The following is a 124,165-nucleotide window of genomic DNA, read 5'->3' as shown; positions in this document are numbered from 1 at the left end:
CTGATCATGATGTGTTCATACTATTTTCCACTAGGTGGCCCACTTAGACGTGAAGCTGTTCATCTCTTATAGACAAGAGTTTTAACAACACCAGGTTAAAGTCCATTAGCTAATGGCATTTGCTACCAAATAAATCTGTTGGACTTTAACCTGGTGTTGTTAAAACTCTTACTGTGTTTACCACAGTCCAACGCCAGCATCGCCACATCATCTCTTATAGAACCATAGAATTTTACAGCACAGAAGGAACCATTCTAAGCCCATTGTGTCTGCACCAGCTCTCAAAAGAGCTACCCAGCTTCCCAGTCTGCAGCCCCATCTCTGCAGCCCTCTAAATTCATCACTTTTAAATATGTATCTAGCTCTCTTTTGAAACCCCCTACAGAATCTGCCTCCACCACACTCCCAGGCAATATATTCCAAATCCCAACAACTCTGAGTAAAGAAGTTTCTTCTCATCTCACTCCTAGTTCTCTTGTTGACCTTCTTGAAATTGTGACTCTCGTCACTGACACACCAACTAGTGGAAACAGAATATCCTTCTTTACCCTGTCAGTGATTCGCACTGCTGCCTCACAGTGTCAGGGACCCGGGCTTGATTCCGGCCTTGGGTGACTGAGTGCGGAGCTTACGTGTTCTCCCCATGTCTGCATGGGTTTCTTCTGGGTGCTCCGGTTTCCTCCCAAAGTCCAAAGATTAGGTTAGGTGAATTGGCCATGCTAAATTGCCCCTTAGTGTCCAAAGATGTGTAGGGGTTAGCAGGGTAAATATGTAGGGTTACAGGGAAAGCAGGGGAGTGGGCCTAGGTAAGATGCTCTGTCAGAAAGTCGAGTAGACTCAATGGGCTGAATGGCCATACCTGCACTGTAGGGATTCTATTAGTAGAGGCATAGAGTAAAAAAGCAACAGAGTGATGCTACACCTCTACAAATCATTGGTCAGACAATATTTGGAGTATTGTGTTCAGTTCTGGGCACTGTATTTAAGGAAGGATGTTAAAGCCCTAGAGAGTGCAAAGCAGATTTACTAGAATGATGCTAGGAATGAGGAATTTTAGATACAAGGAAAGATTAGAGAAATGATAAATTAGAAGTTGGCTAAGAGATTATAATTTTGAATACCTCAATAAAGTCACCTCTTAATCCTCTCTGCTCCAAGGAGAATAAGCCCAATTTCTCTAATCTTTCCTTGTATCTAAAATTCCTCATTCTTGGCATCATTCTAGTAAATCTCCTTTGCACACTCTCTAGGGCTTTAACATCCTTCCTTTAGGCTTTCAGAAGTGGAGCAATTAAAATTGCAGATGCATAAGAAACCAGGATTGGAGGAGCTCAAATATTTCAGAGGGTTGTAGGATTGAAAGAGATTAGAGATGGGAGGGGGCAAGGCCTTGAATGGATATGAAAACAAGGATGAAAATTTTAAAGTCAAGGCGTTACTGAACTGGAAGCCCATATAAATCAGTAAGTAGAGGCGAGATTGGTGAAAGACTTATGAAGAATGTAAGATGGGAGTCTGATTAGGAGTGCATGAGTCAAGTGTAGAGGTAAACCTTGATTAAAGTATCAACTAACAATGACATTTCCCTGCATAGCTCAAAGATATTGTTAGACAAAACAACTAAATTGTCCAAAGGATTGCTTAGGGCAGACTTGGCTGGAACTTTCCAAGCTCCACGGAGAGGAGGTAGAGGGTGTTGGGGAAATTTATAACAAGTTTGCAAAGCTCCCCGACTTGTTCCAGCCTCTGGTTAATTTCCCAAGGGCATGGAATCGAGCACCCACCTGTAGGAAGCGGGAAGGCAGTTAAGGCCTCAATTAGGGAGAGGGAGGCTAGTGTTCCAATGTTGCACAGGCAACATTGGAACACTGTCAGGAGCCCAGGAATGCATCAGAGATTTCTCAGCAGGAGTCAGAGCTACCATTATAATCAATGCCTTATTATCATTTGCTATCAATAACTTTCAATGCTCACATATCGCCAAGCAGAAGGCATGCCAATGCAGTCCATTAACAGAAACTGATATCTCCATTACTGTTGCACCCGATGCAAAAGCAGCCACTCTCCCCTTCTACTGAATGTGCCTCATCAGCACCCACACTGCAAAGGTGGCTGGCAGCCATATTCATTGGCCGTGCTGTATGCACCTTCTAACTCTGGAACTCAGTTGCCATCTCTAATTGGACAGGGTCTCCTGAAGCAGCTTGTCATTTGATTTTCGCTCTTAGAGCACACTGGGAGGGTAATCTCAGATAACAACACAGCCATTAAATGCCACTCTAGGTGAAACATGCTTGTTGGTGAATTATTAAAGAATTCTCTGTAGTCATCAGTATAAACTACAAAAAATTGGTTCACGTCTTGATATTCATAATTCTTTCCCCCTCCCCCACATAGAATTGATTGTCCTTGGAATGCTTTACCTGATGTTGTCAATGCTGAAAATGATGTGACTTTTCCAGGATTTGTCAGAAACTGTGTAATTTCTGGATCTGTATTGTCTGATGTTGCTGATCTTGTTTTTAATACTGTGCCTATGTTTTGCACTGTATGGCAATAAAGATAAATAAATACAAGATGCTCCTTAATATAATTAAAACAGAAACGTTGGAAATATTTAGCAGATTTGATGGCAGCAACTCAGAGCATTGAAACACCCTCAAGCAGCTTAAAACCATAACAGATGCAGCCGTGTCAAATTTTGTTTGATAATGCAACATTTTACAATGAGGTTATATAAATGCAAGTTGTTGCTTACCCTTCAACTTGCTTAAATTTTTTAGTTGTTCTTTCAGCATGATAAATTATCTGCGATCTGCAAACAATGTTTTAGAATAGAGCTGGGTCAGTTCTAAGATGCGATAGCACAAGATTGTTTGTTTTAAAATCAAAGCTGTTAAAGAAATGAGCAATGTATTTATTATTTGATGTATTGGAGAGAAAAATGTACAACTCATGGTTTTATATTGTGTCCCGTTCACTTATGCTTGTGAAAATGGTTCAAGAGTCCAAGTCTCAACCTTGAAAAGTGCACATTGAGTCCACTTCTTGTTCAGGATAATCAAATGACAGTATGAGATTAATTAAAGTCACTGATTTGCAGAATTACAAGTTCAATGTCCGTTAATCCCTGGGTTTTGCTGTTGCTTGCCCAGATATTAGACAGGTTAGAGTAATCTCCAACTGCATGGGATCTGAAATTTGTACTCAGGAGTGGCTTCTGAGGCTGAACCAGTGAAAATATTTCATAAAAATCCCTACATTTGAGTTGTAATGTCATTCATTTAAAACCACCTGCCAGTTACAATTTGGATGGACAAAAACAAATATAGTTTTAAGATAACACTTCTTAAAAATCAATGTCTGAGCTTAAACTCAGTAAATAGACATGAACAGCTTATTTCCTCTGAATATTAAACATCCATTCTCTGCTGCTCTTTTTAAGTACACAGATTTATTGGATTTACTGCAACAGTGTTACAGTATATATGTTCTTAATGACATTCACAGGTACAGAATTCAGATACAATTTTGATTGCTTTGATAACACTATGGGCATAGTGTATTAAATACAATATGATTTGTAAGCTATCGTTTAACATATCAAATGCTAAACTTAAAAAAAAATAAACTGGTGGAACATTTGGTGCTCTATTCAGAGATTCTTAAAGACCACAACAGCCAAATATGCAAAAATATTGTTGAAAACTTGCGACTTTAAATAGTATTGAAATGTTCTTTAGATCTTGTTCCTGAATTTTGATGATCAGAAGTAGAAACGGCACCTATGAAAACAGCATTATTTTTCTTTCAAAGTTTCAATATCTGATCCAGAAAAAAAAATCAAACCTACATAACATGCATTTTAAGTCCTTTAAGCTTCTTGAAAAGTTTGATGTTCTTTAAAATCTATTCAACCACTTAATATCAAAAGAATCCAGAAATAATCAAAAACGTTTTTTGCACTGTACTTTGTTACACAAAATGCACTTTGACTAAAATGAAGAGAAAATGATGTGTAGACTTGACTTCTTTATAACTCAAGCTGTATATGGTGCCAAAAAAGCTTCTGCCATTTCTTTCAAAGTGCTATGATATTCCTTGTGCGCTTAACAGTTCCCTTTATACCCTTAAGACACTGGAATGTTCAAATGAATGCAAAAATACATAGACAAGAAACAAGTATTTTACATAATCATTTTGCTAACTGTAAACAAAGGTTTGAAACATGACGTTCAGTGCCTGCACTGATACAAAATCAACCCTAAATACAGGGTATAAAACATTTAATGTAACCAAAAAAAATATAAGAGTTACATTAAAGTACTGTACTATAATATATAAATGATCCTGGCATAATTGAAACTTTTTTCCCCCCAGGATTGTCACTTTTTCAACAAATTTACTTCCACTTACTGGGAAACAAACAAGCGTTTCTAGAGAATATTAAACATTCCAGTTAGGACTTTAAGCAATGTGATAAAACAATTAAAAAGACCAGACTAACTTACTAGTATTGAACAATATGCCTTCAACATGCATTATGCGGTCATAAAATGCTTTTATATTTAATATCCCCTTAAATTGAAAAGCACCGCCTTGCACCGTGGCTTTGACCATACCAGCACTTTGTAGCCAGCCACTCTTTGGCTAGCACACAGCACTTGGAAAGAACTATATCTGTCATGACAAAGCTTTTGCTCTTCCTTTGCACCAAAAAGCTGTCAAGAAGATTTCACCGACTTAACTGGCTTCTTTTGTCAAGCAATGAACTGGAGATGCAAGGGTCCCGAGCAAGTTGACAGAACGCAAAGCAATCAACAACTTGCTGAAAATCTGTGGCCTATGACCTCATTTGTAGTTCAGCTTTAAAACTGTAGCTTATGCATTCAGAAACATGCTCCTTTACATTATGCTACGAGCACTGGACACAATATAAGGCAGCTAGCAGTGGAATCATATCATCCAATGGACTGAACAGCAGAACCAAGGTGGGACTGGTAAAAGATCAGGCAAATTTATACAAAAGTCCACACTTCCAGATCTTGCACAATGAAGTCTTCTTTTTTTGACAGTGTTTCATTGTTAAATGTGCTACATGGGTTGCTTCGTCCATGATATAAATCTGCGTCAAGCCACAAGCCAAAATGGCCACTGAAATATAAATTGAGATTGTTAGAAAACTATCATAAAATTTGTCGGCAATAAATTCAGTACTAATTGTGTTTATTCATTATATTTTGTTTTGTGGTCAGCAGCGAGACAATAGTGCTTATTCCTGATTTCCAAGAAAGTTACTCGCACAGATATACTAATCTCTGTCACATGTATTTTCCCTTTCCTATGGCAGTTTAAATCAGTTTCCAACTGGAGATCGACAGATGTGCAGCAGCAGTGATGTTTGCCAATCACACTGAAGTATCCTCACAGACCAGGAAATTTTCAATTAAAACTACCGAATCCCTTCACTTTCAATTTACATTTTCAGACAGCGAAATAATGATTGGATTAAGAGAGAAGGTATTACAAACAAAACTTAAAATTAAAATTTTAAAACTGTGGAATTTATCATAATGGAACAAAAAACTGCCATTCCACAGAAACAAAATTAGCTTTTCAGGGCCAGTGACAGAGCTTCTCAGTAATTATGAACCTAGTACACGTTAAGTATTGAGTAAGGTGCAACTTTTTCTAGGATTGTCAGTGAGACTAACTACATGAAAGTGAAAGCTTTTGTCAATGCACTGGTTGCTTCGGATATGTAGTTTGTGTAAACCTCAACTCTGAATCCTCTGGAAGAGCAGTAGAATAGTTGACAGCAATGTCTGGATTTCCATGTTATTCTGCACTTTTGTGTAGTAACAGTTTCACCATCATTACCACTGTAAATCCTGTGCCATTTATTTTACACAATTTTGATAAACCTAACAGAAGGCCGCAAGGACCAGAAGGCACTTTTTTACATTTCTGGAGCCTGGGCACAAATGCAAGGAGATACCAACAGAAGTATTTCCTCTTTACAAAGTTCATGTGCCCTGAGTCTGGCCATTCTCAATGTAGTTCCCAGCGGATACAAGTGCACAGTCAAAAAATATTTTCTTCCTAATGTATCATTTTGGCAAATGATATGTGCAGGGCTTTTTGTGCTTTATTTGCACTACATCTGAACATGGGAGAAATTCAGTTCAAAAGGCAAAGGTCTACAGAAAGTAGAAAACTATTCCACTACAAAATGCAAATTCACTCCAGATTCTTTCACCCTTAGAAATCCTTAAAAATATCAGCAATGTTTTCTCCCCTTTAAAATGCCCCTTACAAATGATCTTCTCAATAAATCGAAATACTTCACTTAAGTTAGACACATGCAACTAACCAAACTCACCCAAATGAATTAATATAATGAACAGGGCAACCTGGTGGCATAATGGTTAGCACTGCTGCCTCACAGCACCTGGGACCTGGGTTCAATGCCAGTCTTGGTAACTGTGTGTATATACTCCCAATGTCTGCGTGGATTTCCTCCCACAGTCCAAAGATGTGCGGGTTAGGTGGATTGGCCATGATAAATTGCCTCGTAGTGTAAGGGGAATTAGCAAGGTAAATATGTGGGGTTACGGGTCTAGGATCTGGGTGGGATTGTTGTCAGTGCAAGCTCAATGGGCCATAAGTTATAGAATCCTACAGTGCAGAGAGAGGCCATTCGGCTCATCTAGTCTGCACCAACCACAATCCTACCCAGGCCTTATCCCCATATCCCTACATATTTACCCACTAATCCCTCTAACCTATGCATCCCGGGACACTAAGGGGCAATTTAGAATGGCCAATCAACCTAGCCCGCACATCTTTGGACTGTGGGAGGAAACCCACGCAGACACGAGGAGAATGTGCAAACTCCACACAGACAGTGACCCGAGCTGGGATTCGAACCCATGTCCCTGGAGCTGTGAAGCAGCAGTGCTAACCACTGTGCTACCATGCCGCCCTTGTGTACTGTAGGGATTCTATGATTCTAACTAATGAGAGCTCTTTAGGACTGCATTTAAGCTTACATATTGTGCAAGTACAGATGTTATAATATCACATCACATGATGTCATTCTTTTCATTAAAACCATCAATTGCAATAATGTGGTTGTATTATTTTAAGAAAAATACAAGACCATTCAATATAAATTCTATATTAAGTTTTAGACGGATATAAAAATTAAAAGCAAATCATAAGCTGTAGTAATTGAGATGATAAAATTGAGATGATATCTGGTGGATACATACCTGCCTCCACCTAGTTCTAAAGAGTCTCTGTCTCCTTTAATGAAGTACGAGTTTTCTCCACTCCACCTGAATATCTATTGGATTAAAATATATTCAATTTATATTACATATAAATCAGGCTGTATGTTTCTATACCATAGAAGCTTACTTGCATCAATTATACATTAAAGTGCTTAAACATTTCCAAAATGTGGATATATTTCATAATGTTCAAGTAGGATGTGTGTTAAACTGGGGAACTAATTTTGTAAACAGTATTCATTCTCGGATGTAGATGACACTTCTAAGGTTGCATTTGTTGTCCATCCTTAGCTACTCAGCTATACATTGTTCTGTTCCTGCATAATACATGCTATACGGTATTAGCTTTGCAAGAATCCAATAAACTAGCTCTTTTCCCAAATGAATGCTACAGAAATTCTTTTTTTTGTTACAAAAATGTACAGTGTAACTAACATACTTGATGAAACACACTTTCCTCAAATTAAACATCCGAACTGGGCAATAATACCAACAAACTTTGATCCAGAACTTTTAAGATACATAGATGGCATTTAACACCGCATGATGTAAATCTAATCAGTAAATTATTCACTAATGTTAAAAACTTAAAGAGTAAGTGGATGATTTTTAAAATGTCTTCACCAGCCAAATTCCCCCACCTACACAAACTTTCTAAAAACTTCAACATGTAAGAACTTGCCTTGAACTGTGGATTGAATGTGTAGAGAAAGGTTTCTCCTGTACCAAAACAATGGTCACTTAATCGAAATGGATGTGATGCCAATGCTCCAAATATCTGCAAAGAGTACAAAAATCTTAGATTTACAAACGTATTTATTCCATTGCTAAATTCTTAAGACTTGTCAAACATATAAATTTTGCATTCTTCTATCAATTATGTTTACATGCTTATTTCCTCAAATAGCTTAAATGACAATTTCTTTACCTGATTATCCATGTCTTTGACAACAAGAAGAACAGGAGTATCAACATCAGCCAAACTGCGGTAAAGTGTCCTTAAGCTTGTTCCGTGAACTGCTGTACTGTACATAAGTCGCCAAGCATAACCCTGTGTTCTTGCAGGAAGGTGCTGTGTTAGCTGAGAGGAAAGCAGTTAATGAGTGGACTTCTAAACACAAAACATTGCAACCACCAAAATGTTTTTCACATATTTTTACCTTTTCAATATGAAAACGCTCCAACAGTTCACTAGGGTCTGTAAGAATAGGTTGCAGATCTTCTGCCTCTTCTTCATCAAGACTACCAACGCTTTGGCGCCGTTTTGCCTCTTCAATGGTGATGATCTATAAAACAATTTGATTATAAAAGTTGTCGCATTTTCCAAAATTCCCTCCTCTCCAACAACCCCAAAGAAAAACAGGCTCTCTGTTCTGATTGCCATCCAACAACTCTGTTGTAGCATGCTTTGAATTGATGTTGGCTAGATGTGTTTTAGGTTTGGCATGATGCCTCCTCATCACTGAATAGCTTGCCACCACACCCTGTTGAAGCTCAGAGGGGATAGCAGTTGGGTATGATAACAGGGGCTAAAAGGCCAGCACTGATCACCAAACAAATGGAGAAAATTCAATACACCAAAATAGAGCTCTAGGAAGATTTATAAATTTTTCAGCTAGTTTCTATGATTGAAATTATGCAAATGATAGACAAGACTTACGACATCCTCATAACTAAAGTCTAGATGCAAGCAACAATCACAAAATAACACTATTCCGATATACTTGCAAGCAAAATAACAGCAGGGTTTCAAAGTATAGATTGTTTATTCAGAATAAATATAAATAATTCAATGCTGAAAACAATCTTACATGCTTCAATTTCTAACAACTAGCTCAGAACACAATTTTTTGCAAAAAAAATGAACGTGGTAAAACATTAAGTAAACTTTCTAATTTGTTACTTCTAGATGAATGCTGGAGCTGCAGAGATCTTAACATTTAATTATCTTAAATTTGAAAAATGCTTTCATGAAGTGCTTCAAATTAGAATTCGAGCTTTTTATAAAGAGGGTAAGAATTAAATAGTTAACTTTTTTAAACTCACCCGCATATAAATGTTTCTTTCATCCTCATTTTAAGCTCACTAATCAAATAATACAAGAACTGCTTGAGAGAAAATATTGCAAATACAACTCAATGCAATTATTGAGCAATTTAAAACGTATACACAGCAGATGGAAAGATAAAGCTATTGTGTAAAATTTTAATTTAAAAAAGAAAAAGATTTGGTCACCTTCAAATGAGTAATTTCTCAGTAAATTTTGCACCCCAAAATATTTTGCTTCAAAAAAATCCTAAAATGAATTATGCTAAGAAAAATGTATGACTGACCTGCACAAAGGATCCATCATCTCCCTTTGCTTTGAACACAATTCTTATATTATTTGGTATTCTGGGGCCCCTCATTTTTGCACATAGATTTCCACAAAACTCTGGCTGATCACTCGGAAATAACAATGCTTTTAACTGCCCTCAACTGTTTCTGGGGTGCTTGCTTCTACTTGATTGGTTGTTGCTGCACGATGAGTCATTTTTCATTCAACACAGTAACTTTCGTTTTATCCAGGAACCAAATGAGCTCATGATGAAAGCAAAACTGGAAACCCGCCAAAGTTCCCCGGCTGAACACCGAAAGTCTCAGAGGAACGGGAAAAGTGGGACCATGCTTTTATTTTACCAAAAGTTAAACATATCACTCCTTTCAAGTTTTATCATTTGCATGCAACTTTATATTCAAATAAATAAATGAAATATAAAATAATTCTATTCAAATGAATACTCATCTCAGTTAGATTTTACATTTTCTAAATCTATCTTCCGTGCCTATCTCCTAAAATGAATTTACAATTTTGAAGAATAAACCAAAGCAACCTGATAAGTCAACTAAAGCCATTAATTTTGGCAAAACCAGTGTTGCATTTAAATCTGAATTTATTTAATAGTAGTTAAGGTACATGGTTGCAAAATACGGTGGTGGTTAGGTGAAAAATAGCATCTTCCAATCAGAGAACAGTTAGATTATGACATTGGTCAATGTCCAATGCTGATTTAATGCCCCAACGCCCTGTTTTGATCTTGCCACTCACTGTAACACCCTCTGTTAAACACATTACCAACACTATTTAAAAGGCATCAACCTCCAATTTGTATGTTAGCTTCTTGTTGCTTTCGACTGACTCTTGTTCAGTTTGTGCTCGTAAAAGTTGGTTACGTTTGCTCAACTCTCAGTCAGTTTTCTGCCCTATAACGAATTGGTTATATGAAGAGACTTTGGGCACCAAAGTAAATGCTATCGACCAGCTATTCCCAGTACTATACAAGTTGTTTCATGTCTTCATGCAGTAACAAAAAAATGCAAATTCATTGGTGTATATCACCAGGTATTCTCACCTTGAATGATTTAACTAAAAGTAATTCCACAGCACTTTAAACTAAGTACTTATTTCTTTTAAACCCGCAAATGTACCACTGCAACCTTGAGCAAACTTAGCTCTCTAGAAAGTAAATTCCTACAACGGAGTTAAAACATGAATTGGAAAGTGGCCAGTTTCTGTGCATCATTTCCTGCATATTTCAAAAGTTGAAACGTGTATTATTTAAGATACTCCCACAGGTTTCGTCTTTAAAGTCCCTGGTCTGAATTCCTGCTATAAAGAAATAATCTTGAATTTGAAGGCCTTTTACATCCTCTTGATGCATGTTTCATAGCCAGTGAATTACTTTTAGTTTAGTGACCATTATGCAAAAGCACAAGGTTGCTTGCAGACAAGGTTCTACAAATAAATTAAGTGATCAATTAGTATGATTTTGGTGGTGTTGATTGCTGGATAAATGTTGGCCAGGGCACCAAAACAACCCCTTCCTGTTCTATAAATGAATAGAGAAACAGGCCATAACCAGTTTGGGCCCGTTTGTCGCAGACCCAAACTCGTTATGGCTGCTAACTCTTGCGAGGAGGCCATAACAGTTTGGAGATCTTCGCCACTCCCTGCTGGCAACGTAATCAGGATCATTACCACCAATTTGAATATATTATAATATTTTTAAATTGGTTCTGGGGCCATCAAATGTCCAGAAATCACTACTGGCTTCCAAAATGGAAAACAACTGCGATGACCATGCTAGGGCTCTGAGGTGATTATAGCCCCCAGGGACACAGCTGTGCAGGGCCCTGTCAGTGCTAATCTTGATGTGGAGATGCCGGCGTTGGACTGGGGTAAACACAGTAAGAAGTTTAACAACACCAGGTTAAAGTCCAACAGGTTTATTTGGTAGCAAAAGCCACACAAGCTTTCGGAGCCCCAAGCCCCTTGGGGCTCCGAAAGCTTGTATGGCTTTAACTACCAAATAAACCTGTTGGACTTTAACCTGGTGTTGTTAAACTTCTTACAGTGCTAATCTTACCAGCCTCATCCTTACCAATCTGCTGGCTGCAGGTGCGTCTGTCCATGACAGTATCGGTAAGAGTGACTACTGCGCAGTCCTTGTGGAGACAAAGTCCCGCCTTCACATTGAGAATAACCTCCATCGTGTTGTGTAGCACTATCACCATGCTAAATGGGACAGACGTCGAACCGATCTAGCAACTCAAGACTGGGCATCCATGAGGCGCTGTGGGCCATCAACAGCAGAATTGTACTCCAGCACAATCTGCAACTCCTGGCCCAGCATATCCCCCACTTAACCATTACCATCAAGCCAGGAGATCAATCCTGGTTCAATGGAGAGTTCAGGAGGGCATGCCAGGAGCAGCACCAAGCATACCTAAAAATGAGGTGTCAATCTGATGAAGTTACCAAACAGGACTACCTGCATGCCAAACAGCAGGAGATAGACAAAATTAAATGATCCCACAACCAACGGATCAGATTCAAGCTCTAGTCCTGCCACATCCAGGCATGAATGGTGGAGGACAATTAAACAACTCACTGGAGGAGGAGGCTCTACAATATCCCCATCCTCAATGAGGGAGGAGCCCAGCACATCAGTGCAAAAGATAAGGCTGAAGTATTCGCAGCAATCTTCAGCCAGAAGTCCCAAGTGGATGATCCATCTTAGCCTGCTCCTGTGGTCCCCAGAATATCAGATGTCAGTCTCCAGCCAATTTTATTCACTCCACGTGATATCAAGAAACAGTTGGAGGCACTGGATACTGCAAAGGCAATGGGCCCTGATAACATTCCAAAAATAGTACTGAAGACTTGCGCTCCAGAACTTGCTGTTCCCCTAGCCAAGCTTTTCCAGTACAATTACAACACTGGCATCTACCCGATAATGTAAAAAGCAGCCCAGGTGTGTCCTGTATAACAAAAAGCAGGACAAATCCAACCTGGCCAGTTACCGCCCCATCAGCCTGCACGCGATCATCAATAAAGTGATGGAAGGGGTCATCAACAGTGTTATCAAACAGCAACACCCAGTTTGGGTTTCGCCAGGGTCACTCAGCCCCTGACCTCATGATAGCCTTGGCTCAAACATGGACAGAAGAGCTGAATTCCAGAGGTAAGATGAGAGTGGCAGCCCTTGACATCAAGGCCACATTCGACTGAGTGTGGCATCAAGAAGCCAGAGCAAAACTAGAATCAATGGGTATCAGGGGGCAAACTCTCCGCTGGTTGGAGTCATACCTGGCACATACGAAGATGGTTGTGGAGGGTCAGTCATCTCAGCTCCAGGACATATTTGCAGGAGTTCCTCAGGGTAGTGTCCCATGCCCAACCATCTTCAGCTGCTTCATCAATGACCTTCCCTCCGTCATAAGGTCAGAAGTGGGGATGTTCGTCGATGATTGCACAATGTTCAGCACCATTCGCGACTCCTCAGATACTGAAGTCCATGTTCAAATGCAGCAAGATCTGGACAATATCCAGGTTTGGGCTGACAAGTAACATTTGCACCACACAAATACCAGGCAATGACCATCACTAATAAGAGACACTCTAACCACTGCCCCTTGACATTCAATGGTGTTACTATCACTGAATCCCCCACTGTCAATATCCTTGGGGTTACCATTGACCAGAAACTCGACTGGACTCGCCACATTAAACACTGTGGCCACAACAGCAGGTCAGGTGCTAGGAACACTGCAGTGAGTAACTCGCTTCCTGACTCCCCAAAGCATCTGCAAAAACATCAATATCTTTGCTGGAGGGAGGGGCAGTGCCCCAGAATGGTATGAAGCAGATTGTGACCCTGCTAAAGAACAAGTGTGACTACAGGTTGGCAGTAGCACCTTTATCTTGGAGGTCTTGAGTTCAAACTCCACTATGAAACTTGACCACATAATCTAGACTAATTGAGAAAATTTTACATAGTCAAGAGATGCAATCTTTCAGACAAATTAATAAACCTGTCCTATTCAGCTGGATGTGAATCATTTCATGGCACTATTTGAAGTAGAGTAAGAAGTCTCACAACACCAGGTTAAAGTCCAACAGGTTTATTTGGTAGCAAATACTATAAGCTTTCGGAGCACAGCTCCTTCGTCAGATGGAGTGGTTATCTGTTCTCAAACAGTGCAAACAGACACAGAAATCAAATTACAGAATACTGATTAGAATGCAAATCTCTACAGCCAGCCAGATCTTAAATGTACAGACAATGCCATCCCCACACCCCCACTTCTTGCCTTCAAACAACCACGCAACCTCAAACAGGCCATTGTTCGCAGCAAACTACCCAGCCTTCAGGAGAACAGTGACCACGACACCACACAACCCTGCCACAGCAACCTCTGCAAGACGTGCCGGATCATCAACACGGATGCCATCATCTCACGTGAGAACACCATCTACCAGGTACACGGTACCTACTCTTGCAACTCGGCCAACGTTGTCTACCTGATACGCTGCAAGAAAGGATGTCCCGAGGCATGGTACATTGGGGAAACCATGCAGACGCTACGACAACGGATGAATGAACACCGCTCGACAATCACCAGGCAAGACTGTTCTCTTCCTGTGGGGGAGCACGTCAGCAGTCACGGGCATTCAGCCTTGGATCTTCAGGTAAGCGTTCTCCAAGGCGGTCTTCACGACACACGACAGCGCAGAGTCGCTGAGCAGAAACTGATAGCCAAGTTCCGCACACATGAGGATGGCCTAAACCGGGATGTTGGATTTATGTCACATTATCAGTAACCCCCACAGCTTGCCTCCTGGGCTTGCAGAATTTCACCAGCTGTTCTGTCTGGAGACAATACACATCTCTTTAACCTGTGTTGAATGCTCCCTCCACCCACATTGTCTGTACATTTAAGACCTGGCTGGCTGTACAGATTTGCATTCTAATCAGTATTCTGTAATTTGATTTCTGTGTCTGTTTGCACTGTTTGAGAACAGATAACCACTCCATCTGACGAAGGAGCTGTGCTCCGAAAGCTTATGGTATTTGCTACCAAATAAACCTGTTGGACTTTAACCTGGTGTTGTGAGACTTCTTACTGTGCTTACCCCAGTCCAACGCCGGCATCTCCACATCATGACTATTTGAAGTAGCAGCAAGGAAGTTCTTGGTTAACTTATCCGTCAACCACTAAACCAGATTAATTGGCCATTTGTCTCACTGATGACTTTGCTGAGTGCAAATTAGCTGCCTATGTAACTACCATACCCATACTTCAAAAGGTAATTCTTGGGGTACGGATTACTTTGGGCCATCGAGGTTGAGAAAGATGCTATAAACATGCATTTTCTTTTTTTATGTGCAAATGGAAATTCATAGGGTGCACTACTTAAGAAAGCCAGCAAAACTATACTATATAAAACACAAGGCATCAGCTAGCAAAGTGTATTGCATATCCCCTTAAGGCTGCAAAGGTTTTTATTAAACAACATGGGCTAGAATTTACTGAAAAAAGTGTGGACACATTCCAAAAATACAAGCAACTAGCTACTTGTTGGAGGAACAGTACCCTCTGAATTGCAAATCACAAGCATCTGATGATTTGCAACTCTCCTTCAATTTTTTGAAAACAGGATCATTAACCTTTACATCAGTTTAATGAATTCTCTAGCATTCAGTACCTATTAAACTTAAAGGAGGTTAAGTCTCGTAATTCAGTGCAAGTACCCTTTTAACAATGTGATAATTGTTAATGACTACCAATCAGCCTCTCTTGACCCGAAATGAATATTAAAATAAACTGGAGAGTCTCATTCCTTCAGAATCTTTTTGGTAATCCCTAGGTACCAACTTATTGAAGATTTTAAAATGCAATTTTAAAAATCCCTTGCTTTTCCTTCATCTCTTTTTTTCCCCCCTATCTTTTCGACCAATCTTCCTTTCCATCTCTTATCTTTCTGTATTTGATTTGGCATAGAATACACCCTTTATAGCTCACCCTTCTTCATTGTCTAGTCTCTTTTCTTCCCCCAATCCTTAAATTTAATTGGTCATGGAGATATCCTGCTGGTCCCACTGCTCATTAAGGTCCCAGATGCCCTGCTCACATCACCAACAATTGGAGATAAATAGGGTGCTAACATTGTCATACAATGTAGAAAAGGCTCTTCGGCCCATCGAGTATGCACTGACAATAACTAGCATTAAACGCACACTAATTCCATTTTCCTGCCCTTATCCCCCCCCCCATGATTGACCCCTCAACCAAGGGGAACAGCTGGTCCTTAATTGCTAAATTGCTCCTCAAGTGGTTAGCACTGCTGCTTCACAGCGCCAGGGACTCGGGTTCAATTCCCAGCTTGGGTCACTGTCTGTATGGAGTTTGCACGTTCTCCCCGTGTTTGGGGGAAGAAAAGAGACTAGACAATGAAGAAGGGTGAGCTATAAAGTGTGTATTCTATGCCAAATCAAATACAGAAAGATAAGAGATGGAAAGGAAGATTGGTCGAAAAGATAGGGGGGAAAAAAAGAGATGAAGGAAAAGCAAGGGATTTTTTAAATTGCATTTTAAAATCTTCAATAAATTCCTCCCACATTCTGAAAGACGTGTTGGTTAGGTGCATTGACCCGAACAGGCGCCGGGCTGTGGCGACTAGGGGATTTCACAGTAACTTCATTACAGTGTTAATGTCAGCCTTACTTGTGACTAATAAATAAACTTTAAAAACTTTTTTTGTCCATACCCCTCAATCTTATACACTTAAGTGAGAGCATTTATTGGAGCATTTTGCGGTCACAGAACACTGGACAATGCTACAGGCAATTTTATGTTCTGTTTACAAATACAAGCGTTTTCTTAATTGAGAGAGATTGTGTTGGGATAGAAGCTTGCAATTTGCTCCACCAGAGCCATACAGTGCCACAAACTGCAACTACAATGACATCTGATATAACAAACGGGGGCATAATTTGTAATAGTAATATTCTGTCTAGCGAAAATTTGTGACAGCCTAGGGATTTGACATTATGTTCCTTCTCTTGACCACCCTCTAAACTCTGCTGACCTATAGTCAAATCCAAATTCCTTCCTATCTAAATCAAAGCACCTTTAATAACTTATTCTCTGTTAATTGCTAACCCATTTGATTTTATTACATTTCATTTACCTCTCTCATATTTATCCGATTTATCTCGACAACGTCAAATACTGTTTCTGCTAAACCACTCATCTCAGTTTTTGCTCAAAATTGAACCACAACTCCTGTCCAAACACTTGCTGCTTTCAAGTCAACAGCATTTCATTTATGCAGATAATCCTTTGGAATTAATAGCCTAAAATGAGCAATAATTGAGTGAAGATATTTCGCTAGTTTGATGTTGTCTGCGTTATAGTACTAAGTATTATATCTACTATAGAATTTTTTACATTATTGGAGATGCTTGATTCTCAGTTATAACAATGAATGCTGGTTGGGAATTTGAAAAAGTGATGCGCCATAAGTAGAGCAATAAGGGACCCATTTTCAGGAATTTCAGCGCAGCTGTTGGTGCTATTTAAAAAAAAAACAGAACTTTTCAGCCTGCTGAAAATTGATCTGAATAATCATTTCATATTCTACATCCAGTAGTGAAGAAGTTGACAGGTGGATGGCTAAAAATGAAAACTCTCAAACTTGAATCTGCATAGGTAACATGACATTGATATCTTTCTCCAATGCCTCAAATTATTCTATTTCTGCCAGGAACTTACTTAATTTCATAAAAAGTGACATACTTAATTGCAACCTCATTAAACTGCTCCACCACCGAACAGCAATATAAGCCATTAAAACAAAAAAAGTTATAGGAGAGGATTTAAAAATAAAAGGCACAGATTTTCATACAAGTCTGTCAAAGTTCTAGGAAGAGGATGCTCTTTATTTAACATGTGCTTCATCTCTCAATATTAGATAAGAGATGGATCCAATTTGGGCAATGATGGACTCAACACAGTAAAACGGTCACTGCTAAAATCTACACAAAATGAAAAACCGCTATTTGTTCCTTATCTTCAACTTCTCCAACTAAAACAATTAAGTTACACCTCTTAATAATTACCTGACTTAATCAAAAATCAGTTTCAGCACCCCACGTTTAACTGCTTAAGGAAAGTTCCATTGTCTCTCTGCCTTTTGTTCTTGCTGTTTTAACTACAGTACTATGCAAATTGAAGCTCGTTTGGAAGAGGGAAACCACAAAAGCTTTACATGTAAGATAGCAACTTTAGAAACCTATGGAGGGGAAATTATTTGATATTGTTTCAATGCACATTACTGGATATAGTTACTAGTGCACATCATGGCTCAGATTTCAAGTGGCAAGGATTCTGTTTAAAATTATAAGTTAAAAAGAAAAACTTTCAAGAATTAAGATTTAGAAAGTTGAAATACAATTACCCAATATAACCCACCTCCCAACTTTTAGGAATTGGGTCACTGAAGAAATTGTCAATCACTTCCAGTTCATCCTTCTCCACCACCACAAATCCCTGGTCCTTGGCATCTTTCCCATATACCTCTGGTGACCACTGAACAAAGAATGCATACAGGTGATCTACCCTGGATCAGAGAATGAAGAGGGAAATGGTATTAACATAGTTACAGTAACGATCCAGAGTTTGGGTTTACATGCCATTTGGTTGTCTGCTATTTCAGTGAAGTTATTTCTATGTTGTAATACATTTTTTGAGAAACTGAATATTTGCATGAACTTAGTCTTTTTAACAGAAACAGTAACTATTTGCACAGCAACTGCAACATTAGCTACAGGAACAGACGAGTTTAATTTTATACTGTGAAACAGACTGGAGCCTCAAGGACTCCCAAGAATATGCAAGATTAGGTAATAACCTACATAGATATAACACAATTAATGGGCAGCATTTAATTTTTAAACTTGGAAATAACATTTGGCAAAATGTATTGTGAGAATAGTCAAAGTAGTGAGAAAACACAACTTCAAAATAAAAGTGAGTTTTTAAAACTAAATTAAAATTCTGACTCCTGTAGACAATTAATCACACTAAAAAAATTGCCCACATTCTCTCAATTTCCCCTCCAAACTAAGCTTCTAGCAGCTCACTACATTTCCCTGTATTTTCATGCTCCACATGCTTCCGCGATGCTCTTTTTCACTAGATGTATAGAACTCGAGTCAACTTTCTTAAAACATGTAACATCCTTACTCTGTTCATGCACATTCAATATCTTAAAGTTACCCTTAAAATGATAAATCAACATATTCTAATATCAAGAGAAAGAAGAGGAACACAGGCACGTGCAAGTCACAGGTGACAATGTAACAGGGAACAGAAATCTGATCCATTTTCCATCCATCTTGTTCAAATATTATTTCCCAGGTACAGTGTGCTAATAATTTAGATGTACTAGTTACCAGCTTTTTGTATAGGGCATATAATCTTCTTTAGCTAAATTGCCATATATTGTCAGTTTAATATAAAGCAAGAATTAAAATCAACTCTGCCAGCTTACTGGAAGGCTTGACATTTTGCAAACAGATCACCAAGTCCTCTGTGTTACGAGGAATGAAAATCTCCAATTTACTTTCTCACAAAATTAAAAACTCAAAAGGGGAGTTCTCCACATGTAGGTTGAAAGACACAATGTAAATCTGTTCAGTGCGATAAAAATCCGATTTTGGCAGCTGTAATTAATGACTATTCTTCTGAGACCAGCAATGTGGTATGGTTAATTTTATTCAAAATTATTCAATTTCTCAGCCAATCTTTTCAATAAATTAAAAATAAAAGCATTCAAATTATAAAATCGAGTGCTTAAAGTTTCACTTGCTGAATTCCCAATTTATCCATGTAATTTTGGAGGGAGGATAAGAAAATAGTACTTACTCTCTAACACTGTAACCAAGGCCCATTTTAAGTTGCAGCTGAATTATGTAGAGAAATGCAAAGTTTCTGCCGTTTAGGTGCAGCTGTGTTGAGTTCACGTTGTGCACTAAGCTACAGCTGGGTTCAGAACATACTTTAATGAAAGCTAAACCATTTGGTTAATGCTTGAATCACTGCCAGTTCAATCATATTTCATCAGGGAAGTACGTGCATCTGAAAAGTTGCTTATTAATCACAGTAGTCTACCAATGTTCTGAACATTGCATAACCTTGACAATTCCGAATTGGTCAGATTTCAAGCACGTATTTGGCAAAGTACATGTTTACACACTTGTCTGATGTGGCATCATTTTCAAGTTTTTCCCAACTCAATTTAACATTATAATTTTTGCAGAGAAATATAACTTTTCCATGCTAATCAGAAAAGTGTAACAGATAGAAACAAAAGTTATAACAGATAGAAACAAAAAATGCTGGATAAACTCAGCAGGTCTGACAGCATCTGTGGAGAGAAACAGAGTTAAAGCCGAGTCCAAATGACCCTTCTACAGAAGGTTATAGGGGAACTCTACTAAACACTAAAAATATATAATCTGAATTTAATTTCAAAATTGTGATGGTGTTTTATAAAATATTTTGTGGAATATGGTGGCACTCTGTAAAGAAAGCTGTGTGTGCCTGTGTATGTTCATTACTAATTAAACTGGGGGAAGTTTAATAGAGGCAGCTTGATTGTAAGAGCTGAAAGAAAAAAGGGTAAAGATGCAAGATTCATGCATCTGTAATGAAAGGCTATGGTGAGGTTGGAATTAAAATTTGCATCATAAGATTAGTAGGGATTTGACTTTTTGAGCTGTTGAATTTCAACGGGCAAGTTCCAAAGCAACAAGGAACTTTGACAGCTTACAAAGCTATATTAAATTTTATTGACTAAAGCAGATGTAAAGCAAGAAAACAAGAAAGATTTTTCTATTTGAAGAAGTTGAGTTCAAAGAGGTGTTCGAGGACAATGGAATTTAAGACGAAAGGGAAAAGATATTTAAGGGAAGAGGTTTAGATGAGTTGTGGGGCTTTGTGAGGAGATGGTTTTAAACCAGATCTGTGCTGAGAGATGGTGTGAAAGCTATGAATTTGAATCAGCCATCCAGTCAAGCCAAAATAGTCTATGCTTTCAGAAAGCAATCTGCTTCTGAACCTCTCTTTTGGATTTCCACTTGAGGATGGAAATGGTTGAATTGTGGGGTATGCTTTTATTAAAGTGACAGCAGTTATTTGACTTGGGTATTGTTATTAGATTTTTAGTGTTAAAAATATATTAAGGGAATATATTATATTGCCAAAAATGCAGTGTTGTGTTCTGATCAAGTGGGTTTGTTGGGGGGTTGTTCTGCAAGACTGTTTTAACTGTGTGACTTTAAGCTTATGCACTCAAGTCTTTTCCTTGTTAATAAATCTTTTAATTTTTAAAAATCCTGAAGGTGTTACTGGAGTGCTATGCTTTTGGGATTAGTAGCCTTTCCTTGTTTTCAAAATATAAAAGGGCTATGATTAGTAAGACAGGTTTCCTGTGGGATCTGGCTTCCTTATCAAATAATATCTGTAGTCATAAAATGCAATTTCTCAATTATCACACTGTAAAAAACTGGGACATTTATAACTCTAACTTGGTGTTGCACCAGCATTAAAGTTGTTGTTAAATTTGGAATCATCATCAGCCTTCCAACTGTACATTTCTGTCAGACACACTTTGGGTGTCCTAACTTCCCAAATAAAGCCCAAACTGCTAAATATTGTTGCTAACTCATGAAGGGTGACAGCAAAGAGATGGACACGGTGAATGAGTGTCCTCATCTGCCTGCAGCCTATCAGTATTTCATGAAGGAGAATAAGTTATGATAACTGGGGAAGAGATGAAGAAACCTTTTTTTAAAAAAAATCAACTAAGCCTTGGATGACAGAAGGCTGTTTTACCTATCTAGACTGCTCAATCCAGTCCATGCATGATCACATCAGACACCAATAACCCCACTGAGCCTTTATTGGAAGACAATAGTACTCCTTCATTTCTTGAAGTCACGAAGTTTACTGTATAAGATCCAATTGGACAGTTAGTTGGTTTTCACAAGTAAGCATGAGCAGACATTGAAGACTTGTGCTCCAGAATTTGCTGCGCTCTTTGCTATGCTGCTTCAGTACAGCTACAACACATGGCATCTACCCAACAAAACTGTCCAGGTATGTCCTATACACAAGAAACGGAACAAATCCAATTATGTCTCTCATTACCTGTCTACTCTCGATCATCAATAAAATTATGGAAAGGGTCATCAGCAGTGCCATCAAGCTGCACCTACTCAGAATAACCCACTCACAGATGCTCAGTTTGAATTCCACCAGGGTGATGCATCTCTGCAGCCACATCCTTTAAGACAATGATGCAAGCTGTCAGGTCCAGCAGACTTGTCAGCCTTTAGCCCCATTAAGTTTTTTTTAGAACTTATTCTCCAGTGATCATGATCATTTCAAGTTCCATCCATCCTTTTGCCTCTTAATGTTCTACCATTCTTGGGATGCTAAGTGTCTTCTACTGTGAAGACAAATGCAAAATACTTATTCCAAGTCTCTGCTATTTCCTTGGTTCCTGTAATTAATTCTCCAGTCTGACCCTCGAATGAACCAATGCTTACTTTAGCTACAGGCTTCCATGTTATATACTCTCAGCAACATTTACTGTCTGTTTTTATATTTCTTGCTAGTTTCTCACACTTCAATTTCCCCCTCTATTATTTTTTGTCATCCTTTGCTGGGTGCCAATCTTCTGGGTGCCCATTAATCTTTGCGGCATTATACATCTTCACTTTCAATTTGATGCCATCATTAACTTTTTTTTAAGTAAGTCTCACAAAACCAGGTTAAAGTCCAACAGGTTTACTCTCCACTCGCCTGAAAGAGCAGCGCTATGAAAGCTTGTGATACCAAATAAACCTGCTGGACTTTAACCTGGTGTTGTGAAACTTCTGACTGCGCCCATCCCAGTCCAGCGCCGGCATCTCCACATTATAACTTTTTTAGTTAGCCACAGATGGTGCATCCTTTTTGTTGTTATATATTGTTGTTATCTCCTTAAATGTCTGCCACTGCTTCTCTCTCAACCTATGTTCCTATTCAACATCCCAGTTGATTTGCTGACCAAAGACACACAGCTTGGTGTGTGTGTCTTTGCCTTTGTATGTATAAACAAACAGAATCATGTACCTGTGGGATGGCAGCCAGAGATGAAAATCCAAGTGCTTCTGCATTTTGGCGATCATCGCTTCAGAACTAAATGCAAGTTGACACCTTGGCAAACAACCCATTTGTGACCTGCCTCTGACATTTATGCACAGCCAACTGCGGGACCCTTGAGGTGTCTCTGGTGATGCACAGAAAGGAACCAGAGGAGAAGAATACAGACCAGTGGTGACTTTCAGAGTGACGGGCAATATACGGGCAGCAAGTCCAGTAGGGAGTGCTTCCTCTTCAAGGAAATTGCAGTTGTCTATGACCACCTACCTGTCAATCTGAGCCTGTGGAAATAGGTCAAGGAAGCGGAGTCTCTGCAGACTCTTTCACGTGGGCAGTGTCTCCTTTTCCTCACGTTGTCCATCTGTAGATCCCACCATGGCACAAACTGCAGCTGTGGATTGTGAACGTCTTCTACATCCAACATCCTATCAGAAACATCCACGGTACCACCGTCCCACACCCCAAATCCTGTTGTTGATCATTTGTAAACCTCCAAACTTCCCAAGAACTCTGAAAACACTTACCAGGTGGAGTAACAATAAGGAGAACCTTTATTGATAATATACAACCTCAACTTTAAACCTATAAAGTACCATTCAATCTCACCCGTTTCATGGGTGTGGCCGGAGTCCTGGGAAACCTGTGCTGTAGACGTTAAATTCAAATTACTGTTGTAATCATTTGAAAAATCATCTGATTACCACATGCTAATGATGAACCCACCTTTGGCAAGAAGATTACTGACAAGAAGCTAATGATAACTTGGTTCGACCTGAATGTGTACATGTTGGGAGCCGGTTGCTGTTGCGCCAGTAAGTTTTACAATTTTAACATCCCACTCTCCTTTGGGGGTTCACGTCCCCCCCACAGTCAGCAATAAAAGTGTGACAATAGTGAAGAATCCGCAGTATGAACTACCTTATTTCTAGATGTGACTGGGCATCCTGAATGATAGGATAGGCAACTATTCTCACTTTTGGCATGCAGGGTGGAATAGATGGTGTCCTCTGTTGTTTACATGTCTCGTGTTAACACTTGCTCTGGTGGACTGCAGCACTGAGAAACTGGCAATGCAAGGCCATACATAATGTCAGTGGACTCATCTACCAGAGTCCCCTGCTTTGCCTAGTTACTTACACCAAAGGTTAACATATGGAAATCGTCCTTTCAAAAAGAGACTTGCATTTATACAGCTCCTTTCGAGATCTCAAGATGCTCCACAGTATTTTGCAGCAAATTACTTAAAGTGAGGGGAAGCAGGTTCTCTACCAGCCTGCTCCTGCCACACAAAACTGACTCCTGACCATCAAGATCCATGGTGAGCCTCTGGACAATGTGGATCATTTCCCATACCTCGGGAGTCTTCTCTTGGCGTGAGCAGACATTTACGATGAAATCCAGCATCAATTCCAATGCACCAGAGCAGTGTTCGGATGCCTGAGGACCGAGACCTGAAATCCAGCACCAAGCTCTCAGTTTCGCGGAGCAGCTGTAGTCCCCACTCTTCTGTGTGCATCAGAAACATGGACAATGAACAGTAAACACCTCAAATGACTGGAGAGATATCATCAACGTTGCCTCTGCAAATTCACTGGCAGGGTAGGCGCAAAGTGAGCAAAGTTACCCAGGGCAATATCCCCAGTATCGAGACACTAGTCACCCTCGACCAGCTGCAATGGGCAAGCCACATTGTCTGCATACCCGACATAAGACTCCCAAAATAAGTGCTTTATTCTGATGTAATGGTAACTGATCACCAGGAGGGCAGAGGAAACGCCACAAGGACACTCTGAAAGCCTCCCTATGTAAATGCAACACTCCCATCGACATGTGGGAATCGCTCACCTTACAATGCACAAACTAGATAAGAAGTGTCCGTGAAGGCACCAATCACCTCAAGCGTCACTGGGTAGAGCACGCAGGGGCAGAGCATAAACAGCGGAGAGTGCAGAATCCAGAGTGTCCCATGCACCCATCTCAGCAAACACAATCTGCCAAACCTGTGGCAGGCTCTGCGGCTCCAGGATTGAAATATTCAGCTATTGCAGAACTCACCTCTCTGGAGGGGAAGCAAGTAATCCTCGACTCTGAGGGACTGCCAAAGAAGACCAATGCAATGTTAGAGTCAGTGCAGCTCATTTTGCAAACAGCAAGGTCCAACAACAGCAAGTGACCATAACCAGATATTGCTCTGGAAGTGTGTTGAGGGATAAATATTGGCCAGGGCAACTGGAAGGAAACCCTTGCTCTTCTTCAAAAATGGCAGAATGCATGCAAGAATTTAAATTAAGGAAATTTCCAGATGTGGAGATGCCGGCATTGGACTGGGGTAGGCACAGTAAGAAGTCTCACACACGAGGTTAAAGTCCAACAGGTTTATTTGGTAGCACGAGCTTTCGGAGCGCTGTTCCTTCATCAGGTGAAGGTGGTGGATGTAAAGGACACCTTAGTGTAAGTTGGCAAGTACTTTAGCACAGTCTGAAAGGGGCAACTATAATCTTAGAACACGGCATTATAGTTATTATACGTTTTCCTAAATTGGTTGATTTAGAAAGGTAACTGGATTTTTCTTTGCACATCTTCCAGGTTTAAAGTATTATGGTACTAGAATTCATATTTTTAGCCATACCCGACCCCACCAAAGTGCATCCCCCAGTCTTTTTGTTCACTGTGCTGAAAAGCGAGCCAAACCTTGTGTCATTTTTACATAGAAAATAAACAGGCTATTTTGCCCAGCAGTCCAAGTTGTTTATTCTCCTAATTCCCCAGTCCCCATATCTTGATTTGATTTAGTATTGACACATGTATTAGTATACAGTGAAAAGTATTGTTTCCTGCATGCTATACAAAGCATACTGTTCATAGAGAAAGAAACAAGAGCGTGCAGAATGTAGTGTTAGTCATAGCTAGGGTATAGAAAAAGGTCAACTTAATGTGAGGTAGGTCCATTCAAAAGTCTGATGGCAGCAGGGAAGACGCTGTTCTTGAGTCAGTTGGTACGTGTCCTCAGACTTTTGTATCTTTTTCCTGACAGAAGAAGGTGGAAGGGTATGTTCAGGGTGCGTCAGTCCTTAATTATGCTGGCTGCTTTTCCAAGGCAGTGGGAATTGTAGAGTGTCAATGGGTGGGAGGCTGGTTTGAGTGATGAACTGGACTTTGCTCACAATCCTTTGTAGTTTCTTGCAGCCTTGGACAGAACAGGAGCCATACCAAGCTGTGATACAACCAGAAAGAATGCTTTCTATTCTGCATCTAATCAACTAACATGTACAGGTATGGTCTCTGCTACAACCATTAACTCAGTGTATTCCACATCTTCATAACCCCATGAGTGAAAGAAAATCTTCTGCCCTCTGTCCTACACGTCATAAGCACAGCCCCACATTCGGAGTCCTGCAATCACTGCAAATAGTTTGTCTCTTATCTCATCTATTAATATATATTGAATCTGGGTATTTGCTCAGGGTCAATGAACTACAGATCAGGCTGATTTGACTTGTGTAATGCCCTATTTCCAGTCAGGCTGATAAATCGGTCTGAAAATTTATAATAGTTTGTCAGCATCAAATGATGGTCAGGGACTTTTATTGATTTCAAATTTCAGAAACCAACTGACATAGATAAGCCCTCATCCCCCAGCCACACCTCCATGTTGGGAGGGAGACATTCTCAGACATATAATTATGGATATTTCTAACAATATCATGAAATGCTGATGTATTTTGTGATAACCCCCACGAGGTCCATGGGGAAATCCCTGTGGGGCTTGCTGAGTCTGAGCTCCCTGGTAACAGACATTGCCCTGCCCAGCTGGAACTCATTACTTGAGCCTTTTAAAAGGCAGGTCCAGGGCTGGACCTGCTGAATTGCAGTCCCAGGCAGGGGCTTGTGTGCATACACAGCCATGTTCCTATCCAGTTGGGTTTCTTGAGCTTTTACATACCCATGTCATCTGTTTCAATGATTGACCACATATTAATAGGCACATTGACGCAGTCACTATCATTTGGTCTCCTCTCGTACAGGAAAAAAGTCACCTACATCAGAGCGGAGAGCCAGACAACTGACAGAAGACCACTACAACATCCCAACCAAGTGATCTCAAGCAGATTTTTTAAAAAAAATAATTTGTTCACTGGCTGGACCAGCATCTGTTGCCCATCCCTAATTGCCCTTGAACCGAGACACTTGCTAGACTCTTGCTCAGAGTCAACCATATTGCGGTGGGTTTGGAGTCCCATGTAGGTCAGACCAGACAATGTTGGCAGATTTCTTTTTCTAAAGGACGTTAGCAAACCAATCAACAATGGCGACATTTATTGAATTCAAATTTCACCATCTAGGATTCAGATGCGGGTCCCCAGGGCATTGCCTTAGGTCTCTGGATTAGTAACCCAATGACAGCACCACTGTACCACTGCCTCCCCAGTAAAGATGGTCAACAAGATAATGAGCACCACTGCCACGGAGCCGGTGGCACGAACTCAGGCGATCCAAGATGATAGCTGGTTGCTGTTTTATGCACTTTCTCGACTCATTCTTCCCTTCATCCTGAAAAGTGACATGAAATTAAGACTGATCATGGGATGGCCATGGACCTTCTGCTTTCTCCCCCCCACCAGCAGCCACCTCCACTCTCCACCTTTCCCACTTTCCAATAATCATGGAATGCCCATTGCTCAGCCACTGCAACTTCAGGCAGAAGGGCGAGAAGGAAGAGAGCTCAGAGGAAGAAACACCATCACTTGACCTCGCACTTGCCAACTGCTCAGATACTGGCACTGTGTTCAGATACTTGTTTAAAGTTATGATCTGAAAGTGGAGAGTCACCAAAATGGGATGCAGTCATGCCAGAGAAATAGGTCAGCTTGTGAACTAAAGTCCACTGGAGGGATTTGTATCAGTTCTGCTACACGGGACTCAGACAAGGGCCTGCTGTGGCTGACTACAGGAGAGCGATGAACATATACACCAAGATACTTGATGCACTGGCAGGCCTGCCAAATAGCCTACAGTCACTGAAAGAAGTCTCACAACACCAGGTTAAGGTCCAACAGGTTTATTTGGAATCACAAGCTTTCGGAGCGCTGCTCCATGAGGCGAGTCCTTTGAAGACTCTTTTGTATTATTGATATATTGCTGGATACAGTTGCTTCGGAAGTTTTTGTCTTTGGCTTTTATTGATTGATGTTGGCCAAGTGATCTGTCATACGAATATGAAACAAATGGACTGCAAAGGAATGGTGGATCCATGCTGAGGGTGAAGTTCCTTTTAATCAATTGCATGATGCATATGATATCTGACCTTCCTTCTCCCTCAAGGTGTCCTCCAGATCCTATGTGGTTGTGTCTGGACTCTCATAGCTGTGAAGGACACAGCCCACTACCACTCGGATGTATCCTGCAGAAGTCCCAAGTGGTCCAAGCAGCGAAATCTCCGCTGAAGAATGATAGCTTGCTGCACGTTGTTGCAGGTGGCTCCATGTTGTTCACTGAAGCCCCTGTAACCATGTTAAGATGGGTGAAGAGAGTTGTCCTCATCACTGAGAATTCATCTCGTGTTGTGTTGAAGGCTGGCGATGGTGGGAATTCCTCTCTGTCACAGGATAAAGTCTTTGGAGCTACTAGGATAGGTGATTTCTCGAAATTGTATACCATCTGCACATTAATTCAGTGGAAACCCTTGCATATCACTCCCCATTGACATGGTAGTGAGTACACAGAACCATTTATCTGATGCACTGTACCATCAAGAAACCCATTATCCTATGAACTCATAGAACATAGAACATAGAACATTACAGCGCAGAACAGGCCCTTCGGCCCACGATGTTGCACCGACCAGTTAAAAAAAAAACTGTGACCCTCCAACCTAAACCAATTTCTTTTCGTCCATGAACCTATCTACGGATCTCTTAAACGCCCCCAAACTAGGCGCATTTACAACTGATGCTGGCAGGGCATTCCAATCCCTCACCACCCTCTGGGTAAAGAACCTGGGTCTGGGTCATGTCCCAACACCCTGCTCTTCCCTCCTCGGGAAGAAAAGAATGAAGTACCCTCTCCTTCTGCAGAGCCCTTGTCACCTTTGTGATATTTCTGTAGACAGCAAGCCATGATATGTTGCTGACGGTGTCTGCTTCCATCTGGAATGATCCGCTCGCATAGAAAGGAAAGATGTTGGTGATATTCACTGCCATTGCAAGGCCTGTTCCTCACCTTCATTTGAAATTCTAGATTTCATGAAGGAGCTGACCCAACTCTATCACTATCTCCTAACTGAAGTCAAACCTCCTGAGTCACCGCTCCTGGATCATTACAGTGTAGGACTAGTGCTCCTGAAAAATCCTTTCAGGGTATGGCCTCCTTCTCCTACCCATTCGCAAAGGTCCCATTCTCTGTAAATCCTGCTCATGTTGCAGTGTGAGTGGCACTGCAATTACTGGCCCCATACCTTTGTTTTCAGTCTTTCTGCAATCAGCACAAACATTAAATCCCACTAGCAATTCCTAACAGTTCTTCCACCAACTTTGCCTCAGCATGAGTAAGCCAAAGACTTTTGAGCTACAACTTGAATTGTCCTTTATATAGTCCAGAACAAGGACCATCTTGCTTCCCAAGGGTTTGTTCTTTCAGAAGTGAATAAGAAAGCCAGTGCCTGCACAATCACCACCAATTTTGGCATCGTGAGGTAGCATCAGCCCATTGAAGTTAGTGACTATGGCTACATGCAGGGGACGCAACTATGTGTGTCACTCTAGTTGACTATTGGCACATGGGAAGCAGCCAGCAGTGCCTCCTGCTCTACAAACATCCAGAAAGGCCTGCATAAAGCAGCACTTTATGAATGAATTGTGCATCCTGGGAGTTTGAAATATCTGACATTTTGGGTTAATTGGTGGATCCAGCTCTAAAAGTGACTTAACTACCATTTTTGAACTAAAAATATAAATTAACTGATATGCTAAACTTGATTAGCAGTAATTCTCTACTGAAGTTGAACAGGACTGTTATGAAAATTGACGTGACAAAATTACTCCAGACAATGCATGCACCATTCCTGCACCTAGATATGGATTCAGTGCATGCAAGCAAGAAAGTTGTTGTAATCAAAGCCAAATTGTGGTTGAAAAATAATTCAGCTATTTGGATTGCCTGAAGGGTCCTGTCTGTTGCATAATTTTAAGCATACAAGCTGGTTTAAAAAAGTGCCTAATAATTCTTATCTACATTTTACACAGAAAATCAATCGAACGTCAAATGGTTTTATGTACTTAGACTACTTATTTATACTCTTGTCCAAAGGTCCAGTTTGGACTGTCAGAAAAGTATACAGGTAAAGATCAGTTGCACAGATTGCACAGCACTGAAATCCATCAGAAAATTAAATTTATTAAGAATGGTGCTGAACTATCAAGTGTTGAATCTGAAAGACACCTCAGAGCCTCAACAGTCTCGATACTAAACATAATCAACCAATGCACAGCAACGAACAACAAAACTAACCATAGATAGAATCATTGAAACCCTACAGTGCAGAAAGAGGCCATTCGGCCCAATCAAGTCTGCACCGACCACAATCCCACCCAGGCCCTATCCCCATATCCCCACATATTTACCCGCTAATCCCTCTAACCTACGCATCCCGGGACACTAAGGGGCAATTTAGCATGGCCAATTAACCTAACCCGCACATCTCTGGACTGTGGGAGGAAACCGGAGCACCCGGAGGAAACTTACGCAGACACAGGAAGAATGTGCAAACTCCACACAGACAGTGACCCAAGCCGGGAATCGAACCCAGGTCCCTGGAGCTGTGAAGCAGCAGTGCTAACCACTGTGCTACCGTGCCGCCCCATGCCGCCCCATTAACTAATATAAACTAAATAATATAAACTAATATAATGCTGAACTGTATAGCCAAAGCAATAGAATATAAATGAAAGAAACTTGTGATTCAAGCTGTATAATTCTCTGGGCGGAACATTTTTTGAGTTCTGCACCTAGTTCTTATTGTCAAGATATAAAGTAGAAATTCAAGTTTTGTAAGCACAAGGCTAATATCTAATTCCAAAAGTCTGAGCAATAAGAAATGACTGCAGAAAGTTCAGCTTTTTGGCCTGGTAAGGAGATGCTTGAAGTGATCTTATAAAGAACATTCAACGGTGAGGAAAAGGTATCCAGAATTTAAATTACACTGCAAGACAGGACATAGTGACAGGTTAAAACTAGTACAAAGGAGGAAGAACATTACAAAGTAATTCTTCACATGCAAAAATAATCAATATATGCAGGATATGGACCCTGGGATCATTTAAGAGACAATTGAAACCTGTCATTAGACATCTTTGGACATTTCTGGATAGTTACACCAAGACCTTCCAATGGCCACCTTCATCCATCTATAATACTCTGACCTGATGACTTTAATGTCTGAATGACTAAATCATCTATGCCTTCTCTTTCTAAACCCTTTTGCTGCTGCCACCACCACACCCCCCCACCCCCCTTTACGACACAACTGAAACCCAACTCCATACCGTCTTTAGCTCAGCATCAATTTTACTGCTTATGCTTTTGAGATATTTAGACTTTTTCCGAGATTAAAAGGATCTGAATAATTAAAAATTGCTGTTGTCTCTAACGCCTACACAATGGTTTGAAAATCCACTGAAACAATTTCAAAATGTTGCAAACAGTTGTTTTATTAAAATGAGGCTAAGTATTTGTTTATTAGAAAATGATCAGCCATCAAAGCTTTGACTTATACAATATCTAAACATTCAAGGGCTTACCTTTCTTGTGGAACAGCAAACCAATACTCAGGTTGCTTCCCCCTTTTCACATATTGGTGCATAGTAGTCACGCTATGTGACACAAATGACTTTCGCATAGGTTTCCCAACCTTAATGCAGAGGAACATGGGTGGTTTTTTACTCTTCTCCTCTTTTGACGGAAGCATATCTGGAAATAATATTTTAAAATGTGCGAAAGGAAGATCTTGTTTCTATTTATACAAACGGACTGTTGTAATTAAAATAGGCTACTGAAATGAGAATTAATAAATCAGCTAACTCTGGCTTCTAATTACCCTTTGCCCTCTTTTCACTAGATTCCCCAATACCCAACACTTTGACAAAAATCTTTGGTCATTCCTTTTATCACCTCTTCAGCTTGACATTTATTTCTTCTTGCACTTCTATGAAGTCCCTTGCATGATTTCTTCTACATTGAAGGCAGCATATAAATGAAAGTTTTTGCCATGAGAAGATCTGATAAAGCTGATCAAATTATGAGAGATTTTGAATAGGCAAATAGCAAAAATTACCACTGGTCAGGCAGTCTAACTGGAGGCTATAAATCTAAGAACAAAGAGAAAGACATTAAGAGATTTATCTATTTTGCGTAGATCATTGAGGACATAAAAACTTGGCATCAAAAAAGATGGCCCTTGAGACCATGCTGCCTATGGCAGCTCTTTGCCTGAACAACCAAAAACTAATCCCACTACACGATCTCTATCTACTTATTCTGCAAATACAGAGTGAACTCTGCCTCAGAATCTTCCCGCAGCAAAGCTCCAACAGACCTCTAAATAAATTTCTCTTAACCTTCCTCCTCACTTTGACTGGGAAATTTAATTTGATGAACTCTCATCATAGAGTCCCTAGCCAAAGAAATGGTATTTCGATATTCACCTCCTTGAAGTATTGGGATAATTATGAAGGGTGTTGAATATACTCAGCCTGCTCAGCTCCAGTAGTTATAGATAGAATATCTCAAGAAATTTCCTCAGAAGTATACACTCTTATCCCTGGTTTATCTAAGCTGTATTTGTTCTATGGTTTTCCTGCCCTTTCTATAGGGCACACCCAAAAAAAAAGTACACTTTGCTCTACTGCATCTTACCATTGCCTTGTGAAAACTTAGCTTTGTTCTTGTACTGTATTTCCCAATTATAAAACCCAAATAATGTTAATTTTTATGTGATTATATAATTATTCAATCCATCATGTCACTGCATGCAGCTTTTTAAATTTTTCTTTTTAAAATATTTCTCCACTTCCTTTCTGAAAAAATAATTCTGGAATTTTCCATCAATATTTCTGGTTGGACAGTGCATGTTCCAACAACCTACAATGCAAAAATTTCTCCTAACCTTCAATTAGTGTTGATGAATTTATACTCCTCGTTACCAACTTACTGACCAGTGGAAATAGTCTTCCCAATTTACTTCATCAAAACCCTTCATAAATTCTGAACACAAACTTAATCTCTTCGAACCTTTATATCTAACCACACTAATACTTTCAAAGAATTATGCATTTATACTTCCTAGTGTCAGTTCCTCTACACCTTTCCGCATCATTCCCTATTATGTATATTCGCATTGCTTTTCGTCCCTCCCAAAATGCATCTCGTTATTATCCATTTTACCTTGTCCCTTACCTAACTGTCCATTGCACTAATCTGTCAATGTTCTTCTGAAATTCTTAAGATTCTTCAACAGCTGGCCACCAGAAACAATGTAAGAAACAGAATCTGACGAGTAGTTTTCAAAAGGGAAAGCAACAAATATTTAAAGGAAAACTTTAGTAGCATGCGAGGAAAGTTCAGGATCGGAACCATGTGTAAAGCTCTTTCAGATAGCCGCTGCAAGTATAACGGGTAACCTGCTGTAAAATTCTGTGATTCTTAATTGCATGAAAAGTGAAATATTTGCCATTTACCTTCGATGGGTCCTTTAAGTTTGTTAAAGAAAGCTTGCACTTCTGATTGACAACCAGTTTCAAAATTATCTTCTTCAATTACTTTCTTCAGAGAACATTTTGCTGTTTCATTTTTTTGACCAACGATAGATGAATAAAGCTGCACTGAGGGAGCTTTTCTCCCTCTACTCAAGTCATTTTCCAGGTAGGTCCCTTTGGTTTTAGCGGTTAAAATGTCATTGTTACAGGTGATTTCACTGTTCACAGAACTGCCCTCACCTAAAGGAACAACCAACATTCTAGATGGACTTCCAAAAGAATGAATGCACATTTTTGATAATTGCCCAGTCAAAGTTTTTTGAAGCATGGTTTGTTGGTCAGTACAATCACTAATTTTCCCAGACAAGTCATGTTTCTTACTTTCCACCGGATCAGATGTATCTGTTGGCTTCTCTTCAGGAGTTGAATAATTTTGATAATATTCATTGTTTTGCAACTCAGACTCCGCTGTAATGGCTTTTGACTGAATATTTTCAGTAACATCTCTGTAAATAACTTTAGAAGAAGCTGCAGCGCTTTCCTCTTTAACTGGGGATGGTGCAAGCTCTGTAAAAACTTCATCAGATGCATCGTCCATATTTCTTTGGATAGGACAACAGTTCTCCAAAGAATCATGCTTCCTCAACTGGTGATTTTTACTCATGCCCTTGAAACGATTAAATGGGTTTAGGTCCTTCTCAGCAGACAAATCATCCCAATCTCCAGGCCTATACAGAGGAGAGAGATCCTTTGGTACATCACTGTCAGGATAAATGATGTATGCAAATGGGATGTTAAACCAAAAATTAACAAATGAACGCAAAAAAAGTCAAACAAAACTTAATCTTTGAAGGAAAACAAAAGTAACCAGGAAGATAACTTAAAATTGTTCACATACAATGATATACAAGAGATTGCAAGGTGAGTCACATCAATTATATACAAATCCCAGAACTTTCAGCATGACTTAAGCGATTGAAACTGCAGCAAAATGCAAAGCAAATTCAAAACCATCTATTTGTACTTTAAAGGCTACAGACAAGTAAATACTGAAGATGCAAAGAATGTGTTTTTCTCAACTATATTAACTTTTAAGGAATGTAATTATTCTTCAGTAGATCCAGTGCTCCTCGTTTCAGTCAGTGTCTTTTTTACTTTCTCAGTTAAAATCCATGTGCTATTTTTACAAAATTTTGGGCTGTTTGACCAGCAAATACTTTATATTATACTGCAACTATACTATTAAAGATACGCAATAGTGCACATAAAAAGCAGTGATTTTCCAAATCATAAATTTTTAAAAACAATTGTGTTATAAAAGAAAATTACTTACGATGGAAGTGCATCTTTAATCTTCATGTGTGAGATATCAGGGTATAAGGCAATAGATATGACTTCTTCCATGGGGCAAATGAGCCCATACTCCTCACAACCATTCTCTATGACAAGGGAATCAGACTTGTGCGGGTCAAACATTATGTTGTTTGGAGTGACAATCATAACTCCTCCCACTACACCCTGAAAATGAAAAAAAATGACAAGCAATGTACAGAATACAAGAGAAAATAGCAGTTTCAGATCCAATTTCATTTCTAAAAAAAGTTACGCTCTCTACTACAACTCATTGCACACTATAATGATTTGAAGATGTTTCAATTTCGATGTCCTTAAATTTCAAAATTAATGAGAAAAAAATGCATTTATATAGCATCTCTCCACCTCTGAATATTTAAAACACTTGGAATAAAATTAAATATGTTAGCCTAAATCTTCCCGTCTCCCTTTGTCAGAGACTGGACTTGCGAATGAAAATGCGTGTCAGGACCCTGTGGAAGTCCTGATGTGTGGACTTCTATGGGAATTACCCAGGAAGTTTCAACTATCTACTCCATCCACCAACATTCACCTACTCACATTCACCCTGGCCCTCAGAACCTACCATACCACAGCTATTGCTGTAATAAGGGGGTGTCCTGCCTTTGCCTGACTATACTCTGCTTCTACGAGGTTCCTCAAGGGTGCTGCACTGCACATTTTTCATGGAAGCCAGGTTTGAAGGGTCCCAATAGAAATGCGCAGCAGCATACAGTTGAGGGAAATTTTCGATCGAGTGGCAATTCAATGGTCAATCCTATTTCTCAGAAGATCAGGGCTTATGTAGCACAAGGGCTGCTTTGTTTACATAAAAGATCCTACAACAGCAAAGTCATGAATAATCAGCTTATTGATTTTTGTGGTAATAGCAGAGAAAAACATGCTGGTCTAGATATCAAGAAGAATCTGTTCTTCAAATAGTATCATGGGATCATTTAACATCCACCTAGACCCCTGATCAGACATTAAAGGACTATCTCAAGCAAGACATGGTATTCTCCCAACTGAAAAAATTTCCATAGGTCTGCACCAAAGTGCTGATATAATGATGTGAAGCCTACAAGAAAAAGCAGCCAAAATTACATTGTTCTGGGAGATAATCGTAAGTGCAGCATCTGAACATTTAGCCTTCAATAGTGATATGTGGAACGGGGTATAAAAAATTTTAACGTTTTTTTTTAAAGTTTATTTATTAGTCACAAGTATGGCTTACAGTAACACTGCAATGAAGTTACTGTGAAATTCCCCTAGTTGCCACACTCCGGTGCCTATTCAGGTCAATGCATTTAACCCGCACGTCTTTCGGACTGTGGGAGAAAACCGGAGCACCCGGAGAAAACCCACGCAGACATGGGGAGAACATGCAAACGCCACACAGCCGGGAATCGAACCCAGATCCCTGGCGCTGTGAGGCAGCAGTGTTAACTACTGTGTCACCGTGCCGCCCATTCAGAGACAGAGGGGATGAAGATACAGTTAGACTCTCAATTATAGAAAATAACTCAGATAAGGTGGAGAAAGGTTGTAGATGGTTCTGGGAGGTAGGTAGCCAATAAAGATAGCCAAGGACATGGATGATGTGTCCATACTAACCCTGCTCATAGTCTATGTTCCCTTGACAACCAAAATATATTTTTCTTTAAAAGAAACTTTAATTCTCAAATTAATGCTGTTACTTTGAACACAGTATACATCTATAGTCTGATTACAGAAACTATCCATACTAATTGACTCGCTCTGCGAAATAGTGACCAAAAAAAAACAACACAACCAGAAATTCCTCTTTCCTCTCCTATCTCAAGTGAAAAGGCAGTTTTTAAATAGATAAAAAAGGATTCTTGATCTGGTACTCTCATTTCTGTACAGTTGAAATTTAAAAATGAATTCATACCATGGCTTTGGAAATCTTGCTACAATTTTCTGCACCAAATCCACATATGCACAGAACATGCAAAAATGTTCGGGAAAGGCAAGAAAAAGTTGAAATGATGAGATGGGTATGTGGTTTCTTGGTGAAAACAGTAAGTCAACAGTAGCGCTGTTGATCTATAGATCTGTAGGTCCATACCTGGATTTCAGGTATTAAGTTTACATGGTCAGATTCTCAGTTCTACCCAAAAACATACATTTACTCCTAAAGTATGTAGAAGAGGCAAAAGTTAAAAATGATAAAGATTCAAATTTATCAAGGTAATCTCTCAGGTTACCTCGCCATCTGTTATGTATCTGCAGTTCATTTTCAAAAATTTCTCAGTAAGTGGTTCATCATCTTCTGAACCTGAAGAAGTTATTCTCACAATAGATTGTGAATGCACTGGTGAGGAGAGGAAATTCCTTGCAGTTACTTTCCTTGCAAGATCAGCATCCTGTAAAGGTTAGATCAATCAATTAAGTTTATAACATACGAATAGGCCATTCGGCCCCTCAAGCCTACTCTGCCAATTCATTAAGATCATGGCTGATCTGATTACTTCAACTCCTTGTTCCTACCTAATCCTGATAACATTCGATTCCCTTGTTCGTCGGGAATCTATTCATCTCTGCCTTAAAAATATTCAATGACCCTGCTTCCAATACTCTCTGGGGAAAGAATTCCAAAGACTCAAATAATTCTCATTTCCATCTTAAATGGTGTGCGCTTTTTTTTTTTAAAAAAAAGAAAAATACCTTGTCTCGGAGATCTAGGGCAGGATTTTCCAGCAGCGTTGCCCCAAAACAGAAAAATCCCGCTCGGGGTCAGTCGACCTTTCCATGGTCCACCCCTTGTCCACTACTATTCATGTGGCAGGCGGAACGGGAAAACTCCACCCCCCCCACCCCCTCAGTCTCTCACATCGTTTCAGCATTCACCCTGTCAAGTCCCCTCAGAGTCTTCTAAATTTCAATAAGATCACCTTTTATTCTTCTAAACACCAATGGATACAGACCCAACATGTCCAACTTTTCCTCCTAAGATAACCCTTCATCCCAGCTATCAGAAAGTAAATGTTTTCTGGACTGCTTCTAACACAGTTACATCCTTCCTTAAATAAGGAGATAAAAACTGTAGAGAATGCTCAAGATGTCTCTAGCTGTACAACTGTGGCAAAAATCCCTGCTTGTATATTCCATCCCTTTGCAATGAACAACAAAATCCCATGTGCCTTCCTAACCACTTACTGCACATTAACGTCGAGATCGAGGGCACCCAGATCTCCCTGAACCTCGGTTCTGTAATCTCTCCCCATTTACGTAACATGCTACTTTTCAATTTTTCCTGCCAAATATTCACACTTTCCTATATTGTATACCTTCTGCCTATTTCACTTAACCACATATATCCCTTTGCAGATTCCTTATGATCGCTTCACAATTTAATTTCCCACCTATAATCAGCAATTTATCAACCCACCATTGATCCCTTCATCCAAATCATTGATATAAATTGTAAATAGTTGACACCTGTTGTGGGAAAAGTACCACTGGGTCAGGCTTGAAGGTTTCAAGAATACAGTTTTATTTTAACGAAGCTTTGTGGAGAAAAGGCACTAACAAGCAGCAAACCTTCTCTCAATGAGACAATAGGAGCAGTCCATCTTTATACCCTTTACACAATAGATGGACCAGACATCTAGCCATTATCACATCATTGTAATCAAGTAGGTGATCGATCGTTAACACATCGTTATAGACAAATACAGACAGATACAGTCATGAACATGTTAACATCGCATTGTCTTATGAATGGATACATTTCCTACATCAGTGGCTATCAATGGTTTTTAGTTTCAGCCTATTCATATAGTAATTTACAGTAATTGGTTTTCCTGCAGTTATGTATTCCCAATCCCACCTGTAGCTAATCTCATTATCTACCCCTATTGTCCTTATCCTCAAGCCCTGGCTGGCTTCCTGTAGGATTTGATTCCTGCATGTTTAACTTTGAATAGCTGTCTGTCCTTTATGTTTTAATCTCAGGTGGCTGTCTGTACTGAAAGTCAGAGCCTGTTTAATGTCTCTTTCCCAGGTGACTGTTTGTGTGCCAAGCAACTATCTTATGTGTACCCATCTGTATATTTTTCCCACTTCAACACCCTAACACTGATCCTTGTGTCACTCCACTTGTCACTTCTTGCTAACTGAAAAATGACCTATTTGTGCCTACTCTGTTTTCTATTAGCTAATCAAACCTCTAACCATGAACTCTTGTGAAGCAACTTTTGACATGGCACTTGTCAAATCCTTCTGGAAATCCAAATTCACAACACCTGCTAATTTGCCTTTATCCATGTTGCTTGTTACTTTCTCAAAAAACTCAAATAAATTAAACAGGATTTCCTTTTTATAAAACCATATGACTCTGCCTGATTGAGATTTTCTAAGTGCCCTGCTATAACTGCCATATTAGATTTCTTGTTTTCCCAATAATAGGTGTTAAGTTAACTGGCCTGTAGTTTCCTGTTTTCTGTCTCCCTCCTTTCTTGAAAGTGGGGCCAGATTCATTCTTTCCCAATTCAATGGGATGTTTCTAGCATCTATGAATTTTGGAAAACTAAAACTCAAAGACTATTTCCTCGGGTGGATGGAGCTATTACAAGGGGGCATAACTATAGGGTTCGTGGTGGGAGATACAGGAAGGATATCAGAGGTAGGTTCTTTACGCAGAGAGTGGTTGGGGTGTGGAATGGACTGCCTGCAGTGATAGTGGAGTCAGACACTTTAGGAACATTTAAGCGGTTATTGGATAGGCACATGGAGCACACCAGGATGATAGGGAGTGGGATAGCTTGATCTTGGTTTCAGATAAAGCTCGGCACAACATCGTGGGCCGAAGGGCCTGTTCTGTGCTGTACTGTTCTATGTTCTAAAACCAATACATCAACAATCCCAGCAGCTACTACTTTTAAGATCCTAGAATGAAATCCATCAGGACCTGGGACTTGTCGGCCTTTAGTTCAAAAAAAAATTCTCATTTTCTGTTCCCTGCTGATTGTAATTGTTTTTAGTTCCTCCTTCCCTTTCACCTTCTGATTCACAATAATTTCTAGGGTGTTACTTGCATCTTTATTTTCTATTATTAATTCCCCAGGCACACTCTAGAGGACCAACGCTCACTTTGCTTACTGTTTGACCAAACCACCTAACCTGCATATCTTTGGACTGTGGGAAGAAACCGGAGCACCTAGAGGAAACCCACGCAGACACAGGGATAATGTGCAAACTCCAGACAGTCATCCAAGGTCAGAGTTGAATCTGGGTCGCTGGCGAGTGAGGCAGCAATGTTAACTACTATGCCATCATGTGTGGTTACTATTAGGAGCCTATAAGCCAACCCGACAAGTGACTTATCTTTATAAGTTCTCATCTCTAACTAAACTGATTCTATATCCTGATCTCCAGAACTAAGGTAGTCTAGTGTACCAATGTTATTCTAAGGTCCATCTTTGCCTAGCTTCCTGTCCTTCCTAAATGTCACACATGCTCAAATATTCAAGTCTCAGTCTTTGTCAGCTTGCAGCCATGTCTCTGTAATGGCTATCAGATCAAACATATTTACTTCTATTTGTGCTGTCAATTCATCTGTTTTGTCTATCTGAATGCTATATGCATTCAGATAGATATTTTATTTCTGCCCTTTTCCTAATTTTGCAACCTCTAGCCATATTTGATGGTGCACTCTTAATTTTGTACACTCTGACATGCTCTGATCACCATTTCCCTTATTCCTACCTTGCTCTCTTGCCATGTCTTCTCTATTTTATTTGTCACATTTTCCCAAATGCGATTTCTTGCCTACCACTGTTTGCTTTAAAGCCCTCTCTTCCGGCCTAGTTATATGACTCATCAGAACACTGGTCCCAGCATGGTTCAGTTAAAGACAGACCCGACCGTACAGCTCCCACCTTCCCCATTACTGGTGCTAGGGCCCCATGAATCAGAACCCATTTCTCCCACACCAATCTTTCAGCTGTGCATTTAAAGAGTAAAACGCTCAATGAAGGTAGTTTAAGAATTGAGAACTATATTTTAACATTTCTGCAGATACCTTTTAATACATACTTACAATTCAAAATCCTCTGGTCTAACCAGATGTACAAATAATATATTATTTCGAGAACAAAATATTGGTTAACAACTTGAATACTTACTGGAAGTTTATCATACTCAGCATCAGATGATGATGGAGTAAGGGGGCTACCACATTCTGAGGAATTTGCTGCACCGGATGAAGAATGTGTATCCGGCACGCGTAAAATCTGAAAGATGTATAGGACATTTTAAACTTAAGCCAACCTCCAAAAATATGTCAAACATTAAATTAGTATTTGAGAAGTTTTTACAAAGTTACAAAAGCCATACCTGACCAGGAACAACAACACGACTGAAAAGCCTGTTAATCTGCACCAGTTCATTTGGAGTAACATCAAATTTCAAAGCGATGGTATTAAGTGTATCTTGAGACTCAGCCTATAATATATGTTATAAAAAATTGAATTGCATCTCTTATACTACAGTCACAAGAATATCTTTTTTCCATTGCCCCTTAGATATTTCCTGATAGTTATCTCATATTTCACAATTTCTCTTGCCATACCCAACTTTTCAGCCACATTTATCCAGATAACCGTTAAAAGTTATTATACGTCTTACAAATCAGTAATTGAATTTTTACCAAGTATTCAGTCGTTCCCTTTGGCTTCTGGGAAACTATTTTCTTTTCCTTCTCATTGTCTATCTGACTGTCCCCTGTAAAAAAGAACACATCAAGCAAATCTTAAGCATCAATTAAACATTATTAATTTTATATCAACACTTGTTCAAAAACTGGTTTTCAAAACAGCACCCTATAGTTCAAGATCTTTTCAAAATACATTTACCATTTTTTTAAACCAGTTGCTTTCTTGGAACCAAAGGCCAATTATCAATAAACTTGCAGTGACTGAACTTTATATCTTTATTTATAAAACCAAGAGATAAATTGAAAACCCATCCAATGTGTATATAAAAGATACATGGGCACGATATACAGCCAATATACTAATTTCAATACAAGTATCGAATTATTATATGCAAGATTGCCAAGTATTAATCACTTAGTATCCATTACTTTTATATGCTAACTTTCATATTAAAATTCTTCCACTTAGTGCACATCCTGTAAATGTAGCAATAATTTTGTGTTGTAAGTTGGCACTGCTATTTCTGACTCAAAATTTGTATTCTGTTATTGTTGTGTGATATAGTTTGCCATGGGAATGAAAAATTAAAATGTAAATAGGTGAATGGAAAGATAATTGTAGTGGTGTTGGGTTTCAGCTCGTCTTTGCAGCAGATAATTCAAAACACAGATTTTGTGTGCAAGTGGAAGCAAGCAAGACTGTCCATGAATGGATCAGTTTTGTGTTTGGCAATTCAGAACAGGTTCTGCTGCTGTCTCTAAGTACATAGCAGAGATTATGTCATTGTGTGTGGTATACAGCTGGATAGGACAGAACTGAAAACAGGAAGAGTAAAAGATTGCGGGTCGGACAAAATTCTTGCTGCTGTTTCAGTCTTACCAAAGTCAACCAGATTGTTTAAAAGATAAGAAAAGACACTCACTGGGGATTCTGTGCCATCAGAACTGTCATGACCCGAGTGTGAGGGGATTCAGAGACAAAGAACAAAGAATAAAGAACAATACAGCACAGGAACAGGCCCTTCGGCCCTCCAAGCCCGCGCCGCTCCCCGGTCCAGGATTGAATCCCGAATCCAGGATCCCCGCCCAATTTTCCAGCCTATCTACATCCTAATATCCTATCCACCGAGCTGTCCCTCACAGCTACGATGCTTTGTTCATCACAACCTATTAACTCACCCCCACCACCCCCATTCCAGACCATGTGATCTCCAGGGAGAGGCGAAAACCCAGAGTGAAAACCCCAGGGCCAATATGGGGAAAAAAAAATCTGGGAAATTCCTCTCCGACCCCCTGAGGCGATCGAAACGAGTCCAGGAGATCACACTGGCCCTGATCAGAAAATGCTTCCCAACCCTATTCATTTCCACTTCTACTTTACGAACACCATCTGAATTCCCTGCCCCTGATACAGGTTCCCAACTATCCACAGTCTCGCTCTGTACTGGCACCAGCAAGATGATCATAGAATGAAGCCTTGAAACGAGAAACAAAGAACAATTAGCCCGCGCCGCTCCCTGGTCCAAACTAGACCACTCTTTTGTATCCCTCCATTCCCACTCCGTTCATATAGCTGTCGAGATAAGTCTTGAACGTTCCCAGTGTGTCCGCCTCCACCACCTTGCCCGGCAACACATTCCAGGCCCCCACGACCCTCTGTGTAAAATATGTCCTTCTGATATCTGTGTTAAACCTCCCCCCCTTCACCTTGAACCTATGACCCCTCGTGAACGTCACCACCGACCCGGGGAAAAGCTTCCCACCGTTCACCCTATCTATGCCTTTCATAATTTTATACACCTCTATTAAGTCTCCCCTCATCCTCCGTCTTTCCAAGGAGAACAGCCCCAGTTTCCCCAATCTCTCCTCATAACCAAGCCCCTCCATACCAGGCAACATCCTGGTAAACCTCCTCTGTATTCTCTCCAAAGCCTCCACGTCCTTCTGGTAGTGTGGCGACCAGAACTGGACGCAGTATTCCAAATGCGGCCGAACCAACGTTCTATACATCTGCAACATCAGACCCCAACTTTTATACTCTATGCCCCGTCCTATAAAGGCAAGCATGCTATATGCCTTCTTCACCACCTTCTCCACCTGTGACGTCACCTTCAAAGATCTATGGACTTGCACACCCAGGTCCCTCTGCGTCTCTACACCCTTTATGGTTCTTCCATTTATCGTGTAGCTCCTCCCTACATTATTCCCACCAAAATGCATCACTTCGCATTTATCAGGATTGAACTCCATCTGCCATTTCTTTGCCCAAATTTCCAGCCTATCTATATCCTTCTGTAGCCTCTGACAATGTTCCTCACTATCTGCAAGTCCTGTGCCATGTCAGCATTAACCGTGTCCGGGTACTTGGGATCGAATGCGGCTGCTAGTCAGTGCGACTCAAAGGCTGAAACAATTGAGCGGGAAGCAAGAGATCCTATGTAATAGGCTGAGCAGGGAAGGCTGAGATTGCAGGTCATGCCATATTTGCATGGCAAATATGAGTGCTTATATGTACATGAAGCATTTCTTTGTTGCATTTGGCTTGAGTGCTCCATGTAACTTCAGTACTTGCACTAAAACGCAGAGAGTTTTGGGGTGTGGAATGGACTGCCTGCAGTGATAGTGGAGTCAGACATTTTAGGAACATTTAAGCGGTTATTGGATAGGCACATGGAGCACACCAGGATGATAGGGAGTGGGATAGCTTGATCTTGGTTTCAGATAAAGCTCGGCACAACATCGTGGGCCGAAGGGCCTGTTCTGTGCTGTACTGTTCTATGTTCTATGTAAAAGTTTATAATTAAAAATTAGAGATGCCCAGGTTATTTTGTCAGTTACACGAAAGGTTCTCCTTTTGGCAAGTTATAGCCGTCCTAATTGTAACATATTGCAATGTATATTATGCACATTTCTTTACTCAATTAATCCATAATAGATCCAAATGTGGTGCAATAAAAACTTCACTGATGGAGCACTTTGGGAATCACTGGTCCAAAATTATCTGTTCCTCCTAAGCCTGCGATGCTTCTCACATCATAATGCCACATGTATACTATATTCCAAACAACATTTCCTCTAAGCTGCAAAGCCACACAGCAACCCAAAGTTTTCACTCATGCCAGATACCACCCCACTAAAGAACAGTTTCTTCCCTGCTGCCATCAGACTTTTGAATGGACCTATCTCACATTAAGTTGATCTTTCTCTACGCCTTGGCTATGACTGTAACACTACATTCTGCACTCTCTCCTTTCCTTCTCTATGAACGGTATGCATTGTCTGTATAGCACGCAAGAAACAATACTTTTCATTGTATATTAATACATGAGACAATAATAAATCAAATTAAAGATACAAGTCAGCCCCTTTCAGGAGTTACGCAATTAAACAAATTACCCATGCGCTTCAAGAAAAATTAGAAGGTATATTGATATGAAAATGTTGCTCTCTGAAAGAAATCTATTTGATTTGCATTTGGATAATTCAACATCAACTAATTCACCTAACAGTGAGCTGAATTTTTAGTTCCTGATCTGCTGCAGACAGAGTTCAGAAGAATGCAGGAAACTCAACATTAAGTCAGTTAGTTGCTTTTTAGGTTAGCCACTGCATCACTATCATTTCCGAGTTGCTCAACTAATTAGCTCAAGCAGGTGTGATGACAACCCATTTGAATCAATTTTAACTCCAGTATTTAAAGGGAGAGCTTATAGTTTGATAGGTACGGTTCTCAACCTTCCTACTTTGAATTGAAGTCTATCAGAATGTGCAATTTGTCTCCCAGGCACTGCTGCTGGAAACTTGGGAGAAATGGTCCCCCTCTGCGCAGTTTGTGCATTAACAGTACCCAGGCTATTGTGGTTTGCAACCAGTGTTGTCTGAGCCCTGCCGGTCCCTCCAGCTTCACTATTGTCTGAGAGTGTGATGTCAACGGGACCAATAAAAATTGCCTGGACACTCCATGAGCTGATACTGGGGAAGAGAGAGAAAGAAAGGATGCAAGACTGAAACTCAGTAGGTGAAAAAGTGAAAGAGAGACAGAGAGAGATAGATAGATAGAAACAAACTGCAGGAGCATGGGAGAGCAAAACACACCAACTAGATGGTGGGGGACGAGAGAAATAGATTGAGAGGGATGGAAAGAGAAGGCAACACAAACTGCAGGAAAGGCAACTTCAGAGCTGGAAGCACAACAGAAGGAACTGGCAGAATGGTTTTCACTTGGTGACTCATACATCACAAGCAACAAGAGTAGATAGCTGAGGCAGGGACAAGGACATGGTAATAGGTAGCCATTCAGCCCTTTATGTCATTGGTATTTAGAAATTAGTCAGTCTTGGTTTTAAACATACGCTGAGTGAGCTTCCACTGTTCTTTGGGATAGAAAATTCCAAAGATCTACAAAGAGGAAAAGTACAGCACAGGAACAGGCTCTTCGGCCCTCCAAGCCTATGCCGATCACGACGCCTTAACTAAACTACAAAAAAAAACCTTCTGCCCTTACTCAGTCCATATCCCTCTAGTCCCTCCCTATTCATGCACCCATCCACTTTCCCCGCACATCTCCCTTAAACTTTCTCCCTCTCACCTTGAACCTGTGCCCCTTTGTAATTGACACTTCCACCCGGAGGAAAAAGCCTCTGACTATCCACCCTGTCTATGCCTCTCAATTTTATAGACCTCTATCAGATCTCTTCTCAGCCTCCGTCTTTCCAGTGAAAACAATCCTATTTATTCAATCTCTCCTCATAGCCAACACCCTGAAGACCAGGCAACATCCTGGTGAACCTTCTTTGCACTCTCTCAAAGCTTCCACGTCCTTCTGGTAGAGTGACGATCAGAACAGCATGCAATGCTCCAAACATGGCCTAACCAAAGTTCTATAAAGCTGCAACATGATTTCCCAACTCTTGTACTCAATGGAGGCAAGCTTGCCATATGCCCTCTTAATCACCTTGGCCACCTGCATTGCCATTTTCAGCAAACTGTGGACCTGCATGCCCAGATTCCTCTGTATGTTAATATTCCTAAGGGTTCTGCCATTTACAGTATAATTCACACCTAATTTGATCTTCCAAAATGCATCACTTCGCATTTGTCCGGATTAAACGCCATCTGTCATTTCTGTGCCCAAGTCTCCAATCTATCTATATCCTGTTACATCCTCTGACAATCCCTGGGCCAATAGCAACTCCATCAATCTTCGTGTCATCCGCAAACTTACTAATCAAAGCACCCACATTTTCCTCCAGACCAGTTATATATACTACAAACACCAGAAGTCCCAGCACTGATCGCTGCGGAACACCACTAGCTACAATCTTCATTCTAAAGAAAACACCCTTCCACCGCTACTCTGTCTTCTGTGACCAAGCCAGTTCTGTATCCATCTAGCCAGCCCACCCCAAATCCCATGTGATTTTAGTTTTTGTACCAGTCTGCCATGCGGGACCTTATCAAACACCTTACTAAAATCCATATAAACTACATCCACAGCACTTCCCTCAATTATTTGTTAGCTCTTCAAAAAACCTCAACTAAATTGATGAGATATGGTCTTCCCCATACAAAGCCATGCTACTTGTCTCTAACTAGTCAATTTTCTTCCAAGCATGCATACATCCTGTCCCTCATACCTTTTCCAAAAGATTCCCCAGCACTGACGTCAGGCTCACTAGCCTATAATTTCCTGGATTATCCCTGCTTCCTTTCTTAAACAAGGGAGCAACGCTGGCTATTCTCCAATCCTCTGGAACCTCACCTGTGGTCAAAGAGGATGTGAAGATATCTGTTAAAACCCCAGCTATTTACTCCCGTGACTCCCACAATTACCTGGGATAGATCCCATCCGGGCCCAGGGACTTGCAATTTAGGATCCCCAATGCTTCCTCCTTCGATATATTGACATTCTCTAGAGCATTCACACACCTATCCCTGACCTCAACATCCATCATGCCCTTCTCCTTGGTGAATACTGATACAAGTATTCATTAAGGATCTCACCCACTTCCTGTGGCTCCATGCATAACTCCCCTCCATTGTCCTTGTGTGGACCTACTCTTTCTCTTGCTCCTAACATATGCATAAAAAGCCTTAGGATTCTCCTTGACCCTGTTTGCTAAAGACATTTCACGGCCCCTTATAGCCCTCCTAATTCCGCATTCAAGTTCCTTCCTACTTTCACTATACTCAAAAGCTTCATCAGTTTTTAAATGCCTAGACCTATCGTATGCTTTTTTCCTTTTGACTAAGCTAACAATTTATCTTGTCATCCATGGTTCCCGAATCCTGCCATTTCTATCCTTAATTTTTGCGGGGACGTGCCTGTCCTGCACTTCAACCAACTAGCCTTGAAAAGCCTCCCACATGTCAGACGTGGATTTGCCCTCAAATAGCTGCCCCCAATCCACATTCCTCAGTTCCTGTCTAATTTGGATGTAATCGGCTTTTGCCCAATTAAGTACCCTGGCCCGAGGGCCACTCTTATTCTTATCCATGACTACCTGAAATCTTATGGAATTATGGTCGCTAAGCCCAAAATGATCTCCCATCGATCACCTGGCCCAGCTCATTCCCCATTACCAAGTCTAGTATGGCCCCCTCCCTGGTTGGATTGTCAGCATATTGTGTCAAAAAGCCCTCCTGGACACACCCTAACAAACTGCTCTTCATCCGAGTCCCTGGCTCTAAGGGAGTAACCAGTCAATATGGGGGAAGTTAAAGTCACCCACCACCACTACCCTGCTTTTTTCACTCCTTTCCAGTATCTGACTACACAACTGTTCCTTTGTCCCCTGCGGGCTGTTGGGAGGTCTATAGTACACTCCCAACATTGTGATTTCACCCTTCTTATTCCTGAGCTCCACCCATAATGCCTCAGTACAAGATCCCTCCAATGCGTCCTCCCTCAACACAGCTGCGATATGCTCCCTAATCAGCATGCAATTCTCCCACCCCTTTTGCTTCCCCTTCTGTCCCATCTAAAACAATGATATTTCAGAATGTTAAGTTGCCAGGCCTGTCCCTCCTTTAACCATATCTCCGTAATCACAATAACATAATTTCATGCAGTAATTCAGGCTCTCAATTCATCTGTCTTACCCGTTATACTTCTTGCCTGCTCTTACTCTGCACTATATGTTTATCCCCGTCTCACTTTCCCCCCCCAGTCCCTACACTTACTGGCTTGCTGTTCAGGTTCCCTCAAGTAAAAACATATTCTCCTCATCTCGGTCCTAAATGGCTTCCCTTTATTTTGAAAGTGTGCCTCCTGGTTCTAGGCTCCCAAATCAGGGAAAACATCCATCTTACCTGCATGAAACAACAGCTAATATCAGTCTCTCAGGAACCTCTCACACACCTATATAAAGATCCTTTGTTGTATACTAGCTGCACATGAGTGGAAGCCCTCGTGGTTTACGAATTATCCTGGATGATTTAAGAGTGCCCTAATTGCAACATGTGCTGTCAATGGCCCCAATACCTACGGGAAGCAAGCTCACCCCCGACTGGCATTATCGCAAGCAAAGTTGACATAATTGTTTACCCTGGCAAACAAGCCATCACCTGTCTTACAAATTTGTGTGCATAACCTGCAAGTTCCTGCAAATATTCTCAGTAGCATCATGGAAGGAACCAAAGACAAGCTGAGGGTGGTGACTTAGTCAATAGGGTAATTTGGCAGCAGGTCTTGTTCAAGCAGATTGCAAATGTTTGTCACCGCCTTACGAGACTGAGTCTCCTGAGGCACTGGTGTCCTGATATGTCAAGAAAGTTCATCCTCTGCCTGTTGACCTGTGTACCAGATATAGCCTTCAGCAAGTTCCATCTCTGCTGATTCCTTCTTACCTGTGAGGTGGCAGATGTGTAAGCACTGTTCCAGCTGGTGCTGCTCTTGCTCATACTGGGTCATCTTGGTTCTCATGAAGTACCAACACCGCATAAGCAGCAAACATGCTCCTGTCTACATCAATGGGGACGAAGTAGAAAGGATCGAGAGCTTCAAGTTTTTAGATGTCCAGATGATCAACAATCTGTCCTGGTCCCCCCAATGCTGACACTATAGTTAACAAAGCCCACCAATGCCTCTACTTTCTCAGAAGGAGGAGGAGTCTCACCAACTTTTACAGATGCACCATAGAAAGCATTCTTTCTGGTTCTTTCACAACTTGGTGTGGCTCCTGCTTTGCCCAAGACCTCAAGGAACTACAAAAGGTCGTGAATGTAGCCCAATCCATCACACAAACCAACCTCCCATCCACTGACTCTGTCTACACTTCCCGCTGCCTCGGCAAAGCAGCCAGCATAAATAAGGATCCCACGTACCCTGGACATTCTCTCTTCCACCTTCTTCCTTCGGAAAAGGATACAAAAGTCTGAGGTCACGTACCAACCATCTCAAGAACAGTTCTTCCCTGCTGCTGTCAGACTTTTGAATGGACTTACCTTGCATTAAGTTGATCTTCCTCTACACCCAAGCCATGACTATAACAATACATTCTGCACTCTCTCGTTTCCTTCTCTATGAACGGTATGTTTTGTCTGTATCGCGCGCAAGAAACAATACTTTTCACTGTATGTTAATACATGTGACAATAATAAATCAAATCAAACAGAGTGATCTGATGGATCAAAGATCCATAGAAATCCTAACATTGAAAGCTGTCACAGTTATCACTCAACACAAGTAGCATGAACAAAATCTTTCATACAAACGGCATAGAGAGCAGCTGTGTTCAGTACTGACTGACATCTTTTTCCATTCTTGTCTTCAACCCCTTAATTACAGCTGTGTGCTCATCTTGCTTTTACTGACAAGTTCCAGGAAAAGCCATGGATCCACAATTAAATCACAAAGGCCATGTTACTGTTCATGCGATTCACAACATGCTTCCTGAAGGGATTGCTCTCAGATAGCTGAACACATTGGGGTTAAATGCAGAAGTTGGAGAGCTGCAGTCAGCTTCCCAATGTACTTTCAACTTCCCCGGTTTTAAACATCTTCAACATTCACTCACTCTACCACCAGTGCAGAGAGGCAGAAGTGTGTACTACCTGCAGCAATTCACCAAGGATCCTTCAACAGTACCTTCCAAACCCACAACCTCCTTGAAAGACAATGACAATAAATACATGAGAAGGTCACCACCTGCAAGTTTCCCTCAAAGTGATATTGCCATTCCTTCACCGTCATTGGATCAAAATGCTGCAACTCCATTCTGTGGGTGTACATACACCAAAGGAACTGCAGCAGCTTAAAAAGATGGCTCACCACCAACTTCAAGCGTAATTAGCAATAGACAACAAATGCCAGCCTCAGCAGCGACACCCACACCCCATGAAACAACTTAAAAATCATGTTCCTACACAATAAAATTGCTTCCATTCCTTCCACAGATGAGTTCTGAAGTTATTGCCCTCTAAGTACAGATGGTGTTTTCTGATTCTACTGCTCCGAACAAAGTGAAACAGTTCATCATGATTTACATTTAGCCCCTACGGAATCCCAGAAAAGCAAACAAATCATTTGTGAACCTTTAAAGAATGATGTACTGACCACATGCTTCAATTCCATTCATGGTAAGTATATGTATATTTAGCGTTAGACTTGTCCACTTGCATAATATGACACTTAGCTAAAATGGATATTTTGAGGATCCATTTCCTCAATTAATCAGAGATATATCTGCAGTACACTTGCGCACACTACACAATCTAACAATTACACACAGCTTTGTATCGTTCACTCATTTGTTGAATATTCCCAACATCTGCCTCCAAGTCATTAATGAAACTAATAAAGAAGAACGATCCTAACACCAGGACATGTGGGACATCAGTGGTAACTGGTCTCCAAACCATCCAAATCCAACAACAATGGTATACCATTAAACTAATTTAGCAGGGGGATGCGACACAGAGTAGCTGTACAGTTGGGAGAGGTTCAGCCAAATATAGAAGGAAAACTAGGTCAGTCCAGCAGGCAGGAAAGGCATGGGCATGATAAGGCACATCATAGAATCCCTACAGTGAAGAGGAGGCCATTTGGCTCATTGGGTCTGCACCTACTCTGACAGAATATCTTACTCAAGCGATCTCCCCTGCCCTCTCTCTTTTACCCCACACATTTTCCATGGCTAATCCATCTAACCTACCGATCTTGGGACATATGGTAGGATTGGAAGATAAATTGCTTCTATTTCAATGCAAGGAGCCTGTCTGGTAAGGCAGATGAACTTAGAGCATTGATCAGCATGTGGAAATTCAATATCATTGCAATCACTGAGACATAGTTGAAAGAAGGGCACGACTGGCAACTCAACATTCCAGGGTATAGAAGTTTCAGGTGGAGGGGGGAGCCTTTATACTAAAGGCCTCCCAACAGTCAAGGGGAGATAGAGAAGCAGATATGGAGGTAAATCAGAAAGGTGCAAGAGAAATGGGTTATAGTAGTAGGGGATTTCAACTTTGCTAATGTTAACTGAAATTGCCTTAGTGTGAAAGGGTTAGATTGAGTGGAATATTAGAAGCGCATCCAGGAGAGTTTTTAATGCCAGTACGTGGCTAGTCCTGCTAGGGAAGGGCAGTGTTGGACCGAATCCTAGGGAATGAAGCCAGATAAGTGATTGAAGTGTCAGTGGGCGAGCAATTTTTTAAAATGCGAAATCGAGGTTCAAGGCCTATGTGTTCCTTTTAGAGTGAAGGGCAAGGGCGACAAGTCCAGGGAAACCTGGATGTCAAGGGATATTGAGGGTTTGATAAAAAAAAAGCATAAAGCGCCAAAAACAAGGAAGGTCCTTCAGGAGTATAGTGAGTGTAGGGGTGAGCTCAAAAAGGAAATTAGGACGGTATGGGGGGGCACGAAATATCACTGGTAAGTATATTAAGTGCAAGAGGATAACCAGGGAAAGACTGGAGCCCATTAGAGACCAAAGGGGCAATCTGTGCATGAAGCCAGACGATGTGGGCGAGGTCTTATATGAATATTTTTCATCTATATTCACTGAGAAAGACATCGTAGCTGGAGATTTCAGTTGGGACGGTGAAGTTCTAGAACATGTTAAGATTAATAAGGATGAGGTATTAGATGTTTTAATGGGCATAAAGGTGCATAATTCCCCAATTCCCTGAGATATATCCCAGGCTGCTATGGGGAGCAAAGGAGGAGATCGAAGGGGCCTGACAAAGAGATTTAAATCTTCGCTGGCCACGGGTTAAGTGCCAGATGACTGGAGGATAGTTAACATGGCATCTTTATTCCAGAAGAGCAGCAGGGATAAGCCAGGTAATTACAGGCCAGTTAATGTCAGTGGTAGGAAAACAATTGTTAAAAATTCTGAGGGACAGGATTAATCAACACTTGAAAAAGCAAGGATTGATCAGGAATAGTTAGCATGATTTGATGGTGGGAGATTCTGTCTAAGTTAATGGAGTTTTTTGAAAAGGTAAATAAATATATTGATGAGGGTACTCATTTGATGTGGTTTATATGGACTTCAGTAAGGCCTTTGACAAGGTCCCACTTGAAGATTGGTCCAAAAGGTTAGAGCCCATGGGATTCAAGGCAAGTTGGATGCAAAATTGGCATGGGATGATGAAGGAATGATGGTGGAAGGTTGCTTTTGTGATTGGAAGCCTGTGACCAGTGGTGTAACACAGGGATTGGTGCTGGCAGCCTTGCTGTTTATTTACATTTACTTGAATGCGCATGTAGAAGGTATAATTAGTAAGTTTGCAGATGACACAAAAACTGGTAGTGTGGATAGCCCTAGGCTTTAGACAGATATTGATCAGTTGGTACAGTGGGCAGAGCAATGGCAGATGGAATTTAATCCTAATAAACGTAAGGTGATGCATTTTGGGAGATTTAAAAAGGGCAGAATATAAACAACGAACAGTGGGTTCCGAGGGAGTATTGAGGAACAAAAGGACCTTCGTGTACAAGTGCATAGATCCCTGAAGGTGGCAGCACAGGTAGGTAGGATGGTGAAAAAGGTATACAGAGTCCTTGCCTTCATTAGCCAGGACATTGAATGTATGAGCAGGGAGGTCTAGGTACAACTTTATAAAACATTGGTTAGGCTACAGCTGAAAAAAAACATGTACAGTTCTGGTCGCCAGACTCTCTGAAGGACTTGATTGCACTGGAGAGGGTGAGGAAATTCACCAGGATGTTGCCTGGGATGGCAAGTTTTAACTATGGTGAAGAAACTGGATAGGGTGGGTTTGTTTTCCCTGATGCAGAGGAGGCTGAGCGGGGATTTGGTAGAGGTATGCAAAATTATGAGACACATAAATAAGGTAGATTGTAATGCCTAAGACCAGAGGGCATATTTATAAGCTGAGTAGTAAGTGGTTTAGAGGAGAACTGAGGAAATTATTTTTCACCCAGAGGGTGATGGAAATATGGACTGTGCTGCCCGAGAGGGTGCAACATTTAGGAAGCATCTGGACGAGCATTTAAATCACCAAGGCATAGTAGGCTATAGACCAAGTGCTGGAAAATGAGATTAGTTTCTATTAGTTGATCACTTAAAGGTTTTGAATTAGTCAGATGCCAATCAGCTGTTAGTGAGAGAAAAGCATACATCTACTTGCAAACCTTTCTAACTCTACAAATAAAGCTAGCAAAAATAATTAATTTGCAATGCTACCATGAATACTTTTCCATCATGCAACTTCAACTAGATAAAGAAATATTTTGACTATCAAACGTGAGCCAAGATCCTCTGCAGTTACTTACCAGACAAGTAAAAATTCTTGAGCTCTGCACGTCGGATTTCTTTCCTTTCAGCAGTTTTTCTTTTATTGTTTTCGGCAGTATTGTCCCCTGTTCTCAAAGAACTTTTTGAATTATCCATAACCTTTTCGTGATCAACCAAATGTAGTGAAGTTATATTGAAGCTTTCTTTGGAAACATCTTGACCAGCTTGTATTTTGAGAGACAGTTTATCAGCCTTGCAACCTGAAGTTTCTTCTTCCTTCTGTTTCAGTTGCTTTGTTTTTTTCTTCAGCCTTAAGTATAAGATTAATGAATATTTGTTAAAAAGTTAAGTGAAACTTGGATACACAGAAATTTTACCAATTATGAAAGCTATGATTCATTGTGTGAAGGCCAGAACTGATTCCGAATAAGAAACAGGCAGCACGTGTGAATATCCTTCCATGTACCTGTCTAACAAAATTTTATCAATCTCACATTTGAAACTGGCTTACACAATTTTGTTAGGTTCTATATTTCACCTACCTTGTGAGAGAAATAATGCTTGTTGACATCACCACTAAATGGCCTAATTTTCAGTTTATACATTCTTATTCTGAACTTAGTGCACCCAAGAAAATAATTTCCCTCTACCTACCTGTCAAAAGCGTTTACCAATCTTAAATACCTCAATTACATCACGTATTAATTTTCTATACTCGAGGGAATGCAAGCCCAGTCCATGCAACTTATCCTCAGGATTCAACCCTTTTAGTCCCAATATCATTCTGGTGAACCTGTGCTTCACTCCCTCTAGACCAATATATCCTTCTATGTGCAGTGCCAGAACTTTGCACAAGACACCACGATTGGTCTAACCAGAGTTTTACATAACTGCAGCAGAACTACCAATGTTCTGTATTCTAACCAACTTGAAATCCAATAATTTAATCATTTTAATTGCTTTTGTACTCGTCCATTAGTTTTGAGAGATTTCTGTAATGGACTTCTAAATCTCCCTGGTCCTCCACAGTTCTTAGCTCTTCACCATTTAGAAAAGTCTGACCTATCTTTTTTCAGCCCCAAGGGAATGACTTTGCACTCCCTCACCTTGAAAACACATCAAAATAGTTTTGCCCATTCAGTTATCAATGTCTCTTTGTAACTGTCTGCTCCCAGCTATACTATTTGCTGTGTCACCTTTACTTGGTGTCTTCAGTAAAATTAGGTATAAAACACTATTCTTCCATCCAAGTCATTAATAAATAAGGAAAAGCTGAGGGCCCACTACAGTTTCCATGGCTCATCACTAGTCACATCCTGCCAACTGACTGGAATATTCTTCTCTTTGTCCAACCATTTAATCAGGACATGAGAATTCCACTGTTTTTCTTCAAACAGTGCACAGAATCTTTTACACAATAGAACGCAAGTTAATGTCTCATTTGAAAGTCAGCACCTCCAACAATATAGTACTACCAGTCAAAAAACATCAACCTAGATTTTGTGCATTGCCCTTAAGTTGGAGCTTTAACCCACTACATGGTGACTCAGAGGAATTCCTGGCAAACAAACATCAAATGCAGCACTGTTCTCCACAACAGTAACTTAAGCTTAAATAACATGGCCTACACATCTGATTAATTCTTGCTTACAAAATATTCAGCTAAGTGACATTTCTGTAAACAAGCCCAATATAATGGCATAATCCTGAGTGGATTTAAACTCAACATTACTGCTGATTCTAACTCAGAATAAACTGCACATTCAGTTCCTTCATTAATTGTTGACTTCTGCCCTGTCATAGTGGGCCATTCAACTTTGAACTTACACTTTTGGCTGTGAAAAAACAAGGTCACCTTGCCAAATAGCTGTGCTGTCACTAGCCATCAGTTCCCCTCTTACAAACGTAGGACAATTCTCTTTCTCAAATCTTACTGGAGGCAAATAGAAAGTCAGCATTTACGATACATTCCTCCAGTAAGCCACACAAATCATTAACATTAAAAGAATGCATCTATCCACAATAGATTAAAGACATGTACTCCATTTCATACTTGACACAGAGAAATGTACAGTATTTTAATTTTAAATGGAAGATTTTGGCTTAGACATGCATCAAAAAAAACTAGAACAGTGTAAGCAGTGATTGACATTTCAGTGCATCTTTTTCTGCAGCAGAAATAAAAGCCATTTAAAAGCCGCATTGCAATGCCTGGTAAATTCACACTGCCCTGTAAAAGCATCAGTCTCCTATGTGTAACGAGAGTAACAGCACATATTAAATTGTCATTGTTAGCTGTATAAATGGAAGAGTTAATCTACTACAGGATGAGTTTCAATGAGCTGAATTTGGTATCTGCTACCGCACAAACAGGTTACAGTTAACTATTCAACTTTTCAAATTGAAGTGACTTAAAATTGTTAAGTCTACCAACCTACAGGCCAAAATCTGGAAATTTCATTTCACTCTTGTTCTCAGCAGTGCCAAACTTGAGTAAAGTGAGTAAAGTAATGAGAACCACTTGTCTCAATTTGTCTGTCAACAGGATATATGGGTCTACATAAATCTCCACCTCTGAGCAATGCTCCTTTCTTGATCTACTTCAGGTATCTTCAACACTTTTGGTTCAAACCTGAAGACATGATGGTGCCTCCACCATTTTCTCTCACCCTGTCCCCTCCACCTACAACAAAAGGAGCAACCAAAACCAGAAGCAATAAGACAGAGGCAAGGCTAAAAGAAAAATAACTGCCAATCAGCAAGATTGAGGTCATAAAGCACTTTTCCATGCAGCGAACGGTTAGAAGCTGGAATGCACTGCTGAGTGTGTGGTGGAAGCAGGTACAGCCGAGGCTTTCAAATGGGAATTGGGTTATCTGAAAAGGAAAAGTTTAGACAGGGCTACAAGACATCTGAAAGACAGGAACTATTTGAAAAATATGACACATTCAGACATTTTGACAAAGTATCAGCTGATCTTTTGGGAACTTAATTATTTTGATGAAAACATTTAGTGTGGCTTGAAAAAAAGCCCGAAATAGGAAATCACAATGAATCATAGGATGGTTGCAGCATCTGGCCTGTTGTGCCTGTCCTGGCCCTCTGAAGAAACATTTCACCTTGTGCCACTCCGTTACCTTTTCCCCATAGTCCTGCAAAGTATTCCTTTTCAGATAATGAGCCAATTCCCATTTGAAAGCCTCAACTGAGCCTGCCTCCACCATATCCAACTGCTCAATTAATGAAAATTATTTTCCTTATGACTCCAATGCTTCTTTTGCTAATTATCTTAAATCTGTACCTTATGGTTCTCGATCCTCTGAAGGGATACTTCACTGGACTTTTTGATTCTGGCCTACCGTTTCAAAAGGATTCATACCCATGTCATACACCCTCTGTAACCAACAGCAGAACTGACCTGATCCCACACGTACATGGTTCACTATCAGCCAATAGGCAGCGTGAGACAGGCCAGCCAAGATGCTACTCTATCTTCCATTCATGAGGCCCTGCTTTAGTGTCAAATAACTAAGTTTAAAACCTAACACATTTGGCAGTGAGCAGTTAGTCACCTATTCACTTAATTTGAGCACCACAGGTTCTGGCTCCTATTTAGATTAATTGAATGGTGACCCAAATGCTAGCTTGTTTCTGGATATTTTAACACTTTAAATTACATTATGGGTTTTTCACTTCTGGACACGTACGAATTTCAGCACATGCTCACAGAAGAGGAGTCACAATATATTAAGTGAAAAGTTCAGTGAGTCAGAAAACCAGCACATCAATAGAATCGGCTGCAATTAAAGCACCTGTTAAGTAAATGAGAAAAAAAAGGATGAGCACTTCATTACCAAATAAAAATACATGCTGTTGTTTTGTGCTGCAATCTTAACAAGATTGTGTGACTAATGCAGCTTAAACTGATGAAAAGTGTTGGGTCATTTTGTGTTGCCCTAGTAGAAGGCATCCAAAAAAAGAGCTTGCTATATCGAATTTGTTTTTAATTTGCAGGAAACAAATGGCAAAGTTTCTAATCAGGCTGATTATTTAATAATCAAGTTCATAAGTTTCTCCAATTTTGGTTCAAAATATCTGTTCATTTCAAAATAATGTGGAGATGCCGGCGTTGGACGGGGTAAACACAGTAAGAAGTCTAACAACACCAGGTTCAAGTCCATGTTGGACTTTAACCTGGTGTTGTTAGACTTCTTACTGCATTCCAAAATAAAACAGAACTAAACTAGTGTTTAATTGTCTAAACAATGTTGAATATGAACTTTAGTGTCCAGTGCAACGTCAGGTATGTAGGCTATCCAGCCAGACAAATGGCTGGTCAAAAACAAACAATATGTTCCTCCAACTGCTCATTATAGGCACAGTACTGACCGTACTCAAATATCCCACTCTTGCAAAACCCAAAACAAAACGCCACTATTAAATATAATTGTGATGAGACAGCACTTGCTGCACAATTATGAATGTGCAAAAAGCTACACGAACAATCAATTTAAGATACTTAGGTGAGCTCATAATGTGACTCATTTATACTTGATAGAGGTGACATACATTCACATGCAAGGTCTCATTACTTGCAAATAAAAATAAATATGGTTAAGCTTTGCATCTTTTTTGAATTGTCCAGAGGCATAGGGGCATTTTGTTCCCCATTGCTTTCTGCATGGCAACTCCTTGGCCAGAGCCAATCAGCAATTGTCAACCAATCAGCATCCTTTTCTCCTGTAGTATAATTTGTGTGCATTTGAAAATTGGTATTCTTGTATTTGTCCTGTTGAATGCAAGATGAGATCTTCCGCAATGTCTTTCTTTTCAGCATTAGACAAATGTTTGTGACGCATGGCAGATATGCAAGCTTTCAGATTTTACATATATAGTCAGAACGACTTACACTGTGCTAAATAATTACCAAGCAGGTAGTTCATTCCATTTGACAATAACATATGCATCAATTATAAACCAAGCTGCTTAAACCATGTTAAGTGCTCTGATTGTTTTGAGCAGTTTAAACAATTGCTTCTCCTTGTTAAAATACAAAGATCTGTGATTAAATCCTTTCAGGAAGCTTCACCATCACACAAAGACAATGGCACTTCATCAATTGTTACTTACATTTGCCTGCTACAGTGGTGAAACTGACTAGACCGCTGTATACTGCAGTTCTGAATGTTACTATAATCTTCCTATGCCCCAACTTGGATTAACTGTTACAAGAGCCAATGAGTAATCAATGTTAAATATGAATTAGCTACTTTAAAAAGCTTGACAGTTATTTAGTTATTATAGGTTCATAGAATTCCTACAGTGCAGAAGGAGGCCATTTGGCCCATCGAGTCAGCACCAACCCTCTTGACAGAGTACCTCACCCAGGCCCTTTCCACCAACCTGTCCCTGTAATCCCACAAATTTACCACGGCTAATCTATCTAACTGACTGTGACTGACAACATCCTTGGAATGTGGGAGGAAACCCACATGGGGAGAACGCACAAACTCCACACAATTACCCAAGGCCAGAATTGAACCCGGGTCTCTGGAGCTGAGGGGCACCAGTGCTAACCACTGTGCCACCATGCCGAACAAAATTTAATTATAAAGATATGCACAAAGTCATTGAAGGTGGCAGGGCAGGTTGACTGAGCAGTTAGTAAGGCATGCAGTATTCTGGGCTTTATTTATAAGGACACAGTACAAAAACAAGGTGGTCATGTTAGATTACACTAGTTTGGGCTCAGTTGGAGTGTTGTATCCAGCTCTGGGTGCCACACTTAGGAAAAATGTGAAGGCATTGGACAGAGTGCAGGTAAGATTCATGAGAATGGCTCCAAGGATGAGGAAATTTGGTTACAGAGCTACATTGGAGAAGTTGGGGACTTTTCCTTGGAGAAGGGAGGCTGAGTTGAGATATGAGAGATATATTCAAAATCATGAGGGATCTGGAAAGGTTAAAGAAACTGCTCCCATTGTTGGAAGGATCAAGAAATAAAAGGCACAGACTTAGTGACATAAGAAAAAAAATTTCACACAGTAAGTGGTTAGGATCTGGAATGCACTGAGAGTGTGGTGAAAGTAAGTTCAATCAAGGCATTGAAAAGGGGTTTGAACTGTTATCCAAGAAGGAAGAATGTGCAGGGTTACAGGGAGAAGGCCAAGGAATGGAACTCAGTGAATTGCTGAGAGCTGGTGCAGATATGACAGGCCAAATGACCTAACTGCGCTGTAGCAATTGTGATTCTGTAAAACACTGATGTATAATCACATATAGAGAGGAGTTCAATGCATCTCCCACCTGAAAACAGCCTTGCTGCAATGGCAGATGCAAGATAGCACTGTCCTGCACCACATTGCTCAATTTGAATTTTCACCTTTAATCAGAGCCCAGGTTCTCGATTCTTCTGCCCATAGAGCAGTTACTCTCCATCTACTCTGTCCAGACCTATAATGGTTTTGAGCGCTTTTATCAAATTTCTTTAATCATCAAGTTGCTGCAGCTCATGCAATATGTGTTCCCACAGGGCTGTTAAGTAGGTGTTCAATGGATTATGACCCAAAAATTAATGATAGTATGTGATTTCAAGATGGAGTTCTCATGCATCTGTTGTCCTTTTTGAAACCTTGGCAGTGCATCATGCAGCCAGGGTATATAGAGGAGGCAGGTAGATATTCATGACTGAAGGGGTGCTGATCAAGCCAATTGCTTTATCCTAGATGGTGCTGAGTTTCTTGAGCATTATTGCAGCAGAACCCATCAAGGCAAGTGACAAGTATTCTTTCACACTTTTGATTAATGCCTTGTAGTTGGTTAGGAAAATGTTTTGAGAAGCCACTAAGTTAGCTACTCACTACAGAATACAAACATTCTGACCTTCTCTTGTATCTACATATTTCTTTGGCTGGCTCTATTGAGTTTTTAGATCAATGGTGATTCCCATTTTGTTGATGGTGGGGCCCTGGCAATGATAATGCCATGGAATGTCATTAGGTGGTGGTTAGACTCACTCTTGTTTGACATGGCCACAATCAGTCACTTATGTAGCACTGAGTGTTACTTGGCACTTATCAGCAGCCCAAGGTTTAATATTTTCAGGTCTTGCTGCGTGATGGCATAGACTACTTTCTTATCTTAGGAACTGCTAATTGTTAACAAACTACTCCATTTCTGTCTTTATGATGAAAGTAGGGTCACTAATGAAGCAGCTGAAGGCAGTTGAGCATAGAATCTTATAGTATGAAACTCCGACAGTAACATTCTGGTACTGCAATAACTAGCCTCTAACAATCACAAAATGTAAACACAAGGCCAGATCCTAAAGTGCAGGAATCAGATCATATCCGTATTTGGGCCAAGGCTCAAATGAGATCTGGGGCTGAATGCTCCTTATAGAACACAAACTGAACATTAGTGAGGCACTAAGTGACTTGATAGCAATATCGATGACTCCTATCACTTTCTTGATGTTTGGGAGTAGATTGAAAGTACAATACCAGATTGGATTTATGCAGCTTTATGTAGACAAGACACACCTGAGAAAATTTTCCACACTGGTAGAGGCCATGTTGCTGATGCACTGAAATTCTTTAACTAAGGACATGGCTCATTCTGAAGCTTAGGTCTTCAGAATTACATTGTCATACCACAAGGAATTGTTGGAGCGTGTAGCCTTTCCTGTATCTAGCAACAACAGGGAAATTCAGATTTTTTTCAACTACTAAAAGGAAATATGATATAATTAAATGTATTTTTAATCTACTCCCAAACATTAGGAAAGTGATAGGAGTCATTGATATGGCTATCAAGTCGCTTAGTGCCTCACAAATGCTCAGTTTGTGTCCCAGCAGGATCATTCAACCCCAGATCTCATTTGAGCCTTGTTCAATAAAAAAACTTGAAGTTCAATTCGAATATGCTAGTGCAAGAAACTAGTTATCATAGCAATGAGTGGAGGTAACAAAAGCCATACAAGATACAGCAAAGCCATACTGTTGAACCCTACATGTTGTGGCTGGTCAAGAATTTATACAATTTAAACTAATCAGAAATAGTTTGATATATTGCAAGTGTGTACTTGTAACCATTGTTAATTATCTAGTAACACTAAATAAACTTAAACACCAAATTCTAATGCGATTATGATTTATCCAGCGATGTATTATATGATTTATCCAGCAATGTGTTAGAATGGAGATGGGTCACATCTGCAAGCAGTTTTCATCTTGTCAAAGGCTGCAAAAAATGGCTATAGCTTTTATAGTTACCAACAATCTGTTAATAAAGCAGACAGTGAACTTTAGCAGCCTACCTCTATACATGGGCCTGAGAAACAGCCGATTCAGGAACCACTTACATACTTAAATGCTCAGTAACATATTTTCATATTATGTGCAAGAGTGTACACAAGATAGCAACAAAAACTTTTTGTTTAAGACTTGCTCTGTAAGCCTGCTGGCCACTTTATGAATTTAACCATGCCCTTTGTGTGGCTTGATGTCAGAGAATTGGTGCACTGCTGCTCAATGCTGTGGAGCAGAGAAGAACCGCTCTGGAAAGGCTGCAATGCCACTAGAAGACTTGGGAGAAAAAGTTATTTTCTTCACGAAAGGAACACAATATCCCTATTTATGCCCATGTAAAGAAAACCTGCAACTTTCACCAAGTCTTCTCAAAGTACTGCTTGCTACTTTTTTAAAGCCACTTTACTTAGCTTCACAATGTCAGGACTGCTTTTTACTAATTCACTTGCAGAGCTGCAAAAAAAAGGCACAATTCAATCCAACACAATACAAAGGAAGTCCTCCATCACAAAGAGTAAACCATTCAGTGAAGGGAGCGCAAACCTGTCCAAGTGCTCTCTCTCCCTCACTCCTTTACCCAAGCCAAGGTCGAAGGCCGACAGAAATAAAAACAGGAAATATTCAGTATGCTAGGCCGCATCTGTGACAAGCCATCGACTTGAAATGTTAACTCTTCTCTCTTCACAGCTGCTACTTGACCTGAAGATTTATAACCTTCCTGTTCTTATTTCAGATTTCCAGCATCCGCAGTTTTCTGCTTTCCAATTAAAAGGTTAACAGTCCAGCCAAAAACTAATGCAAAGTAACAACACAGAAGTCGATGAGTCACCAAGGATTTAATTGATCCTTAGACCAGTTTTTATTCAGTGCTGTTTGAGCTGTCAGCGTTGTTGGAGCTGTGTTAGCCATTTTGAAATTATCAGTTTTTTGAATGACATAAATTGGCACATATGATAATCCAATACACATCACAACCAAATTTGTTGCTTGATTTATCCAGTAACATTCCCAAATAGAGCAGGATTAAGAAAGTAAGAGTGCTAGGGGATTCTAAAGTTAGGAGAACAGAAAGGCATTTCTGAGATCACGGTTGTGAATCCAGGATAGCAAGTTGCCCCCTGGTGCCAGGATCCAGGATAAAATCGAGTGACTGCAGAAATGGGTAAACAGTCACAGGTCATGAGACACAGTCTCCGAATAAGGGGCAGGTTATCCATCTCGGGCTGAGATGAGGACAAATTTCACTCAAAAGGGTGGTGAATTTTTAGAATTCTCTGCCTCAGAGGATTGCGGAGGTTCAGTCATGGAGTATATTCAAGACTGAGATTGAAAGATTTCTACAGATTGAAAACATTAAGGAATTCGAGGATAATGCAGGAAAATGGTTTTTAAAAGGCCAACTATGATCTCATTGACACACGCGCTGCCTAGTTCTTATGTTCTAGTGATCTATCAGAACAGTGCGTTTCAAAAGAAATGGGTAAACAGCTGAAGGGAAAAAAATTGCAGGGCTACAGGGAAAAGGGCCAAGTGGAACCAGTCAACGTGTTCTTGCAGAGTGTCAGCATGGATAGGACAGGCTGGAAGATGTCCTTCTGCACTGTAACCATTCTATATTCATGCCCTGTAGGACAGCAGGAATAAAAGATCATTGTGACATGGTGGGATATGGCTGGACTGCGAGTTAACACAAAAGCTTACATAATAAAACCTGAATTTATCCAACATTTCCCATTTTTACTACAAAACCTTACATGTCACAGCAGAATCTCATATCACCTAGATATATCCCTTTTCTTTTGATCAACAATCTGTATTGACTTTTATCCTGGCAACATGCCTCAAAGAGCTTGAGCAATTGAATGCAACCCACATTTTAATGTGGGCAAAGTGAGACAAAGTTGTCAACCAAACAAGAAATTGAAATCCATTTGAAATAATGGTTCTATACAACTAAATATTATGTTGAGTTTTCAGATAGTATCTTACTGTAAAAAATTTAAAACCAAACCTTGTTAAGCTTTTACATGTCGTAATAGCAATCTAATTGTATTCAATAGTTCCTTTCAAAATTTATGAAGCAACCACAGCTGAACAATAGAATTACTAATTATGCCATTAACAAACAGTATTAGGAGAAAAAAATTTACAAACATCTCAAACAGGGAAAGTAGTAGGTCTACTGAAATCTGCTATCTTGGTGAATGTTACCACAACTCTCAACTGTACAACCTGCCCCTTTCAAGCTCACGTGGAAACTATTTCTACGCAGATCGATTAAACCGTGTTAAATCTGCTATGAATTTTATAATAAAAATGCCATATTAATGTACATTATTGTAGTGTATATCCAACATCTAACTAGTTCCCTTAATTCCAATTGTGAACACCAGGAGGTAAATCTCAGAACGGCAGAAACCTTTTTCAGCTCTGGTTGCCTTAGTCTTCCTAGGTTTGTGTGTCTGAAACTAGACTGATCCAAACTATTTAGGTGTAAATTCAGCAACATTCATGCATTGTGGCAACTAAGGATCAATACCAAGTCTAAGCATTTCATAATTTCAGAAGCATTTCAGCAAATCACTTATTTAAAAATTGAAATGGGTGATTTAAAAAGAGAATAAAATAATCATCATTGTTGCACAGCTGGATGATGAGCCAATGACTTGCACAACACAATGTCAACAGAACAGTTGACATGATTGTGACACGGGTGATTTTACACAATCCTGGCTCCCTGTCCAGATATTTAGCAACACTTTTCTTTCCCCCCAAAGCTTAGTTTTTCCACCAATTTTCAGCAAACTTACCAGTGCAGATTTAGTGAGAGGCTGCAGAGTGAGACGTATGGGGACGTCACGTGAAGCAGCCTGAAAAGTCAAAAAACAAATTTAACTAAAGCTTTTCCATCCATAAGTAGCATGTACAATGTTGGGAATATGGCAGTCCATTAAAAAAAAATCAACCACTGATACTTTGACAAATGTTCCAGTGACAGTTAAGGTACAACACATGCACATTACTCAGTCCGATCTCTATACTTACACAGAAATTTCTATCATATATCACCGAGATGAAGCCAAATTTTGGTGGTAAAAAAACTTCCATTGATACTTAAAACAGTTGAACAAGAAGACATCATGGGAGTGTCATGCAACTTCCTCTCCCATGACATGGTTAGTAGTAAGACAGAATGACCCTTGAATCATTCAAAAATATTCTAAATTTTAAATAAAACAACATGAGCAGATAGCTGAACAATAATCACCACTTCTCATTCACTTGCTTCCCTTTCCTTTAACCTTTAGGGCTCAAGAGGAGAAGCCTGGCAGCATAAACTGTGTGCAAACTCACTCCTCCCCTGACATCATGATTCTGTCTTTAATTCCAAGATGAAGACAATGGATTAAAAGTAAAGTTATCTTCCTATTACCTCAAGGCAACTGAATAAAAATCAGACATAAGTCACCATAAGAAAGGAATCTCAAATGTTATTGAAATTACAGGCAGAAGCCCAGGTCACAGGCAGACACCTCTTCAGAAGTGTTTGTTTACAGCTCTGCCTACGAGTGTTCCATAATATGGCCCCTCCAATCACTCCTTTTGTAGACCTGCCCTCTACTTCCTGAAGCCAACAACAATGAAATACAACACAGAAATTTATTTAGTTGTGGGGGAGAAGAAAAAGCAATTTAAAAAAATACAAATCTGCACCATAAACATAGAATTGTATCATTTTTCACATGGACTGGGTGCAAATTGTGAACCGTAAGCATCTGCACCGAACACCATTCTGCCGCTTCAAATTTAGATGTACAAAAATGACAGACCTCAAGGCTACATACATGTTTCTGAGAAGTAGTCACCAAGCCGTATGGTTCCAAAGCTGTAGCCTCACGCAGGTGCCAGGGTGCTCAAAACACACTGCCAAGTGAAGAGGCCGACGTTGGACTGGGGTAAAGACAGTAAGAAGTCTCACAACACCAGGTTAAAGTCCAACGCAACAGGGAGGCAACAGGGCTAGAAGATGACACTTTAACTAGATGTGTAGTCGGCACTACATACTGCCAAGTCATGCAGAGGAAGCCAATTTTAAAAATGGAACTAACAATAATTTCCAACAGTGATGTTGCTACGAGGAGCAGGAAATTTCAATTGTATTTTAGGGTGGCAGGTAAGGGAGACAGAAATCAATGTAATTTCTCACTACTGGTTTTTTGTCCCCTGATGAAGTGCATGTGTGTAGGTAGAATTGATTTTGACTACAATGCTCCTTCCCCAATTGAATATCTGAAAAATTCACTGCCTAATCCCTCACATTAAGAATGACTAGTTGGATAAGCTACAAGGAAGGGGTGAGTGAAATTCACTGACTGTCAAATTGTATCTAACACACTGCATTCTTGAGAAGAGAAATAAATTTGGTAGAAAGAGAAACTGCAGATAGGCAACGGCCTAATACATTGCTGGGATAATTTGTTGAAAGGTGCACAGAAAAATATTCTCCTGCCAGCTGAAGGGGCGAGGAACGGTGCAAAACCACAACACTGCCTGATGCCTCATGAGATCCACATGGTAAGGCGTTCTCTTCTGGTACAAAATGACAGACTTGGGCTGTGCATGGTCGTTTGGATTACATTGTTCCTGCTGAGATATACCTGAAATGAGCAGGTGTTGCCATTCTAACTGGATTCTTGATCAAGGCCCTGGGGACTGAGCAAAACAAGGCAGGCTCAACATCAGTATCTCAATTAGTATTAAGTTGAATTTTTAAAACCCAGTAACAGGACGATATACTGAAGAAACAAGATAATAACTATGAGGAATTAAGTGTTGGAAGAATAAATAGGCTTGAGAGATTGTGTGCCTGGAAGAAGGGGATGGAAAAAACAGAAGATATCGTGAGCTGGATGCATTCTAGCTAGAATATGAAAAAAACGTCTAGAAGGGGAAGAGATTTGAAAGTTTTAGATGCCAGAATCCAGAGCAACAGCTGTATAGTAATGTGAACATGTTGATGGCACAAAAGTAAAACCCAAGTACTTTTGGAATATGCTGTTGAAGGGTTGAGGAGTATTAGCTAGGAGCAATGGGGTACAATCTGTATGCAGCAAAAGTGTGCTGTCGCAAGGAGACCGCTTTAGGTATTACATGAGCACTGCATGACAAAAGCAGGCACCTTCAGCAGATGGTGCAATGGATCCCAAGTGGGAATAAACAACTATTTGGAAATCCAAAGCTAATATGATGAGAACTCTCGCAAATTATTATCGGAGCATGATTTTGCTCAGAGGAAACTCAAGTCACTTACGCAAATCAACCAGAAGTGCAGAATTATTTCTATTGCATGTGATCTCCAGTTAGTGTGTTATCATATATTATAGTATGGCGTTTTCCTACCATACTCTTCCTATTAATGCCCACTTCTCCCATAGGTCAAACTGACTCCTTATTACAAGAGTTATAAATTCCCTTTAGTAAGAAGTGTTCATTTATCCATTCTCAACTATCTACTTATGCATGTGGAGTACAGGCCAACTAGCTAAATCAAAAAAGTACAATATTAATAGTCATTTGGTAATACATAACTTGAGTATTGCTGAAAGAGAGAAATGTTGAAGTTTTTCATCTTGCATTCATCAGGATACACTAAGAATATTGATAAAGGGAAAACAACAATCTTTACTGTATGAGAAGGTGGTGTTAATTGGTTGGCAAGTAGACTCTGATTGATTGGTAGAGGCATTGCCATAGAGAATGACCTGATGACTGACAGTTAACTGCCAAGTATTGTTAAAATTTAAACCAGGCAGTTTGATCCTGATTGGTCAAGACATTGCAAAGACTGGCAGAATGCATCAAACAGCATGTCCCAGCTTCACAATGGGAAAGGTACAGACTGTCCCCAACCAGCCCATGTATGCAAAACTGAAATATGATTCCGCAACTGAACAACATTTGGTGAATAATATTCAGTGTGCTAAGAATTACACCAAACCAACTTATCATCATCAGTCAGGCTCACAGTGTGGTGCATTTGTGTGTACTAGAAACTACACATTAATACACTAGATTCCTGTTCTTTGCAGACAGAAAGAACACACACATCTGGTTCAACTGAACAAAATCGCCTTTTGGCTAAGATCAAGTGTAGTATGGATCGCCTGCACTTGGTTGAGGTCATTAGGTTACGCTGAGGCTTCATATGTTTCATATGAAGCAATTTTTAAAAGCGGCATCTCGGCCTTTTGGCTAAGATGCAAATGAGCTCAAGTCTTGGAGGAGGATCCTCCCCCTTCTCCAATCAGCTTGACTCATGTAGATCAGGCCCAGGACAGGGTGGTTTTGGTCTCCCATCCTGTCTTGTCAGCCTGGATCTGAAATGTCTCAACTTGTTGAGACTCTGAATTGGATTTGATTTGATTTGATTGAATTGGAAAAGTATAAAAAAAAACTGAACAAAATCGCTTCTCGGCCTTTTGGCTGGGATCGGGTGTGGTGTGGATTGGCCATTAGTATAAAAAACTGAACAAAATACATGACAGCCATTCGCTGACTTATTCCCCAGGTGCAAAGCCTTGACCAATCAGGGTCAAACTGCCTGGTTTAAATTTCAACAATGCTTGACAGGCAACTGTCAGTCACCTGATACATTGTTCATGGCAATACCTCTACCAATCAGAATCAACTTTCCAACAATCAGCACTTTCTCATACAGTACAAATTGTTTTCCCCTTGTCAGTATTATTACGATGTGCTCTGATCAATGCAAAACAACAAACTTTATGTTTCTCTTTTTCAGTAATGCTCAGGTACAGTATAGTTAAATCCAAATGTGCCCTTATCAAACTTCCACACAGATAAGCTACCCAATGACTGCTATCAGAATGTACAAGGAGGGAATACTCTTGCACTCCTATTGCCAACCTGTTGGTTTTCAGCTAACTTAGCACCGAATTGAGAATCAGATTCTAGACTTTCCTGGTCTGTAACCAACTGAGTTGCTGACAGAACCTCAGTATCCATCATATGTTAGCACCGGGATGAAGCACTAAAGAGGAAATACAAGGTGCGCAGAGGATTCGAAGAGACAAGCAGCATTAAAAAAGATTGACTCCAAAATAAGAGGGGGAGAGAGGAGAGATTCAGGGCACAAATGGATGCATTTAGAGTACATGCAAATACCAGGAACATGTTAAATAAAACAAAAACAAGTAGTCTCAGATTATGGTAAGAGTGGGAATAATGCAGGCCTGGTTCAAACAAGGGGAAGAATGGGCATGTAATATCCCTAGTTATACTGTATTTAGCAAAATTAGAGAAGGAAATAAAAATGGTGAAACTGTTTCCAGTGGCAGAAACATCAGCAACCAGAAGAGACAATTGGCAATTAAGATAATTGGCAAAAGAATCAGAGGTGACATGAAGAATGAAGAAAATTATGCAGGGAGTTATGCTGATCTGGATTTCACTACCTGCAAGGGCAGTGGAAGTATACGGCAGGACTTATCGGAAAGCTCACTCAAAGAGCTGACATTGATCAAATGGTGATCTTCTGTGCTAGACCATTCTTTGATTGTACAACATGCCAGAAGAACGTTACGAGCTACTTGTGTACACTGGCAAGTATTATTATGTTCAAGCAAATAGCAGTTAGTAGATGTGTGGTTTGAATTTCCATAACTAGGGAAAAAATGCACTCTTCCCCAAAATCTATATTCGAAAAGGCCTTTCAAAAGGCAATGTTACAGTCATATGCTGGCAGATCTGGCAATATGGGCCAAACTCTGGGGAGGAGATCGTGGTAATGTCACTGAACTAGTAATTCAGAGGCCCAGGCAAATATACTGGGGGCATGAGTTCAAACCCCACCATGGCAGCTGGTGGAATTGAAATGCAATTAATAAATATGGAATTGAAAGCTAATTTCAGTAATAGACTGTGACAACTGTCATTGTTGTAAAAATCCACCTGGTTCATTAACATCCTTTTGGGAAGGAAATCTACCATCCTTACCTGGTCTGGCCTATATGTGACTCCAGACCCACAGCAATGTGGTTGACTCTTAATTACTTTCTGAAATGGCCCAGAAAGCCACTCAATTCAAAAGCAACAAATGCAGGCCTTGCCAGCAACGCTCACATCCCATGAAAGAATGAAGAGAAAAAAGATGAAGTGCTCTTGATTCCACCTCAGTGCGTCAATTCTTTTTGCCTGCATGTCTCATGCCACATAAAATAAGGGTATTTCCTGTCATAATTGGATGCTTTTGAGATACAATCACAGGACAATTGGCCAGCTGTATTGGTAGACGCACTGTAACCACTTTGGCACGGGCTTTCGTCCCCCATCCAACCACCTCAATTTGCCAAATTCCCATGCCGCAATAGGCAGCCAGTAAAACTCTTCCAGACCACAATATTTGTTGTAAAGATCCAATAACGCACATCCCTTATTTCCCAATCTTTTTCCTCCAGAATCAGTTGCCCAGACCTATCCAGGTATACCAGGGAAGAAAGGATATTGATTTCAGTCAAGTCTCCCACGATTCCACAGTACATCAGATTTCAATTCAAATTCACACTGCATATAGAATTTTAAAAAGCAATTGGGGTACACGACATGACGATCATGTAAACTTATATTCCCCAAAATACTTTCCAACATTGTTAGTGGTGATATGAAAATTATTTCAACATTATGCAAGTATAAATACCGCAACTAAAAATTCAAGATTTACAAGAATTGCTCTGCCACAACTTTAAGTCCCTATAGATTGACTATTATGCTATTCGTAAAATCACAAAATATAGCTTTAATTTGAATGACGTGTGAATAACTACTTCTATTGTTAATCAGTAAAGGTAGACAAATGTATTATCCTAACCCAGTTGAAATGTTTTTAAAAAAATAATTCTGTAACAAAGTTCCATTTTTATTCTAAAGCAGCAACAGCACAATTTGTGTTAATTTTCATACAGGATTTGCCCAAAAACAAAGTTGAGTGATTGCAATCAACAATGGTGAATGGGGAAATGAAATAATTTCAGACAGTCATAGAGAATGAAGTGTGTGACTATTTATAACAACGAAAAGTCAAAGAGAATCAAGCAACCTGAAGATTGAAGAAATGTGAAAATAAACACACTAATGGCACAGTCTTTGACCTGAAGATGAAAAGATAAGAGAAACAAATCTCAGTCACAACTATCCATTTTAACACCAAGTGCACACAGTGGGATGAATTACATGGCACTTCATCAAACACAGACACATTTAAATATTTAATAAAGTCAACTGAAAGCACAAATGAAAAAACAATCAGATCGGTCTGATTGTGTAAAATCTCCATGTATTAGCCTATAAAATTTAATAAAACTGAGCATAAATGGCATTGATACCAATTTTGAACATATACTCAAACATCTATAACCTGCAAATGTAATGTCTACATTTTCATCCTCTATTAGACCAGAAGCTCTTCTTTTTGATAGTCTGAATACATTTTAAAACAGTGTATTTATATTTTAAAATATCACATATCAGAAATTTAAAAAGCAAACTGCAAAAATAAAAAAACCACTGATAAGGCTAGTTCAGTTCAGTTTTTTTTAAATTGAAAAAGGAACATCAAACCTCCCAGCATTACAAGTTCACACTGCATATAGAATTTTAAAAAGCAATTGAGGTACACTACATGAAATATTACTAGACACAGCTAATGCACAAGAGCCAAAGGTCAGTTCCTCCGTGCAAATACTTAATTTCTTGGGACAGATCAGGGTTTGCTTAAGACATGGTTGAGATTAACTAGTCGTCCAACTGCCAAATGAACATTGCTGACAAATTCCTAACATGGTTTATTCAAGTAAAAAGCATAATAGTCTCTAACCCACATCTGTCATAGCTCACTGACCTGTAAAACTAATTGCTTAACAATTTTATTCAGAATAGTCAGTGGATCAGCAGTTTTCCAAATCCCAGGACAACCGGCATTTACTTAGTCTAGTAAAACATTCTAAGGCACTTGACAGGAGTGGTAACAAACATTGACACAGGGTCACAGGAGGAAAGTAGATCAGTTTAGTCAAAGAGATAGGCGTTAAGCCACGTGCAGCATTAAGGCAGAGATGTTCATGAGGCTAGAACTGGAGAAGCAGAAATACCTTGAAGAGTTGCAGGGCTAGAGGAAATTCAGAAATGGGAAGGGCATGGAGGTGAGTGGAGGGATTTGATATAAAGGATGATCATTTTAACTGTGACTATCACATAGATTCTCTTAGATTCAACCTCTCTCCTGAGCATTCTTAACAACTGAGTATCCATGTTCTTTTTGGGGGGGGGGGGGGGGTGGAAGAGAGAGAGAGAGAGAGAGACTTTTAAAGATTCACAACCCTCAGTGAAGAAGTTTCGCATCTCAATCTTAACTTGCTGACCCTTATTCTGGGATTGTGACCCTGTGTTCTAGAATCCCCAGCCAAGGAAAACATTTTTTCAGCATCTAGCCTTTCAAACTTAATGTTATACATTTGAATTAGTTTAATTTTTATCATTTTAAATTAGAGAGAACATATAGGCCTAATCTAATTAATCTCTCCTTGGGAGGGATTAATCCTCCAAGCTTTGCACCAGTTTGTCCCTATTTATAATCCATTTGCAACACAACAATCCAAGCATCAAACTCTGGAAAATGCCACATCACAAACAACAATCCTTGAATTCATTCAGTTTTTGATGCATTTTTCACCACCCTTCCCGTGCACTCCTTACCTCTCCCTTATTTACTCAATTATTGCCGTTGAATCTTAATGTGTGTCTGTGCGTTTAAAAAGTGTACACTTTTCCATAAATCTGAGCACACACAGGGAGATGAATTGGTGACTGCAGATTTACCTACTCCAGCTTCTCCCTTTCTAATCTTGGTTGTTACTGCTTTGAAGCTTCATGCAATTAATTAATTACATTTGTAACCAAACTATTCCAAAGAATCTGAAGTGTGTAAAAAAATAGATTGGTAATATTAAAAACATCTAGTTCCAAGTGACATACTGCATAGCTCACAAGACGGACATTGAATCGTCAATGGTTCAGGCAGGCAAATAGTCCAACTGGATCCTCAAAATTTTCCAACTGGGACAATTCAAATGAACTAATTTCTTGTAGTAAACATAAAGCTGGTATAGTGCTATGGATGCTAAAAATGACATCTGTTAATCCTATTTATTTTCATTATTCAATTCTCATACACACATCCCATTCTAATCAATTAATAAATATTTCCACTTCTGATTGTTCAATTTTAGGATCTTTATTCCCTCGCCACCACGAACACAAAATAATACTCCATTGTTGAGCTTGAGTCAATGCAAATAGGCCATCAACCAAATTCATTAAAAATATTCCTATGTCGATTTAAATATCTTGTCAAAAATTACATTAAAACAACATGGAAACAATGAACAGAACAGTGTAACTGTACTGTTTTATTAAATGGATAAATACAGCACTTCAGTTATTTCATGGGCAGTTATTTTCTATTTAGTAAAACTGTAATGATTCAAGGCTTCCTTCCTGCGAGACCGATGCATCCACCATGGTGATCATATTTTTTGAACTGGAGACAAAGGAGACAACAGAGGACCTCTCTGGTCTATAGTTCTAATTTAACTTCTCTATGGCCCTAACATATCACACACCTTAGATTCATAGAATCCCCACAGTGTAGGAGGCCATTCGGTCCATCAAATCTGCACTGATCTCAGACAGAGCACCTTACCCAGGCCTTTGGACGGCACAGTGGCAAGCACTGCTGCCTCTCAGCTCCAGGGACCCGGGTTCGATTCCCCACTTGGGTCACTGTCTGTGTGGAGTTTGCACATTCTCCCCATGTTTGCGTGGGTTTCCTCCGGGTGCTCCGGTTTCCTCCCACAGTCCAAAGATGTGCACGGTTAGGTTGATTGGATGTGCTAAATTAACACTCAGCGTCCCGGGATGTGATAGGTTAGAGGGATTAGTAGGTTAACTAAGCGGGAATAGGGTCTGGGTGAGATCATGGTCGGTAAAGACTTGATGGGCCGAATGGCCTCCTTCTGCACTGTAGGGTTTCTATGATTTGGCTTCTATGATTTTCCCCACCCTGTCCTCTATCCTAGTCACTCTTATTAACTCCACATCCCACCAACCCTCTGACACTCTGGTTTAAACCTCACACCAGGTGGAGCCTACACTTGAATTATTTAAAGCAACACTATTATTAAAGTGCTCTTTTAGGCAGAAATTGCAGCACATTCTTAAAAGGAATGGATTAATGTTTCAAGTACATGGAACTGGGGTTAGAGTAGATGGTTCCAGTGATGAACAGCTTTTTGTACTGTATTTTTTTTATTTCTCAATTTATTTATCTGAAGGAATTTAAAATATTTAAGATACATAATCTGTTGGTATTAAATATTAATCTTCTAGTCCTTTGTTCACTAAAGCTCTTAGAATGCTTTAGCACTTTGCCAACTACTCTTAAGCTTAACTGGTTAATGTTTAACTTCTGTAATAACAGGACAATATGCATTACCCTCCAATCCTCACTTGCAACATCTGTTATGTATGTAGAGTGGCCTCAAGATTCTAAAGGTGCAATGCTGAATTCGATGACAATGGGTTGCATCTAACATTACCTTACAGCCTTGTATTGAACTCTTAGCAATTCCATTGTATTCACAGAGAGAATTTTCTGGTCAAGATCTTCCCAATTGAGCAGAGCTCAACATCAGTATGGTCATAAATCCGTCACTTTTTAAAAGATCTGTCAAATGAATCTTAGTTTTGAAGGTCTAGTGAAGATGAACATTTGTAGAAGCCAGAATTTAAAAAGCACAAATGGAGACATAAAATAATCAAGTAGCATTAAGTATCTGCAAGCAAAGTAATTCCTTGGTGGCACATCAAGAAAGCAAGAGGCAAAACATCCCCCAGACATAACCCAAACTATCCTATCCTCCAGTGAGCAAAAAAAGTTCACACCACCCCTTCCTTTGCACAAAAGATCACTAACCCTGCAAGGTGGATAAAGGTACTTGACCTCTTTATCACAGAGTACAAATCATGACCATCATCCAAATCCAACAGAGCAGCGAGTCCGCTCCAACTCCCACTGAGCAGAAATTGCAACACTCTTCTACTGTCTTCCCCCAAATTAACCCACTGCACAGGAAATGTGCCTCCGAGCTGAGATCTTTTAGTTTTCTTCCATCTCTTCCCTAACCTGATTCACGAGACCAACGTTCCCTCTAACATTCCTTTGCTGTGTTCGGCCCTTTTGCTGCACTGTGCAGTCCCTTTCAGATTGCCACATGGCTGCACTTGCATACCTGCTATAGCAGCCTGTTTGTACATAGCCTGTTTGTCATCTGCGCAGTAAGTTCTGGACTGCCACGCACCAGTGCAGCTTGGAAGAAATGTTGTATGATCTCTACATCCTGTTTACTGAACCCTGTTCCCACTAAAATTGCGAAACATCCAACTTCACTTTCTGGTCCACATTAACTGATACTGTTAATAGATACCTCTCTTCAGGTATAATCACCCAACCCCATCAAATCTTTCACCATCACCAGTCCACTCAAAACAAAATCTTCTGTTCTTGCAAACTACTGTCCCATCTCCTCTCTGAAGTCCTTGAACATGCTTCTGCCAAATCCATGCACACTTTTTTTGCAACTCCAAAACTGAATCCTTCTAATTAGGTTTATACATCTGCACAGTACTAAAACATCCCTCAAAATCACAAATGGCACCCTATTTGGCTGTGACCTTGATAAATCATTCCTCCTCATCATTCTCGACCACTGTCACAGTCAATACAGCATTCTTTTCCAAGGTCATTCCTCTGTTGTCCAACTAGATCCATTCTTATCCAATAGTAGCCAGAGAATCACCCAACAGTTTCTCTGTCCACTCTGCACCATCTTCTCTTGAATTCCCTCCAAAATCGATCCGTGGCGTCCTTCTTATCTACCTGCTGCCCCTCGGCTACATCATCCAAAAACACATCAGGGTTCACAGGTATACCGCCAACACTCGGCTTTATTTAAACCCTCCCACTTGTCTCCAATTTGTCACACTGCTCATCCAACATCCTGTATTGGATGAGTAAAAATTTACTCCAACTAAATATTGGAAAGATTGGAGAGATTATTTCCAGTTCCCACAATCCCACTTCCTGGCACCCTTTTGATGCTAAGAAATCGTTTGGAACTTGGATGTCCTTCTAAACCAAGATGAGCTTCATCACCAAAGTGCCTACTTCCACCTTAGTATCATCCAAATCCACCCACCTCCTACTGAAACTCTCATCCATTATTGTGTTACCACTAGACAAAACTATTTCAATGCACACCTGGCCAGAATCCCATCTTTCAACATGTGTACAGGAGCTCATCCAAACCTCTACTGCCCTAATCCTAACAAACAAACCCCATTCAGCCATACCCAATGCTCACTGACCTACATTGGTTCTGAGCCTGGAAATGTCTTAATTTCAAAATCCGTATCCTTTCTTTCAAGAGGGAGGTCTTGTGGTGTATGGATTGTCTCTCTACCTGAGTCTGAAGCTCTGGGTCTGTCCCATTTCAAGACTTCATGACCACAGAAGATGTGTTCATAATGCGACCAAACGGGTCTATTATCAATCTGCAAATTCTTCCAACCTGCCTATGGACAGCAAGACTGGGAGAGAATCCTCATCAGCCATGTTTGATATGATGTGACACCCTTCAAGCTATAGTCTCTAGCTTCGGCTAGTGGCCTGTTCCAGGTAAAACAATCTATGGAAACAAACATAAGCATGTGCTTGGTCTGACTCGTGCATCTCCAGACACGAAGTCGAATTCTCTCTTTCAAAACCCTCCAGTCCCTTATTCATTGCTAACCTCCTCCAGCTCTACAACCCACTGAGCTCTTGTCCATTCTTCCAAATCAGGCTCATGGGCATGCTCAATTTTAATCCCTCTACCATTGGCAGTCCTGCTATCAGTTGCTAAGGGTCACAGATCTGAAATTCCCCCTAAACCTCTCTTTCCTCCTCAAGACAGACCACTTTGATCAGGTTCTTGGTTATCTGTCCTCATACTTCCTCGCATGGTTCTATCGAATTTTGTTTGATGATGTTCCTATGAAGCATCTTGGAACATGTTTCTAATTTAAAAGGCACTATATAATACAGGTTTTTGATACAGACAGTACACAAAGAAAGAAACCTGAAGGACCATGAGTAAAAGCAAATGGGAATTCCTTTGAAACAAACCTTGCCCACTGAGCACCCACTTCACCCTCTATGAGAACTAATCTATGTAATTATCTACACGCATCTCCCACTGATGAGAAACACATCTTTCACCATGTAGCAGAAATCTCTTCATAAACCTCACCATCCTAGAAAACAACCTACAGTTACCAATTTAGAAAAGCACACAAACCCCTTCAATGATTAGTAAATAGGGCAGGGCAACAAAGCTGAAGTCCTTCTACCAACAATCTCAAACACAAAAGAGTACTCAAACTACCCACAATACATAGAAAACCCACAACTTCTTTGCAACAAAAGAGATGCCATCAGAATACCATGTTCTTTCCACCACCCGCTAATGAATATAAATCCAGCTACCAAAATGTAATGATAAAGGATAGGAAGAGGCCAACAGACCTGTGCAGACTCCTTGAGCGCTATCCTATTATCCAATATTTTTTTCCCTTCAACTATTTATCCAATTCCTTTTTGAAAGTTATGATTGAATCTGCCTCCACCACCTTCTCATGAAGTACATTTCAGATGTTAACAGCTTGCTGCATAAGAGGTTTCTTCATGGCACTGCTGATTATTTTGCCAATGACTTTAAATCTGTATCTTTGTTTCTAACCCTACTACCACCAGAAACAGTTTCCCCTTATTTAATTTATGATTAGATCTCATGATTTTGAGCATCACAATCAAATTTCCACTTCACTTTCCCTAATCTCAGAACAATAAACTCAATTCCTCTAAAATAAAAGCAAAATATGGTGGCTGCTGGAAATCTGAAATAAAAACAGAAAAATGCTGTTAAACTCAGCAGGTCAGGCAGCATCTGTGGAGACAGAAACAGAGTTAACGTTTGGAGTTCATTACGACTTGCTTTGAAACTCATTCATTAAACCTACATTTCTTCCCAATTTACTTTGTCCACAATTAATATCTCAAGTGTCCCCACTACAAATATTAGTTGGGCTGCCCTGTAGGTTCACCTCTATCCACCATATTGCAATCCTCCAGTCCTTTTGGCACTATTCCCATTTCAAAAGAAGATTGGAAGGTTGTGGCCAGAGCCTCCGTATTTTTTATCCTTACTTCTTTCAGCAAGCTAGAATGCATCCCATCTGAATCAGGTGACTTTTCCACTGAGCACAGCATTTCCATTTTCATTCTTCCCATTTTCTCTACAACTATCTTTACTGTGACATTGGAAGCATCCCCTTCTTTCATGAAAAGTAATGTAAAGCTCTAATTTAGTACCTCAGCTAGTTTCATAAAATTATCTATTTTTGATCCCTAATCTTTCCCACTATTTCTTTTGCTGTTTATATTTCAAGTTTACGGATGACACCACCGTAGTGGGTCGGATCTCAAACAATGACGAGACAAGAGTACAGGAATGAGATAGAAAATCTGGTGAACTGATGCGACGACAATAATCTCTCCCTCAACATTAACAAAACGAAGGAGATTGTCATCGACTTCAGGAAGCGTAGTGGAGAACATGCCCCTGTCTACATCAACGGGGGCGAAGTAGAAATAGTCGAAAGCTTCAAGCTTTTAGGTGTCCAGATCACCAACAACCTGTCCTGGTCCCCCCATGCTGACACTATAGTTAAGAAAACCCATCAACGCCTCTACTTTCTCAGAAGACTACGGAAATTTGTCATGTCACCAACTTTTATAGATGCACCATAGAAAGCATTCTTTCTGGTTGTATCACAACTTGGTATGACTCTTGTTCTGCCCAAGACCGCAAGAAACTACAAAAGGTCGTGAACATAGCCCAATCCATCACGCAAACCAGCCTCCTATTTATTGCTCTGTCTATACTTCCGCTGTAAGAAGTCTCACAACACAAGGTTAAAGTCCAACAGTTTATTTGGTAGCAAAATCCACTAGCTTTCGGAGCGCTGACCCTTCGTCAGGTGAGTGGGAGTTCTATTCACAAATAGGGCATATAAAGACACAAACTCAATTTACAAAATAATGGCTGGAATGCAAGTCTTTACAGGTAATCATTCGTAAAGGTACAATGTGAGTGGAGAGAGCGTTAAGCTCAGGTTAAAGAGCTGTGTATTGTCTCCAGACAGGACAGTTAGTGAGATTTTGCAAGCCCAGGCAAGTCATGGGGGTTACAGGTAGTGTGACATGAACCCAAGATCCCGGTTGAGGCCGTCCTCATGTGTGTGGAACTTGGCTATCAGTCTCTGCTCAGCGACTCTGCGTCATCGTGTGTCATGAAGGCCACCTTGGAGAATGCTTACCCGAAAATCAGAGGCCGAATGCCTGTGACCGCTGAAGTGTTCCCCAACAGGAAGAGATGATTGTCGAGCGGTGTTCATTCATCCATTGTCGTAGCGTCTGCATGGTCTCCCCAATGTTCCATGCCTCGGGACATCCTTTCCTGCAGCGTATCAGGTAGACAACGTTGGCCGAGTTGCAAGAGTATGTACCGTGTACCTGGTGGATGGTGTTCTCACGTGAGATGATGGCATACTTCCACTGCCGTGGCAAAGCAGCCAGCATAATTAAGGATCCCACGCACCCCTGACATATTCTCTTCCATCTTTTTCCGTCGGGAAAAAGACGCAAAAGTCGGAAGTCACATACCAACCGACTCAAGGACAACTTATTCCCAGCTGCCATTAGATTTTTGAATGGATCTCTCTCGATTAAGTTCATCTTTCTCTCTACCGTAGCTATGACTCTAACACTACATTCTACACTCACTCGTTTACTTCTCTATGAACGGCATGCTTTGTCTGTATAGCGCACAAGAAACAATACTTTTCACTGTATACTAATACATATGACAATAATAAATCAAATTATACAAGGCTTTTGAGTTCCTTTTTAGGTTATCAACTAATCTATTCTCATGCTCTCTTTTCCCCTTTTATTTGTTTTTTTTCAGTTCCTCAGTGTACTTCTAGTGTTCAGCTTGGTTTTTCACTGACATTGCATTTACTGTCGACTTCCTTTTTCTGTTCATGTTAATCTTCATATATTTAGTCACCCAGGAAGCATCGGCTTTGAATGCCTTCTTGGGAATGTTGCTATCCAGAGCATAGCCAAACTACCTCCTGGTTTAGGACAGAACAATATAATAGGAACAGATGACCATAAGGGACCTCAAGCCCACTGCTATTCAATACAATCATGGCTAATCATTGGTCATAACCCCAGTGTCATGCCCACTCCCCATACTGCTCGATTCCCAGAGACACTAAAAATCTGTCTATCACAGCCGAGAATAAATGCAACAATGGAGCATCCACAACCTTTATGATTAGAGAATTCCAAAGATTCACAACCCTTTGAATGAAGAAATTCCTCCTCCTCTCAATTTGAACCGATTGGTCCCTTATCCTGAGACTGTGTTCCAGATTCCCCAAGAAAAACAACTTCTCAGTATCTTCCCTATCAAGCCCCGTCAGAATCTTGTAAGTTTCAATGAAATCACTTCTCATGTTTCTAAATGCAGAGTACAAGCTCAATTTACTCAGCGTTTTATAGAACAACCCTCTCATCCCAGGGACTAATCTAGTGAACCTGCATTATACCACCTCCAGTGCAAGTATTTCCTTCCTCAAATATGGAGACCAAAACTACACATTCAACGTAGTCTCACCACAGTCCTGTTTAAAGGCCTTCCATCTGGGCCAGAAATCTTTTCAACTTAATAAAATTAGCCCCTCTCCCATTGAATTATACGGACATTTGATTTTTCTTTATCCTTTGCAATAACTAATCTATACCTACTGACGATTGCCAAATTCTCTCCCACTAAACATGCTTCAGTTAGAACCATAGAACATTACAGCACAGAAACAGGCCTTTTGGTCCTTCGTGGCTGTGCCGAACCATTTTTCTGCATAGTTCCACTGACCTGCACCTGGACCATATCCCTCCACACCCCTCTCATCCATGTACCTGTCCAAGTTTTTCTTAAATGTTAAAAGTGAACCCACATTCACCACCTCACCTGGCAGCTCATTCCACACTCCCACCACTCTCTGTGTGAAGAAGCCCCCCCTAATATTCCCTTTAAACTTTTCCCCCTTCACCCTTAACCCATGTCCTCTAGTTTTTTTCTCCCCTAGCCTCAGTGGAAAAAGCCTGCTTGCATTCACTATCTATACCCATCATAATTTTATACACCTCTATCAAATCTCCCCTCATTCTTCTACGCTCCAGGGAATAAAGTCCTCACCTATTCAGCCTTTCTCTGTAATTCAGTTTCTCAAGTCCCGGCAATAACCTTGTAAACCTTCTCTACACTCTTTCAACCTTATTAATATCCTTCCTGTAATTAGGTGGCCAAAACTGCACACAATACTCTAAATTCAGCCTCACTAATGTCTTATACAACCTCACTACAACATTCCAACTCTTATACTCAATACTTTGATTTATAAAGGCCAATGTACCAAAAGCACTCTTTACGACCCTATCTACCTGTGACACCACTTTTAGGGAATGTATCTGCATTCCCAGATCCCTCTGTTCTACTGCACTCTTCAGTGTCCTACCATTTACTTTGTACATTCTACCTTGGTTTGTCCTTCCAAAGTGCAATACCTCACACTTGTCTGCATTAAACTCCATCTGCCATTTTTCTTACTTGTCCTACTTTATTCCCCAAAAATAGATTCAGCACTGCTTCCTTCCTTGTTAGGTTTGAGGCATATTAAAAAAGTGCTCTTGCATATCTTTCGGGAATTCCAACTCTTCTTTGCCTTTACGCTGTTATTTCCCCCAGTTAGTGTATCTTTCTGCAATTTGCCTGAAAATGTTTTCCTCTCCCTCGCTTTCTCACTGACATATAGTATAAACATACCAGTTCCTCTAATTCTAACCAGACTATTTGAAGATGTAATGTAATAACGTCATCCAAATTCCATACAGCAAGCTCTACATAAGAATTTTAAAAATCGGTCATTTTGCCACCATTTAATAAGACCACGGCTGATCTGATTATGGCCTCACCTCACAAAGTTGTTTTGTGTTCTTGAAAATAGTGACTTTAAGTGAAACAAATTTAAGTGGATCACAGAATCAATTTTAAAACACAAGTTAGGGTCCTTCAGACATTTCTCACTGAAAAACCAATATACAAGTTGAAATACCATATCATACATGTGTAATAATGTGCATCCCTATTTGAGCTAAGTAGCAAACAAAAATAAATCACTAAATATAAAAACCATATAAATTCAAATTTGATAATACTGCACCTGTTCTTCTTTGGCAGTTCCTCAGGTTTGGGAACGACTGGCTTCCACTCCATTTAGAAGGGTTCCGAGATGCCTGATAAGTCTGCAGATTCTGCCACATGTGGGTTAGGTGTTCCTTAGAGGATCAGTGAGACAAGTTGCTTAGCGGTTTTTGCACTCTCTCCACCGCCTTTGACTTTGCCTCCACATGTTCCCAAAATGTGAGTTCAGTGCCTTCCTGAATGATCTTCTGCCATTTTGGTAGGTTACCAGGAGTCGATGGAGATGCTTAACCTCTTCAGAGATGCTTGAGCACATCCCTAAAGTATTTCAGTGCAGACTACAACTAAGGGGCACGGTTTAAAAATAATGGGCCCCATTAGGAGAATTTTTTCTCTCAGAGTTGCGAATCTTTGGAACTCTTCCCCAGAGCAAGATGGAGGCAACGTCAATGAATATTTTTAAGGCAGAGGTAGATAGAGTTTTGATCAGCAAGGGAGTCAAAGATTATCAGGGGTAGGTGGAATGTGTAGTTGAGGCCACAATCAGACCAGCCATGATCTTGCAGAGTAGGCTTAAGAGGCCGAATGGCCTACTCCTGCTCCTAACTCGCATGTGGCTTTGAGCGATTATCACGTTGCTGATCGAAACATTGATTTGCCACCTTCAGCAAATTCCCCGCTGGTTCACCAGTTGAGACTTGGGGACTCCCAAGTAAATACAATTGCAGAGTCAGGCACCTGAAGGGTAAGTAGTGCAGGTTGTATTTTTCACTTAATCAAGCTCCAAGACAAGGAAAACAATTTTACCTGTGTACGGTAACAAATGCCATTCTCTTACATTACTGATACTTTAAAAATGTCTTCTCTGCCTCACCTGATGTAAAGCTCCACAGCAGACAAAAGCAAAACATTGATGCTGGAGCATTGGACTTGAAATGTTAACTCTATTTCTCGCTCCACAGATGCTGCTAGACCTGCTGCAATTTCCCAACACATTTTTAGCCACAGCAAAGACCCCGCGACTCCAAAATTATCAACTTGCAGTCAAGAAATAGGCCTTTTACTGCACATGAAATGAGCAACGTAGGCTTCAACTTCTACCTTGCAAAAAAACTTGTTGGCTTGGATATTCTTTGTTGCAAACTTTGCTTCAAAGTATTTTGGAGGAAAAAAAAATCACAGTTCCCTAAAATGCAAGTGTTCACACTCACTTCAGAATGGCATCAATTGGGTCACAGGACCCAATGTCACATCAATGAAACACCATGATGCAAAACAAGAATGGAAAATATACAAATGAATGTCAAATTGAAATTGAAGATGCAAATCAGGAATATCAGCTTTAAAAAATGTGACTTTAAAGTGGAACAACTTCAAGCAGGGCAACTTTCAACAAGGACTCAACGTATGCCTACCAAGGACATAAGAACTAGAAGCAAGTGTAGGCCATCTGGCCCCTCGAGACTGCTCCGCCATTCAAGAAGATCATGGCTGATCTTTTTGAGGACTCGGCTCCACTTACCCGCCTGCTCACCATAACCCTTAATTCCTTTACTGTTTAAAAATGTATCTATCCTTGCCTTAAAAACATTCAATGAGGTAGCCTCAACTGCTTCACTGGGCAGGAAATTCCACAGATTCACAACCCTTTGTGTGAAGAAGTTCCTCCTCAACTCAGTCCTAAATCTGCTCCCCCTTATTTTGAGGCCATACCCCCTCGTTCTAGTTTCACCCGCCAGTGGAAACAATTTCCCTGCTTCTATCTTATCTATTCTCTTCATAATCTTATATGTTTCTATAAGTTCTCCCCTCATTCTTCTGAATTCCAATGAGTATAGCCCCAGTTTACTCAGTCTCTCCTCATAAGCTAACCCTCTCAACTCCAGAATCAACCTAGTGAATCTCCTCTGCACCCCTTCCAGTGTCAGTATATCCTTTCTCAAGTAAGGAGACCAAAACTGTACACTGTAGTCCAGGTGTCGCCTCACCAGCACCCTATACAGCTGCAACATAACCTCGCTGTTTTTAAACTCCATCCCTCTAGCAATGAAAGACAAAATTCCATTTGCCTTCTTAATTACCTGCTGCACCTGCAAACCAACTCCTTGTGACCCTTGCACAAGGACACCCAGGTCCCTCTGCACAGCAGCATGATGCAATTTACCATTTAAATAATAGTCCATTTTGCTGTTATTCCTACTAAAATGGATGACCTCACATTTACCAACATTGTACTCCATCTGCCAGACCCTCACCCACTCATTTAAACTATCTATATCCCTTTGCAGACTTTCAGCGTCCTTTGCACATTCATCTTAGTGTCATCTGCGAATTTTGACACAGTACACTTGGTCCCCAACTCCAAATCATCTATGTAAATTGTAAACAATTGTGGTCCCAACACTGATCCCTGAGGCACACCACTAGCCACTGATCGCCAACCAGAAAAACACCCATTTACCCCCACTCTTTGCTCTGTTAGTTAACCAATCCTCTATCCATGCTAACACCGTGCACCTTTATCTTATGTAGCAGTCTTTGGTGCAGCAACTTGTCAAATGCCTTTTGGAAATCCAGATACACCACATCCACAGGTTCCTCATTGTCTACTGCGCATGTAATGTTTTCAAAGAATTCCACCAAATTAGTCAAACTTGACCTGCCCTTCATGAATCCATGCTGCATCTTATCAATGGGACAAATTATATCCAGATGTCTCGCTATTTCTTCCTTGATGATAGATTCAAGCATTTTCCCTACTACAGAAGTTAAGCTAACCGGCCTATAGTTACCCGCCTTTTGTTTACCTCCTTTTTTAAACAGTGGCAGCACATTTGCTGTTTTCCAATCTGCGGGAACCACCCCAGAGTCCAGTGAATTTTGGTAAATTACCACTAGTGCATTTGCTATTTCCCCTGCCTTCTCTTAGTACCCTGGGATGCATTCCATCAAGGCCAGGAGACTGGTCTACCTTTAGCCCCATTTGCTTACCCAACACTACCTCAACACAAAGGGGTCCTGCTATCTTCTCAGTTGTAGTGCAGGATAATTTAGTCTCAGTCCATCCTATCCATCACCATTCCCACAGAAAAGAAACTACACCATACTTCTGCCACTGAGCACAAACTTGAGAGCAAATCCAAAACACCATGAACAAATCTAGAGCTATTTCTTTGTCTCACAAAGTGGTAGCTCACCCTCCACTCAATAAGAAAATAGCCTGGCACAGTCCGGTGCAGCTTTTTATTGCTTTCTAATGACCCGAGATTTCCAAATTCTCCTCAGATTTTATCCTCATGGGACAGAATTCTGCAGCCGTTCACACCCCGCCGCCACCACTGCGAGCGAGGACAGAGAATTTGGCACTTAGCCAAATCCCCATTTTCTGCAGCAGAGCCAGAGAATCCCACTGGCATGAACAGCCAGATAATTCCAGTCATTATTTCCCCCCTCATTCTTGGTCCAGTTATCCCACTGCTTTTAAACATGTCCGACATAAATACTAAACAGCCGGTTGGTTGGGTGCAACAACACAAAATAGTATCTAATATTTATGGAACTCCTAGAAATATAAAAGCAAAGTTCTATTTCCGGGGATTATTTTATGTATGATGCTGCATGTACTTGGTTTCATAAATTTCTTCTAATGTTTGTACTGATGCATCCAGTGGTATATCAATGTTAAAAATTGCTTCATAGTGGACAAGGGTCCAGAACTTAGCAATGCTTAAAAACATTTTTTTTAAAAAGGGAAAATTAAAAGGCAATTGCTCTCAGCAAAGCTGTTTATGTGGGAAAATCTTTCAAAGATTGGAGGTAAGGCATTATTATGAATCACAGATACACTGCATGGATTTTTTTCCATAATGTGTCTGTCCTAGAGTTATTTAATTCCAAAAAAAGGAAAATCTTGCAATCACCAACAAAGTCATTGGCCTTCAGCACGAAGGTGACCTAAAAACTTAGATGCAAAACATAGAGAAAAAAAATAACCCCCCCAACAATATAACTGATGACACATTTGTCACTGCATTCCATTAAATACCAATCTCATTAGTTGGACCATACAAAACATACAGTATTTATTACCTTTTGTACCTACTTGAGGTTGTGGTCAGCAAAGCTTATCTCATCTGCATTTTATCCCCTCGAAGCAGGGACATGTCAACTCAGAAGCAGTTCTATAATTATTTTTCATAATGTTCTGTTTCTGGTTTAAATAAACCCAAGTACAGTATGCAACAAATTACCTGGCAAAATAACCTGGTCTTCTCTCTTTTTTCAAATCTTTAGTCTCCATGGTAGAGTATTTAAAAGCAGATTACTTTTTCCTTCGGTGTTCAGTAAATTGCTTTCGATTCCAGTTTCTTGTCATCCGTATGCAAGGCCTGTAATAACATAACCTTGTGACTCAAAGACTGCTTCACAAACAGAGTGACACCTCTGGTACTTATTGTTTACCTGTAGATGAACTTATCTCAAGAATTCCAGTCACATGCTTTCACATTATGTAAAACCTTCTAGTACCAGTCAATATTTTTTTTAAAAGATTGGGTGAGCATTAAGCAATTACCACATTGCACTAATTGATTGAACTTTGACTTCATCAAAGTCACTTTACTTCAGTTTTCATGGCACAAGGTCAAAGGCAGAAAGTCACTGTATTTAAATTATGTATAGTGGGAGTATAAGTTCACAAAATGTCTGGAACCAGGTCATTGGGATCCCACTAGATCTCATGAAAGAAATAGTGTGCAGGATCCAAACATCCCTACAGGACCAATAATCTTAATTGAATAGCCAGCCAGCAAATTTAAATAGAATTGATCTTGCTATGTTATAGTTTTCTTCTGCTGGTTCAAAATTTAGAATGAATCAGAGATTAGTTAGCTCTATGTTCAAAATTGGTGTAAAATTCTTAAAGTACATTTTCACAATTTATTGCAGACATAACATTGGAACAATGTTGATTTTATCAATAGCACATATTTAAATGATTCCACCATTCTTCACATTCCAATCTGTAATCATCTTGCAATTGTGTATTTGCCTATATATGCTGTGTTTGTGAATCTACCTCTCCACTCACCTAATGAAGGAGGAGCGTTCCAAAAGCTCATGATTCCAAGTAAACCTGTTGGATTTTAACCTGGTGCTGTGAGACTTCTTACATATTTAAATGACAGCTAACTTGCAGCCCTTATGTGGCACCATCACCTTTTTATTTGTTCATGGGGTCAGAGAGTCATTAGCCAGGCCAACATTCATTGCGCATCTCCAATTGCTCCTCAGAAGATGGCGGTGAGCTGCCTTCTCGAACAGCTGTAGGTACACCCACAGCACTGATAGGGAAGGAGTTCCAGTGTTTTGTCCCAAGAGAATGAACAAACGGCAATGTAATTTCCGGTCAGGGTGGTGTGCAACTTGGACAGGACCTTCCAGGTGGTGTTCAGATGCCTCGATAGCCCTTGTTTTTCCAGGTAATCGCGGTCATGGGTTTGGGAGGTGCTGGTAAAGGAACCTTGACAAGTTGCTGCAGTGCATCTTGCAGATGGTACACAATGCATTAACCAACATTACATTAATCAACAACCTCCCCTCCATCAAAAGGTCAAAGTGGGGATGTTCATTCATGATTCCACTGGTGTTCTGTATGATTTGCTATTGTTCAAACACAAACAATCCATTCCCACATACAGGAAGATCTGGGGAACAAATCCAGCTTGGACCGATGAGAAGTAACCCTCCTGCCAGGCAACAATCATCTGCAACAACTGAGAATATAACCATCACCCCTTGACATTCAATGGCATCATCTTCACTAAATCCTCATTATCAACATCCTGGGAATGATCATTGACAGAAGCTGAACTGGACCAGCCACATAAATGCTGTGGCTATAAGCAGGTTCGAGGCTAGGAATTCTGAGGCATGTGAGAAGAGAGTGAATGTTTATGGTAGTGGATGGGGTACCAATCGAGCAGGTTACTTTGTTCTGGATGGTATTGAGCATCTCGAGTGTTGTTGGAGCTGCACTCATCCAGGCAAGTGGACAGTATTCCATTGTACTCCCATCTTGTGCCTTGTAGATGGTGGGCAGGCTTTGGGAGTCAGAAGGCAAGATAGTCGCCTCAGAATCCCCAGTCTCTGTCCTGCCATAGTATTTATATAGTTGGTCCAGTTCCATTTCTGGGCAACGGTAACCTCCCCCCCCAGAGTATTGATGGTGGTGAATTCAGCAATTGTAATGCAATTGAATTCCAAAGGGAGATGGTTAGATTCTCAGTTGCTGGACAAGTTCTGCCTGACCTGGTTGTCATGGAGTTGCCAGCTTTTGCACATGGCATAATGGCTGTTAGCTACCAGGTTGAATTGGTGGCAGGACTTGCTCTTTGGTCAAAGAGACGGAATCTACAGAGATTCAAGGACACTAGAAGATTCGCTCTGGAACAGCCAAGAGAAACCAAAATGGACCTTGCTGCTGGAGGTCAGTTCATCGATTCTCAGAAGACTGAGGGAAATTACTTTTCTATGGTCACCAAATATGATGAAACAACAAAACTAGCTTTTTGGTTTCTGTAAAACCTAGAATTCTGTGAAGATCAATGTTATTGTTTAAACTTGGCATGGGGTTTAGGTTGTGTCCGGAAGTTAGGGATCATATGGGTAGCACGGTGGTTGGCTGCTTCACAACATCAGGGACCTGGGTTCGATTTCGGCCTTGGGTGACTGTGTTGAGTTTGCATATTCTCCCCGTGTCTGCATGGTTTCCTCCAGGTGCGCCTGTATCCTCCGACAGTTCAAAGATGAGCAGGTTAGGTGGATTGGCTATGCTAAATTGCCCCATAATGTCCAAAGATGCATAGGCTAGGTGAATTAGCCATGGTAAATGCAGGGGGGTGGTGGGAGGGGAGAGTTTATGTATTAGTGGCCTATTATGTTCAATTGATGTGGATTTGAGTTTATTGCAGTAAGTCTTAAAATGTGAAATTTTGTCACATCTGTTCTGTGCTGTAACTATTCTTTGATTCTATGACCCTAAAAGTTATGATCACTACATTAATCCTAACAATGGGCAATAAATTGGCCTTGCCAATGACAACCGAATCCAACAAATGAATGTAAACAAAGACGCCAACCCCACATTCCACTCCAAGTCACAGGCCCTTGTGACTGGGACATGTTGCTGTACATATTGTCACCAATTCAAAATACTGGAACTATTTAACAGCACTGTAGGAGTAATTTCACTGCACTGCAGTTCCAGATGGTGATACACCAGTACCTTAAGGGCAATGAAGAATAATCAATATAGGTCTTAAGTGATGCCTGATAATGAAAAAATGTAGAATAAATTCAGTAGAATGAGTCAATATTACAATTTTCTTTTCCTGCAAGGCTGAGAACAAGCCAAAACACTTTGGCTTTGTCAGTTCTCCGAATTGCGCATTCTTTCAAAAGCCAACATTGCAAATATAAACTTTGAACCAGACGATCATTTCACCAATGGCAAACACTCAGAATAATAGCTAACCTGCAACTCTAATGACTAAGCCAACACCTTTACCATCAGCTTTGAAATCAGGCTTAGTTAACAATACATTTATCCCCATTTAAAAGCTGTTAATTTATCCAAGGATTAAAATTAGCTTTTTGAATTGTCATATTTGAATTGCTGTGGTCTGCCAACTTCATCTAAGGAACAGGATTAAACCAACTTTAATTTTTTCTGCAAGTTAATGTGTCAATATACAGAGCAAAACAGAAGAAAATCTATTTTCTTCACAACGAACATCCGAAATTAGTTAGCATCCTTTGACAAAATTCAAGTCCAAACTAAAAGCACCAGCTACTTACTTTAATCAAATGTTCTTGGAACATTTAGCATTATTAGTTCTACTTCATGCCAATAGAAAAAATCATTTCACTTGTAACAGGTGCTGACATGTCAACTTATTTGTTCTGTACCCTGGGGGACAAATACTGAGGAGGATGGCAACAAATTGCAGGAGGACATTAACAATCTTGCAGCATGGGCAAATAATTGGCAAATATAGTTCAACACAGATAAATGTGTAGTAGTACAATATGGTAGGAAGAATAGGGAGGTTCATTTCCAGTTGGCGAGAGTCTAGATATTTCTTATTGAATTCAAATGCCACCACCTGCCGTGGCAGGATTCGAATCCTGCTCCCCGGAACATTAGCCGAGTTTCTGGATTAATAATCTAGTGATAATATCACTCGGCCATCACCTCCACTTGTTAGAGTCTAGATGGGGTAGAGGAACAAAGGGAGATCAAAGTATTCAATCACATCAATAAATTGGGCCACAGATTAGCAAGGCCAATAAAAGCAAACCAAACACATGGCTTTATTCTAAAGTAGGAAGGTTTATGTTGAGCCTGTACTAACTTTGGTTAGGCCACACATAAAGTACAACATGCAGTTCAGGTCGCCATATATTAAAAAGGATAGAGACACTGGAGGTGATGCAGAGATTTTCAAGGATGGTACCAGAAATACATGGACATAAATATCAAGAAAGGATGAACAAGCAGAGCTGCTTTATCTTGGGAAAAAGGATGGAGGGTGGCCTAACAGGAGTCTTTCAAATTATGAAAGGTTTTAAATAGAGTTGATACAGAGAGAATGTTTCCACTGGGGAAATTCTAGCTGAGGTCATCAATAGACGATAGTCCCTAAAAACCCAAAAGGGAATTCAGAAGAAGTTCTCTACCGAAAGAGTGGTGAGAAGGAGGAACTCACTACCACAGGGGGCTGTTAATGGGAAGACTAGAGATGCATTTGAGGGAAAGCTAGACAAACAAATGGAGGGGAAAGGGAATACATAATTAATGGTAGATTTAGATGAGGAAAAATGGGAGGAGGTCCGACTGGAGTATAAACACCAACATGCACTAGTTGGGCTGAATGGCCTGATCTGTGCCAAATAGCTTAGATATGTGATCCAACTAGACTGACATGCTGCAAAAAGTTCACATTCATTATGGTTATCACAACATGTTGCAGAATTGATAATCCGTACATTGGTCTGTAGTTATTGGAACCTGTTTTTGGTTTTTCTTAAGAATAGACATGGTAATTCCAACTTGAAGACCACATCAGCAACAACATTTAAAATACTTAAACCAGAGCAGGTGGTGAAACCTTGAACCCGAACCCAGTGCTATCAGCGTTTGTGGAATCAAGATTTGGAAAACGATGTTCTTTGTTTAGGCCTTATCTGGATTTCTCCCATGTTCTGAACTGAAATTATGGAGTACTGTACCTTTCAGTATATCATGCTGGTGAGCCACATATCTGCCAGAATAAAATGTTCACACAATCTACAGCAATGACCTTGGTCCATGCTCAGATGGAGTTTGGATGTTCAATTAATTAGCAGTCATTCATGCAACAAAACATTTCTTTCAATTTTCAAATGAAATGCCATTTTTTTTCCTATTCGTTTGGGGTTGTGGGTGTCACTGGCTGCGCCAGCATTTATTGCCCCATCCCTAATTTTCACAGGACATTTAAGAGCCAACCACATTGCTGTGGGTCTGGAGTCACATGTAGGCCAGACCGGGTAAGGATGTCCCTAAAGGACATTAGTGATCCAGATGGGTTTTTACAACAATTGACAATGGTTTCATGGCCAACTGCCATGTGGGATTTGAACCCAAGTCCCCAGAGCATTACTCTGGGTCTCTAGATTACTAGTCCAGCGACAATACCACTTCCTCCCACTGTGTGGATGCAGACTAAGCCATTTGGAACTGAGTGTTTTCAAGTCATGGGAATTAAACCATAAGATATAGGAGCAGAATTAGGCCATTTGGCCCATCAAGTCTGCTCTGCTATTCAATCATGGCTGATATGATTCTCATCCCCATTCTCCTGCCTTCTCCCCATAACCCTTGATCCCCTTATTGATCAAGAACCTATCACCGACACCTCTTTTCTCTCCTTACAGATGCTGCCAGACCTGCTGAGATTTTCCAGCATTTTCTCTTTTGATTTCAGATTCCAGCATCCGCAGTAATTTGTTTTTATTAAGAACCTATATATCTCGGTCTTAAAGACAGTCAATGACCTGGCCTCCACAGCCCTCTGCTTCAATGAGTTCCACAGATTCACCACCCTCTGGCTGAAGAAATTTCTCCTCAACCCGAGGTTGTGCCCTCGAGTTTAGTTCTCCCACTAGTGAAAACATTTTCTCCACGCCCACTCTATCTAGGCCTCTCAGTATTCTGCAAGTTTCAATAAGATCCCCCATATCCTTCTAAACTCCATCAAGTATAGACCCAGACTCCTCATATGACATTCCTGGGATCATTCTTGTGACCCTCCTCTGGACCTCCTCCAAGGCCAGCACATCCTTCCTTAGGTATGGGGCTCAAAACTGTTCATAATATTCCAAATGGGGTCTGAACAGAGCCTTATACAGCCTCAGCAGTACATCCCTGCTCTTGTATTCTAGCCCTCTAGAAATGAATGCTAACATTGAATTTGCCTTCCAACTGGCCTACTCCTGCTCCTATTTCTTATGTTCTTATAACTGAACCTGCACGTTAACCTCGAGTCCCAAACCAGAACTCCCAAGTCCCTTCGTGCTTCAGATTTCCGAAGCCTCTCCCCATTTAGAAAATAGTCTATGCCTCTATTCTTCCGACCAAAGTGCAGAACCTCACACTTTCCCACATTGTATCCCATCTGCCATGTCTTTGCCCACTCTCCTACCCTGTCCAAGTCATTCTGCAGCCTCCCCACTTCAAGACTAATAATTTGTATTATCTGCAAATTTAGCAACCATGCTCTCAGTTCCATCTTCCAGATCAACATTGATCAGAATTGATCAACAAAGCTGTGCAAGTATCATCTCTAGCTCACTACAAAAGTAGTTGGATAATTGCCTTAACCACTCAAATGGAGAACACAGAGCAGCCAAGGGGGCCTGATCATTTCCATTCAAATAAACTTCTATGATGTATGCCTTCTGAAAGTTTAGTTAGTGATGCACCTAGGGGCAACTCAAATTCAGTCATCATTTGTCATTTAGCTGATCAAAAATGGTGTAAATTTTGCACAATAAAATTAACAAGGTGGTTTAAGAATATTACCAAATACTGTCATGTCATAGGTCTTTTGGATTTTCTTGCTGTATCACTACAAACTAACGTAGAACATCCTTTGAATCTGTATGGAACTTAATTAGGATAATTGTCAACATCCAAATAAAACAGTCCAGATTATAAAATAACAAACAAGACAGATTTTACTAAACAATTAACTCGAATGAGCATTTTTCATTTTAGATCAACATGTAACATTGATTATCACAGTACTGCAATTATTGCAAATTTCACAAAAATGTATAGGTTATGCAGCAAATTTCCACAATGCGACAGCAGCACGAACCTAATACAGATATTTGAGGCATAAATAAATGGAGAAAACTTTAGATAAAGAACAAACAGGACCTGTTGCATGCCTTGTCTCTGAACCGAAGGTTGAGACTGAATCATTAGCCCTGCCCCTTTTTAGCTGGTGGGGTGGCAAAATGCCAGACGGGCACAATGCTGGGTCAGGTGCACATTGACAAGGCACAGTTCCCCAATGCAAAACAAAATCGACACGAGAATGCTTCAACCAAGCAGTCCTAAATAATGACACGTTAAGCCGTTTTAGAAGTTGCATGTCAATAATCCTTCACACGGCATGAAAATCATATCAGAAATACAAGTCCCTTTTAATTTGACTAAAACCATTCATCAGACTGGGTTTTAGTGGAACTGCGGAAACTTCAAGGAAGCAACAATATACGTGGTGAGAATCCACACCCAAAAAATATTCATTTGCAGTTTTAAACGTTGCAGCTCAGGGCTCGGAGGTTTGCGGACTGCTCGTTTCAGGCAGGGAGACGGCAGTTCCGGGGGCCGGGCGGGCCCGGGTCCGGGTCCAGGTCCAGGTCCGGGTCCAGGCCCAGCCGCAATCCGCCACCTACCTCCCCCCGGGCCGGTTACCAGTCCGAGCGGCCGGGCCCCCCTCTCCCGGCGGGGGGAGCGGAGGCAGGTGCTGGCTCACCGGTCGGGGAAGCAAAGGCGGCTACGCTGACGGCTCGTCGGTTTCAGCAGCTCATTAACCTGAGCAAGGCCCTGTCTGTCCCCCCACTCTCTCTCTCTCCCTCACACACACACCCCGGGTACACGGTACCTCTTCCTCTCCTCTCCCGAGCTGCTGTTGTTGTTGTTGCTGCTCTCCTCCACCATCACCGTCTCCTCCTCTTGCTGCTGCTGCTGCCGCCGCCCCCACAGCCGTCCCCTCCCCCCGGACCGTTACTGCGCCCCATCCGCCGCGCCTGCGCTCCCACGCCCTCGCGTCACAATAGGATCGGGCCAAGGTTCCAGACCCCTGCTAAAGAACAACAACAACTTGTATCCATCTAGCGCCTTGAACCCCCCCCCCCCCCCCCGAACAAGGCATTTCGTGCCGGGGCGTTATAAAGCAACATTGGACGCTGAGCCATATCAGGACAGATGACTAAAATCTCGGTCGTTTAAATAGAAACTAGAAGCTGGAGTAGGTCATTCGGCCCCTCCAGCTTGATCTGCCATTCATTTTGATCCCGGCTGATCATCAAATTCAATATCCTGATCCCCCCCTCCCCCTCCCATATCCCTTGATCCCTTTAGCCCCTAGAGCTATATCTAATTTCTTCTTGAACTCAAACAACGTTTTGGCCTCAACTACTTTCTATAGTAGTGAATTCCACTCATTCACCACTCTCTAGGTGAAGAAATTTCTCCTCACCTCAGTTCTCAAAGGTTTACCCCTTATCCTCAAGCTATGACCCCCAGCTGCACGGTGGGGTGGCACAGTGCTGCCTCACAGTGCCAGGAATCTGGGTTCAATTCCCAGCTTGGTTCACTGTGTGGAGTTTGCACGTTCTCCCCGTGTCTGTGTGGGTTTTCCCCTGGGTACTCTAGTTTCCTCCAGGATTAGGTGCATTGGCCATGCTAAATTCTCTCTCTCTCTCCATGTATCTGAACAGATGCCAGAGTGTGGCAACTAGGGGATTTTCACATAAATTCATTGCAGTGTTAATGTAAACCTACTTGTGACAATAAAAAAAATAAAAGACTTAGGTACACTTACATGATTACACAATGCTTATACTGTGTGTTTTTATAGTGACTACTGAACAAATGTTGTAAATGTTGCAATAACAAAGCGAACAGTTAGGGCATTAGGACCTCTAATTAAAATACTCTCAATTTTATATCATGTATGTGGACTTTAATATTAATGACTAATACTTTCTGGATTATTTCTGGTATTTGTTGTCTCAAATACAGTGCAAAAACATAATATTTTAAACAATCTTTGTTTATACTGAAATTGCAAACGTACAAAAATGACCTGATTGTCCATTGAACCTGCTATGTTCGACCATGTAACAATTTGGTAACACTGCTCAATGCTCTTTACTCATCAGCAGCTTTATAAACACATGGAAAAGATTAAAGTTATTTTTAAATCCTAAGGCAATTCAACAGAGGAAATAATTTTTCTCTGACTCATAAAGGCAACCAAGAAGGAGTTCCAGGAGACAACAGTAACCATGATGTACATCAACAAATATCACACCTACCTTTGTATGCAGGAATATAAACTATAGTCTGCAAAACTTACTCCCATAGTACAGGTTCCTCTGCTGAATTCACTTTATCTATCTCTGTCTCACCCTTTGCAATGTAATTAACCAAACAGCAAATGTATCTCACCTTAATACATTATGTTCCTCGGGATAATTTAGAATAAATCATTCTGAACATAATGCTCAAATCAAAATAAGTAATCACTCAGTAAAAAAGGTACAATTTACTACTCCAATCCAGTGCTGGTTTATTTTTCCCTAGATAACTGAGTCATAGTTAACCTTGTTTGCACCAAACATTTTTTGATTTTAGCACTTTAAGTTAATTTTGAAAATAAAAAACATTGTTTTATTATGTGAGGGCATTTGATTGCAGGAGTGCTGTTAAGGAATTGATGTACCATGACACTGTCATTTGGCATTTAATATGGTATTCTGTGTCATCATAACTTACTGAACAACAGAACATTTTGTTCACTCCTTCTGCTCGTTTTAATATGCATAGTTAAATGCCACATGACTGCGTCATGGTACATCAGCTTTTTAAACAGAACCACAGCAATTGTATGTCCTCTCATAATAAAACGATGTTCTCTATTTTTAACAGTAACATTTAAGTGTAAAATCAATAAATGTTTGGTATAAACAAGGTTCACTATGACTCAGTTATTTAGGGAAAAATAAACCAGCATTGAGTTGTAAATTGTATACTTTTTTCACTGAGCAATTTGCTTTGTTGGTTTGGGCATTATGCTTGGAATAATTTAATCAACATTTGTGCAACATTACCACATTGTTTAAAAATAATACTCTCATTAACTAAAATAATAAATATGCACAAAAAGAGAGGCCTGAGATTTAAACTGAGTGGCAGCAGCAAAATTGGAGAACCTAGGAGGCAAGGGAGCACAGGCCTGAGATTGTTCAGGGGTGAAGTAGTAGAGTGAAGGGAAAGTACCTGAGTGTAGGCCTCAGTCAGAGAGTTCAAAAGAAAGTGAGTGTGAGCATCAGGAAAAGAAGTTAAAAACACCTGACGTAATTTCCATATAGAGGAGGAGTTGATTGATGTGTAGCTGGTGTGTTACTTTTGTCCAGATCAGACAAGTCTTAAGTGATAAATTGAGATAGTAATCTAGGGACATAGCAGAGCACTTCAATGTAGCATAATGGGTTAATAGTAATGGTAATGACACAGTGATGTGTAGCAAGATGTACAATGACATCAGCAATTATGTACTGGAGACTCTATGGAGAAGATGGAATGGTCTGCACACAAAAGAAATGCACTTACCCAGCAGTTTATCATATATATCATGTAAATAAAGTCATTTTGAAGAAAGCTACCTGAGTCAGACATGAGTAGAGGGAAACTTTCTCAGTATAGATTAGGCCACAAGATAAACCACAAAACATGGTAGCAGCAATGGTGACACCAATCTTACAACAACTTGATGCCATCGACGGGACACCCACAGGGAGAAATCGGAAGAATAATTCTTCAAAAAGAAGATTGTCTCGATGAGAGGCACACAGAATTGGTAGCGAAGTCAGAACCAATCAAGTCACTGCTCCTTCCGCAACCGTTCAAAAACCGCTAAGATTCACAGAGAGACCAGCATTGTGAGTTGTGGAAAAAAACTGGTATCGAACAGCATCAGGTTTGTCTGTCAAAGAGCAGAAGTACCAGGTTAGTTCATTCCTCTATGCAGCAGGCCTGTCGCCTGCAATGACACCCTGAGACAGGGGGTAGAAGAGGCCCCTGCAAACTGTCCTAAAAGCATATTTCAACCAAAATGGAACCTCACAATGGAACAAACGCGATTCAATCGGAAATCTCAAAGGCATGGGAATCTGTTGAATTGTTTCTTGCATATTGCCAGTTGTTGCAGATATGGTGCATCAAAAGATTAGCTCATTCGCGAATGCATTGTCATCAGAGTCCATGATGAAAAACTGGCAGATACTTTACACACAAAAGATGACCTAATATTTGATCAAGCACTTCAATGTGCTCGGCTGGCTGTGGTGATTGACCCTTTAAAGAGTAATCTGCCTAAAAAGAGGGCAAGGGACACATGACTTGGGGAACCAATCGGGGAGCAGGACGGGGAAATCACCCTGGTAACCGTGGGCTTCTGTACTCAGAGAGACCTCGAGAGCTGATTGCAGCCACAAGACTGCAAGTCTCTGCATAGTTTTAACATGTAAATAAATGAGTTATGTTTTCTCTAAACTAGTGAATAAACATCTTGACTGCTGAAGTGTTCCCTTCCTGTCGGGAACAATACACTACAATAGGCGACAATACACTCGTCAACGCTACGACAACGGATGAATGGACACCGCTTGACAATCACCAGGCAGGAGTGTTCCCTTCCTGTCGGGGAACACTTCAGCAGTCACGGGCATTCAGCCTCTGATCTTCGGGTAAGCATTCTCCAAGACGGCCTTCAAGACACACGACAATGCAGAATCGCCGAGCAGAAACTGATAACCAAGTTTCGCACACATGAGGACGGTCTCAAACGTGATCTTGGGTTCATGTCACACTACCTGTAACCCCCATGACTTGCCTGGGCTTGCAAAATCTTACTAAATGTCCTGGCTTGAGACAATTCACACCTCTTTAATCTGTGGTTAACCCTCTTTCCACTCACATTGTCTGCACCTGTAAAGACTTGATTACCTGTTAAGACTCGCATTCCAACCATTACCTTGTAATTGAGTCTGTGTCTATATACGCCCTGTCTGTGAACCCAATTCTCCACTCACCTGATGAAGGGCAGTGCTGCGAAAGCTCATGCTACCAAATAAACCTGTTGGACTTTAACCTGGTGTTGTAAGACTTCTTACTCTTTGGATGGATAGGTCCATTGGATTCCGAGGACTGGACACAATATGTAGAGCGCCTTGGGTATTACTTCCAAGTGAATTAAAGTGCAAGGCAATCCTCCTGAATGCATGTAGAACGCATATTTATAATCTGATTCGCAGTCCCACAGTCTCAGCATGTCCAACTCCAAATCATGCATTGAGCTTGTGGAATTCGTGAAGTCACATTTCCAGCCTAAACCATCAATCGTACTCCCGAGATTCAATTTAATTCAAAGGGGCAAGCCCCACTGAAACAATTGCAATTTATATCACTAAATTGAAACAGATATCCAAGTATTGTGATTTTTGAACCACCTTGAAAGATATGTTATGGGATAGATGAGTATGCAGGGTGAATAACAAGGTGATGACTTGCAAAAGTTGATGTAAATTTTAAATGAGCAATGGAGATAGTGCAGGCAACGTAAAGCGCAAAGATGCATAAGGGGTTATAGAGCACACAAGAGGGTGCCCTTCATCAGTTAGAGTGGCAACCTGTAGTCAGCAGTGGTGCCAAAACCAAAGAAGTAGCTGCAAGGTGGGAAACGATTTCAGCCATAAGTAAGATAAGAAGATTTAGAAGAGACAATCAATCAGCAAAGTTTGAAGTTGAATGTTATCAATGTGGAGGTAAATATTCCCCTGAATCCTGCAATTATAAGGAGGTTGAGTGTTTCTTTTGTCACAGGAGAGGCCACTTAAGGCATAGGTGCAGAGCCAAGTCAGGTCTACCGAATAGCTGATTAAGTAATCCACCACCAAGGTAGAATGTGGACGAGTCTCGCACCAATGATTTAAATATTCACTCAGTGTTTAGTATAAAAGGAGGCAGCATAGCCCCTATTACTGTAATGCTTCAGGTAAAGATGGATGTTGATTCAGGGGCATCAGCTACTGTGACAGGTGAGCATACATATTGGTACTTGAGAGAAGGTGTTCACTATTGAATTTGAAGTGTATAGCGGCTAAGTTAACAACCCATAGTGGAGAAAGGATAAAAATAATGGGCACTGCAATGGTGCCTGTAAGCTATGGGCAGAAGTGTGCCTAACTCCCAGTGATCATAGTGACGGGTGTAGGACCAAGCCTTTTCGGGCATGGTTGGCTTAAGGAAATCAAATTAAATTGGATCAAGAGCGTGAAGGAGAACTGCTCAAACTGATGAAGAAATATGAGAGCATCTTCAAGGACGAATTAGGCAAAATAAAAGGCCTGCAAGCGAACATCTATGTGGATCCAGAGGCGACCCCACGATTCTATAGGGCGAGATCAGTACTATATGCTTTACGGGAGAAAGTAAATACTGAATTAAAGTGATTTGAAGAACTGGGCATTACCCAGCCAGTTCAGTTCTCGGAAGGGCAGCACACATAGTTCCTGTGCTGAAATTGGACAAGACAGTCCACATTTGTGGTGATTACAAGATGACAATTAATTGGGTTGCCAAGTTGGATAAATATCCAATCCCGAAGATTGAAGACCTGTATGCAAAGCTGGCTGGAGGTCAATCGTATACAAAGCTGGATATGAGTCACACATATCTGCAACTCAATTAGACAATGTTTCCCAAGGTTTTGTCATGTGAAACATACACAAAGGGTTATTCCAATACATGTTTCTGCCTTTTGGTAAGTCTTCAGTATGTGCAATTTTCCAAAGGACAATGGAGAGTCTGCTGCAGGGGCTGTTTGTTGTGGTATAATTTGATGATGTTCTCATAACTGGATGGACAGGAGACAAACATCTAGCAAACATCTAGAGGAGGTGCTCAAGAGATTTCAAGTGCTTGAGTTTGCCTCAAGGAGGAGAAATGGACTTTTCAAGCCACTGAGGTAACCTATCTGGGGTTCAATGTCAAGGTCACAGCCATAATGGAGGCACCAGCCCCCAAAAACATATCTAAGCTCAAGTCACTTTTGGGAATAGTAAATTACTACGGGCGATTTCTGTTTTTTACTGAACTTGTCAATGTTATTGGTCACGCATATTCTGCTAAAGAAACACCAGAGTTGGTCTTGGAAGACTCCCCAAAAAGAAGCTTTTAACAGTGTAAAACAATTGCTGCATTCTTCGACTTGTTAGTACATTTCGACCTGTCTAAGGAACTGGTGTTGACCTGCGATACCTCTCCACTTGACATTGGTGCAATGTTGGCCCATGAGATGGACGACAGATCTGAGAATCCAATAGAGTGTGCCTCAAGAACCCTCTCAAAGGCCGAAAAAGGCTATTCGCAAATTGAGAAAGAAGGATTATCAATTGTTTTTGGTGTCAAGAAATTCCAACATTACTTATATGGTAAGCACTTTGTCATAGTTTCTGATCACAAACCACCCTTGGGTCTTTTTAAAGAAGACAAGACTATTCCGCCAATCATATCAGCAAGAATTCAACATTGGCCATTAATTCTGTCCACCTATGGATATACATTCAAGCACCGACCTGGAACAGACATAGAATATGCGAATGAACTTAGCCGCCTACCTTTCCATGAAAGTGTTACAGCTGCTGAAGGAAATTGTCATGCATCGAATTTTTGAACATGTTTCCAATCTCGGTGATGCAAATCAGATACTGGACCAGTCGAGATCCACTTTTGTCTAAAATGAGACACATGATACTTACAGGTTGGGCCACTGAACCAGTTTCTGAAGAAATCAAACCATTTATTACCCGCAGGAACAAAATGAGTTGCCAGGATGACATCATTCTCATGAGTAGTTGAATCCCACCAGGCAGACAACCACTTCCAATGGAATTACACAGCGCTCATCTGGGCATCTGAAAGATGATCGCCAGAAGTTATGTCTGGTAGCCTGGCATTGATGCCAATGCCGAGATCCTTGTCAAGCACAGTGAACAGTAGCAATTGCAACAAAGGTTGCCTGCTGCAGCCTCATTGTACCCTTGGGAATGGCCTGGCCAGCAATGGGCACGAGTCTATATTTATTATGTTGGTCCATTCATGAGCACAATGAATGGTCTGCTTATTGTCTAACTGGATTTTTTTTATTGAGCTGAAGTGTCCTACATCACACGCTATCACAGTGGATCGAGTTGGATCCCTGGAATCATTGTCTCTAAAACTAGACCCCAGTCTTATTAAGTGGACATAGAAGGAAGGATCGTCGGAAAACACATGCACCATTTGAGAAAAAGAGAGTATTTGGAGATCTCTTGAAAGACTTAATTTATAATTGATTAAATTCATGTGCTAAATGTTGAATTTAATGTGTAAATTGAGTATTGACATTTGTATAAAAGGACTTGGAGGGGGAGGGATATGGTGATTGTCCCTTTAGGGATCAATCTGCAGAGTAAGGGTCACATGACCTGGGTGCCAATCAGGGAGCAAGGTGGGGGAATCACCTTGGTAAGCTTGGGTTTCTGGATTCAGAGCCATCTCAGGAGCTGATTGCAGCCATGAAAGAATCTGTATAGTTTTAACCTGTAAATAAATGAGTTGTGTTTTCCTTAAACTGGTGAACGAGCATCTTTACACAGGCAAAACCTAGGGTGCAAAGTTAGGTTATAATTCATCATGATACAAAGGCTTTGGTTGCACCTGTTAGCCTGGTAGGTCCAAATGTCATGATGTGGAGATGCCGGCGTTGGACTGGGGTAAACACAGTAAGAAGTTTAACAACACCAGGTTAAAGTCCAACAGGTTTATTTGGTAGCAAAAGCCACACAAGCTTTCGAGGCTCTAAGCCCCTTCTTCAGGTGAGTGGGCCCACTCACCTGAAGAAGGGGCTTAGAGCCTCGAAAGCTTGTGTGGCTTTTGCTACCAAATAAACCTGTTGGACTTTAACCTGGTGTTGTTAAACTTCTTACTAGGTCCAAATGTGGCAGTTGCACTCACTCAAAAGCCCACCAAAATGAACAAAAGGGTAGGAAACACTACATTGGCTACTTAAAAAGCAGAACAAAGAACAAAGAAAATTACAGCACAAGAACAGGCCCTTCGGCCCTCCAAGCCTGCACCGACCATGCTGCCCGACTTAACTAAAACCCCCTACCCTTCCGGGGACCATATCCCTCTATTCCCATCTTATTCATGTATTTGTCAAGACGCCCCTTAAAAGTCACTACCATATCCGCTTCCACTACCTCCCCCCGGCAACGAGTTCCAGGCATCCCACTACTCTCTGTGCAAAAAGTCTGCCTCGTACATCTCCTTTAAACCTTGCCCCTCGCACCTTAAACCTTAAACAGAAGCCAAGATTGCCCAGCAGAGGGCAAAGAGTGTTTCCAATATCAAAAGACAGGAAACTTTGATCAGTTATGTAAATCTAAATATTTCATTGAAGAAAGAAAATAAGGGAATGTCTTTGAAATGCATGTACACAACTAAGTATTCTGGAAGCAGTAGATGGAGACCTACAGCAGAACAACTGGGTACCATTCAAGGAGGAATTTCCAAACTCAGGTGCAGAACAGACAAATTTTAATTGGTATTATGATCAGGGCACCCCCTGAATTGTCAGGTTCACTGTCCCATTAAGGGTAGCAGGTGGTTCTCGAAACCAGGGGGCGGACCAGAGGCCTTCCAGCTTGTGAGAAGAGCAGGATACAGTAAAGGGTAAGTAACGGAGAGTGTGTTTCAACATGAAGGTGCCTTCTCACCAACCTTTATTTAAAGATTCAATTAAAGAAAACAGAAAACGCAGCTTGGTCACTCTGCAAGGGATGAGGGGGTTGGAATCCCTCGAAGGACAGTGTTCAGCTCCATGTTCAGCTAGGAAGAGAGGACCTGCCATTGGGTGACTCCTCTCACCGTCACATCAAACTGGAGGCTGACTGGAATTCTTAGCTGCCCTTAACAATGCTCTTAAACCTAATTGGTTGCCGACCTCATGTGGATGGGCCAGCTCTAAACTCACCTCAGCCAAAATAGTTACAATAGGAACAGGCTCGGGAAACCTGCGCATCAGTTCCATCTGACTTTGTTCTCGATCTTGACTGGGCCTGAAAATGCTGCCATTGTTCTTTCCCAATTTATTTTGCTCTTGCCATGTTTTTCTAAAGATAGTATTCTATTTTTCAGAAAATTAATCCTAATCAAAAAGGGAAAGAGGCAAAAAGCAGGTAACTATAGGCTGATTAGCCTAACATATACTGATGGAAAAATGTTGGAATCAATTATTAACGAAGTACTAGCAGCACATTTGGAAAATCATAATCTAATCAAGCAGGTCAGCATGACTTTGTGAAAGGAAAATCATGGCTGACTAATTTGAGGAAGTCTCATTCAGAGTGGATAGAGGGAAACAAGTAGATGTGTTGTATTTGTACTTCCAGAAGGTTTTCGCCAAGGTGCCTCACAAAAGGTAAAGTCATAAGATTAGAGCCCATGGTGTCGGAGGTAGCATATTGGCATGGATAGAGAATTGGCTGATGGGCAGGAAACAGAGAGTGGGGAAAAGGAGTTCTTTTTCAGGTTGGTGACCTGTAACCACAGGGATTCCACAGGGATCAGTGCTCGGACTGCAACTGTTTACAATGTCTATTAATGACTTGGAGGAAGGAAGCCGATGTATTGCAGCCAAATTTGCAGACGACACAAAAATAGGTGGAAAGGCAAGTTGCGAGATGGATACAACCAGTTTACAAAGAGATATTGATAGGTTAAGTAAATGGGCAAAAAGTTGGCAAATGGAGTATAATGTGGGAAAATGTGAAATTGTTCATTTTGGAAGGGAGAACAAAAGAACAGAGTAGTAATTAGGTGAAGAAGAACTGCAGAAACACAAAGAGACTTGGGGATACTTGTGCATCAAGCACAGAAGGCTAGCACACAGTTGCAGCAGGTAATCAGGAAGGTTAATGGAATGTTGGCCCTTATTTTAAAGGGATTAGAGTATAATCATAGGGAAGTCTTGCTGCAATTGTACAAGGTACTGGTGAAACAATATCTGGAGTACATTGGAATTTAGAAGAATGAGAGGTGATCTCATTGAAACATATAGGATTCTTAAGGGGCTTGACAGGATAAAGGCTGAGAGGATGTTTCCCCTCATGGGACAGTCTAGGACGAGGGGGAACAGAATAAAGGGGTGCCAATTTAAGACTGAGATGTGGAGGAATTTCTTCTCTCAGAGGGTTTTAGTATTTGGAACTCCTTGTCACAGAGAGGTATTGTGCATATTTAAGGCTGAGATAGATAGATTTTTGATCAGAAAGGGAATCATGGTTATGGGGAAAGGGCAGGAAAGTGGACGTGAGGAATGTTGGATCAGCCATGATCCTATTGAATGGCAGAGCAGGCTCAAGGGGCCGAATGGCTTACTCCTGTTCCTACTTCTTATGGTCTTAGTTTTAAATTAATTTCTCAGCCTTTTTCCTCCATGGGTCATAAAACCCTTTGTAGGAGCAAAAACAGGTACCTGATTATGAACTTTAGAATAGAATCCCTACAGTGCAGAAGGAGGCCATTTGGCCCATTTAGTCTGCACTGACAACAATCCCACCCAGGCCCTATCCCTGTCACCTCACACATTTACCCCGCCAATCCATCTAACCTACGCACCTCGGAACACTAAGGGGCAATTTATCATGCCAATCAACCTAACTCGCACATCTTTGGAGTTTAATTTGAGGAATTGCCCTCTAATTTTCTCAAGATTTAACTTTACTTTTGAGCTTAATGGATTCTCTTTCCTGGCAAAACTTCAAGCACAAACCATGACTATATAAATAAAACTATTTATTATTAATAAACTAGAGAATTGATTTAGAATTTAAATAAATGTTAGATTTTATGCATTAATAAGAATTGCTTCAACGGCAACACTTTTTGAATTGGCAACATACTTAACCTTTTAAAAGTCAAATGTCTAACTTTGACTAATGCTTTGTCAAAGTTATATGCTCATGAATGGCTCAAACTTGTTGGGAATATTCAAAGTATGTTGATGGATATTGTTGTAGTGCAGCATAGCTTTCTCTTGAAGCCAAATCTGCTTCAAAGGCAACCTGTAAATCTGCATAAGCACGAGAGATATGGGAGATATGAGCTGAGGTGGCACCACCAAAACGTGAAAGGCAAGTTTGGAGCATTCATGATAAAGCTGTGTCTCTTTCTCTTATGAATTCTTCCTGGCTTTAAAACACATTTGTAACATTTTTAAGCACACATTTTTAACATTTTTTCAATACATTTTTAACATAGGGCCACATCTCTAAGGCGGTGGCTTATCAACAATGGATTCCTACAAACACAACTCAAGATTGATTAACACATCTTGTTAGATGCAACTGGAGAATTTTCACAGTAACTTCTTTGCAATGTTAATGTAAGCTTACTTGTGACACGAATAAATAAACTTTAAACAATTTTCCACTCAGGATCTTCAATGTACAGTAGTAAACAGATATTCAAATATCCTCCAACAGATATGGGCATGTTTTTGTTGCTATGGCAATTTCTTCTCAGCTATGTGCACTTCGTTGGGCTGCATTTATTTGCATCGCAAATGGGTCATGCTAGATTTCTGATTGGTTCCCTTGCAAGACAAGATACACCCAACAAATGTCATTGTCAGGTAAGTTCTCAAGCTTAGGGTGTGAACATGACGGCTTTCAAAGAGACTTCTCTGTTTGGGCCCCACAAACATTTCTGGCGAATCGCCCAACCTTCGCTTCTGTAAAGAGAGCAATGGCTTCTTCCCTCTATCCACATAACTGAAGCCCTTCATTCCTTAGCACCATTCCCGCACATGGGAATAGGAATCTAGCACATAACAAGTAAATTTAAGTAGTGCATGTTGGTAAGAACACATAATGCACTATTTTTTTCAAAGGGAACCGCTTCAGTTTCTCTGAAGCCTCCATGCAACTGAAGTCTTCTTGGTAGCATTCCAGTAAATTTCTCTATCTAATCATCCTATCTAAGGCCATGACATCCCTCTTAAAGTGTGATGCCCAGAGTTATCAAAAGTATCCCAGTTGAAATCTAACCAGTGTCTGTAAAGATTTGTACAATGTCTTGCTTTTGTACACTTTGGGCTATGGGCTGTGGCCCCACCAGTGGACTTGAAGGTGGGGCACATGTAAAATCCACCAGGTGGCCTTCCAGCCACCAACCCATCTCTGACATCTAACGTTTTATGGGTGGCGGCGGATGCAGCATTGACAGTCCCGCTCATCTTGGGCTCCCCCACTGGTATTTTAACCACAGTGGGGGTGGGACTATGCCATTTGGGGAGCCCAGCAGCTTTAGCTGTATGGGCTGGTGTCATGCAAGAGGGGGGGAGCCTGCATGACAGGTTGCCTGGGCCCATGGGACGTTCACAACATCATTCCTCCACTCAACCCTCCTTCCAGTATCTCACTTTGTCTCCTTGGCTGAGACCCTGACCCCAGACCTAGTTAGGCTCCATGGCATGATGTGACTACTTGTAGTCCCAGCAGTAGCCACTGCTCCTGTCTGGCACTGCTGGGATTAGAGAGCTGCTGGCTAATCAACAAGGTTCCACCTGAGAAAGAGGTGCAAATCTCATCTTAGAACATTAACGCTGCATGCTCCCCACATTAAATTGCTGTGTCCGGAACCCTCAACATTTTATCCGGAGGGGAGGGAGGGAAAGAGGGGAGGGCCAAAGATTGCAGTTCCGGTTAAATCCACCCATGTTTCTAATATCAAAGCCAATGCACATTCTCCCGTGTCTGTGTGGGTTTCCTCCGGGTGCTCAGGTTTCCTCCCACAGTCCAAAGATGTGCAGGTTAGGTGGATTGGCCATGCTAAATTGCCCTTTAGTGTTTACAGATGGCTAATCCACCTAACCTACACATCTTTGGAAATGTGTAGGTTGGGTGGATTGGTAAATGTGTGGAGTCATGGGGATAGGACAGAGAGGAGGGCCTGGGTGGGATGGTCGTTCAGAGAGTCGGTGCAGAATCGATGGGCCAAATGGCCTCTCCTGCACTATAGGGATTCTATTCTTCTAAGGACCCTGCGCATCTTTCAGCAACCTTCTCTTCTTGCCACCATCAGAAACTTTCTTACATACAACTGAACAACCTTCTGTTCGTGCATTTCTTTTACGATTGTACCATTTTGTTTATATTCCCTCTGCTCATTCCTCTTATTTCTCTCCACCCCACCCCCATACTTTGGAGTTCCTAACCTTTTCCCCAACATTCCCCTTCTCAGCAATGCTCCTGAATTTCTCCAGACCAAATGAAAAACGATGGCGAGGAAATGTGATTTAGACCACAGGAGTCCAGAGGAAATGTGAATGGCTGGATCCTGAATTGCATGACATCATTGAGAATTCCATGTTGTTTCAGCTGCAATGTCTTCAAATATGATTAATCAGTCTAATTTCAAGTTCCAAGAATGTGCATGGTTGCAGGGATAAGGCAGGGAAGTGGGACTAGGTAGACAGCTCTTTCAGGAACCAGTCCAACTTTAAGGGCCAAATGGCCTCCTTCTGCCCTGTAAACATTCAGTGAATTTGAGCATGAAAATTTGTTGCATTTGGACACCCATCTATTATTGGTCCCTTTTTTCTAGCCTCCATGTGAATATGTCGCTTCAATTAGTTTTCCGTAACAGAGCTATTTTGGCCAGTGCTAAACAAGCAATCTGGCATCATGTCTTACCCTATCTGAAATCTCTTCAGCAAAGTATGGATGCTAGGCATGTCAGTCAGGGAGCGAAACTGTTGTTTTGCCATCTGATCTTGAGTAGTCTTCACAAATAGGTCTTGTGGAAGTAGTGTAGCTCGTATATGTGCCTAGAGTAACTGACCACATCTCACAAGCATCCACAGGAAAGCAAGGACAATTGCTCTTTATGCCTTCATTTTTGTTGATAGACGAATCGCTCTTCCCCAACAGACAGTTTTTTGTAGCTTAACAAAGGCAACACTGACCTGAGTTATTTTGGCTGTCAATGTGAACAATTTTGGAGGGGTTGCAGCTAAGGTAGGTAAATATGTCAACAGTTTCAAGCCTTTGACCATTGAGAGAAACTGTTGATTTCACATCAATCTTGGGCAGGTAGGTACAGAATATCAGCCTTTTTAATTCTGATGGTGAGACCAAAGTTATCACATGTAGATGAGTCCATGCTATGTTGCATTTCTTGTTCTGACTATGCATTTAGAGCACAGTCATCAGAGAAAAGAAAGTCCTGAACCACATCTTCATGCCCTGTGATGGTCTCCTCAAATTGAAGACTCTGCTACCTGCTGCAATGTCTAATGTGGATGCCACTTTCACTAACACAGAATGTTTCAGAAAGCATGGCACAAAACATGTTGAACAAGGGAGGAGCCTGGTTTCACTCCATTTATGACTGGCAAGGTGTCAGGAGACTCTCCACCATCCAGAACATGAGCAAGAAGACTGGCATGGAATTGCTGTGCCATAGTAATCAACTTTTCTGGAAAGCCAAACTTTGCCACGATCTCCCATGTGCCCTCATGACTGACTGTCAAAGCCTGTAGTCCAGTCAAGAAACGTTGAGTACAAATATCAGTTCTGCTCTTGCCATTTCGCCTGGAGCTGATGCACAGCAAACATTATGTCAACCATACCCAGACCTTTTGATTCTCTAGTAGAAGGTCCTGTTTGAGATGCAGTACCAAACTGTTTTGCCAGAATCCTGAAAGTACTTTTTCAGCAATACACAGCAGGGAGATTATTTAATGGAAATATAAATAAATTGCTGTTTAACTTGGAAGGAGTTTTGGAGCCTTAAACCATGAGAAGGGAGGAGGTAAAAGGACAGATGTTGTGTCTCCTGCGCTTAAGTGGAAAGGTGCTGTAGGAAAGAGAATGTTAGGGGTGACTAAGGGATGGACTAGGGTATCTCAAAGGGAACGATCCCTCCAGAATGCTGAAAGAGGATGGGAAGACATATTTGGTGGTGACATCATGCTGGAGGAGGTGTAAATGGCAGGGAATGATCTGTTAACAGGAGGCTGGTGGGGTGGAAGGTGAAGACTAGGGGCACCCTAGTCTGGTTCTGGGAGGAAGGGGAAGTGGTGGGAGCAAAAGTTCATGAAATAGAATGGACATGGTCAAGGGACTTGCCAACCATGGTGCAGTCCTCGGTTGAGGAAAAAAGAAGACATATCGTAAGTGCCAGTATGAAAGTTTGCATTATCCATACAGCTGCAATGAAGTTGGAGAAATTGAGGAGTGAAATAGAGTCCCTGCAGGAAGTAGGGTGTGAGGAAGTGTAATCAAGGTAGCTGTGATGGCACATAGTGATATATTATAGCTTATCCACCAAAATTGAGATAGAGAAGTCAATGAAGGAAAGTGTTGGAGAAGGTGAGAGAAGGGCAGAAATAGGAAGCAAAGTATCTGATATTTTTCAGTTCAGGGCGAGAGCAGAAAATGGCACCAATAGTCACCAATGTACAGAAAAACAGGTGAGGAAGGGGACATAAGTAGAATTGGAACAAAGGATGTTCCACACATCCCACAAAAAGACAGGCACATCTGGGACCCATGCGGTTGAGTGGAGTTTAAGAAGAAATTGTTCAATATGAGAACAAGGTCAACTTAGTGAAGGAAGGCGATGGTGGATGGGGACCTGTTGGACCTCTTTTCAAGGAACAAATGGGGAGCTCTCAGACTGTCCTGATGGGGGATGGAGTTGCAGAGAGATTGGATGTCCATGGTGAACAGGAAATGGTTAGAGCTAGGAAATTGGAAATTGTTAAAGTCAAGGAGGGCATGAGAAGAATCATGGAAATGTGTGGGAAGAAATTGGACAAGGAGAGAATAAAATGGAGTTGCAAGGGAAGGAAATCAGCTCACTGGGCAGGTATAGGCTGAAACATGGGTATATGAGGGCAGTTCTCCTATTGGAATTTGAGAAGCAAGTCGAAGTGGGTTCTTTGGGGTTGAGGGACTTCAAGGTTGCAGACCATGGAGGAAAGTTCTCCAGAGGTGATAAGATCAATGACAGTCCTGGAAAGAATTGCTTGATTTCAGGAGTAGGGTCATGCTTTGTGTTAGATAGGAGGAATTATTGGAGTGTTGGCGTTTCACTTCTGTCCAGTAGATATCAGTTCACCAGAAAACAAGACCTTCCTTGTCAGCATGTTTGATCACAATGTTAAGGGCCTGAGTGAACAGTGCACAGCCAGTTCAGAGGGAGACACGTTAGAGTAAGTGAGGAAACAGAGAAATTGAGACAGCCAATGTCACGCTGGCCGTTTTCAATGAAAAGATCGAGAGGGTAAGAAGGAGGAGTCCAGGTGGAGGGAAATTAATTTAGATGGGTGGAAGGGTCCACTGAGCTTGGGGAAGGATCCCGGTGAACAAAGTGGATGCGGAGGTGAAGGCAGTAGAAGAAGGGCTCAGGCTGGTGCCAAGCATGAAATTCATTGAAGTGGGGGTGGAAGGGGAAGAAGTTGAGTCTTTGCTAAGGACAGATCATTCAGGGTCAGAGAGAGGAAAAGTTGGAGGATATTGTGAATACAAGTCAGGGGTGAGATTGGAACCACAGTTGAGTCAAAAATGAGTGGAAGGAAAGGAGAGCCCAGAGGAATGCTGTTCCCCATGAATTGTTGAAGCCAGAAAATCTTTCACAGCTTTTGAAATGGCACCTCTCTATCTGAAGAGCTGTGGTCAGCCTCTTTTGTTTCAGTGGAATTGATTGTAACACACTTGACTCAGGAGCAGCTGCCAATGAAGCCCTCTCATCCTTTGTTCCATTTAAAAGGTCAATATGTTTTTCTTCTTTTCAATTATGTACAGTCAATATATATTCCTTTTCTCCTTCTTCCAAAATAATTCAATAAACTCGGCCCTGCTTTTTTCATCAGCATTCTTGACATAGTTTGCATAAATCTGAAAGCCATTCTGTACAAACAAAGAACAAAGAACAATACAGCACAGGAACAGGCCCTTCGGCCCTCCAAGCCTGCGCCGCTCATGTGCCCAACTAGACCATTCGTTTGTATCCCTCGATTCCCAGTCTGTTCATGTGGCTATCTAGGTAAGTCTTAAATAATCCCAGCGTGTCCGCCTCAATCACCTTGCTTGGCAGTGCATTCCAGGCCCCCACCACCCTCTGTGTAAAATACGTCCCCCTGACATCTGTGTTGAACCTTGCCCCCCTCACCTTGAACCCGTGACCCCTTGTGTTCGTCACCTCCGACCTGGGAAAAAGCTTCCCACTGTTCACCTTATCTATACCCTTCATAATTTTATACACCTCTATTAGGTTGCCCCTCATCCTCCGCCTTTCCAGGGAGAACAACCCCAGTTTACCCAATCTCTCCTCATAGCTAAGACCCTCCATACCAGGCAACATCCTGGTAAACCTTTTCTGTACTCTCTCCAAAGCCTCCACGTCCTTCTGGTAGGCTACCAGAACTAGATGCAGTATTCCAAATGTGGCCTAACCATCGTTCTATACAGCTGCAACCTCATATGCCAACTTTTATATTCTATGCCCCGTCCAATAAAGGCAAGCATGCCATATGCCTTCTTCACCACCCTCTCCACCTGTGCTGCCACCTTTAAGGATCTGTGGACTTGTACATCCAGGTCCCTCTGTGTGTCTATACTCCTGATGGTTCTGCCATTTATTGTATAGCTCCCCCTTACGTTAGATCTACCGAAATGCATCACTTCGCATTTATACTGTTGCACAGACTTCATTCTTTTTGTTTCAGATCAGGAGGCATTTTATTCTCTTGTGGTTGGTTTTACCACAATCATATACATCTTTGCCAAAAAGATCTGCAAATTCCTGAAACATTTCCTTTAGTTGTTTCCTTTGACAATCTGCCTCTAAGCACCAGCAGTTTTAATCTGCTGTTGCCATTTGGTCAAATTTATTGAAAATATGCCCCCTATTTCAACTTTCAGCTCAATTTCTTTTGAAATACCTTACACAGTTTACAATATTGATTGTTTTCCTTCCACTGCCTGATTGATCTTTCTATCACATATCCTTCAGATGGAATTATATAAACTGATTCTGTTTTGCACTGGCATGTACAATTCAGTTAAAGGCCGCATTAGTTGCATTACAATTAAACCAATAGGACCAAATTTTACCTCTTATTAATGTGGCCCCCTCTAGTTAATATCAAAGTGATCCTCTCTAATGAAGCTTTCCATATCAAGCGCAGGTTGTTTTCATTTCTTAATTTTACTCCATTCTTAAAGTTACAAAGCCAAAGAGCAGAGCACACAGGGCAAACCCAAACCTATCTCCTTGCTTGCTCCAAAAACCAGATTCAAATTGAATCCAATTCATTGTCCTCGCAGAGAGACATACAAGATCCAAGCTGACAAGAAAAGGCATTGCACCCCATCTTGGGTTTGATCTGACATTTGATCTTAGCCAAAAGACTGAGAAGCACACCCCTGCCACGTGATCATGGTTTCACCCCTGCCAGGTTGTTTTAAATCACAAAATTAGTCTCCAATTAATGCTTCCATATCAGTTTCTTTCCCAGAATATAGCTTTGCTATTTCAAAATGAACAAATATGGAATCTTTATTCATATGTAAACAAGAGGTTTTAAACCTGCATCAATAAACTGTGTATTGGTTTTAAAGGTCGTTAAATCAAACGACTTCTGGTGTTATAACTCTTTTGTTAACTCAGAGAGATAAATCTTTTATGTTGCTTAGTGTGGCTACTGTAAATCATTAACTATCTGTCACATTGGTATAGTTTCTCAGGATTGCAAAAACTCCATTGTACCTTTAAGAGACTTTGGGTTATTTACCTATCCAGATGGCCAGCCATGTACTCAAATCTACAGAGGATCCATTTCTTATCAGACAATGTGATTCAATACAATTGGATAATTTAGCCCTAACTACTTGAAAGTAGAGAAACATGATTTTTTTTCTTAAAGTTTAACAAGTTTCCCCAAATAGCTCAGTCGATAGAGCATCAGACTTTTAATCTGAGGGTCTAGGGTTCAAGTCCCTGTTCGGGCAATGATCTTTAGGGCACGGTAGCACAGTGGTTAGTACTGCTGCTTCACAGCACCAGTACCAGGTTCCGGTAGCACAGTGGTTAGTACTGCTGCTTCACAGCACCAGTACCAGGTTCGATTCCTGGCTTGGGTCACTGTGTGGAGTTTGCACGTTCTCCCCATTTCTGCATGGGTTTCCTCCGGGTGCTCCGGTTTCCTTCCACATTCTGAAAAACATGCTGGTTAGGTGCATTGACCCAAACAGGTGCTGGACTGTGGCGACTAGGGGAATTTCACAGTAACTTTATTGCAGTGTTAATGTAAGCCTTATTTGTGACAAATAAATAAAAATGTTCCTGGGCTTTCCAAAGTCACTTTCTTTATGAAATATCTTTGGAATCATGTCTTTCTCCTTTTTAACGTTAATCTCTTATGTTGGTACAGTTCCCCTCTTCCGAATACTTTTTTTCCTACTCTTCATCTGTCTAGCCCAAAGTTTGTTATCACAATCTTGAGCAGAATTAGACTCCATGGCCCCTTTAACATGCTCCACAATTTGATATGATCATAGCTGATCACTTGCCTTAACTTCACTTTTCCACCAATAAAGGGAGAACCATCTTGAACATCATGAAAAAGATACCTTGAAATAGAAACTGCTGTTCAACAGGAAGAGACTGAGAAACAGCTGTCAGACTGCTGCATGAGGCTACTAAGGGCAGTACAGTACTCATGACTTCCAGTACTTGCTCTGCTAGTTGAGTACACCCGCAAGGCAAACTTCAACTATGAAAGCCATCACAGCTGTTCAACCAAACTTTGAGTTTTGACCCCTTCTCTTCGCAAAGAAGGAATTCAAGCAAACGGCCCGTAAAAATATCTCACAGATTTGAAATTTCATCTTTGAGTATCCTTTTCCTTTATCTATTTTTAATCTTTGTATCTGTATGTAGTTAAAAACTTTATCACTTTTACCGAAGTAACTTTCAGCAGCAGTTTTTGCAATAAACTGGCCTTTAGTCTTGTTTAAAACTAAAGTTTGTCTGTTTTTTAAAAATTGAACTATTCATAAATTAGAATGGTGCTACATTTCCACACACAAATTGTTAGCTCACAAACCACGATAAGGAAAAAGCTTTTACATAATCATGATGCTACCAAGAACTACCTTCCACACTTATTTGTGACATTCACAGGATGGGGGCGGCGGGGGGTGCGGACATGTTAATCCCTATTTCAACTTTAATCCACATTAAAAATCCACAGGAAAAGTTTTATTAACTTGGTCAACCCTAAAATCTTATCTTGGTTGGTGTCCATAGTCACCTGAATTTGATTTAAAAGGAATCTTTGATAAAATTCTGTCCATATTGGTAATCTCCCCATCTGAATATTTTTTCTTTCTCCATTGTGTGTTCCCAGAAAGCCCATTTGTTGAATTGACTGCAGTCATTTATTCAGCCAATTGCCTCACCACTGTGTCTTATTTCTTTGTGGTTAAGTATTTAAGTCTCCACCTTTCATTTCAAGAGAAGGTTGTTGACTAAGTCCTTATTTAACTTTGCCCCATTTTACACTGTGTTGCTTGAACATCAATCAGTTGATGGGACCTGTATTCTCATTTAGTGTCGCAAGTTTTGTTTTAAAGTTGCTTCTCAAAGTCTGACTTAGGGCCGTGTAACCTGATCGGCGTCATTTTGGAATGGCCTCTCCTGCTCTATAACAAGTTGTCTCACTGCCACTCTCCATCTGTGGCCTCTCCTGCTTGCTAACCCACCCTCTCCTGCTACCTATTCCTGCCTATCCAGAATCATCACTCACAGTGATGGTTCACAAGAGGGAAGCAGCAAGCAGGAGAGTTGGGGAGCGGGAGATGTGGTGAAGGCAAGGATCAGTGAGAGGGTGGGCTAGGTTTTTTTTAACAAGATTGACTTCTTTGACGTTCTGACTTTTCTGAGGTTTCAGTATGAAACATTCTTTTTAGGAAGATTGAAGTGATCTTTCAAAATCCTGCTTAAATGCAAATGACATGACAAGAGGACAATCCAAGGGCTGAAATCACATTTCTGGAAATGGACTGGTCAGGGGCGCTTCACAGTATTCAAGTTAAAGTGTCAAATTGCCATGGCTTGTTGCACAATACACAGCTTTACCCTTCAGGAAGGACTGTCCCTTCACACCACAGACAAGATTGCATCAAAAATCATCAAAATGAGGATCCCAGTATGGATGGCATGGGAGTCAAGCTTCCTGGAGGGCCTTTAGGAGGCCCTGGCTGCTGCGACCGATGGTGGATTGGAGGCTGCTGATGGCTGATGCATATGGACATTGGGTTTCTTGTAGATATAAAGTGGAAGAAGCAATGTTTTCTTTTAGCAACAAAGACTCCTGGAGGGAATCATTGTTGAACAATGTCAACTTTAGTTGCTTAGTGCAAGACTTTTAATACAATTTGTGTTGGTTAGCTACTTCTATGCTTTTTAGACTATTGTAACATTAAAATGTTTTGTGTTAATAAAATTAATAATGATCCATTCGGGAACAGGATAGTATCAGTGCAAGATTTGGTTTGGGGGTTTGGGGGTCATAGATTACCCAAAAGGAAGTCATAATCATAGGTGATTTAAAAGCAGTTTTAAAAATACACAGTTAAGATACGATGCACCAGCTAGGCAGAAATAATACATAATCTGTAACTGGTGAAGAGAACAGTTTAGTGGTGCTGGATCCGATGAATGGTTGGGAGACATGGGGGAAGCTGATTTTTATGGCTGGTGCATAGCAGTCTTCTCAGAATAGCACCCTCTCCTTTCCTTCTCCCTATGTACTCTATGAAAGGTATGCTTTGTCTGTATAGCATGCAAGAAACAATACTTTTCAATATCAATTTTCAATACATGTGACAATAATAAATCAAATTAAATCAAATCCAAGAATGGTCTACTGATCCTAGACTGGACAAATAAATGGATGAAGCTGATCTCCATAGCTGGAGGTGGCAACCTCTTCTGCTCTGAAGAAGAGTCATACAGACTTGAAGCATTAACTCTGTTTCTTTTTCCACAGATGCTGACAGACCTAAAGCGTTTCTCCATTATTTTCTCTTTTATTTAATCTCTTCTGCTGTCTCTTAGCCAAACTATTAACCCAACGTCAGCATGGATCTTTGAAAAGCTCACCTCTGTCCAAAATATTTTTTAGCTAACCAAAATGTTAGACCGAAGCCAAAATGGATCCACCTCAAAAAGCTCTTTTCTGTCCAAAATGATTTTTCCTTCTCACTTATATACCTTATTTCCAGAGGCTTGATGGTTGTCTCATGAAGGAATAAGGGTCAAATAAAGTGCAATTAACACTGGAGTATTACGTTAAATATTACTCTGGGTAAACTCACACTAAAACATATTTTAACAGGAGCCAAAATTAGCTTGCAAACAGCAAGATTAACTTCTTTCACAACAATGTTTACCGACAAGAAATGCAAACACCTAAAAAATGGTATTCTATGGTTCTTACCATTGTATTAGTACATACAATGCCACCCCGATAATTAAATCTGCAATCAGATAAAAGAATGTTAAATCTCAAGTCTTATTATCTGGCTGGACACTTCCCCCTGACTTAGCAACATTGTCCATCTGACAATAAAGTTCAGTTTTCAGGAATAAATTCAAAATAACATTTCCTAGAAATTGAATGGGCATCTCATTATAATGGGTGGTCCTTTTTCCAAATGTAGGATATTAATTAGGGATGGTCTATTATTGACCAAATAAATATCTTCCATGTAACTATACGACCTTCAGGTTCGTTGTACTCCTGTAAATTGACATCAATCTATTCTGAACTTATGCAAATCTCACATGCTCAGAGATTCAGGTAATATCACTTTAAAAATTGATGGATGGTCTTACATTTTTTGAAATGCTATATCTGTAACAAAGTTAAAGTTTAAAGGTTTTATTAAAGTTAAAGTCAAGTTTAAACCTGGGATTGTCTTATATAAATAAGAACGATCTTTTCTTTTTGGAATTTATCTAGCTTGCGATTTATACCTTTTGTATAACCACCGAAATTGCATGCTTTCTTATTTTAATAAATTTCTGTGCGCTGAAAACTTTAATCGCCTCATTTAACCTTCTGTATCAAAGACTCACGAACCCACATTCCAGTTCTGCATGTGTGGTGAGAGAACATTTACTGGGCCCTTATAATACCTGAGAAATAACAATCTTTTTAGAAATATTCAAATGTTTATCAAGAAAAAGCTAATAATTCTGGTTGATTTCAATCCTTCATCTGGAGCTTGGGCAGGGCTCATAACTCAACTATGTGTCCTTGAGATTAACACCATCTGACTGAATTTGAGGGGAATTGAACAGAAGGTACAATGGACCTTGAATAAACTTCAAATATCAATAAAGATTGTAATACATGACAGTCTTAGATTCATAGAGACATAGAGGTTTACAGCATGGAAACAAGCCCTTCGACCCAACTTGTCCATGCCGCCCTTTATTTTTAAACCCCTAAGCTAGTCCCAATTGCCCACATTTGGCTCATATCCCTCTATACCCATCTTACCCATGTAACTGTCTAAATGCTTTTTAAAAGACAAAATTGTACCCGCCTCTACTACTACCTCTAGCAGCTTGTTCCAGACACTCACCACCCTCTGTGTGAAACAATTGCCCCTCTGGACCCTTTTGTATATCTCCCCTCTCACCTTAAACATATGCCCTCCAGTTTTAGACTCCCCTACCTTTGGGAAAAGATATTGACTATCTAGCTGATCTATTTCCCTCATTATTTTATATACCTCTATAAGATCACCCCTCAGCCTCCTACGCTCCAGAGAAAAAAGTCCCAGTCTATCCAGCCTCTCCTTATAACTCAAATCATCAGGTCCTGGCAGCAGCCTAGTAAATTTTTTCTGCACTCTTTCTAGTTTAATGATATCATTTCTATAATAGGGTGACCAGAACTGTACACAATATTCCAAGTGTGGCCTTACCAATGTCTTGTACAACTTCAACAAGATGTCCCAACTCCTGTATTCAATGTTCTGACCAATGAAGCCACGCATGCCGAATGCCTTCTTCACCAATCCGTCTACCTGTGATTCCACTTTCAATGAGCTATGGACATGTATCCCTAGATCTCTTTGTTCTATAACTGTCCCCAGGGCCCTACCATTAACTGAGTACGTCCTGCCCTGGTTTGATCCACCAAAATGCATCACCTCGCATTTATCTAAATTAAACTCCATCTGCCATTCGAGAGCCCACTGGCCCAATTGATCAAGATCCCATTGCAATCCTAGATAACCTTCTTCACTGTCCACTATGCCACCAATCTTAGTGTTAACTGCAAACTTACTAACCATACCTCCTATATTCTCATCCAAATCATTAATATAAATGACAAATAACAGTGGACCCAGCACCGATCCCTGAGGCACACCACTGGTCACAGGTCTCCAGTTTGAAAAACAACCCTCTACAATCACCCTCTGGCTTCTGTCATCAAGCCAATTTTGTATCCATTTAGCTACCTCACCCTGGAGCCCGTGAGATTTAACCGTATGCAACAGCCTACCATGTGGTACCTTATCAAAGGCCTTGATAAAGTCCATGTAGACAACATTAACTGCACTGCCCTCATCTACCTTCTTGGTTACCTCTTCAAAAAACTCAATCAAATTTGTGAAACATGATTTTCCATTCACAAAGCCATGCTGACTGTCCCTAATCAGTCCTTGCGTCTCTAAATGCCTGTAGATCCTGTCTCTCAAAATACCTTCTAACAACTTATCCACTACAGATGTGTGGCTCACCTGCCTATAGTTCCCAGGCTTTTCCCTGCAGCCCTTTTTAAACAAAGGCACAACATTTGCCACCCTCCAATCTTCAGGCACCTCACCTGTGACTATTGATGATTCAAGTATCTCTGCTAGGGGACTGGCAATTTTCTCCCTAGCCTCCCACAATGTCCTGGGGTACACTCCATCAGATTCCGGGGATTTATCTACCTTGATGCACTTTAAGACTTCCAGCACCTCCTTCTCTGTTTTTTGTACACTCCCCAAGACATCACTATTTATTTCCCCAAGTTCCCTAACATCCATGCTTTTCTCAACAGTAAATACTGATGAGAAATATTCATTTAGGATCTCACTCATCTCTTGTGGAACCGTACATAGATGATCTTGTTGATCCTTAAGAGGCCCTACTCTCTCCCTAGTTACTCTTTTGCCCTTTATGTATTTGTAGAAGTCTTGTGTCAATTATTTATTCAATGGTCCATTAGAAAGGGACAGATATCCCTCCTATTTCACATGATCATAGAAATCATAGAAATCATAGAAACCCTACAGTGCAGAAGGAGGCCATTCGGCCCATCGAGTCTGCACCGACCACAATCCCACCCAGGCCCTACCCCCACATATTTACCCGCTAACCCCTCTAACCTACGCATCTCAGGACTCTAAGGGGCAATTTTTAACCTGGCCAATCAACCTAACCCGCACATCTTTGGACTGTGGGAGGAAACCGGAGCACCCGGAGGAAACCCACGCAAACACGAGGAGAATGTGCAAACTCCACACAGACAGTGACCCGAGCCGGGAATCGAACCCGGGACCCTGGAGCTGTGAAGCAGCAGTGCTAACCACTGTGCTACCGTGCCGCCCAGTTTGATGTCTTCTTATGGCTTATCACTTGCAAAGGCATCATATTCAATCTTTATTCAGATTGTTTGTTTAAATATGGGTCATGAGATTTGATAGAGGTGTACAAAATCATGAGGATTTGGAAAGAGAAGATAGGGAAACCTGTACCCATTGGTGGAAAGGATTGAGAAAAAGAGGGCTCGGATCCAAAGTATTGGCAAAAGAAGCAATGGAGGCAAGAGGAAAAGCTTTTTCAGGTAACAAGCAGCTGGGATTTGGAATGCACTGCCTGAGAGTATGGTGGAGGCAGACTCAATCAAGGCATTTAAAAGGGGAATAGATTATTATCTGACAAGGAGAAAATGTGCAAGGCTACAGGGAGAAGGCCGGGTAGTGACACTTGTGAATTGTCCTTTGGAGTGCCAGTGCAGGCACAATCAGCCAAATGACTTCCTTCTGTGATGTAACCATTTTGTTATTCTGAAGGAGTGGAGAACACCTTTATAGCAGATCACAACAAATCAAACTGGAGAGAGAAATGTTGTAATCTTGTCTAGGAGCACCATGCCCATTCTGTAACATGTATAGATGTCGCACTCATAAACAAGCGCTAAGCAGATATCAGAGAATGACTATAGTCCATCTACAAATCAAGTCCCACAGCTGGAGTCCAAGATAGAAGAATCATCTCAGAACATGGTGAATTGTGGAGACATTGATGCAAAAAAACACATTAGTGTTCATGAACGAACCATAGAGTGGAGAACACCTTTATAGCAGTTTGCAACAAATTAGCAGAAAGAGGAGGCATGTTGATGAGAGTTAGCTGTGACCATACCTGATGAGCAAACCCTGCTCTTGCCCCTCCTGTTTGACTGCCTTGAGGGCCCTCAGAGACCACCAAAGGAAGTTATGGGAAAATACATTTTCTCCAGCATGGAGTAGTTTCATGCCTTCGCAAAAACAGAGAAAAGCTTCAAGTCAGTTCTTTTCTTTATGCGGTAGGTCCAGTAGCAGACAATGTTCTCTGATGCTGCAGGAGCCCACCATGGACTTTGAGACCCTTCTATTTCCTGATTTGCAGCTATTTCTGGGATTGTTATAACATCACTGCATAATCCACCAAAAACAGCTGTGTGCAAAGATCCTGGAGTGAGACATGTGATGGAGAAGGTTCTCTCAACAGTTAATTTCATAAGATCCAAAGGACTCAATCACACGTAGTTCCGAGGATTTCTCATAGAGGTGGGCTCACAGCATGAGGATGCCATTTAGCTCAGCAAAGTGGCCACACTAGCCATATTCTGGGCACTACTTGAAAAGATATAAAGCTTCAGGCTGACAAAGGAAAAGACATGAATTTCATGGAAAATAATGAGTGGCTCAATGGCTTAGCATTCCTCATTAACATCCCTAAGCTTCTTGCAGACTTGAATGAAAAACTGCAAGGAAAGATCAATTCATCAATGGACCATATAAGAATGTCCAAACATTCATTTAGAAGTTGGAATTGCTTTAGAAACAGTTGGCCATGAAGAAGGTTGTCCATCTCACAATACTCTCCACAAGGCATGTTGAGATAGTTGATCATGAGCAGTATGCTGCACTGATCAGTGGTTTGAGGGATTATTTCAGGGGGCACTGCAATAGGATGAAGCTGTTTGCAGATCGATTTTGATACCATAGATCCTTCTGGTGCGTTCCAGATGAAGCTAGCGGAGATGCAGTGCCCTACAGAGAACTTTTGCAAAGTTTGGTCTTCTGACATTTTACAGGTGTTATTTTCCCTCTGATTCATATCAAACCTGTCCAGACATGCTTGGCGATTCATTGTACTGTTTGGTAGCACATATTGCTGCAAGCACCTTTTTCAGAATTACAGAATTGTTGCAGTACAGAAGAAGGCCATTCACAGCCCATTGTCTCTGCACTGGCTCTCAAAATGAGCATGATGACTTAGTGCCATTTTCCTACTATTCTCCGTACTGCTTCACATTGTTTACATTCAAATAATCTTCTAATGCCCTCTTGAATGCCTCAACTCAACCTGCCTCCACCGCCTTTCAGGCAATGCATTCCAGAACTGAACCACTTGCTGTGTGAACGAGTTTTTTTCCACATCATATTTGCCTTTTTTACAAATCACTTTGTATCTGTGCCCCCTCATTCTCAATCCTTTTAGAAGTGGGAACAATTTCCCCCAATCTACTCTGTCCAACCTCCTCATGATGTTGTTGATGAAAAACATCTAGTCAAAATCAAGATAATTGCTGACAGATGGACATCTATCCAGAATATTCCATACAGGTACCTCAAGTGTGACCTCTTATGTAAGCAAAAGCAGTGCCAGATATCTCACTGAATCCATGCTCACTGTGGTGTGGAGAAGGTAAGGTGATAAATTAGCCTTCTCATACAAATCTAGATTTCTACTGTTCAAGATAAATTTCAAATCATCTGGTTGTTTCTCTTCCAGAAATTGCGCAAGGGACTTTTGTGAGCAAGGAACGAATGGAAATGTGGTCTCTCATGTCAAGACAATGGACAAGAATACAAAATAAGTATCACTTCTGAGAGATGGGCTTCAGGTTTGCAATCCTCCATGGCACTACATCAAGTATATGGGTAGGCATTGACTTCTTGTGCAAACAAAAACAAGGACATATGCCTCACTAAGTCAGAGGTCATTAGGTAGAGAAGGTAAGGGGATAAGTTAGTCTTCTCATCTGTAGCTTGTTCATAGTGACAGATTTGTGGTGCTTGGATAAATTTCAATTTCTCTGCACTTGCTACCTTTCCTTCCCAAAAGTTGCGCATCGGTCGCCCGAGCAACAGGAAATTGAAATGTGCCCCTCCATCAAGTGAAACAGTTGAACAGAATGTGCCGAGGAAGAATCGTTTGCAGCATTCAGCGATCCTTT

The 124,165-nt window shown here is 40.7% G+C and overlaps 1 protein-coding gene and 1 non-coding gene across 8 annotated transcripts; one reads left to right on the top strand and one right to left on the bottom strand.

Moving 5' to 3' along the window:
* Positions 1 to 3,435: 3,435 nt before the first annotated feature.
* LOC144493612 (nuclear receptor coactivator 7-like) lies at positions 3,436 to 95,494 on the bottom strand. Of its 7 annotated transcripts, XM_078212814.1 has the most exons (17): positions 95,348 to 95,494; positions 87,380 to 87,517; positions 65,436 to 65,495; positions 54,355 to 54,626; positions 41,607 to 41,680; positions 41,294 to 41,401; positions 41,083 to 41,190; positions 37,162 to 37,320; positions 34,914 to 35,098; positions 33,563 to 34,341; positions 31,628 to 31,796; positions 18,093 to 18,240; positions 8,456 to 8,581; positions 8,224 to 8,376; positions 7,978 to 8,073; positions 7,275 to 7,348; positions 3,436 to 5,154 (listed from the first exon to the last, which is right to left on the bottom strand). In XM_078212814.1, exons 2-17 carry the CDS (start codon positions 87,427 to 87,429, stop codon positions 5,019 to 5,021), a joined length of 2,697 nt encoding a protein of 898 aa, XP_078068940.1. In that variant the 5' UTR covers positions 87,430 to 87,517; positions 95,348 to 95,494; the 3' UTR covers positions 3,436 to 5,018. The 7 variants fall into 7 exon arrangements, with proteins under 7 accessions (XP_078068940.1, XP_078068942.1, XP_078068943.1 ...); XM_078212816.1 differs by lacking the exon at positions 65,436 to 65,495; XM_078212817.1 differs by lacking the exon at positions 65,436 to 65,495 and having other exon boundaries at positions 95,341 to 95,490.
* Positions 95,495 to 114,523: 19,029 nt separating this feature from the next.
* trnak-uuu (transfer RNA lysine (anticodon UUU)) lies at positions 114,524 to 114,596 on the top strand. Its single transcript has one exon. It is a non-coding gene; the product is annotated as a tRNA-Lys (tRNA).
* The last annotated feature ends 9,569 nt before the right edge of the window (positions 114,597 to 124,165 follow it).

Source organism: Mustelus asterias, chromosome 5 (assembly GCF_964213995.1).
Source record: "Mustelus asterias chromosome 5, sMusAst1.hap1.1, whole genome shotgun sequence".
Taxonomy (NCBI): Eukaryota; Metazoa; Chordata; class Chondrichthyes; order Carcharhiniformes; family Triakidae; genus Mustelus; species Mustelus asterias.
Note: the sequence above shows the minus strand (reverse complement) of the source record. Positions and strands in the feature narration are given on the sequence as shown.

Coding starts and splice junctions, on each gene's coding strand:
- LOC144493612 (XM_078212814.1), bottom strand. CDS start 87,429: ATGGAGACTAAAGATTTGAAAAAAGAGAGAAGACCAGGTTATTTTGCC. Junction 41,681..54,354: donor CAAGAATTTTTACTTGTCTG/GTAAGTAACTGC, acceptor TCTTTTTTACAG/GGGACAGTCAGATAGACAAT. Junction 5,155..7,274: donor TTAGAACTAGGTGGAGGCAG/GTATGTATCCAC, acceptor TTTATATTTCAG/TGGCCATTTTGGCTTGTGGC.